This window comes from Alosa pseudoharengus, unplaced genomic scaffold, assembly GCF_046254945.1.
Source record: "Alosa pseudoharengus isolate Yale_2024_CS ecotype anadromous, Long Island Sound unplaced genomic scaffold, YU_APseudo_1.1 YU_APseudo_1.1_scf_2, whole genome shotgun sequence".
Taxonomy (NCBI): domain Eukaryota; kingdom Metazoa; phylum Chordata; class Actinopteri; order Clupeiformes; family Clupeidae; genus Alosa; species Alosa pseudoharengus.
In genome coordinates this window covers 32,207,036-32,340,700 of record NW_027468663.1, presented here as the reverse complement: position 1 = coordinate 32,340,700, position 133,665 = coordinate 32,207,036, and the positions used below count along the sequence as shown (strand labels likewise).

Below are 133,665 nucleotides of genomic sequence, written 5' to 3'. Positions count from 1 at the left end.
ATTGTATGATGGCTCAGGAGGTGCAAGGGCGTGAAACGGCTGCAGAGAGGCAAGTTGACTAGGCGGAGATATTTCTGATGAGGAAATGGCCTCACGCAACACTGACGGCAGAGGTGGAATGGAAGGCGCCTTAGGGAGGACTGGCTTGCGCTTCACAGGCTCCTCGTCAGACTCCTCCTGACTCGAGAGGAAGCGCTGGTTTGGTCTTTCAGAGAAATATAACAAAATATTTAGAACCCTGCAGCCATGTAAGTTTACACTGCCTACTATGAAGAGACCCATCTATAAATGAAACTCTATAAAACTGAAGTTAAAGTAAAACCTCAGTTGCTACTTCAAGTGCTACTTCTTACAGAAATTTGGCAACTTAAATGCTTAAATCTTTTTACATGCCTTAGTTTAGAGACAAACATAATGAAGACCAGGTGTGTCAAACATAAGGCCCAGGGGCCAGATCGGGCCCGCCAGCAGGTTCTTGCGTAGGAAGGGAAAATTAGAAAAAAAGAATAATCCCATCCAATTGTCTTCAACAATGTGTAATAAGCAATATTTCTATGATTTGATAAATTGCATTATTAAAAAGCACTATAACCATCTTAAGGAAGGAAGAGGCTGAGAAAACTGACATGGAAGTAGGGTATTTCAAGAGAAAAAGAGCAGTATATGATAGCAGTACATGATTTGTACTTGCTTGTAAGTGAGTATAGTAGAAGAGTATATCAAACAACAATCTGATACCCATGCAGAAAAATGATAATGACGGCCCCTACAAGGTCTCATTCCAACAAATCCAGCCCACTGCCCAATAAGAGTTTGACACACCTGATGTAGACAAACTGAGCAAAATCTGAGGGCAACAATCATTATCCTGGATTCAGCAGATGTGTGACATACCTGGTTTTTCTTTTTTCTGGCCTCCCCTCCTCTGCTTCTGACTGGAGGTCTGTGTCATCTTCTGCCCGGCGAAGTTTCAACCTTGCCTCACTAAAGCTATCTGTCAAGAATGGAAACCAAGTGAAAAACAAAGCTTTACCCAAACCGGTTTTAGTGTTGTGAGATTAGATCATGATTGTTATATATTAAATCATTCGGTTCTTGTAATGTCTGCATCCCAGTGTCAACTTTACATTACAAAAAAACAAATAATACACTTAATGGCACCAGTCATAAACATAAAAGTGTCATTAATGTTGTGCGTCATGCTAATAGGGCTCACTCTTATGTAGACACCTTCAAATAAAGTGTTACTGTTACATTTAAATTTTAAGAAATACATAAAAAAGGTGGCTTGATTTAGTTCCCATGAACAATGGATTAGAGTGAACACTCACTTGCTTTGTAAAGAACCCTGATGTCATAACTTGTCCAGGTCTCCTTAGGCATCTCACAGTTCTTGATGGCCTTCAACATGGCATCGAGTTTGTAGTTAGGCCATTTACAAGTCTCTGCTTCCACCCACACACCTGGCACCACCTCCACTTCATTCGTCTTAACGAAGCTCACTATGTAATACACTGAGGGTTGGGGGGGGGGGGGGGGGGTGGTTGGGGGGGATTGAAGTTATTTTAGATGTAAAAGGGGAAAGACAACGAAACTGCCCTGTTCCCCAAATGGCATCCTGAAATATTTTAATACGTCATTCAGCCTTGTACATTTTAAATCTGAAGACAAATTTGACACTACAAAAACTCCTACTTCATGAGAATCAACTGGGTAATGAAAGAATGTCTCCATCTTTGCAAATTCACGGTAGATGATGTACTCCTGGTCTTTATAGACAATTATATTTTCCACCAAAGCAACAATCTGATTGATTCTAACACAGTTGTCTCCTTCTGTAATTCTGACGCGCACATCATTCACTACCAGTTCTCTGAATTGTAGAACATCCCCTTCAAACAAGTCTGGTACAGGCCCATTTCTATGCTCTATATTTACTTGCATTTTTGGCCACTTAACCTCAACGCTAGGTTTTTGGTTGTGAACTTCAGACACTCTACGGATCACCTGAGTAAGAGGGCTGTGTGGTTTCCTGATCATTTTTTTTAATGTACACAGGTAATTTTCGAATGGAAACCCAGAGATCACATCTAAATGACCATGAATCTTTACATCATCACTAAGATGAATCAACCCATGTATATTGTAGACAACAAACTCAGGACCATACAATTTACTAAAGTGCTCCACAAATGACACAAGTAACCTTTTCGCAAAACCATTCAGAGCTGAACAAAGGCAGGGATTGGCTAAAATCGAGATGGCAACAGACAGCAGCATGAAGTTGTTATACATTTCCTCAGGTAACACACCCCTAAGAACAAGAGGACCGGTGTACAGAAGGAACTGCCTGAGTTCAGTTGCCTTCCACCTTAGTCTTTCTGCCAGACTCCTTGGCTTCCTAGCAAATTCAACTGGGACGAATGCTTTCAAACTTACCAGCTTTTCAGAGATCTCCTGCATGTCACGACCTGAACGACGACACCGAAGAGGACCAGAACTGCCAAACCACAAATCTAAGAGCCTCCTCATTACTCCCAAACAAACCAAATGCATATAATCGTGAGGAAACTGACTGACCATACCGATACCTGCTTCAAGTAGAGGGGAAACTGCTATGTGATGTTCCTCATCTGTGCCCCTCGCAAATGACTCATCAGTCCTATCAGCAGGACTTACCTCTGGGAATGTCATGCGGTGACGAGCATAAACACCTGGCTGTAAACACTTATCACATCCTGCATAACCTGAATGGCCTTTCACCTGTTTGATAAAGGCTCTAGCAGGAGCATCACAAATGACCGAACTTACCTTCAGGAACATGGTTTTTGAGCCTATGACAAATCCCTCTTTCAGCATTGTCAATTCTTGAACAAGGGCTCCAAGATACTCCTGCAATGAAGTGGGTTTAGTCTCACCACAGAACAAAGCAATTAACAGTGGCCTGCTGGAAACATAGTCTTTGTGACGCAACATGCCTAACACTGGCCAGAACTGAGTCAACGAACTCTTAAACAGCGGCAATCCATCGAAATTAAGCTGCAACATAAAGACGTTTCTATCTGGAAATTTGGACGACAAATGCTCAAAGGTTTTGCGAAACATGTTCAAAATACCAAAATAGAAAAACACCCCACCAGCCAACCTTTAGTGTACTTGGTTGCCGTTTTTAAAAGGGTTCTCCCATCCTTTGGAAGAAAGGGGTGATGCACTCTAAGGATGCACAGAAGAGCAGACAATGCCACTAATGACACACCATACTCAACAGCCCAGTCAGACAGAGCAGTGGACAAATCTAATGAAGGAGAAACCTCATCATCCTCCTCATCATCTTCGGAGACCTCATCATTTTCAGAGACCTCATCCTCACTCACCATCTCATCACTCACCATCTCAGTGTCCACAACTTCACCAAAGTCACTACTTACCATCCCACTGTGCTCTACAACACCTGTGCAAAGACTTCTTTGTACCTCTAAAATTCTGTCGTTTGTCCTTTTTATGGCTCTCTTGCGCATGTTACTCCACTGGGACCGCTCCATTGTGAACTAGGGGAAACCAAACACATCAGACATTTGTTAACGCTACTGATTTATTTAGAGAAAAAAGAGAAGAGAAAGGTCTTTGTATGTCTTGAACAGTGTATGTCCCAAGCAGTCTAGGCTGTACTGTAGGGTAAACCTTAAATAGTCACATAAAAAACAACTCCACTGCTCATTTGATTTATTTGTATTGAAATTTGAAATCAAATCTTTCAAATGTCAATAAACATACGCTGTTCGAGGCATACAATGTTACACTAACCAAATAAAACAGCTCCGTTCAAAAATACTTAGAGAAGGTAATGAAACATATTTCATGTTGAAGCCTGCAGCTTATTGATAATTTCATAGATTGTAAAAATCTGTCAGGCTCAATTGTGGAATAAGATAGCAACCATGAAATGAAGAACATGGAAAAAGACATTTTTTGTTGGTGAGGCTAAATACAGTCATATTAATATAGCCTAAAAGTATTCACCCCTTGCAGACACGTGACTTAAGTCACGTGACGGCTCCATGCTGGACAGCAAAAAGATAGGAGACGGACGGCAAATTACAATGTCATAATGATTATGATGAACTGAACACCATTACTATCATATTTGTAGTTCAATGTATTGCTGTTTGGGGTCTGATAGTCAAAGAAAGATGCCAGTGGTGTTAGATGAAATGGGTAATGATCGCAAATGTAAAGTTATTAAAACTGGTGGTAACAGCAGGGGGAGATAACGTTAGGTCGTAACCTTAGGCTACTGTAATTAACATTATAGTAAATGAACACCCATAAGTATTTCTGGACTAAAATATTGCAAAGCGATTTGGTTACTTTATTTGTCTTGCTTTTATCAGTTGTAACATAGTCACAACGTTAAGGATGTCATATCAGAACATGAAATAATAACTTAGCTGCCACACTTAGAACAGAGAAGGTTTAAAGCGGAGCATCAAGGATCTTTGCTTAGAAGCTAGCTATTCTAGCTAACGTTTATCGTAGCTCATAGTGCTAGGGCTAATGTAACTCGTCAGTTTGTACGTTGCCCAGCGAATAAACTTACTTCTTACATGTCTAAAGTTAAAGAATTGAAAGAAATAGGAAATTAAAAAAAACCTTGAACGGTATTATCTGTTTACATTCAGATCTTGCCATAGACTTTGCCTAAATGCTTGTAGTCTGCCGTCCTGTTCAGTCTATGGTTGCCATAGTAACCGCTGCTGTGCTTCTTACACTGACGAGATAACCATGCAATTGTGGTTGAAATGGTTATGGTTATGGTTATGGATTTAGCAGACGCCTTTGTCCAAAGCGACATATAAATACAAAACAACATAATAATATTTAAAAATGAACAGGGAACAGATTAAAATCTAGGTCAAATATAGTAAGGAGAATAGTTGTAGTACACAATAATATCAATTCAATCAATAGCCTAATAAAAAAGCAATGTAAAAAAGGGGAAAGGCAATAATAAAACAATAATGTCAATTCAATCAATAATATAAAAACAATAACATGCTAAGACTACATTAAGGAGAATATCAAGAATAAACAATAATGTCAAATTAATTAACAGCCCAATTAAAATAAAACAACATTATATAAACCATAACACATAAGCGCTTAAACAACTAAGTATATGTTGAATAGGAATGTCTTTAGACCCCTCTTAAACGACCCAAAACTACCACAGGAACGGAGACCACTGGGCAGTTCATTCCACCAACATGGAACCACTGAAGAAAAGAGTCTGGAATTAGACCCAGTTTTCATGATAAGATAAAGATCAATATAAGATCAATAAAATAAAACAACAGCAGTGATTGGCTGCAAAAATAAATAATGTCACGCATCTTGCACCTCTCAAAACTGGGCTATCAGGTAACCTAGAGAAAAATTTGAAATTTGAAAATTATGAAATATGACTAAGGCATTAAAATGCTGCTTGTTTGTCAGGATACTTTTTCACTGATTTATTTTAAAAAATATGAGCTATGAGTGTGAATGTTATATAATCCATCCCCTAATTCTGTTTTACTGGTTTATTTGACAAATAATCTATATAGATTTGCTCTATAAAGACCTTATGTCTGTTTGGGATTGTTTTGAGAGCCTATTGATGTATCTCAGAATAAAGGAATGTCCACAACATTAGTGATGGTTTTTTTGTGTGTGTGAATGTATTTTACTTAACTCATTGAATGTAGCTGGATACTCATGAACGCATGTCTCTAATAGCCACAATAGGAGTAATTTTAGCAACACCGTATTTTGTGTGGCCCATAACGACCCAGTGGATCATGAAAATGTGCCAAAATTCACATTCCTTGCTTGTTGTTGGTACATTAATCCCATTCAGATTTCCACTTATCTGAGATGTAAGAGTTCAGTATAGGTTTAAGGTCTGGGGCAGGGATTTGACATTCTGTGACTTCTTTATTGAGGGTTTGCTTAGAGGCACTGTCCGCTTTCTCATTTCCCCTCAGACCAACATGGCCTGGGACCCAGCAAAAAACTACACTCAAGTTCTGGTTCTTTAGACGTTCTAGTTGATCAAGCTCAGCTTTGGTTGTACTTTTTGCGTGACATTAAAGCTGTAATTACATACATAGTTATTCTACTGATCTTTATACTATTCATCCTGCACATAGACTTATTCTTACTACTCTTATAATGTTGTTTCTGCACTACAATGACACTGTTTCCACACTGTACATAGCTGTATGTTATGTACATATCTGTTTTATTATATTCTGTTAATACACTGCATATATCTATATTATTATTTATACTATTATAATGTTACTGCTACATCTACATACATTATTCTACTTATTGTATGAGATAACTGCTAATACACTGCACATATTTATATTTAATTCATATTACTCTAAACCACCTTCTCACCTCACTCCCGAAACACAAAGAAAACAAACCAAAATATATCTATGCAAGAACATGGGATGTCGTTGTATTCCAAACAATAAGCCAACAGTCGTGGAAGGGCATTACTACGGTTAAATCTCACTATAATCTCCTAGCTGTGCGATATGTCCCATTACAACCCATTGATTTGATTCGTGTTCTTGCCGTCCACTAGGTTATTTTGCTGTGGCGCGAACAAAACGTGACGTCACATGCAAGGGCTGCAGGCTCACATTGCTTTGACTGTGCTAGAAGGCTACATCAATTATCAAACAACGCGAACTTCACCTGATCTCACGAAGGCAGTAATTTTTAAAAAGCCCAAAACTAAATAGAAAACATGTGAAACTCAAATTTAAAAATATAGCCGCAAGCGGCAATGGCGGGCCCGAGCACCTGCGGGCCGCAACTCGTGACATTTCGGAACCCAACAAAGCACCGACGTGGTGCCCTTCTGAAATGTACATATTTGATGTGTGTGCTAATCTGATTAATCTGATGCATCTGATGGTGATATCCAACAGACGTGGAAAAAACACATTCCTTATCTTGCCAATTGGTGGCACTATGTAAGGCATGTTAATAAGACATTTGAATTTCATCATCATGATATCTAATTTTGTGTAAAATTTCAGATAAATGAGTCAAAGCATTGAACATTTTTGGCACATTTCCTGCTTGGCCAGATGGTGGCGCTATGCCAGGCATGTGAATTACACATGTGAATATCATCACAATAATGATATCCAATATTTTATAAAGTTTCAGATCAATCAATAAAGGCATTGCCAATTTCTGCCACATGTTCCTGCTTGGCCAGGTGGTGGCGCTATGCCAGGCAGGCCCATTGGGTGTCTGGATATCATCATAATCATAATATCTATTAACCTGAAAAGTTTCAGACCATTTATTCAAAGCATAGAGCATTTCTGGCACATTTCCTGCTTGGCCAGATAGTGGCGCTATGCTAGGCCTGTGAATTACGAATGTGAATATCATCACAATAATGATGTCTGATATTTTATAAAGTTTCAGATCAATCACTTAAGGCATTGTCCATTTCTGGCACATTTCCTGCTTGGCCAGGTGGTGGCGCTATGTCAGGCAGGCCCATTGGGTGTCTGGATATCATCATAATCATGATATCTATTAACCTGAGAAGTTTCAGACCATTCATTCAATGCACTGTGATTTATGACACATTTCCTGTTTATGTGGTGAGATATTAAAATCATATCAAATATATAAGTTATCAAAAATCCCTTCACAATTTAACATCAGCGACATCTTGGCATAATATTCGCCAAATTTCAAATGAATCTGACAAACCGTCTAGGAGGAGTATGTTCAAATTGATCATGTGAAATCAGTATAATTGTCATTCTTTCTGTTGCCAGGTGGTGGCGCTATGCCAAACATGCATTATGGGCATGTGAATATTATCATTAACATGGTCTTTAATGACCTGTGAAATTTAAAACATTTCAAGCCATGCATGGTGAATTATGATACATTTATTGTTCATGTGGAAGGGTATTAAAATTAATAATTTCGCCATTTCGTCAAATTACAACATATCAAAAAAAGGCTTCACAATTTATAATCAGGAACATCTCGGCGTCATGTATACCAACTTTGACATGAATCGGATCAACCGTCTAGGAGGAGTATGTTAAAATTGATCATGTCCACAACGCACAAAATCTCAATTACCTCACTTCCTGTGGGCGTGGCTAATGACATGTTAATACAAAAGTTGTTTGGTTTTGGGAGTTACATACACTCACCAAATTTGGTGTGTGTATCTAAAACTATATGCCAACCACAAGTCACAGTGACATAAGGGGGCGCTATGGAGTTCCTGGCCAACGCCCGGTGCCAAGCTTTTATCCATGTCTATTCACTGTATCACTTGATGTGTGTGCCAAATTTCATGCGTTTTCACCCATGGGAAGCACCTCTTTTGGGATCACAATTCAGCACATATTCCGACTTTGTTTTAAAATGGCGGCAGTAAGGTCAAAGGGTAAATCACAAATTGTTTAATAAGTTCGTTTTTTTCCATACTTAAATATCACGTATCAGTGTTTATTACATTTATTATTATATTTATTATGTCAAGTTAATTATTGTCCGAGTCTACCTTTACATACATTTAAAATACGATTTCAGTAAAATGTATTTACCGGTATTATTAAATGAAATTGTGTAACTTTCGTGTAATTTCGTAAAGTTATGACAAAGACAATCTTGTCCATTAGAGACTATATTTTCTGATAAAACCATAGGATAAAACTGGAGAGGAAATACTTGTCTAAGACATTTCACAATCACTCACAACAGCAACTGAAAAATACGTTGAATCTGGCATGTTTCCTATTTGCCAGAAGAGAGCCATAAAATAATGCCCCTCCCTCCACCACCTCCAGCTGCCGCCACCACCTATTCCGGAACTCTTCAGGGTTGCCATCCATTTGCCGACATCGTACACAAACCAAACAAATGCCAGAAGAATCCAGAAAAGGCCCGGAAGATTTTGCTATCTGGGCTCCAAAGATCCACGGCAAACCAATAAGCGCTTTCAGACATACGTGTAAGACCGGAGGTTCTGCCGATGTTAAACGGTGGGGCCGTATATCTGAACGACATAACCGGTCATATGGAAGTCCGAATTCACCCGGTGTTTATACTACCCCCGACCTAGTATTTCCTCCGGACATTATGTAAATGTGCTGTGTCTGAACGAGGCGTAGAACATGCGGTTAAAATTCACACCTAGTGAGAGGGCGTGTTGGTGACGTTTCTTTCGTGCGTCCATGTGGTTAAATCTGACTTAAATGCCAGTGTTATGATGGAGTGGCATAGTGCTGTCCAGAAAATCTCCGACATGGAAAGATGCAGACATCACGGAGCTACTGTCCATGAGGGCATACAACATTTTGATAAAACACATGAAGGGAATGGCACGTTGTAGCCTACAACTGCATGGCAAGGCCAAACGAATTCAAAAGACTGAATCATCATAAGCAGAAGGCGCTGAAAAGGCAGTAGCCTACAGCGACGTCGTTGACGACAATAACAGGAGTATTTAATAAATTGTTAGCCAACACGGTTTTCTGTTCATTGATAGCCTTAGGCAGAATTAGGCTACAGAAAAGAATACAATATATTTTTTCTCTCCCGGCAGTAAAGACAGTAGATTCGTGTTTAAAATTAAATGAAAACTAAAGGTAGGCTATAGGCTTATTATGCATATGACCATCCAGATGAGGCTGGTGATCTGTCAAGAATGATGAAGATCGTAAGATACAGATGGTTTTATTGTTGCTGTCATTATTACCACAAACACGAATTGACAACGAAACCATGGCGATCGTGGGTTATATCTTGCCTGTTTATTAGGCCATGCACAGCCCTGTCAGAACTCCGTGTAGCATGCATACTGGCAGTTTTCATAAACCATCACCAACTAGTTCGCACTTTGGATATATCGTTGGATTGTGAAAAGCCCAATTTCGAATAACTACAGTACAACAGATGAGGTAGGATGCATATTTTGCAATTAGAATTTCGTGTTGGTGAGACCTGTTGCCTATCAGTAGACATGTCATCTCGAGTTCCACGACAGCTTAGCTAGTGCTACCGAAATATGACACTGAAATCCTCTCACTATTGGAGTCGCTCAGATAGAAACAGCTGTAACGTGGTTAGGACACTTTTGCTGTGGAGTGGAGACGCCATAAGTTAGGTGTGGTTTTGACAATCAGAAAAGCAATATACTGAAATAGATTAATGATGTAAAGTCAAGTGCTGGTCTGGTTTGTGTGCACGGCACGCAGTTTTTATTGATGAGTCGGAGTGGCAAGGGCATTATAAAACTTCTCGCTCTTAGGCCTACTCATACACCGCGTTGAAATGGCGTAGCTGTCTAAATTCAAATCATATCATGCTAGGGGAGAAATCGTGGGACATCCATTATTTTGTTATTCAGCACCCATGGTCAAAAATATGTTCCCGCGCGCCTGCATTACGTTGAAAACAGATAAATGTGTTTACTCGAAGCACACATACAAATTCTGTATGTGCGCACTTACGTGACTATCCTACTTCAAGTATTAGCCTACGCACAATAGATTTCTCTTCTTTAGCCTATAATACATAGGCTACACTTTGTAAACAAAAAGCAGCAGTGACAGGCAGCGGCCGCATATATTCTGCGTCATATATCTCGCATCTTGTGAACTCTAAGCCCCCACCCCTCACTCGACAACCACACGGAGATTCTGTAATGTGCGTGTATGTCGTTCACACATACGTCCGTATAAGGTCAGTATTAGGTCCGCAGGTTAGCATCATATCTGAATCATCCGAAGGGTAGGACCTCCGTTTGACAAACCTCCGCATGTACTCCGGAGGTTATATCTGAAAGCGCTTAATGAGTGGGTCCGCAACCCATTTGTCAATATCCCGAATAGTCCTAACTTGTCAGCGCAGGAGGAAGAGCAGTTGATCGAAATTGCAAATGACGGTGGTCTTAAGAGTTATTAGACATTCTCTGTTATAAGGAAACCTTTCTGGCGGGTTTTTGGATCAAAACCAAAGCAGAATATCCCGAGATAGCCGTAAAAGCGCTGAAAACGTTTCCCACCACGTATCTATGCGAGGCCGGGTTTTCGGCAATGACTGCAACTAAGACCAAATTGCGCAATCGACTGGACATTTCAAACACACTGAGGGTGTCACTGTCTTCCATCACCCCCAGATGGAAGCTTCTTGTTGTAGGGAAACAAGCAGGGCTCCCACTGATTATATTCATAATGCACGTTTAGTTCATGTTTTGTTCCCATATTTTGTTAAGCATGTTCACACTTATAGATGTAGCTTCAAGTTGTTCAAGTTCATATTGTTCAATTTTCACTTCTTCAAGTTCACGTTTTTCACAAGAGATCGTTACCTTCACTGTTCATACAGTCTATGGTACATAACCAAAGCTAGTTCTTTTCAAGTAATGCATGCACAACACATATGGAACATGGAACCCCCCCCCCCCTTCACTGCACTTAATGTTGACCTCTTAGAGTGCTATCAATGCTATAGATGAGTTCATAATTATAATAATTCAGTGGAAATGCATGGATTCCAGTTTCTTCCAGTAGCAGCAACTGGAATCCATGCATTTCCACGGAATTATTTTTGGAATCTGATCCCTTATCATACCTGTTCATTCTTACTCGTCGCTATACTTATGGCTGCAAACGCTAAACTTCGTGAAGATACTGTCTGTATAAATCGTCTTGTAAGTAAACTACCAGTGCTTTTTAAAAGTTCTCAATGTCTCGTTTTAAATGTCAGGGCCTTCGGTAGTCTACCAATGAAGTGTGGAGATACATTGAGCCTCGTAAATGGTGTAAAACAGTGATTTATTTGCATTGCTAGCCCGATGCCGAAGCAAGGGACAAGTGCAAGGGACAAGCCGAGATGGGCTATGAGACATAGGCTACGTTCACACTCGGTATCATGTTTCAACACACTTTAGGTCAATATCACACCGGAATTCTCCTTTAACGCCAGTAACACCTTGAGTTTATCAATGTACGGCACAGCAGCAGCATAATAATAAATCCAAGCATTTTACAAGCAGCACGTTTGGTAGAAAGCCTGCCCCCTTGAGGCCAACCAATGCGTCTGTCAGGAGATGTAGTTCCTGGTGTGTGCGCCTGCGTGTTACAAACGTGTTATCCTAGTTCATTTTTGTGAAATAACCATAGATATATATAGAACACATATATCTATGGAAATAACCATCAGTGCAAAGGTAAAGATGGCGACGACAACACTACGGGGCTCCCTCAGACTACTTAAACGAATGGTAAGATGAAATTGCATAAAATGATTAGGAAAAGTGAATGCCACGTCCCCGCTCGTAATCTTATTCGTCTCATCACAAAGGGCTCATTGCAGTCCGAAAACTTTCGAATAATTTGACATGGCTATTTGCAAAACTGTAGGCCTACTTGCTAAAATTAAATGCGGCATTATTGTAACAGCTGCGATGCATATGGCTGGTGAGTTAAATGTTCATATGACTGTTGATATGATATATCTTTTCCGATTTTCTCCAAAGCCCCAGCTCACCTACCACTGCTACATGCAGTGCCCAATGCTGCAGCCGCCAGGACCCGAGCTTACACTCCATATTCTCATACCTTTTGGAGCAACACAATGGAGGCATTTTAGGACCAATTACAGTAAGCTGGGTGTCTGCTTCATTCCTGCACTACAGAAACGCACAATGTTGTTCTTAGTGGCGAAAACTTTGAAATGTCATGAAAATAGCTGTTGAGGACTTTGGCGGTAGCAGGTAACACCTACGCTCAAGTTTCACCTTACTAACTTCATCACCGTCATACTTTCAGGAAGTAATGGAAAAATTCTACCTTTCAAACTGTCTGACATCGGTGAAGGAATTATGGAGGTGACTGTGAAAGAATGGTATGAATTTAACATCTATCTTGTAGGCCGGCCTAATTTTACTTGGTTATTACATTTTCATTATGTAAATGTTATCTGTCCCTCTTAGGTATGTTAAAGAGGGAGACAAAGTGTCCCAGTTTGACAGCATATGTGAGGTCCAAAGTGACAAGGCGTCAGTCACCATCACCAGCCGCTATGATGGAGTCATTCGAAAGCTTTACTATAATGTGGATGACACAGCTCTTGTCGGCACTCCTCTGGTTGATATTGAGACTAACAGGGCTCAAGGTAAACTCCTACAGTTTTTGAGTGTTTTTCCAGAATAATTCCACTTTCCCAGATCCCAACAGCGACACTGCAAAAAAAGACTTAAGAGGCAATTAACTTTTATCTTTAACACCCTATTTTGAATGATGGGGTAAAGTGCAAAATCTTAGGTCTTTCTAAAATAAAGGCAAACCAATACCATGGGCAAGAAGACCTTAACCACAAACATTGATAAATCAGCTCAGTGCTCCCACATGCCAGATGACGGCTGTAATTCATGCATCAGAGCTTTGCCCGTCATGTAAATCATGGCCCTTAATATTAAGGTGCCTTAGCTTTTGACAGTATATCTCTTGAAAATTCTGTATAGCAGTGAGCTATTATGGGAGAGCAGTGAGCTATTATGGGAGAACTGTGGCACAAGCGTCATTTTCCCAGTCCCATCCCATCTCTCTCCCACTCGCCTTCTGGCACTTTTCCTTATCCCATCTGAATACAATCATAGCTGTTATGAATTTTGGTTTATAAGTTGAGTTGATTGAGACTCAGTGTTGATAAGCTGTTACAAGGGATCCTCATCTTTTGAATGAATCCCCCTGTGCTCGTTACAGAAGGCTCTCCGGAGGAAGATGTGGTGGAGACGCCTGCAGTGGCACACCAGCACACGCACCAGGAGATCAAAGGCCATAAGACCCAGGCCACTCCTGCTGTCAGACGCCTCGCCATAGAGAACAATGTAGGTGTATGCAGCTCAGCGATGACCTACCGGCCATGTGATTTGTCACAGCCCCTGCTTAGTCTACCTGAATGCACATATACATCAGCAGCAGTGACAACTTACAGTACTTGTAACAGGGATGTTGACCAACACAATCAACTGGTGTGATCTAAACTATAGGAAAAAATTAAACTGTCTCTTAGAAAAACTGATTCCAACACACTGCAAGTACTCAAACAGCTAAAAAAAGCTAACAGTTACGCTGTCAGAAATGGAGTACATTTGAGATACCAAATGACCAGTGTCCTCATTTATCATAGAGGGACATTTGTGATGAGCCAATAATCTCTTTGACTTTAATTTACTTGTCTAAGCTGTGGGATCACCTCAAGATGTTTGGTTTTGAGTCAGTTATGCACTACATTTGTGGTATGGACTACACAGATTACAAGTTTGGAAAATTAATATCTAAAATGTAACATTCCAAAATGTATCTAAAATGTAACTTTCCATAAAAATAGTTGACTCAGCATTGGCATTGGGGGTGCTGAGCCATATTCTACTCATAAACAAATATTAAAATGGTAAATTTGTCAATATACACATTAATATGGATGTGCCATACACGGTAAAGTCATGTTTACAGCTCAGACAACACACGTATGTGTACCCCTGTAACCTAGATTAAACTCAGCGAGGTGGTGGGGACTGGAAAAGATGGACGTATCTTGAAAGAGGATATCCTCAACTTCCTGGCCAAGCAGACGGGAGCTATTCTTCCCTACGAGGGCGAGCAGCAGGTTTCAACCCCTGCTGTGAGAACAACAGCATCCGCCCCCTCTAGAGACAAAGCACCCGTTGGCAGCGCCCCCACAGTAGCAGCACCCAGGCCCGTCTTCACAGGGAAGGACCGCACAGAGCCTCTAAAGGGTGAGCCTGTGGCCTTATTCTCATCTGTTGCAAAATGCATCTTCTAGAAGAAATGAGGCTCCAAAAGCATCTAAGTTGTATGAACCACGTGCCATGGCCTTGGTTGCCTCTCAGTATTCTTTGAGATGGGTTCAGAGTGACTCTTTCTTAATACCTTTTTGTTACCACCTGAATGAGCTTGTTACCTTCCATTTCCCTATCCAGTTGCCTGTCAGTACTTAGTATCGCAGCATGTGGTTGTTAATGTCTTTATATGTGCAGGTATCCAGAAGGCCATGGTAAAGACCATGACTGCTGCTTTGAAGATCCCTCCCTTTGGCTACTGTGATGAGGTTGACCTGTCCCAGCTGGTGTGGCTACGGACAGAGCTGAAGGGGCTGGCTAAGTCACGTGGGGTCAAGCTCAGCTACATGCCTTTCTTTATCAAGGTAGATAACTATCCACACAGTTCGCATCGTAGGAAATGTAGTAAGATAGTGATGCAGATGTAGATAGCGAATGTCTTTGCCTGTCTTTTCTCTCCTCTTGCGTTCCCATGGGGTGTGTAACAGGCATCGTCGCTGGGTTTGCTCCACTTCCCCATACTGAATGCTTCCGTGGATGAAGGCTGCCAGAACATCACCTACAAGGTAGAGACTACAACAAAGACACGATGATCTTTTCTTTTCCTGCCAGATAGTCAGTAACATTAATTATCAAGTAATCCAAATGGTTTTATCTGCTGTTTCCACACAAGCAAGTATATGGGGTTTTGAGTTAGGGTCAGTTTAAAAAAGAAAGAAAGAAAGAAAAAAAGCCTCTAATATGACTAATTCTGTTTTTAGCATTAAGACCCTGTTGAATGCTTTGTTCCTTAGGCATCTCACAACATTGGACTTGCCATGGACACTCCCCAGGGTCTCATTGTGCCCAACGTGAAGAGTGTCCAGACACTGAGCATCTTCGATATTGCTGTGGAGCTCAATCGTCTCCAGAACCTGGGGGCATCAGGCCAGCTGGGCACTGCAGAGCTCACCGGCGGCACCTTCACCCTGTCCAACATTGGCTCAGTGAGTGGGAGTACAGGACAACAGTTTGCAATGTTGGCAAAAACAAGATTTTATATTGTGTTATGTCCTGTCTTTTTCTCCTTTTGTTGTAGATTGGTGGGACATATGCCAAGCCAGTAATTCTACCTCCGGAAGTGGCGATTGGAGCTTTAGGAAAGATCCAAGTGAGATGTGTTTTTATTTTTAAAACTGGACTTTTAAACTGCTGACAGTAATTGCCTTATTCTGTAGCATGTATCCTGAGATTGCAATGTTTGCCTTACTCAGCCATCTCTTGCCAACTTGTCTGTCTCGGTAAATAACCAGGTTGTCTACATGAGTGTATACTTGTAGAGCCAAATTCTAGTAAGAGAGAGCAGGACCATAATTGTTTCCCTCACAAGTACTTTTATCTCTTATGTTCCATGCCTCACGACTTAATGTGCATGTATATTGGACAAATCGTATCTGACATAAAGATCTTGTGTTACTTGTAGGTGCTGCCCAGGTTTAACACTCAGGGTGACATCACCAAAGCCCACATGATGAGTGTTAGCTGGACAGCAGACCACCGCATTATCGATGGAGCCACCATGTGCCGGTTCTCCAATCTATGGAGATCCTATTTGGAGAACCCTGCCTCTATGGTGCTGGACCTCAAATAAGGGTTCCATTTCCACTGTTGTGTCTGTGGGAATGAGGAACCCACACTGTCCCTGAGCCCCAGCACCACAGGTTACTGTACTGAACACTACCCCTCCCTCCCTCCCTGTTTGGGATATCTGTTGTCTTGGTGACGCAAAGATGTCATCAGCTGTATGTGTTCTTGTCTTCTTGTCCGAGTACCACCAAGTTGCCTTCTGAAGTGTTAAATAGAGGTACTCAATAATGTTGCTGTCAATTTAATGCACAGTAAAGGAATGAAGACTTGGGTCCACGCAGATATGCATGACCACACTCTCATTGTTCCTTTCAGATCGATTTAGACTATTCAGGACCACCAAATTCACAAGATGAGCCTTACCATTAGAGCACTGCAATCCACGTGACAACACAGCCTGTTCAGGCCAATGTGTGAAAGGACCCAAGTTAGGTTATGTTATGCAGCTCTGATGTTTCAGTGATATTTGGGAAAATACCAGCCTATGCTGTGTTTGGCTGCTGTTGGCATATACCGTAGGCCTGAACCGTTTACAAGAAATTAAATAAAAGAATTCTTGTTTAGAATGTAGTATATGAACACATTTTTGTGTTACCGTATGCCTATTAAACTTTGTAATATCAGATCGAAACAAAATGTGTGGAAATCTTTTGACTGTGACATGATTCCAAAGAACATTCATGAATTATTTGAAAATGTACTACAGAACAGTAACTAGTTTGATCTTTTTACTCAAAAACTGTAACAGGGAGAGTGAGACAAGTCCAATGTTTTTGTTTTTCCTCTTCTTACATACAGAGGGGTAAATGCAAGTAGAGGCCTCCTTCCTCTGGGAGGTTACAGTGGCCAGGAATAAAGAATACAACAGTACAACAAGCACACGAGACAGAACAGAAACCCATGGCCCATGAGAAGTCCTAACAGAGTTCACAGAAGGTCTTTCTCCATTTTGAAACAAAATGTCATCCTTATTCAAACCTGAAACAAGAAACAAAATCCAATCTTTTCTTCCTTTTTGGTCCATGTTATGTATAGTAGACTTAATCATTCTCTAAAGGACCCTAGCAACAGTCATTTCTCCAGGTCTTACAGTGCCCATTGTTTCCAAGGCCACAGAATGAAGCGCTGTACTCAAAGCAGAGAGAGCTCAGTGAGCATGTGGCTTATGATTAGGAAGTGTCTCAAAGTGGCTTCTCTTCGCTCCTTGGCCATGTGTATATACTCTGGTCTCTCTTGGAATGTAACAGACTTCTTACATCACTTCAACAGTTTCCTTGATGGCTCTTCGGCAACAAATCCTCCCACTTGCTTAAGACAAGTTCTTCAGGTGGGGAACAGATCAGAAGGTAGCATATTAAGGCCTCGTTTCCCAAGAGCATCAAAGAACCAAGTCATCTTTCAATAACTCAGGGTGACCGTAGCAAAAGGAGATCTGCAAATGACACTCCATAACAACTGAAGGGGAGTCCTGTGATGCTCTTGGGAAACAGGTCAGGTTGAGAACAGAACATCTAGTCCCTGAAATTCACACAACAGCTTCACCATGGTGCTTTGACATGTCATCAAAGAGCTTCTCAATCCATGTGTGCTACAGAAACCCACAGGTGGCATTTAAAAGATGCAAGACCTGTGCATTAAAACATGGATAAGGTCTACCTCAGGGACTTTCCATGGAAATGGCTTGGAATGCTGCCACTGTCAATGCTTTGTATACATACACATACATGTGTACATATACAGTACATGTACTGAGAACTGATGTTCCATTTTAGACACCATTGAGATTTGGGTTTAAGATCGATGTATTTAGAGGTGGACCACAACACCTTTACCACTGTGGGGGGAATATTTGGCAAGTGACATGCTTTCAACACATCAGAATATAGGTCTTACGCTCCCAATTATCCCCAAAATGCTAATGGAATGTTAAAAATGTTTGGCTTGCTTTGAAAAACAAAAAACATGTTCCTCTACCTCAGCGTCAGTGATGCTCTGTCCACACAGCACTGAGGGAACAGTGAAGAGGCATTTCTCTGACATTTGCCAAAAAACAATTCCAGAGAATACAGCTCTTCTATTCACTCTCCAGTGAGATATAAGGGCAGAGTCGGGACAGTCCATGAAAAGTCAGCCTATGGATGCCACCTGTGGGTTTCCTCACATGTAAAAACCATGCTGTGAGAGGACTTGCTTGCGTGTGTGTGTGTGTTGGAGGGGGGGTGGGGGGGTTAGAAACCTTCACCAAATTTTAAAAACATCCCCTTCCTTAGGCAACGTTCAAGGCATATTTCCTTCACATAAATAACAATGAAATGTACATTCAACCTATTTTCAGAAAAAAAAGTAAAAAAAAAAAGGTGGCATACATATATCTGGGACTGCCACAGTAACATAGCAATTATTGTCTTCATCTTTGACTTCATCCAAAATTTTTAAATAAATTCACATAAAACAATAGATCCACAGACACTGGCATACGACCAGACTGATTGCCTTAAAAGAGAGATCATTGTCCAGCCTGAGGAGTCTCTGCCCCAGGTCAATTACATTATTTGATTACTGATTAATAACAATAGTTGCCCATGTAGCATGTGATATTTACAACATCTGAGCAGTCTTTAGAAAGGTTCACCCTCCTCTGAAAAAAAATACTCAAGGCAGCAACAGATGAGCAAAAAAACAGGAATGGAAAAAAGTGGCATGTTCGTGTGTGTGTGTGTGAGCAAATCCAGGTGTGTCTGTGACAATATGATGCGTCTGCGCGAGTGTGTTTACAGTATGTTTATGATTCTTGGTCTTTGAGAAATCAGTATTTACAAATATGTCTATTGGCTTCCTGGGTCTCAGAAATTCTTTGCGAGCACTCATCTACCCTCTTGCTACTTGGTTGGCATGGCTGTCACTAATGTGTCACCTGATTGTGCGTGTGTGTGTGTGTGTGTGTGTGTGTGTATGTGTGTGTGTGTGTGTGTTTACATCTAAATGTCACCTTGAATGTAAAATCGCAGTCTGCGACTGTGGAAGTTTCTCTCTCTCAATATAATGGTAATGTCACTTGGGATGTGTGTGTGTGTGTGTGTGTGTGTGTGTTTTACTGGGCAGTGTGTGTGGGTGTGGAGGTGGACAGGCCGCTCTGTGATGACTGATTGAATAGCTGAGAGAGGTTTGGCCTCCACAGGGCCGGGGTCTTTAGGGCGGAGCCTCTGAGGCCCCGCGGAGGAAGATGTCAGGTGTCATCGTCCGTGTCCTCGATGAGGACCTTAGTGTCGCGCATCTTAGACCTGAGAGAGAGAGAGAGAGAACCAGTTAGTGAGAACACCAGGAGAGACAGAAAGGCAGTAATAGACAATAAGACTACAATGGTGGTCTTAGACCAGAGCCAGGCTGGTGAACATGTCTTTACTGATAAAAGGACATGTCAACTACATGAAGCATAGGGTTGGGCACCGAAACACGGTTCTAATATGGCACCGGTGCCGACACAAACGGTAGTAACTGCATCGAATAACAACGTGGATTTCGGTGCCTCATTTCGGTGCTTAAATAGCGTTTTTTTTTTATAGAAGGCATCACTGCATGTCATGCGCCATCTCTAACGTCTTGCTCTGATAGCAACACATCCAGATACAGTTAGCTGACATATGATAAACACTGGATGTATAAACCAGAGGGGTGCACCACATAGGCGACTGGACAGTGTTTGACAGCTTGCGTGAGCCCAAGTAGCTCACTTTAAAGCGATATCGCGAGCTCCTGTCAAAATCTAGCAGTGGGCCTAACTACACACAAGCAAAAGGCTATGAAACAACATCAACAGTAGGCTAGCCTATACATTACACAATATCCTTGCTAATGCGCTAACTGACATTTATTTGAAATGTTATCAGCAAAGTTGTAAGGTGAAAACTTTATTTCACGGTGTTAAACAACATAATGGCATGATATTAATCTTTCATGTGCATGAGGCCCATATAGCATCACAATGAATATGAAGATCATGTTAAAAGTTAGCTGGCAAAAACATAAATATGTAGGTTACATACCTGATGTCACTGAGCTGTCAAAGAAGCTACGAAACCATCTCTGTAGGCTACATTATCGCTAATTAAACTCAGCTGACTGGTGTTAGCGCTAGCCATAGTTGCTGTTAAAATGCCTACTATAGGCTAGCGCTGGGAATCTAAACACTTCAATACCGACATGTAGCCTAACATGTTCAAAACTACCGCGTGTTATGGGTTAATTTCTTGAAGCATTTAGGAACACACTGAATTAACTGGAAAATAGAGTCCCTGTTAGATTAGCTTGCTTGCAAATGCCGTTGTCCATGACCTGGCAGTTTTATGGCAAGCGGTTTTAACATACATTATGGCAAACCGCCTACACTGGGTAAACTTGAAAGCAGAGCTCACCATTGTGTGTGCATGCATGGCAAGCTGTTTTAACGTTTAAATGTATTATTCGTAGGAGCAATGAGATATTGATAGTAAATTGAATATAACAGTTCAATTTCATTTTTCAAAAAAAAAAGCAATTTATGCTTTAGACCATTTTAATTTAAAACATTTTAAAAACAAAGTACCGGTTCAGGCACCGGCACCGTTTTAAAAGTATCGATTTAGCACCGGTATCGGATAAAACCCAAACGATACCCAACCCTAATGAAGCACCTCTGCTTTGTAAGGAAAAACAATCGGCCGAGGGAGAGATAAAGTGGTGTGCAAAACAATGTGTGTGTGTGTGTGTGTGTGTGTGTTTTCACATACTGGGAGGCTAGACGTGGCCGTCTCAGGGACATGCTGTAGCTCCTCTTCCAGTTCTTCTTGCCGAGGCGGTTGCGGACGCCGTCCTCCTGGTCCATCATCTGCTCCAGCAGTGTCTGGTCATCTGCATTGAGTGGCGCCACCGAGATGTCCCGCACTGCGCGGAACTCACCACAATTGTTCAGGTGCTCGTTCTCCAGACGGAAGAAGTTCCACACAAACCGTCTGTGGACAGACAGACGGAAAGACAGTGAGTGACCGGGGGATAAAGAGTGTGGCATTAGTGTAAAGAGAGAAAGCATCAACACAAGCATGTTTTTGTGTGCGCAAGGCCAGATGTGTATGTGTGGCAATAACTAGGTGATACTCTAGGCCTATTTTGCTTCTTCTGGCAGAGTCATTCAAATATTTGGAAAACCTTGGAGAAAACATCATACTGTCCATAGAAACATATAGAAATGTAGAGAGTAACCTTGAGTCTATTGTCCATTAGAAATGGACTGATATTTCTCAGGAATGCTACCACAGCTGACGTCTAACTACCCATAACCTTAGCACTGGATTTTAACAATGAGAAGTGTGCTTTTATCAGTGCAAAAAATCTAAAAAAAATAAAAAAACCCTCCAAAAGTGTGTGTATTTGGCTTAAAAACCAACATTTCTAAAGGGGTGCCAATACTTTTGTCAGTGACTGTAAATGGGTAAGCTTTGGTAAGAGAGAGACTATGCGGGTGTATGAATGTAAAGACGTGGGGATGCACCACTGTCTGAATGAGTGAGGTAAGCAAATGTACAGTATGTGCTTCTGGGTTTGTATAAGTCTGCGTGTGTTTACTCCCCCACCTGAAGACCTCTAGTGGAGCCAGGATGGTGCTGATGATGTCGGAGACGTGAGGTATACTGGTGCTGGAGCTGACGGAGATGGGGATGGTCCAGGCAAAGCGCAGGAGCACGTCCTCGATTATGGCACAGTAGTAGTACACCTGTTCAACACAAGCACAGCAACACACTGACACAGGCCATTCCACCACAGCATACACACAAACACCTGACCCTGATCTCTCCGCACCTGACCCCGATCTCTCCACGCATTAAAGACTGTAAGGCATAATGGAATCATCGTGGCTTCAATTCTAACAGGTGTGGAATGTGTGCATGGCCATTCATATTGATACTGATGGGTAACATGGAGTCTACATATGTACAATAACAGAAATCCAGTATAGATTATAATTATTATATTAAGTTAAAAGAATGAGACAGAATGAGTTTTCTGGTGTGCTTGCTGCCTTGCAGGCAATTGCAATGCAGCAGCAGAAACAATGCTCTAAAAAGCTCAAAAAGACCTATTGATAACACCACTGAGGGAAGGTGTTTGTCTTTGTCCAAAACGTTACAAGTTGATAGAAAAGGAACTTATAAGTTCAACTGACCTCCATGGGCTTATGGGCATTTCAGCAGTAAAGCCCTGCAAAGAACACAACATCTCTGGGCTAAGACACCTGCAGCATGAACATAATATTTTTTCATATTGAGTACTTTTCACTCTCTGTGGGCTGGATGTCCTCCCAGACCGACGTGATGAGCAGCAGCATAAATATGGGTTACTGTAACACTGCAGGGTGGAGCACCGGCGCTCTCCCTCGCTGGGCCAGGTGCACAAACGAGCCGTGCGGGACCCCGCAAATGTGGGTTACTGTAACACGGCCCTCAGGGTGGAGCACCAACTCACTCAGCTTTTTGTTGAGACATAAAAAGGGTGTCAGGAACAGCTCAAATGTGGGTTAAAGTGCCTCTTGATTGAACCATGTTGAAGTATTTTCTCACAGTGTGAGCTCAAGAGGATCACATGAAGAAAAACGCCCTGAATACTGTTTTAGTTTAAAGCCATATCAGCAACTAAGGCTATTTAATGGCCAGAACATGGTATGCTATGGTAGAAAATATGGGAAACCAATATTTCAGAGAAGATTTTTAAAATCTATGCTAGCAAGAAATTCTTAAACTTTCAAGGGTGGGACCTTACTAAAAACTTCAACCACAGAATTTTGACTATAAAATCGTCATCTTTTGATTTTCAGAACAGGGTAAAAGAATAAAATATCTTTCACTGACAGGGGCATTTTACAAAATTGGCATGATGGAGGTTCTTTGCCACTCAATAGAAAGCCATGAGTAAGTCTTGAATGTCCTATACGGCATCTATAATAATAATAATAATAAGCTTTATTTGTATAGCACATTTCATACACAGAATGCAGCTCAAAGTGCTTTACATTTGGAGCATGTAACACAATAATAGTCAGTCAGTCATTATCAATCACTTTCACTTTTCTTCATTGCTGTGGCCGTTTATGATCCAATCAGCAACATATCAGAAATATAGAAAATAACATGTAACACACTTATTAGAGAAGAGTCAGTCATTCCCCTTTGTTGCTGTGGCCGTTTATGATCCAATCAGCAACATAAGTATAAACACATCTAGTACAAACTATTTGATCGTGTCTGGATTGAAAAGTCTCTTCTTTACAGTAGGATGGATTTCGTATAGCTTGTTGTTGGTGCATTCATCCCATTAAGATTGGCACTTATCTGTGATGTAAGAATTCATAATAGGTATAAGGTCTGAGGCAGGGATTTGACATTCTGTGACTTCATTGAGGGCTTGCTGAGCAGCACTGTCCGCTTTCTCATTTTCCCTGAGACCAATATGGCCTGGGACCCAGCAAAAAACTACATTGAAGTTCTGGTTCTTTAGGAGTTCTAATTTATCAAGGATGTTGACAATAATTGGATGGTCTGCTTTTAAAAACTCCAATGCCTGGAGACATGATCTAGAGTCTGTAAAGATTAAAGACTTTTGTTGTTTGGTATATATTAAGTGCCAAATACAAGGCAGGGGCCTCAATAGAACATATTCCTGGGATTCGTAGTCCACACTGACTCTGTCCAACTACCATTGCTGATGACACACAGTTATCCACTCTGGAACCATCAGTATAGATGGGAATGTGGGAAGGTAAGCGGCATTGCACGTCTACATACTGCTGCTAGTACTCATTTGGGTGGGTTCTTGATTACTTCCTGACTTAAATCCTTAACAATTTCAGGTCATCTCAAATTCCAAGGGGGAATAGAGCAAAAATGAATCTGCGTTACACTGTCCAAGTTGATGTTCAGATCCTCAAGGTAGGGTCTTATTCAGATTCCAAAAGGACTGATATACTTTGGTCTAGCCTCATACAACTGCAAATGCTGCGGCTGAAAAACTGTTGAGTAGGCGGGATTATCTTTGCATGCTTTAAGTTTGACTGCATATTGAAGAGACAGCTTCAAGCGCCAATTTTGGAGTGAGGGTTCACTTGCCTCCACATAAAGACTCTGTACTGGGAAAGTCCTAAATGCCCCCAAAACCAGCCTTAAACCTTGGTGATGAATAGTATTCAACATCTGAATGATTTTCTTACTGATTCATAAACAATAGTCCAAGTGGGATCTCACAACCCCTCTGTATACAGTGTTTCCTCTAGGATTTTTTTAAGCAGTGGGGGCAGGACACAACAACCCCCCCCCCCCCACGACACATACATAAAAAAATAATTTAGTATGAAAAGTATTTCTTTTAAAATATGAATTGCTTAAAAATACTGCTAATTTTATGCAGTTTAACAAATGTATAAATTGTGCACTGTCGCTTTAATGCACGTTTATTTCTCAATGATCTTCTGCCTGCTCCGCTATGGCTAGTGCTGTACCTACGGCTGGGCCCTCTCACAGTTTTTAAATGGTCAGTAGTGGGAACTACTGTTGCCTTCATGATTTCCTTTTAAAAGTTTCTTATAAGAAGGATATATCAATTATCAACAATGACAAGCCAGCTGGAACCTGCGGCTCTCTCTCCCTGTCGTGAGTGCAGACGCTTTCCCAATTAAATGGATCACATAATGTTCACGTTAGATCTGCTGCAAAGGAGTTAACTTAGTTTAACATGATGTTATCTCGATTTAACATGATATTTTGACATTGACATTGCGAACGTTCTCTAAGGAGAGTGAAAAGCAGTTTGCAGTAAGGCTAACCAACGTCGTCTCTATCGCAGGAAAAAAATAGCGAGCAGCCTGATAACCAAATGAAATGCTCGGCGGGCCGCAGTTTGCCCACCCCTGGCCTAGGCTAAGCATTCTGTAGCCTAATTCGTTAGAAAATTTAAAAAAATGGTTGCACTTCTTTTTGCTAATTTTCACATTTAGCAACAAGGGTAACAAACGTTTAGGTCGTGCGGCCTTTGTGCGTCTGTGTAGCCCAAATTATTAGAAAATAAACTTTTCCGTGTCATACAACACAACTATTTATTTTAACATCATTACATCTATTACTACATCTATAGACTATTTCCAATTTGTATTATATTAGTGACTCACTTATCGTTTTAATGTTTCCAGATGTATGATATCAGGACGTGAGCTGTCAGAACTGACAACTTGAACATTGTCTTATTAAAACGGACCCACCGCGGTGACGTTTTTGGTGGAGGTGTTGTTTAATAGTGAGTCACTCAGAAGAAAGCAAACGTTTGGACAATAAGCACATCCACACACTATGTGGAGGTAAACTGGACAGCCCCAAACCTCTGAATAGTTCTGCTTGTTGATAAATTGCAATGTTAGCGGCTGCCAACGGGGGGTGCATAATGTCGGCAGGATCATTTAAAAGGCAACTGCGACTATTGTGCGTCTGTCCCATTTCTGATACCGTGGGGGAAGAAAATTAAACCGTGACGGGCCGCCACTACCAAATCAACATAGAGGAAACACTGGTATAGGCACAAAGGGACAATGTGTCCAGCTCCCCACTTGGTTTTTGCCAGTACTTTTATAATGGCCAAAGCTCCAAGGAATTTAACCTCTTTTACTACTATGATGACTTTACCATCCATGTAAAGTGAATGGTCATGATGCAAAGATCGTAGCAGGCAAAAATGTGTACAGACAGTTTTTGTTTTGGAAAATCTAAAACCATATTCGAGACGTCATCAACATAAAGGCTGCAAAACCAATTTGGACCAATTGCACTTATAATGCTATTGATTTTGATTCTGAAAAGAGTAACAGAGAGAATGCTTCCCTGAGGGACTCTTTGTTCTTTTAGGTGTGAGTTTAAAAAAAGTAGTTCCTATTTGGACTTATTTGGAAAATGTCTGATGGACAAAAAATTTGAAATGGGAAAATGCAAATGTCCTCTAAATCCCATGCAGTGCAGATCCTTTAAAATTCCTTACCTGTAGGTGGTATCATACTAGGGCTGCCCAATGTGGGGAAAATTTTTCTGATAGATATTGCGATTTGCGGTATGATTTTTGAATGTTAATGAATTGATTCAGTTCAATATTACAAATGTTTTTTTAATTTGTGCTACCCCTGATTGGTGAGCACGCCCAGTGCACAAGAAGCACAGCACCACGGCCGACTGTGAAGCTCACCAATCACAATTTCTGTGCTCCTCGCGCACTACGCACACCCAACAACCAGAAGTGGCATAGTCAAGGAGGATGAAATTAATATAAAAGTCAGAAATGTGACAAAATTAAGTGTGGATGATTATTTGTCGCTTTTGCGATTAGGTAATTGCATCATATTGTGATTGCGATAATTGTGCAACCCTATATCATAGGCCTTTTCAAGATCAAAAAAGACAGCTATCACATTTTTTGATAAAACCATCACCTATGTAGGACTCTAATCGGATAAGGTGGTCCATTGTGCTCCTTCCTTGTCTGAAACCACACTGATAATTATTCAAATGTCCTTCAGATTCAAGCATCCAAACAAGTCGGTTATTCACCACTCTCTCCATGGTTTTACAAAGGCAGCTTGTCAAAGCAATTGGGCGATAATTGTGGGTCATCAGTATGGTCTTTTCCGGGTTTTGGAATGTGTATAAGTAAAGCTTTTTGTCAAGATTAGGGTATGTTTTCGGTTTCCCAGATTATATTAAAAATGTCCAAAAGATGAGATAAAGCACCATGAGGCAAGAGTTTTAAAAAATTATAATGGACTTGATCTTGGCCCACTGCAGTATGATGGGAATTTCTTATAGAACATAAAAGTTCCTCTAATGTAAAAGGGTGATTGTATGGCTCAGTATTGTCTGACCAGAAATTCAATTGTCTTTGCTCTTCCTTTATGTATAAGGGTTGAAAATGAGGGCGGCAATTTTCCATAAATGAATTCCTTTCAAAGGTCTCCGCAAGCTGGTTTGCTGTTTCTTGCTTTGTAGTTAAAAAATTATCTTGACATTTATGGGGTTGAACTTGCCTTTCATCTTTTTGATCAGGCTCCTTTGGAGACGGAATATTGTAAAATGTTAGAAATGGTAACGGCCGTTTCATAGTCAACGCAAGCTATGTGCAATATGCGAATATGTAAATGAGAGTGCGTTACAAACATTTGGATAACACATCTTGCTACATAAATATGTGGCAAACTCTCCTTATCTAGCTTAATGTGTTAAAGTGTCTGTACGGCTTGCATAAACTATAAAAGGGCCCTTACCTGGCAGAAATATTTCTCACCCTTCTTTTGAGAGCCAACAACCTGTAACAAGCTTTAACAACTGCCTCACGAAAAAGACTGTACCTCAAAGTACTTCATTACAACACAGTCCATTACATCTAGTTTGCAGCCGGGACACCATCTTACTTTCTGTGGGTAGACAATCTCCTCCCTCAGGAAGGTGTTTTCTCCGGCGTTGCGGTCGAACAGCCCCCAGTCCATCTTCAGGTCCCAGATGAGCGTGTAGCAGGAGCTGGCCACCAGACAGCTGATCATCATGTAGAAGAACACCGTGTTCTCAGGATCGCCTAGGAAGAATGCAGTCATCGTTGGTCAGTCTGTGGGGCTCTGCCCCTGTCACTGCCCAGTCAGACGTGCTCTAGCACCGAGCTCCACCTGAACTCCAGCTAGTGACTTTTACCAAAATAAAACTCAACATCAAATGAGAGAAAACAACAAAGACTGGCCACATCCTGGCTAGTCTGAAGGCAGTGCCTTCGTACAGTATGTGGAGATCCAAATGTTCTCAACAAGCCAAATGTAGTTTTTCAGAGGCACATGGGATCATCTGAATAGCCTCAAGCTGAAATGCCAGTCCTGGGTGAATTTGAATGGCTCTTATGTGGCTTGAACATATGCTCCGTGTAAAACTTGATGTCTTACCTTTGTGTGTGTGGTAGAGGGCGGTGAAGGTGACGGCGAAGAAGGTGGTGGAGTATTTGCCGGCGTTGACCAGGTGAGGGAAGGCACGCTTGGTGTCACGGTAACGCCTCAGGCACTGCACAAAGCGGAACCAGGCGGGCAAGCACTGGATCACAGCACGCACGCCGTACGAGTAAGTGTGGCACTCGCTCTGACCTACGTTCTGTCCTGTGAGGGACAACCAGGATGACCAATCAGCATACAGAACAGAAATGCAGTTAATGTGTGTTTAAAGTTTTATAGGAATGTTATCAATGCAAAGTTAATTGTACAAGGCCTATATTGCTATAGTACTGAATAGAATCAATTGAAATATAATGGTGTAACCCATTATTGGCATTTAATAGGAGATTAGGAGAACCACACTGGAATCTATAAAATCATACTAGAAAATGACCTCACTTAAATTAAAGAATTAGGAGAATCACATGCATTGGTCAGGTTTTTGTTGCCCTACATCTGGAAGCATTTTTTCTCACTTTAATGTCTTTGGTTCTGATGCCCTATACCTGGTGGGTCCATGTTATATGGCTTGGTCCAGTCGAAGTCCATGCTGTAGTAGCAGATCATATACTCCAGGTCCATCAGCACCATCCCCAGAGAGTTCAGCTGGTCAGCCAGCCAGAAGTCTGCAAACTCCACCCTGTGGAATGGACCCGTGACAACCCGGAACTAGGAAGAGTTTAACAAAAGAGAAGAGTGGGTGAGAAGTACAAGGAAGCTAACAAGCCCAAATGAGCCTAAAAGTATAACCCAATGTACATGGAAGAACTGTTCTGTAGACAGAAACATTTAGATGTTGCTTTTACCAAAATATCATGCTGACTGCATGGTGAGGTGCTTGCTTTTATACACCTGTGGCAACTGGTAATGAGTCTGAATGACACACAAGAATTGTCCCAATACTTTTTCAGCCCGATTTTGCCTAAATGTAGTCGTGGCCAACAAATTTCTAGTGTTGGGCCCTAATATGAAAAGTCTGGAACAACGCCGAAGGAGGAAGTGTCTTGTAATGTGACATATTCAACGACCCGTTGCCTGCGACGTTCCACGACTCCATGACCAAAAGTCTAGCATGTCAGAATTTTGGGGGAATCTCCTACTACTCCTGTGTTGACACTGACATTATGACGACACGCGACGAGAAGGCTACAATAGATGATCAACATGATGAGGCAACATGATCTTGTAATGTGGCCAGTCTTACGACCAAGACGCGGCAAGAATTTGTGGTTCTCTGATCGCCAAATCTGACATGGCCAATCATAAAAGACCATCATGGAAGACAAAACACTCGTGTAATCTGCACAGAACATAATGTATAGTATAGTTTTTGCTTCAAAATGATGCTATTGAATTTCATTTTTGCTCACTAATTTGATATCATTACTTTCAATTTTAACTATTCTAATGTTTTGTAAGTTGCTATGAACAAAAGGGTGTATTATATTCCTTAACAGTAACAGCATGCATTGGCATGCATAGCCAGGTCAGGTTCCTCACCAGCAGCTTGAGGAGCCAGAAGCGGGACTTGTAGTAGCAGGTCTTGAAGGGGTTGATGAGGAAGATGAAGAAGAAGCCGTAGAGCATGAGCGGGCTGGCCGACATGGGCACGTGCAGGGAGGCGGAGAAGAGGCACGACAGGATGCTCACGCACCACAGCACACCCAGGAAGCCCGCAATCTGCGCACAGGAGGAGGGAAGGGGGATTAGAGCCTTCCAGATGTGTGTGTCTGTGGTTCATGTTGTCTGTAGGTGGTGTGGATACTGGGCATACATGCAACATTCATGGTGAGACCAACATTTTCTGCACAGTCCAGCAGGGGGCAGTAAACCCCTGGCCCCTGTGCTGGCCTCATATTCTCCTGCATGTCTGCTCAGAGTTTAACAGTACACTATGCTGTGGAACACAAGTTTGTGCTTCCACTAATCACAAAAACACACAATAAAAAAAGGAGATTACACCCACTTTTGTAATAATAATAAAATAGTCTGTGCCCCTACCTGTACCCTGTACACTTAATAGTATTTTGGAATTTGTATTTTATTGGGTTGAAGAAAATGGCGACATATTTTGTATCAAAATACTTTATAGGTGCGTATTTTTGTAGTTAAAAAACACTGGCAAATATTTTGGTAACATCAATACTTTTAGTGATGTAATGACATTGCAAAACTACAAAACAAAGAATGTAGCCCTTGATTGGTGCTGACTTGGTAATATGCCCAGGCTTGTTGTGATCAGAATGTTGAGATTCAGGAAGATGATTCAGTGCAAGATGAGTAACATGTAGGTTGTTCACACACACCACTTGGCCGTTGGTTTGGTCAATATGGCCTGCACAGTGAAACCCCTTCAGAAGATCCAGAACGTGGCGGCGCGCCTGGTATACAACCAACCCAAAAGGGCACAGGTTACCCCGCTGCTCATCCAGCTACACTGGCTACCTGTGGCCGCCTGCATCAAATTCAAGTACCTAACGCTTGCCTACAAGATAGTCTCCGGTTCTGCTCCCACCTACTTGAATGCCCTCATACAGGCATATGCTATCTCCCGACCGCTGCGCTCCTCAGACGAACGACATCTAGCTTTGCCACCGGTACGCTCAGGCTAATCCAAACTTTTTTCATCTGTTGTTCCTTGTTGGTGGAACGTGCTACCAGTTCCTACTAGAGCAGGGACATCCCTCTCCATATTCACAAAACTCCTGAAGACCCAGCTCTTCAGAGAACATCTCTTCTCGTAAGCACTACTTACAGTCTTGCTGATTCTAGCACTTACCACCTGACTAGAACTGACACTTGACTGTTTAAAAACAGCACTCACTGATGCACTTATTCTTATTGTTCTCTACCTTTTTATATTTACACTGTATACTAGAATTGTTGACAGAATTGCTTTAAAAAGCTGAAACTGTTTACCATGTTGTTAGTCGCTTTGGCCAAAAATGCATCAGCCAAATGTAATGTAATGTAATATAGTGGATCTGTTGAGTGTTTACAGATTTATGGCATGTCTCACAGACAGAGAAAAGCTGTCTCAAACACTGCCCACTTAATCAGAGTCAGTGTACTGATAAAGGAACAGATTAGACAGATATGGAAGGTTTGCAAAGTGATTTCATGCTGCCTTGCAAAGTGATTTCATCCTCTCTTGAAAATACAAAAATACAGTATTTCATTTTGATACAATTAAAATTAGGGTATTTGACATTGTAGTTTAATATACATTTTGATTTGTATTTTGCCCATCCCTGCTTGTAATGGTAATGGTTTTGAAGGTCACATGAGGACATCTAGGTATGAATGCATTTAACGTTCTACATACTGACGTTCCACATACAGGTAGACTTATTCTCTCTGTGTGTTCAGTAAAGAATTTTAAAATTGGTTCTGTCAAACACACATTCCGTACATGGACTGTCTGTAAGTATGTCTACATAAACAATTGATAATAAATTATGCCTTAGGTCCACACAAAGAAGAGTTTGAGTGAGCTAGACCTGCTGCCTCTCCTCAGGGTTGTGTACTTTCCCCTCTGCTGTACATCCTCTACACAAATGACTGTAGAAGTCAGCATATAAATAGGCATATCCTGAAATTTGCTGATGACACAGTCATTGTTAGTTTACTGCATAAACATGAATCCCAGCATGGGCCAGTGGTTGATGAGTTTGTCAGTTGGTGTGAGAAGTCTTTTCTTCAGTTAACATCTCAAAGACAAAAGATATGGTCATTGATTTTAGAAGAAACAAATCATGTTCTCCGCCACTGACTTATATAAATGGAAGCTGCATTGAGATGGTTGACCAGTATAAATATCTCGGTACAATGTTAGACAACAGGCTCAAATTTGATGTAAATACCGAGGCTATTTGCAAGAAGGGACAACAACGGTTATACTTCCTTAGGAAGCTTAATTCGTTTAATGTGGATAAGATTATGCTGTCTTTGTTTTACAAATCTTTTATAGAATCTGTTCTCACTTTTTCTTTTATTGCTTGGTACGGAGGCATCAGTCTTAGGGACAAAAACAATCTTAGCCACATTGTGAAGGTGGCTGGGAAGTTGATTGGCTGTCCACAGTTGTTCTTGCCGACCATTTATGAGAAGCAGGTCATCCAGAAGGCAAGTTCTATACTGGACTGTAAAAATCATCCCCTTCACTGTTCATTTGAAGCTCTTCCCTCAGGCCGGAGACTAAGAGCCCCATTTTATAAGTCCAATAGGACAAAAAACTATTTTATTCCTAGTGCAATACGCCTGCTAAATTTGCACAATTTTGCTTTATTGCACAGAAATGATTCTGATGAGCATCTGTCAGGAACGTAGACTGATAAGACAGTTTCTTTCTTTCTTATTTTCTTTCTTAACCTTCTTAACTTATATTAACCTGTGTCTTTTACCCCATCTTGTGTCTTTGTGTATCTTGTGCTATTTATGTGTACCTGACTGCGAGACAAGTTTCCCCTTTGGGACAATAAAGTTAACTAAACTGAACAGTCTGAGAGCTGTGTGAATGGGGATTCTCTTATACACCATGTTGACATTACGAGCAGAAACTGCTAAAAGAGGCTATGTGTAGAATTCTGTAGGATTTGAATAGCCTTGAATGCACCATTATGTTTGCGATGGCGCTCCTCCACTGAGTTGGACTGCATTGCATTAAGGTGCAAAGTGGTATTACAGAGTACGGTCCGAGCAGATATCTGAGCACACAACATAAGCATTTTTGACATTATGTCAAAAGTGTTATTTACTCACATTCTGTTGCTATCTGTAGGTTCATTTGTTAACTAATGTTTTGAACTGAGAAAAGTAAGCTCTACCCATGCATTTTCAGCTCAAGGCTTAGCTCTTAAGTGGTGACCTTTCCCCATGAAGATCAGACCAGCGATTGCCTCAGACTGATACAAACAAAGTCTATCTCAGGGGCTGCTTGTCTGAACGGCTCACCTCGAAGAGATGCTGGTGGGAGAGGTTGTTGCGGGGGTTGAGCTCGAATATGAGCACGTGGTTGACTCCTGCCTGCCTCCAGCCATAGGTGTTGATCCCCAGCAGGAAGAGGAACTCGATGAGCAGGAAGCCGCCACGGTAGATGCGCACCAGCGGCCACACGCGCTCGCCAGGAGGATCTTCAGTCAGGATCTTCGCCACGCCTGGAGGAGAAACAGATGGTGTCAGCAAAGATGATATGACCAGGACAAAAATAGGTTATCGTGGATTCTTTTATGGAGACAAAAAAGGAAAGGAAAAGGACAAAAAAAGGGTCCTAGATGGAACTCCAATGACATGTGTCATTGCCTTGTGTGCGATTGCATTCCAGAGACAATTATACACTGTAAAGGAGTTGGAAGTACTCCTGGTTCATTCTGATTGCAGAGTATAGAAAGGCTCAAATAACTGCACTGTCTATCACAATCCCAACTTACTGGATCTGGAAGGACACAGAAATAAGTAAAAGCTTCATAATGTTCTGCATTCAACTGAAACCAGTGCAGTGGCTGTTCAAACATGCCATTCCTGTAGAAAACCTGTAGCACAATTACATGCCCACAGGTACGCCTGCTTAAAAATAGGATGATAGGGAAAACCATCATTCCAGCTAAGCATTCAATAATGAATACTGAATATTATATATATATATATATATATATATATATATATCTACACCTGTACCCTCAGGTTCTCCCTGCACCTACAGGGTACAGCTCACCTGTGATGATGACTGTGACAAGGAGAACGATGAAGACTCCACAGTATAGGCCGACTCTAAAGGTGGTCCACGCAGGCGCAGGCTGTGGAGACAAAAACACACCACAGATCACGTCTCTGAGAACAGGTGGGGGGGGTATGCACAGGCCAACAAGTAGAGACCAAGGACAAGGGCCACAGTCAAACGCAGTGTCTCAGATGCCTGCTGAGATCTTTCCAGAGAGATATGTGATGTTGTGGTGTTCTACTGAAATTTAATTTTGCACCAGGCACACAGCGTGGTTATCTCGAGATCACAAAACATTGGAAGTGTCATTCCGCATTACTGGTGTGGTGCAAATTAATATATATTTATAATTAACTAATAAAAAATGAATTACGGTAAACAGGAATGAATGGGAAAAGATTTGCATCTAATTGGGTGAATGAGGGAGTTTCAACACAAACCCAATTCTGATCACATTCTTCATCAAGATCAAAGGGGTAAAAGCTAAGTTTCTCACTGTCTACAACAGTGGTCTCCAACACCGTGCCCGCGGGCACCAGGTAGCCCGCGGGATGGCTATGAGGCGCCCCCAGCGCACCTTCTAAAAATAGCCAACAGGTCGCCTGCAGATCACGCTCTAAAAACACACTCCATTGTGAAGTTTTCAATAGATATTTAAGTCTAGACCAGAACCATTTTAAGAATGTATGTAGCCATACATCTGTAACATTAAATAAATATTGGTGATACCTTACAAATTGTAGCTGCGTTACATTTTAGCCTTTGGCTCCAAATCCGTTTCCCATTCAATCTTTAAACAACAACGGAAGCGGAGCGCATACACGCTGCTCGCATGCATAGACAGTAAAGGGGGAAAAAACTTGCTCGTCTGGTGTAGCCAATGGAAACATATCTTTGCAAAAGTTCTGTGGCCATTCCATGTTCGTCAAATACGGTTCTTGCATGATTGTTCAAGGACTGAAAAACAATTGCTTTAGCTCACAGGCCTTTTCTCCTCCGTAGGCTACTGCCGTATAATAGCGCTGAAAATGTTGTGGCATGCATGACTGAGCAGGACTGAGCATGACCTCTTTTGTCAGATCATGGAGAGATTTCAGGTGTGCAATAACTTTAAAAGGAGTTTTCATATGTTAGGGTGGTATGGGCGATTACTATTGAAATATTAAAACCGAATTGTCCACTGAAATCCGGACTTAAACAACCCCTGAATTCATAATGGTGGGTGGGTATAAATTGGGTACAAATTGTAACCCAAATTATTAATTGCACAAAAATAGTTTTTTTTTTGTTAAAAAAAAATTGGATTAGATTCCCCATGCAAACTTTGAAATGAACAAACTGAACAAAAATGTTGGTAGTGTTGCATAGGCTATTGATATTAAAGTTGAAAATACAGTTGCTTAATATATAAAGACTTATAGGCCTACACAATATTGATAATTTAAAAGTAAAAATCACATAGGCCTATTATTTAGGAGGACTACCCTCGCAAAAAAGGGGTGAGGTTTCAAATGGGTAGCCCTCCATATGATTTCGGGTCTTCAGGTAGCCCTCATTCCCAAAAAGGTTGGAGACCCCTGGTCTACAACATCTGATTTTGTGTGTTTTGTGTGTAAATGATGTGGTGCTGTGGCCTGGATGTTGGGGGTCAGAAGGGGGTCTGGAGGAGCTGAGGCTGACCTGAGCTGCACCCAGAGGGGGCACCCTCAGCCGCTTCATGGCCCTCTGACGGTCGCCACACTCCAGCTCTGTGGTGACCAGGGCCTGAGAGAGAGAGAAAGAGAGAGAGAGAAAGACAAAGAGCCCAGAAAGAAAAAAACAGATATAAAAGTATAGACAGAAGGATAGCAAGAGGGACAGAAAGACAGACAGCATTTTAGTTACCAGTGCAATAGAGAAAGATCTCACTTCCGGCAAAACAATGCCTCTGCTGTGTTGATGGTACTGTACGTGATCATTTGGCTCATAAATGTCCATTAAGACAAAAAATGTAGTACATACTATTGTGGCTCTTAAAAGCTAAAACAAGTGATTTGATAATAATCCGTCCCTGTCCCGCCTATCCAAACAGGAGGGTTACCTCAGTCTCAGAGATGAGCTGAGTGATCTTCTTGCAGGTGTAGAAGGGCGCCACTTCCACATGTGCCACCCGCCAGTCCGCACCCCGCGTCGTCTCAAAGATCTTGTCATGTTTCTTCAGAATCTTCCGGAAGCCTGTGAAGTTCAGATTCTGCAGAGGCAAAAACATGACTTTTTGCTATTCAACTCGACTTGGCAGACTGGGAGGTTTGATAAATGTTGACATAAAATAGTTTGTTTTGTTTTGCATGTCTTGTTTTGGCCTCTATCTGCACTCCACTGCTCCCCATCTGCTCACTGGCCCTATGTGACGATCCCAGTGGGAGGGTGCCTCAGGGCAGGACTGAGGACACATGATGTGCCTTGCGGAAGAGAGCACAGTGTCCCTCTGCGTAGGTTGACTAGCCAATCAGTCTTCAGCTGTGCACAGTACTCAGTTTTAGCACATCACAATGACTACCAATGTCACTGTGACAATGCTAACCACAAGCACGGTCTCAGTGTGTAAGTGATTGATTGACTGACTGGTGTGTGTGTGTGTGTGTGTGTAGGCCTTCGTTGGCCAGGTGAGACGGGGCGAGGCAGACCTGGTAGTTCTGCAGCAGGATCAGGCTGAGGTAGAACTCGCTGAAGGCCAGCTTCAGGTCTTTGATGTTGCGGTGAGTGCAGCGCTCCTGCTGGGTGAGGTGGAAGACTGCACGGCGTCGGCGCAGGCCTGGCCCACCACTGCTCTCCCGCTGCGCGTCCAGCGACGACTGCAGCTCGTTCTGCAGCGTGGCGAAACGCCGCTGCGCCTCGGCCAGCTTTTCTGTGGAGAGGGCATAGGCAGGAGAGGAGAGGGAGTGTGTGTGTGTGTGTGTGAGAGAGAGTGAGTTAAGCAGAAGAGAGGAGGGATGGAGGGAGAGGGGGAGGTAGAGTGAGATTAGGGAAAGAGCGATAGAAGCAGAGGGAGAGAAAGGGGTAAACGAGGAGGAGATAGAGAAAAAGAGTGAGTGAGAGGACAGAGGAAAGAGAATGAATGTCAGGAATTCAGGGAAAAGGAGGAGAGAGACAGCAGCAAAGGATCAGAAAAAAACAGAAACAGCAGTAGAACAGGCAGATGTATTAAAAAGAAGCAGGGCAAAAATGAGGAGAGGAGAGACAGGAAAAAAGAATGGAGGTCGGGATGCAAGCCCATATAGTGGGAAAGAGGGGAATGGGGAGAGAGAGAGAGAGAGAGAGAAGGAGAGAGAAAGAGAGAGAGAGAGAGAGAGAGAGAGAGAGAGAGAGAGAGAGAGAGAGAGAGATCATCAGAAGAGCAATGGTAGTCTTGGGCCGGGGCCCAGCCCTGCCTTTGGCTTGAGCTTCATCTCCAGTGATTAAATGTTTTCATGCAAGCCTTCCTTTTTTTTAACCAGGCACATTTTTTAACGGCAGAGAGCATTTTGTCCTCGTCAGCCAAGATGAGCAGCAACGTCCAAGTTTCAGGCCGAGCCATAAAGAATGCAGATGCTCCACTGTGACACGCACAGTACGCTCATAAATGATAAGCTGTTTTCCGCACAATTCTCCTGTGGCCAACACACACTTTTTGCTCTGCTTATTTCACAGTACGCTGGAATGATAAACACCCCGAGATAAAAGGCAGAGCCGCGTGCGTGCAGCGACAGATGATCATTACGAGGCAATCTTCCCCGTCACAGAGTGGAAATCAAAAGCCCTTAAAACAGAGAGACAGCCATACATAGCCAATAATCTGGTGCTGGTTGGGGGCAGGGACATATGAATAAAAATCAAAAGAACCCTAACCACTGCACACTGCATTTGCTAACTTTTTTTCTCCATAAAGTCAGTAAATGCATTTTTGATGCATGAGTGGATACAGGTGCCAGGTCCAACTGTCACTTGGCTGTAGTTCTCATGAGAAAATGTAAACATTATTACACTGCTAAGAAAACAACAATGTTGTAATGTAATCATGGCCAAGCCCAGACAGTTTGTGTGCTTACCTGAGTAGAACGTGTTGATTTTGGCCAGCTCCTTTTCGCATGTTTGGAAGAACTTCTCTTCAAACTTGGCATAGTATCTCTTGACTGTGTCCTCATCAGTGACTGTGAAGAGAGAAAAAGTGCATTTGTGTGTTGACGAGTGTAGTGCACGAGACGCACACATACAACTGTCTAACTCAAAATTTACTGTTATGTGGAGTTTGCCTGGCTTTATTGTGATACAATGAATCTACAGCTCACACATTCAGTGCACTGGCCTGAGGCTACTTAATAGCGGCTCTGTGGATACCGCTGACGTTTTAGGCTCACTGGCCCAGTGCACTGTGTGTGTGCCTGCTAGGAGTGTGTCAGCACTCTGGCCACAGAGCAACACCCAATCTCACAGTAATTACTCTGCTGCTCAGACCAGTTGTATGTGTGCGTACATGTGCACATACACATACGTACACACACACACACAAAAGCGAAAATGAGAAGAGAAATTGCCTTTGTAAACAGAAAAAAAGTGACGAAAAAGCACCTCAATTCATCAGGTTACACCAACATCAATTGGTTAATTGATCACAGACAAGGTTTGCTGAAATACAAAAGATAGCCGGCAACTTGTTTACATAACAAATGATGTGTACGTCACATCGTGTGCCACAGAGGGCGAGGCAGAGAGTTGGAGAGGGGATAGTGTGCACTGATGCATGCTTCAGACAGTGGGGGGCGTTGTTAGGGGCCTGTTAATAGGCTTATGGCTGAAGATGTCCCAACAGGCAGACAGTGAGTCATTGTCTGAGAGAGTGTGAGTAATAGCCATGCACTGGTCTGGAGAGACAGAGAGAGAGAGAGAGACAGAGAGTGGGACCTTCCAGTCTACTTGGGACACAAACACTAGAGCCATTCTGGACTATGATACCATCACTGTGTGCCCCCCCCACCCTCCCCCATTCTTAATGGAGTGCTGTCTCACAACCATTACTTCTGGAGGCTGTGGGTCTCTATTCCTGATGCTACTCATCATGCTCAGTACAATTAGTATTCTATTCAAAGGAAGAACCTTTATTGCTGGTTATCCATACAAAAGACATGTTCTCCACCAATTTAGGAGACACTTAGTATAATCTTGGTTAGCACATCTTCACCAAACCAGAACAGGGACGGCCCTTTTGGCGCACCAAAGGGATTCTACCACAGACTGCAAAGGTCTTTGAAGGTGCTTCTGAGACAGCTATACTGCTCAAGGTTTGCTGGTTAATTACTCATAACCATAACCTAAACAAATGTTAAAGGTGGGGTTTTAAATGCCAACTAGGTGCCTACTGAACACACTGAGGGAGCTGAGATGTTTCAGATCATCTGAAGTTCCAAACTTCCTGCCTCTGTGAAGGGTGGCTCCTTGTTTAAATGTAACAGGACAGACAAACCCAAACACACTTCAGTGCTGATGGAACAACTGGCATGACTGCAAAGTGCTCCGACTGCCAGCTGACACCAGAGGTTAGACATTTCTTCATGCAAGAATGCTTTGTCATCCTATCCACTCGGAGGCATTTGCAGAGTGGGGCTGCCGCTGGGGAGCAGGAGGTGGAAATTGAAGTAGTGTGGAATTTTAATCTGCGGAACACCGAAATAACACCACTGGTTAAGCCACTCGTTCATTCAGGCCCGTGCGGAATGATGCACTCCCCATGAAGGATGGGGACTGCAGAGGGCTGCCCGTGGAGAGGGTGTCCTTCCATCAGGGCTTTGATAGCTGATTGAGAGCTTAAATTCCCACTTCCCACATACCACTTTAATTCCAACATTAAAGGGAGCAGCAAAATGGTGCAAAGCTTTGATCATTAACACCACTAACCAGTCTTCTGATCAAGAGTTTCAGTGGGTTTATTTATTCCCCCTTTGAAAAGCCCAAATGTTTATTCACAAACAAGAGATGCAACAAATGATTGATAGGAACCTGTCAACTCTAACAATGTTAGATGCTATCAATATCAGTGAACAGGGGCAAATGTGTAGCACATGCTTTGATGTCTGATGAAGGTGCTGTGATTGTTGAGGCTCACACAAGGGGTGCTAGCAGATCTTAGTGAAAGAGCACCAAGGCCACTGTGTTTGGACTAGGTGTCTGTTAGACAGAGAGAGACACAACAAGAGAACATAGACCATGTTAGACAGACACTCGGGTATAGACTTGGCGTGCTTGTTTTAGTAGTTGATGCTCTTTATAGTAAACAGCTGATGCTGCCTGTCTAGATTACACATTAGACAAGAGGGGTCACTGCATTATCGATGAAACATGGTTGGGGCTGAGCGGGCGGCTAAGTGGCCGGCTCTCATGGCCCACTTCCTGTAGGTCTGCATCCCGGCACTGGTTTAGGTAACATCCCTGTTTGGGTCGGGCCTGAACTAGGTCAGTGTGCCTGATAGTTGTTTGCTGCATCCCTGAGGACAACCCACAAGTGGTCGGACAGTAGCATCAGAGATAAGAGATTCCTGCACTGCGCAATATTCCCTAACGCAATATACTGTACCACACACTGCACTATATCAGCAATATTATGCACAGAGAGTAGTGTGGCAAGTGTGCGAATTTCCATTCATATATAATTTCACAGCAACAGGGCACCACAATAATTGAACAGCTCAGAACTGTGCTAGAGCAGCCATGATAGAACTGCTCCTTGATTCCATCTCTGTGCCAGGTCCAAAAGACAGATTCCGAATGAAGTCTCCTTTTGGATCTTACAGGTTTTCTGAAGGTTGCACCCATTTGATGGCAGCCATTTCTTTTACTTATTTGATAAACAGCCACTGTTAACAGAACATAAGCAATCCGGAAATCTTGGAAATCTTGTTTTGGACGTCCAGAGTGCTTTGGTTTGGTGAGAATGGGAGGAGGAAGAACAGGAGGAGGAGGAGGGGCAGAGAGATGCCCTTTGGTGAGGGCCTCAGAGGATAGTGATGGTCATGTTCAGACAATTTATGGAGACAGCCTCTTCAAAGCACTATCATCACCAGCCTAAAAGACACCCTTATTTCAGCAAAAACTGTCCGGTAATGACTACTTGTCGGGCCCAAACCACCTTCCAAACAATAGCAATTTTCAAATTCGCACTTTAATCATCACTGCCTGACACACTGAATGAACGTGAGGTCCGCAAATTATAGCCATTTACGGCGTACAACACTGAAGGTTTTTTTACTCTGTTTGAATAAAAAAAGGAAATTAAAAAAAAATGTGTGAGGTCAGATGATTTCTGGGAAACTGACATCATCAAAAACAAAAGTGTGCATGAGAGAGAGGGAAAAAAGGGAGGACGTAAGAGAGGTCTGTAATTTCCGATGTGAGAGAGCGAAACAGAAAGGCAATGTGTGTATTGCATGTGTGAGCATGTATAATGAAGTTAACCTTTACATTATAGTAACCATTACTGTACATACCAAATAAGACACTATTTCAGATTCATATGTAACTTGTGGCAGGACAAAAACAAGCCTATGTGCTGATATCAGATAAATGGTAGGTCTGTCAGCACCCACAGTGTTCTCTGTGTTTGCCTGCATCATCAGATTGCATGCTCTAAACTGTTTATAATGGAAACGTGTGTTTTGTGCAGATTATACTGCTAGACGCAGCAATTTAGGGACAGAAATGAAGGCGACTGTCAAAACAACCTGCCGTGCGTCTGGCAAGACGTGCACTTTGTATCGCTGGGTAGGTCATACCCGAGGAATGTTTTTAGTAAGAACATATTAGAAATGTTACAAGTTGCTTCTAAGTGGGAGTTTTTGTGTTGCTGCTGACCACACAGAAACAGGGACCAGATTCAGTTTGTCTTTTCAGTGATGCACTGATGGACATAGATCTTCTCTAGTGTTCTCTAGAAGGTCTCTAAGGGCAGCCGTGGCCTACTGGTTAGCGCTTCGGACTTGTAACCGGAGGGTTGCTGGTTCGAACCCCGACCAGTAGGCACAGCTGAAGTGCCCTTGAGCAAGGCACCTAACCCCTCACTGCTCCCCGAGCGCCGCTGTTGTTGTTGCAGGCAGCTCACTGCGCCGAGATTAGTGTGTGCTTCACCTCACTGTGTGTTCACTGTGTGCTGAGTGTGTTTCACTAATTCACGGATTGGGATAAATGCAGAGACCAAATTTCCCTTACGGGATCAAAAGAGTATATAGACCCTTTCATGGAATTTTCATTATCAGCATCATAGTTGGCCCCACAAGACTTCCTTTTTAACATTCCATATGTTATCTTAATGCAGAGGAAGTAGATTGGGGCCCAAATAGAATGTTCAAGCATTGTTTTTGTTTACCTTGTTGAAAGGGTCCATACTTATACTTAATGGGTCTGATATTTAATGTATTGTGTACACTCTGGGTGAGAAGCAGTGACCGTGTGTATCTATAGATATATACATCTAGTGTATATATCTATGGTGTGTATCTATTCCTCATTTGGGCCTCAGGCTGATTTTGAACATGGTTTATCAGGTCTGGAATCTTTGACTTGCCTGTTAAAAAATACAGTTTTTTTTTTTTCCATTGAGCCATCTGCTGAATGACAATGCCAGTGTCTGCCTACTTGACAGGAACAGCCATAAAAAGCAGCCAAACCCCATTGCAGGTTTGTCACCAGCTGTGAATCAGAGAGTGTGTGTGAGCCAGAAACACACCGACTGGATCTCATCTGGCCAGGAGCTGGAGAGGAAGGAGGGGCGCCGGGTTTTGCACTAGTTGGCCTCCTCCTCTAAGGTTGCAATGACGGACAGAGACAGAACATGAGGGAGTATCAAGAAAGAAATTTACCTTCAATCGATGGAGCCTGGTCCTGGGCCGAGTACAGCATCTCTTTAAATGCCTGTAGGAAGAACAGAGACACATTTTTAACAGGTGTCATTGGGTCAAACAAATGGCCAGCTTTTTTAATTACACCTTCATATGATTGGACACCGTCCTCCCCTGACATACGAATGAGAAATCCTGCCAAGTGGAGACCCAGAGCGGAAGGGAGGGGACAGCAGTGCTGCCTGAGACAGACCGCACTGAGCTGAAAAGAGGAAGGGAGCCCTAGGAGTGATGTGCACGACACCACACAGGAAACACTGCATCGTATCAGAGTGTTAGGAAACTGTGGCACAGGGGAAACAGCCACGACAACGACACGACTGACACACTCCGTATACACAGTGATGAAGAATGGGTTTTCCAAGAAGTCTATAAATACAATTAGAGTCATATTTGCCCAGGACAAATACATGCATTAAAATAAACAAGCCCACTGGGACATTAAACCACAAGAGACATCGGGTGGAAACCAGTCCTGTTGCCAGAAACAACAACAACAACAATAAAAAGGAAATGTAGACTGGAGAACAGACGGAGTCAGCAATGAATGCAAATGTGTAGGCCAGTTACACAACGTCTGCTTTTCTTCCTCTCTGATGTGTTTCAGGAGCTGACGTGGTTTGCTGGGGGTCGAGGGTCATACGAGACAGTTAGTTTGTCCATGCTGCTGACAAATGCAGATTGTGCAGAGCACTACTCCACATCAATATATCCAATCAATGTAGCTTTGGTAGTCCTCATTAACTGTGACATGGGGTGATATTGACGGCTCTACCACAACAGTCAATCTCTTTCAATTCCCCATAATGTTGAAATCACACAGCTGAGTGTTATATGAATGGGTCAGCTTATAGGCCATCCCTAATATAGGAGCTCAATGCACACATACACACACACGCATGCGCACATGGACGCAAGCGCACACACACATCCTAAAACGGAATGCTCGCCTTGCACACCGTTTTGTTCCTGAAAGTCAGATTGATAGTGGAGATAACCTGGCAAGAAACCCTGCATAGCTCCCCTCTGTTGGAGCCCGGTGGCGTTGTGGTGTCCCCTTACAGCTGGTCTGGGCCATGCTGCCGCTCAGCTGCTGGGCCAGAGGCTGGTGTGGAGCGGAGAGACGACCTTTTGTGACACTGACCTCGACGTGACCCCCCAGGGGTGCGTTGCTGTATAGCGTACTGGAGGTCCACTTGTGCATGTACTTGAGTGCAAACAGCCGCCAGTGAGGAGAATTAGGCTTTGTTTGTGCTGTTGTTTGTGCTTTGCTGCATGCTGTCAAAGTGAGCATACCATTTTTATTTTATTTTTTCCCTGAGAGGACAAACAACCTTGTCTGAGTGTATAGATGTGTAGGGGCAGGCCTAGCCATATGTGCTATGAGTAAAGGGGCTTGTGTAGGCCCTGATGGCCCACAGGGAGGCCTTGTGACACAGGGACAAAGCATACGGGCTGCACAACCACTCTGAGCTGAGCACACACAGCTCGGCATTTCAGGTTCCCAGGAACCAGATAACCCCTCACCATAAACCTGACTAATACATGTGCTTGTCTATGTGCATGTGCATGTGTACTACTGGACACTGAGTTCATCTGAGGTCCATGGTCTTGATGTACACATTTGTGTGTGTGTGCCATATCTGTGATGAGTGGCGATTTTAGCATTTTTCTTCATATGTGACTGCAAGCTAACTCTCTCTCTCTCCAGACTTCTTCCTCTCCCTCTCCTCCTCGCGTCCCCCTCCCATCTTCCATCTTTCTACGTTCCCCTGCGCGGGCTCTCACGCTGGCCTCTTTCACACACGCGTGTTATCTCTGCCTGCAGGAGTCTGTTTGGCAGTTCCCTGTGAGAAACTTCATCAACATGGCAGAGGAGATTTGAGCCAGACTGCCTGTCCGTCAGCGGCGGCTTCGGCACCTCCGCTATGGAGCCTGCAGTGTGCTGCTATTCTTCACAGCATGACCCAGGCCCCTTCAACCAACCCTGTGCTCTGTTCTGAGGGAAACTCTCACTTGGGAATACTTGTAAACATGTAAAACTCTGCTGGGGCTGTCTAAAGCAAGCATAGAAAAAAAACATGTACTAGCCCTAGGGATAAAACATGCAAGTCAGTGCTGGCCAAACAGTTAGCTAATAGTTGACATTTGAACTGCAGTAGACTTGTTGGTCTGAATACAATGCATGCAGCGTGCTATGAGTAATGTCTTGTTTCTATTGTTTGTTTCTCTCTATCTCTCTGTCTTTTTTCTCCCTCTCTCCCTCTGTGTGTCTGCATTTGTGATCCCAAGCATATTCATGTGATATCCCACACACTTGATCACTGGCACCAGATATTTGCAGAACTCCCCTCTCCCATGAAATGAGCTGGCATCAGCTTTCTTACAGCATGAATTACAAACCAGAGGTCAGTGCTGCCTACTCAGGTCTTCTCTGTCCTTCAGTCAGCTACCACACACACACACACACACAGCTTATGTGTAGTCATACACTTCACAAAGCACATACTCAGGATCTGTGCTTGAGTAGAGCAGAGAGACAGACAAGTTTGATTTGATATGATAGTCCAAAAGACATGGTAGTAATGGTACAGTAGCTAATTAACAAGACTGTCAAGACACAAATAATGTCATTAGGTTTAGGCCATTAAACCAGAGGGAGCTGGAGCAGACCAAAGCACTGCTGGCTCCATTCAAACCCATCCTCAGACAACCTTGTATGCAATCATGCAACATGATTCAATTATGTCTAATGTGTTATTCTTTGAAGGCATGAGCATTATGTTATAGCAAAGGAAACCCCAGACCTGAGTAATTTCTGCTGAATCAATGGGAACTAGCTGGGCATGAAAACATGTCTAAACTCATGGCTCATAAAAGGTTTCATGCTTAGTGTCACACCTAGAAAACGACTTTGTCCACGAGTTGCTAAGTAGGTATATACCACACAAAATTACCTTTTATCAGTCAGAGTAAGTACACTGCAATAACAACTAACAGGGTCTTCATCTCTATTGTGGATGGTAGGCTATTAATCCACTGGATGTCATTATTCTCCATTCTGATAACAACATGACAACATTTGGAATGGTTTATCGCTCTATTTAATAAAGAATGAAGCAACCCACAAATTAATGCAGGGGTAACATACATTAAGAAAAATTACCAACCATTCGCAAAGACCTTGACAGTCAGCGCTGATAAAACCACATGGATATAACATGGATTGTTACCAGTAAAATGTTGCACATAGGGCAATAACTTTTCTGACAGATTGATATGTTTGCTAACTTACATTATTAGCTATTTTAACGTTAGTTGATTCGCTAAAGGTAAGTCAGTGGCTGACAAATTCTGACAAGAGACCACCACTACACCTCGATAACTCACCAATGCGCAAGACTGCGCAGTGTTTTCGCCACAATGCGGGCGATGTAGAACAATAATGCGAAGTATGAAATATACGCAGAAATGATCAAAAAAATGGTTATCTTTGTTATGCAGGTAATGTTATCTGTAACGGTACCAGTGCAACGTTAACGTTAAGGTGATGTTCGACGTTGCTTGAAATATTTTCAGGTTAGCGTTATAAGTTGTGACGTTAACGATAACCTTCAACAAGAAACTATCTGCAGTAAACAAATGTAACGGTACGATGTCCGTGACGATTACGTTCGTGGTTTTCTGTTGCTGCATTACAATAACTTGCAATACAAGATGCTAGTTGGCAAATCCTAACCATCGTATGAACATTAATCATACACATTTTACATGGCCTGTCAGTACAGCAAACCTAGCTAAAACAGCTAGCCAGCTAGCGATAACAAACTAACTAGCTAACAACGCTAACGTTATTCTTTAGGTAATCCACTGGAGTCAACTGCACAAATGAAATGTCGGTGTGCACTACATTTTCATTGTAATTTACTGTCATCCTAATCTACCAAGTGCAAACGCACGTTAAATTAATCCAAATGCAATGAGCGTTGAGGAACCAACAAGGAAACATTAACACAAAGCTAACGTTCAGGTTCTAACGTTACCCATCGTTTGCTAGGTTATCGTTAGCTATTTCTTACCTCATATTGAATGTATTGTTTCCTCCATTCCGGAGTGATGTGTGCAGAGAGATGCTCTGTGAATTTCATCCTTCAAACATTTATCTGTTAATTTAACGATAACAGTTTAGTGGAAGCTTCTTTGTTTCACGGGAGTGGAATTGTTCGTTAACGTTAAAAGGGACAGGAATGAGCAGTAGCAGCTACTGGCTGTGAATCAGCGCAGTCGTCTACTACGGTATTGTACAGAGATTAAGGTTGTTTTCCGAGTATCCCCACTCCTGGTCCCACATATTACACGATGAAATTGTAACAGTCACAGGCATAAGACTGTCAACACATAATCTCCTCCCCCATCAGTCTAGGCGACGACCGCTCCAGTGCCACTGATTTTCGGGAACACTGTACAAAATCTTCATGCGAATAACTAAATAGCAGAGACTCATGGCCGCCATAATGTCAGTGAGGTACGTCATATTGTCGTCAACTGGCCCATGGCAAGGGGGTGGTTGATGTTTATTTGGTTCACTAAAACGCTTGACATTCACTGACTGAGTCAAAGCAACTGTCTTTTTTAACAGTTTGACTTGATTGACCCAGTAGGAATTTATTAATGCATGTCAACCTAAGGATATTTCCATACAGGGATGTTAAAACGGTTGTTAATCAATCATGAGTGACTGGAAAACTTAAGTGAATTTGTACATAGGCTACACTACAAAAGTATTGAGACATTTATCACTGAATTCATGTGTTTCATTCAGACCCATTGCCACAAAATCTGAAACACTGATGGAGTCTAGCCTGGTTTCACCATGAAAATGAGCTGAATGTTTTTTGACAGAGTGACATTTGTGACAGAATGTCGGCAGAGCTCAATTAATTCAAGTGGGTAGGCCTACACAAAGGAAGTTCCATAAAGACTTGGATGGGTGATATTGATGTGGAAGAATTTGACTGGCCTGCACAGAGCCCTGACCCCAACGCCATCATACGCTATACCTTAGGACAGGGGTTCCCAAACTTTTCCACGACAAGGCCCCCCAAATACCACAAGGCTCTGGCCAAGGACCCCCTTGATGTGTTATTAAACCCATCGACAATACTACGGCAAATCTAAAAATACATAAAGCTAATCCTAATAATTATTTTAGCCACAAGCACTTCGCGATGGAGCACAGTGTGTAAAAATTGCATTTTGGGGCTTTCTGCTATATGAGAGCTATCACTCTACTATTGATGGAAAATATAATGTTCAGATATGCGACAAATTATTATAATGGCATTGTATAAACAACCCTCATAGTAATAGGTATATTTAGATTTTTCCAAATGTATTTATTTGTTGCTTTTATTTTTCCTTCCAACTTGCTGAGGTCCCCCTGGCACCCCTTCGCGGCCCCCCAGGGGGCCCCGGCCCCCACTTTGAAAACCACTGCCTTAGGATGAACGAACAGAGATTTCAAGTCGGCCTTCTCGTCCATGATCAGTGCCTGACCTCACAAATGGGATGGGATGTCATAAAGGTTCCTGTAGGTGTAATGACCAGGTGTCTCTACTTTTGTCTATTAGTACAGCGGCTAAGGCCAGATTTTTACCTGAATCGTTCAGTTTTTGCAGAAAGCACGAAACTTGGTACAGGTATAGTACTACCCCTAGTGATCAAAAATTTAAATGGACCCCAACACATAGCGCCCCCTAGTGGCCCCTATCTTGACTTCAAATATGCCCACCAAAATATGCCCTTTTTTCTACATTTATAATCCTACTGTCCTACAGCCTAATCCAATTGAGGTGGGTGGGGCCAATTAGCATATGCTAAAGTTTCTTTTAAGGCTCATAGTTATTGTTTGAAAAGATCTATTTTGTTTTATTGTAGTTTAACATTTTGCATCCCATAAAATGATTATGCCTGTCAATGAAGCTAATTTAAATACGTAATACCTTATGAGTTTAGCTCCCTCCTGACCCATTAGGGCTCATGCTAGTCAGTGAACCAGCACGTTTAGGAAACTGGCTAGTGCGTTCAGCGCCCAGTCCTTGGGTGTGCTTTGTGGTGGAAACACCAAAAGCTCAAGACAGGTAAAGTTGAGTATTGTCCGCATAGCAGTGATGATCAAATTCATGGGAGCGAATGGTCTCACCCAAGGAAGTGTGTAAATAGATAAGTAGGGGCCCTAATACTGATCCCTGAGGCACACCTGTGATGAGGTCATGTGCCCTTTAAGGTAGGATTTAAACCAGTCAAGGGCTTTCCTAGACATCCCAGTTCAGATAGTGTAGAAAGGAGAATGTCATGGTTAACAGTATTGAAGGCTGCAGATAGGTCTAGTAGAATTAATACTAATGACTTAGCAACTTAGATGAAGACTTAGCTACTCTCAATGCTTCGGTCACAGACAGTTTCAGTAGAATGACTCTTGAAAACAGACTGCATAGGGTCTAGCAGGTTGTTCTGATATAGTAAGTCCAAGACTTGAAGACCACTTTCTCCAAAAACTTTGACAAGAAAGGAAGAAGGGAGATAGGTCTGTAAAAACAGGAATGGTTTTAGAGGTGGTAGCAAATTATGCATTTTCCATCTTTATCCTCTTTGACTCATTTTTCTCTAGTTTCACATTTGGCTAGGGTCAGCATAAGCTAGTACCTGGAGCCTAAAAACGTTGCACAGGTAGTCCAACTCACCAATACGTTCCATTGCCAGAAGGATTGCTGTGTCTCCCAGCGCAGTCTCAAGAGCATGTAGGAGATTTCAGGAGACAGTTGCTCTAGGAGAGCTGGGCAGGATGGTAGAGGGTCCTTAACCCAGCAGCAGCACCAGTATCTGCTCCTTTGTGCAAAAACAAACAGTAGGAGCCCTGCCTTAGCCCTACAAAATGACCTCCTCTGGGCTGCTGGTGTGAATGTATCTGACCACACTGTCAGACTTCATGAAGGTGGCCTGAGGGCCCGATGGCCTCTGGAAGGACCTATGCTCACTGCCCAGCAACGTGCAGCTCAATTGGCATTTGCCATAGAATACAAAATTGGCAGGTTCACCATTGACGCCCTGTGTTTTTCACAAATGAGACCAGGTTCACCCTGAGCACATGTGACTTCTGAAAATGTCTTGGAGAATGTAATGCTGCCTGCAACATCATTCAGCATGACCGGTTTGGTGGTGGGCCAGTGATGGTCTGGGGAGGGATATCCTTGGAAGGACACACACACCTCTACGGGCAAGACAACTGCACCCTCACTGCTCTTAGGCATCAGGATGAAAACTTCAGACCCATTGTCTGACCCTGTATTGGTGCAGTGGGCCCTGGGTTCCTCCTGGTGCACAGCAATGGCTGGACACATGTAGTGAGAATGTGCAGGCAGTTCCTGGAGGATGAAGGCAATGATACCATTGACTGTCCCCCCACACTCCCCTGACTTAAATCCGATTGAACACACGCTGGGACATTATATTTTGGTCCATCCAACAGGTTGCACCACCGACTCTCAGGGAGCTCAGTGATGGCCATGTCCACATCTGGGAGCAGATCCCCCAAGACATCATCTGCCGTTTCATTAGGAGCATGCCCCGATGCCATCAAGCATGTCGGGGCCATACGAACTACTGAGTACCATCATGAGTTGAAAATGGACGCGTAATTTTTCCCACTTATATTTTCGGGGGTCTTTGAATTCAGTCCTCTGTGGATTGATCATTTTCTTTCCCAAATAACAAAGTGGCATCCTTTTGTTCCTAACATATTACCCAGTCCCTATCAGTTTGAATCCTACCTCACAGGATACTCGTTTAACGTATCATGGCTTGGACAGCTGTCCGCACCTTAGCCTCCCACCATAGGGGTCCCCCTGGGCTCAGTACTGGGCCCCCTTCTCTTTGCTATCCACACCACTTCTTTGGGACAGATTATCCATTCGCACAGCTTGTCATACCACTGCTATGCAGATGACACACAGCTTTATCTGTTCTTTTCACCTGATGACCCCTTGGTCTCGGCACGGATCTTGGATTGCCTCTCAGACGTATCTACATGGATGAAGGCACACCACCTCCAGCTAAACCTACTGCTCCCACCTACTCGAATGCCCTCATACAGGCATATATGCTACCCCCGACCGTTGCGCTCTTCAGACAAACATTGTCTAGCTCTGCCACTGGTACGCTCAGGTCAATCCAAACTTTTTTCATCTGTTGTTCCTCGTTGGTAGAACGAGCTACCAGTTCCTACTAGAGCAGGGACATCCCTCTCCATCTTCAAAAAACTCAAAAGCTCAAAAGACCCAGCTCTTCAGAGAATATCTCCTCTCATAGCACTACTTACAACTAGCTAATTCTAGCACATACCACCTGACTTGACTATATAAAAACAGCACTCACTGATGCACTTTTCCCTATTGTATTCTACCTTTTTGAATTGTTTTAAATTGTTCTAGAATTGTTGAGAGAATTGTTTTAAAAGCGTTAAACTGTTTACCAGGTTGTAAGTCGCTTTGGCTAAAAATGGGTCAGACAAATGTAATGTAATGTAGATATTTAGCGTGATGTTTTTTCCCCATTGAGATCCGATGTGTTTTATTTTTTAAAGAGTATAATTTTTTGAGCAGTGTATAGTAAGAGTTAAGGTTTGCTCAGAAAGAGTAGGTAGAATAAGAATTTATTGATGATGTAGGTAGTTACTTCAATTAACCAAAATATAGAATAATTGGCTTATTTTTTTACACATAGTGACCATATTGGAATCTTACCAGATTATACTTGATGCCTCGTATATTATTAAGGTTGTCATGTGATAAAATTACTGTTCAAATTTGAATTTGAAATTTGAAATTTGAAATTTGAATTTGAAAATGAAATTGTTTTTGAATTATATTTCTATCATGAATAACAATAGAGATGGTCTATATTTTCACATTTGGTATCCGCCATATTGGATTTCAAAATGGCCAACATCAAGTTTGTCTGGAAATCATGTCAATAGCTTCCTTGACCCTAAAAATTGAGTGTTAGAACTTAAAATACTTTTTTACCTTGTTTAATTTTGAAGTTGTATCAACAATTCTTTTAAGAATGGTAGCCATATTTGAATTCAAGATGACGGCCACTAGGGGGCACTATGCGTTGGGGTCCATTTCAATTTTTGATCACTAGGGGTAGTAGTATAACTGTGCCAAGTTTCATGCTTTCTGCAAAAACTGAATGATTCCGGTGCTTAGCCGCTGTACTATATAGCCTAGTGTAGCCTATCTTGTGCAGAGGATAGCCTAAACTTGAAACTTTAATCTCTCTGTGTTACACACAATAGTTTATTCTTTTCAAAAGCTTCTTTTTTTATTAGTGCTCTGTGTGATGTGTCTTTGACTGAACTTCTCCAACTCAACAGATGGGTGTAGGGTCCCTTTGGGTAAGACATACATAAGCCATTATCCCAAAAGTAATTTAATAAATATAGCTGCAAGCAGCAATGAGGGGGCCAAGCAGGTAAGCAGTTGAGCAGGAGTTGGGATTGGATTGGATTGGATTGGACTGTACTTGACTGTGTTGTGCTAGATTGGATTGGACTTGATTGGATTGGATTGGACTGGACTGGATTCAAAATTCACCGAATGTATTGTGTGTCCTCAAGATGTACTCCTAAGACCGCATACCAAGTTTGGTTTAAATCGGTGAAAGTGTTGATAATTATAGCACCCCTAGTGGTGAAAGGTCACCAAAATAATTGTGCAGTCTTAATATGGGGTCATGACTCCACACCAAGTTTGGTTTACATCTGTGAAAGTGTTGATAATTATAGCACCCATAGTGGTCAAAGGTCACCAAAATAATTGTGCAGTCTTAATATGGGGTCACGACTCCACATACCAAGTTTAGTTTCAATCGGTGAAAGTGTTAATAAATATAGCGCCCCTAGTGGTCAAAGCACACCAAATTAATTGTGCATCATCAGGATGTAGTCCCAAGTCCACATACTAAGTTACGATAGGTGAAAGTGCTAATCATACCGCCCCTAGTGGTCAAACATCACCAAATGTATTGTGGGTCCTTAGGATGTGTTCACGAATCAACGTTCCAAGTTTGGTGTCAATACGAGAAAGCGTTCCTAATTATAGCGCCCCTAGTGGTCAAAGTACACCAAATGTATTGTGTGTCCTCAGAATCGGGTCCCTAGTCCATATACCAAGTTTGGTTTTGATACGTAAAGGCGTTACTGAGATATGAGCTAATTTCCTGTATCTCTAGCGCCCCCCTAGTGGTCGAAGGTCACCAAATGTATTGTGTGTCCTCAGGATTGGGTCCCAAGTCCATATACCAAGTTCGGTGTCCATATGTGAAAGCATTGCTGAGATATGAGCCTACTTCCTGTGATTATAGAGCCACACAGTGGTCAAAATTTACCAAATTTCTTGAGCCTCCTCCTAATTGGGTCCTGAGCCCATGTAACAAGTTTGGTTTTGATACGTGAAAGCATTGCTGAGATATCCCTTCACTTCCTGTTTGATGGCTTCGCGGCCAAATTTGATTGGCTGTTACGGGCGAACGGTTTCAGGTTTGAAGACAAAATGGGATAACTTTTTTGAGGCTTGGACTGAAGATTATGTGTGTCAAGTTTGGTGTCAATCGGACAAACTTTGTGACCTGTGAAAACTTTTAGGTGTTTTGATTAAATCCAATATGGCGGAAAATCCATCATGGCGGAAAATGACGTCATAGGGTTGAACTCGGCTTGGTCCAAGGATTCCAACGATACATCATATTTGACAATCGGGCCAACGGGTCAAAAGTTACTTGCATGAACGCATGTCCAACTTTGGCCTGTTGGTGGCGCTAGAGTGCTCGAGGTGCCGACTTGAAACTTGGTGAAATTAATCAGGGGACTGTGCCTAATTTATGTGCCAAATTTTACAACTTTTTACCAGTCTATGGGCTGCCATAGACTTCCATGACGGAATAATAATGGGCAGCCGTGGCCCACTGGTTAGCACTCTGGACTTGTAACCGAAGGGTTGCCGGTTCAAGCCTCGACCAGTGGGCCGCGGCTGAAGTGCCCTTGAGCAAGGCACCTAACCCCTCATGCCACCGTTGAAGCAGGCAGCTCACTGTGCCGGGATTAGTGTGTGCTTCACCTCACTGTGTGTTCACTGTGTGCTGTTTGTGTTTCACTAATTCACCGATTGGGTTAAATGCAGAGACCAAATTTCCCTCACGGGATCAAAAAAGTATATATACTTATACTTATACTTAATAATAATAGGAAAACGTAGAAACACAATGGGTGCCTTCGCAGCTTTGCTGCTTGGCCCCCAAAAATAGAAGACAAAAGGACAAACACTGCTTGAACCACAAAATCTAATTTGTTTTCATTTAAATTGATACATTTGCATATTTACATGTTTTATCTGTTTAAATATAATGTTTTATTATCATCAAAATAATGTTCTGCACATAGGGCATCTTCATATAAACAACAATGTACATCTACTACAGACTTAAAGTTAAGAGCATGGCAGAAGAAAGTTTTGATGTATAGTTGAGAATCTGATTGTGCTCTCAAATTAGACATGCAAGAATGTTAAATCCGACAGTGCACTGCCTCTACTCCTGGCATGCCAGTAGAGTGCTGTGGATCTCTGTGAAATTGGGCCTCTCTTTAGCATTCCTTCGCCAGCAACTGAGCATAAGCTGGTAAACTGGGTCAGGGCAGCAGGCCGGCTTGGCCAAATACACCTGGAAAGGTACAGGAGAGGTACAAGTCCATTCATTATATTCTACTCTACTAATCTTTGTTTTTTTCCACCTTCAAACAACATACAGCTGCATATGATAACCTTTTATGCCTATTCAGTTACATATAGTCATCTCTAAAAATCTTAATACAACCAAACAAACAAAAATATGTAATTCCTAGATATGTTGCTGTGCTCCATATTACAGTATTAATCAAATATGATCTGTTAGTCAGAAGCTGGATTTGAGAGCATACATTGTCTGATGTGTAAGGTCAGCTATTGACGTTTTGCCTGTACAAATGATCAAACTGGAATTTTGGCGTCAAGAGTCAAGCAAAATCTCATTCAGCCTATCAGATGTAAGCTAGACCGTTAAGATACAGTTTAGCTACAAAAGTTATCAACAAGGAAGAATTCCTGTCACACTGCAACTGTTTTGTCAGCACAACAGAACCATTTAGACTGCACTATGCAAAGCAGACAGTCAATATAATAGAATAATATTAATATTAATATTAATTTCAATAGCTTGAAAGAAAAGAAGTTTGTTTAATGTGTGTCGATGCCTTACTTGCTTATTTTGGTCCCTAAAGAACTCTCCGGTGTTCTCGATGACCTGCTCATCTGACAGGTTGGAATAGGGCTGCTCTTTACAGAGGGTCAGAGTCTCCCACAATGTCACCCCAAAGGCCCACACATCACTTGCCATGGTGAATTTACCCTGGGAGAGTATAGTAGTACAATCTCAGGTGACAGCATTCACCACATACCCAGAGCCTTTCACAAGGACTCCAGGATCGTTGATAAGACTTGTGACAACCTTACTTTCACTGAAGCCAGGCTGACAACACCAAGTTCAGTTAGGTTCAGTAAGCAGGCGAAGAATGAACTCTGCTACTGTTTCTGTTGCACTTTCAAGTGTGATGTTGAAATGGTTTAAGAGCTCACCAGTAGAATGCTCTCCCAGGACATCCAGCGAATAGGGAGCACTGCTCGCCCCTGCACGCGATAGTAGTCTCCTCTGTAGAGGTTTCTGCTCATGCCAAAGTCAGCGATTTTGAGGTTGTTGTTCTCACCCACAAGGCAATTACGTGTGGCCAAGTCCCGGTGCACAAAGTTGAGTGAAGACAGATACCTCATGCCAGAAGCAATCTGCATGGCCATACCACACAGAGTATGGTAGCTGCAATGGGAATATTTAGGTTTATACATGAATGATCTCAAATAATGCATGTTACTATAGTCTAAAGCAGGGGTGGGCAACTAATTTCCCCAAGGGGCCACATGACAAACTGGGATTGTTGAGGAGGGCCGGACCCAAAATACCGAACTCAAGTCTGAACTCAATTCTGTTCTATTCTGTTCTTGTATAACATTAAGTAAATCATATGGTTTTGTTTACTAGTCGTAAGAACAGATGAAAATGTGAGGGAGACAATATTTAATCTATGTCCAGTATTTAATCCTCATTCTCTAAAAAAAAATTTTGACATTAAATTTTTTTTCAGTTTTCAAAGACTGATATAAAAAAGTACTACAATATCTATATAATTAGGCTAGGTCATGAAAATGTGAAGGAGTCAGTACAACCGATAGGCCTGTGCCACCATTTCATAAACACTCAGCAATATTTCATCATTAAATCATTACCATCATTAAATTAACTCTATGCAGAATTACACTACGAAAATGTGGAGCAGACAATAATAGGCTGTCATTAGTTAATCAACATGCACAAAGAAAACGATTTTAAAAATGTAGGCTATGTTTTTGCTTTAACTTTATGCACATAACTGTGATTGGTCAACTCGCTCTGTGTGTTGAGCCGGCTGCTTCAAGCAACCTGTGGGTAGTAGCATCATACTAGTTCGCTAACATAAGCTTTGCAAATAAACTCAGACATTTGGTTACAATTACGGGGTTATCCAATTGTAAACTGTCTATCTGCCAGTAACGTTTTGAAATGAACACTTCGTATCGCCAACGAGCAGCAGTAGTTCGTTCTAACAACCTTTGCGGTGGTGAGCGACGCAGACATAAGAGACAAAACTTTGAAAGGTTTACGCCGACGTAAAGGCAACTGCATTGTGTCGACGCAGAAGCATAAATTCTATTCACCAGCACATCAGTAAGGGTGTTTACGTCGTATCCACGCACAAATGTATGGGCGTACAAATAGCAGTCGCTTTCAAAATAAAAACAACGATATTGATTTGCATGCATTATCTCTATGCTAGGCTCTTGACTATTGTTCTTTAACGGACCTTACGCGGGCCGGTCAGGGAAAGGCCACGGGCCGGATGTGGCCCGCGGGCCGTATGTTGCCCATGTATGGTCTAAAGACAAGTGGTCTGGCAGAGGTGATGTTGTACCTGATAGTAGGTACCTCACTTGGGGCAGAGGACTCATCCTTGAGCTCATGGCGAGAAAGGAACTGATTGAGGTCTCCGTTCTCCATGTACTCTGTGATCATGCAGAGGGGGTCGCTCTCCACACACACGGCCAAAAGGCGGATGATGTTAGGGTCCCTCAGCCTAGACATGATCCTGATCTCCTTTAAGAAGTCATTCCTGAGCGGGGGCAATATAAGTTGGATTCATCTGAATATTTAAAAAGAATATTTCTACTCAACATTAATTTTACTACTAACCTGGCATTTTTGTCTGCATCCTCTCTAAGGGTCTTCACTGCCACTAAGATCAGTTTGTCTCCATTGCCTCCAAAGTCTTCTTTCAGGAATTCCTGCATGCCCTCTGCTTCACAAAGATGAACCTAGGAGAGATTTGAATTTGAATTCATGTTTATTTTATTTTAAATATACTTATTCCTAGCCTGACGAGCCAGACCCACATCTGCCGCTAGGGTGCGTCTAGATTTCTAGCTAACTTATGCCTGTTTGCTTCTCTAAACGTGACAGGAGTTTCAAGAGCAATGAAACGGCAGTGTAATTTTGGCAATAATGCCCGTTTTTATTAATCTCTTACATTTACCTTGTCTTACAGCTATACAGTGTGCACAGTAACAACCTCTCAGTGAGTTGAGATCCTTTCTCACTCACCATGAACAAACTTTGGGTCAAAGGTGGTAGATAAGTCAACATGAAGTATTAAAGACAGTCACTGCTTTCCAGAACTGGCCCTGGTGTTTTGTGAACTTTGTGAACCCAACAACAGCTGAATCAACAACTTGGACATCTACTGCATGCGGGACTAAAACAATGTTTCCCAACCTTTCAACTTGCAAAAGAGTCTCTCTTGCTCCCCCACATGGACATCTTATGCAAGTGCATTCAATTGAAATCATGAAATCAAGTGTGGACCACTCAACTCCTAAGCTAACTTGCACCTAAAATGGTCATTCCCTTCTTATTAAACTTTTTCTCATTTGCAAATCCAGGTTTATAGACTGAGAGTCCTGATAGTTGACAATGGAACACAGGAAAGCTGAAATGGTTCACTCTGATAAGCATGCAGCTGTAGACTGCCTCTTACCTCCCCAAACTGGCCTTCCCCCAGCTTCTCCTTGAAGGTGAGCTGATTCCTGGGGAACTCCTCCAGGGCCCCCTCTCTCCCCGGGGGAATGGTCAGGCACACAGCAGCTATGGAGTAGCTGGTGCTTCCAGCAGCAACGTTTCCCTCGCTCACTATGTTAGCTTCAGCATAGTGTGGTGCGTCATCAGTGGAACTTGTTTGGGGTGAGCTTGATGATGATGTATCTTTTTCTGTAGATCAGTGTAGATAATATGTATTATATAAATACACATACACATATGCACATACACACAAGGTTTTCAAGGTTCTATGAATAAATCTCTGATGAAGATGTCTCGTTTAGAATACACTCTGAGGATCCATTTTCAATTCAGAGCCTTGTGGGTTTTTCCATAGGGACAGCCATAGCACTTCTCTTCATGAAGGAATGCATGCACTTAGAAATAATAAATAATACATACACATTCGCTGTGACAAGCATAGCAAAATGTAACTACATTATTCTCTAATTTCCCAAATCTAGCCCTCACCAGCATCCTCTGTAGACTGGCCAAACTCTGGTAACTTTCTTATCAGGTGAGATGGCTCTTGATAATCAGATCCAAGGGGGAAGATCCTTTCATATGTAGAGGTGGACTCCACCTCACTGGACAGAGAGGAACGGCGATAGGAGAAAGCCTCTCTCTGGGATGACAGGCGCGCCGTCAGCTCATCGTCGAGCATGCGGCGAGACGCCTGTAGAGAGTGGATACACTGGGGCATAAAAAGGTCTTGTCTGCTTTAGAGTGGGAATCACTTATCTGTCAGTATAGCACCTTCCATTGTAATGTTTTAGCCATTTACAATACAGCGTTCATTTGTGTATTCATTTGGAAGAGCTAAGTACATTCATTTGTTTTTCCTGAGGAAAATTAAATCATTTTAAGGTTGACCGTTATATCTTGGAGCTGTTTTCTAAAGCCGTTCTTCAGAGCATCTTGTCTTTAGGTTTGATTTGTGTTTTTGGTAACATGTGCAAGCAAGATCAGGACAAGCTGCAACACATGATTAAAATGGCTAGTAGAGTCATTGGGTGTGATCAGACGTTGGCTGCTCAGTTGTGTAAAGATCTAATATTGAGCAAAGCTGAGCGCATCCTCAGAGACCCTACTCATCCACTACACAATACATTTCAAGTAAGTCAGCGGGGCAATGGTCCAAAGAAAGTTAAAATGAGCTAATCATTTGTCCAGCAATTAGGCTCTTAAAGGTAAACTATGCAGTATTGGCAATTTCCTTAGGCCTACTGTTTTCTCGGTTTTTGTTTCTTTTTCGCTGGCTCTGTCATGACGAATGTCTGAGAAACTCCATCGCTACTTTTCTAGCCGGTGCCTGGCGTGTATTTGAATGCAGTAAAGCAATTCTTTACACTCGCATCTTGCATATTAAGCTTAAAAGCCTGCATAGTGTGCCTTTAAATGTGTGTGTGTGTGAATTATTAGGCTTATTTATATTTGGGATTTTTTTGTAGGGTTTGTGGGTGGGTGGGGGGGGGGGGTGGGGGGGTCAGCATATTGTGTATCTGTAAGTTTTCTACAGTATATGTTGTGTGTGTTTCTGCGCCTTGACCACCTGAATTTCCCCTTTTTCTGGATAATAAAGTTAACTTTGACTTTGATTTTGAACAGCTTGTATATTCATAACTGAAAAGTCATGTCTGAACCAGCCTACAATATTTTGCTCTTCAGCACTGATTTTGTTTGAGAGTGAGTTTAGTTAGAAACCATCAGTGGCCTTGAGGCACTTCTGTAATGACTAGGACCAAAGCAACAGCTGTAGGCATACCTTCTCGAGCATCTTCTGCCAAACCTGACGCCACAGGATAATGATTATGATGGCCAGCAGAATAACAATGATGGCAACCAAGCAGCCAATCAGAATCCTAGTGTTGCTGTCATCCACCTTATGTGTCGGATCATCTCCTGGGAGATAGAAGGATATACAGTACAACAATATCTGACCAATGCCAGTTGTCTCACATTGAAGACATTGCCTTTTACTATTAGTTATTCTGGTTAAAAGCATTTGGTTAACGCGCCAATTTTGTGACAAAAACAGCCAAGAGAATTAAATGTTTACATTTTCAAAAAAGATACAGTAGGGGGCACCATTGTGTTTTCAAATATAGCAGTGACTCTAAGCCAAACTGCTGGCCACCTTGTAGAGAGACAGGACTCTTCAGTTCATTTGGATGATATGGATATCACTTACCTGGGTGAAGGCCCGTTGTGTGGCCTCGCTTACGAGGGACCAAAGAGGTGTTATATACTGCTGTATCTATAAGAGTGCATGGGAGGCCATACATTTATTATACTGTTGATGTGAAATTAAGTATTCTAAAAATGGTAAATAAAAGCACATAAGGAGAGGAAGGTTGGAAGAGGTATCCTCATTCAGGGAAAAGATTACCTGACTGAAAAGCGATTTCACTGAACATCATCCAGGCATCGCTAAAAGCAAAGCGACACCTAATGGCACTGGCCATGTGGTTGCCCAGGGCAACAGTGACAAAGCGAGCACTAGGGCTGATCTTGTCCACCCTGGGTCGGAATGACACGGGATTGGGCTCCCATTCTGTCTCAGAACGGAAGTAACATGTTGCTTGCCGGAATATCCTCACACCCCAGGTATACATGTTGTTGCAGTGGACCTGTGGGATTAGAGAGCAAGCCTTACAGTAATCTGTAGAGAACCCTTCAAAAGTGTTCTTTCATAACAACAGAGGGTACATGATTATTATTAATGATCCAATATCCTTTTTGGTTCTGATCTAGTGAACCAACCTTCATTGAGGAGAAGTTTCTCACACGGTCAAACTCAAAGGTCATCTCCACATATCCACTGGGGAAACTGGCATTGGTCCAGCCCACATAATCATATCCTGGCCACACACCATAAACTTGGCTCAGAGTAAAGTCATCCAGACCCCAGGCTCCATCGGTCAGCTGACCAAGGCCCTCCGTCAGACTAGAACAAAGAGAAGGAACATTACCCTACTGACAGTCACCAGAATACCTTACTGTCACCTCTGCATTCATTGTCTAAATCCTACTGTCGGTCTACTGTCAAACAATTGATTCATGAAGTCTGATTAATTTGATCCTGATCATTTTCAATGGTCTAGCTTTACTTAATTTAGGTCCCTTTACAATTGCCATTGTTGTCAAAATCGTTGTATATCAGTATATCACTCCTTCAAAGACAAACTGCAAGATACCTTAAATGTCTTAACCCTCTATACCCCAATAGAATTTTACAACAATGATCCAGATTCCTGGAAATTCCAAGAGAAAAGGGCAATTTCAGAAACATTTATAACCAAGAATAACTAAAAAGCTAATGAAAAGTGTCCATTGTAAGTTTCTTTCAGTTTAAAAATTAGAAATGGCTCTTTCAAATGATTTATATTGAATTATATATTAATGTTTTCCATAGACGGCCATAGGCTAAACAGATTTCATTCCGTCTATTTTCACAGTATGCACCTCAGGTGAGGACAGAGGGAGGTTTACTCACTGAGATGTGTTTGTGTGTACACTGTGTGTGTATGTGTGTGTGTGTGTGTGTGTGTGTGTGTGTGTGTGTGTGTGTGTGTGTGTGTGTGTGTGTGTGTGTTTGTGTGTGTGTGTGTGTGTGTGTTTGTGTTTGTGTTTGTGTTTGCATTTCCTACTAAACTTTAAGGGCAGCTCACCTGTTGCCCATCGCACCATCATACACTGAGTCATTCAGGTCGACTCGCTGGCCTTTCAGCGTCATCTGCTGTCCATTTGGACCACTGTAGGACACAAGGCCATCTTTTGCAAAAGCAGAGGATAAAGAATTTGTCAGATTCCTCCACGGAGTGTAATGTGTAATGTAAGCATTAATTATCTGATAATCTTGACATTTTAAATGTTTGTTTATGGCTGTTGACAAAAATAGATAATTACTGTATACCTGTGTTCAAATGAATTAAAAGAAAACATAATTTCTCTGTATTTCACTTCCTTCCCCATTTCATATTCCAAAATGCCCCTTATCAATGTATTACCTCCTCAAAGGAGGTTATGTTTTCGGTGTGATTTATCCATTCTACAAGAAGTAGTATAACAGAAAAACTACTGGTAGAAAGATGTAGCATATACCAGAAGAAAACACAACATTTTACATCCACAAAATGTTCATTTTCACTAATGTAGTGAGATTTGGCCTTTGTGATCTCCAACTGGTCCTTGGTTTTAAAGTAATTTAATGTAGTTTAAGCAGTCAGATGCAATTTGAACAAGCAGTCAGATGCAGTTTAAACAATTATCAGACAGGGCTATGTTTTTACCACTTTTTTCAAATAATTTCCACAAGGCTGTAAATTTTTTTTTTTCTTTGAGAAACAGGGTTCCCACCTAACCATTCGCAGCCATACAGCTCCACCCTCATGCACACAATCATAGAGTGGTCCGTGACGGGCATGAAACGGACAAAGCGAGCGATGATGGGAGGCTCCAAGTCCTTCAGCACCACATCATATGCATTTCTGTTCCCTTCAATGATCTGTATCAAGGACAAAAGGTCTGCAGTCAATTGTAATCTCTACACTGACAACAAATATTACTGTAAGAACAAGCCACATAACCACAAATGGATTATAGCATCGCCAGCCTTGAACCACATTACACCAACAGTGAACAGTTAGAGGAATATGTCTGCTCTCTATGAAGCTATATGAGGCTTTCTGTATAATCATGTTAGTCCTAGTGACCATACAGTCTAATTCATATAAACAGAAATGGAAACCAGATCACTCTACTGTTTGAAAGGAGGTCTGGTTTGTTCACAGCAGTAGATCCAACACGATGTGTACCTGCCTCCCTTTCCGATCCCTCCATGCCACCCAGCGGGTGCCATCTCGGCTAAATTTGATGCGGTAGCGTTGGGCAAACTCATTGCCCACACCGTCGGCATGGCGCCCCTGGGTGCCCACCAGCGTGACAAAGTGTAGCGTGCGCAGGTCTATCTGCAAGAATTCCTTCAGAGGCTCCTGCTCGCCCATCACATCTGGACACCACGCACCGTCACCATCATCAAAGTCCAGCCTATGGGGACATCAAATATGTCATGTGTTCCCATGTAAGGAGATGTAGGCTATACACGTTAGTGTGTGTGTGTGTGTGTGTGTGTGTGTGTGTGTATGTGTGTGAAACATTAGATGTTAGCTGCATGCTGAATATTCAGGGGGTGTATAGCATGACTTTGTGTCCATCTAGGTACTATGTTTATGTTTCTTTAGTTCAAATAAGTTTATATGTGTGCGTGTGTGTGTGTGTGTGTGTGTGTGTGTGTGTGTGTGTGTGTGTGTGTGTGTGCGAGAGAGAAAGTGAGAGAGAGATCTCAGCATGAGTGCATGTCCATGTATATGTGTGCGTGTGTGTCCGTCTGTATGTGTGTGTATGTGTCTGTGTGAGTGCTTGTGTTTCTTTAGATGTGTACGTGCTCTTGCCCATGCATGCCCACCTGCCATATCTGGCTGCAGTGGACTCTGACCACTGGCTGGAGGCAGAGATGTCCTCGTCCTGGATCTGCCCTCCCGCCATCCCCAGAGGGTAGCGACACACGCCTGCAAACAGCAGCAACCCCACAGTCAGACCAGACTAACGCGGCTAACAGAAAGTCCATTCCACACACTTATGCTGAGATCATCCAGCGCTTTTAGACACTGAAATCACAGGCAGGCAAAGCATAGGAGGAAGCCATTTTAAATGAGGAACCTAAAAACTGGAAAGTTTTGACTACTTGTTTTGAAAATAAATAACAAAATGACTTTATGAAGTGGCTGTGTTCAGTAACTGCTTCAGAACTAAGCAAACACTGCAGTTTTAAGATACGTTTGTTCCCATTCCAAGAAACGACCATCAATAACATCTTATTACCTCAAACTTCCTTTTCTCTGAAGTAGGCTTTTTTTTTTTAAAGCAGCATTACCACCGGTACATACAGAACCACTGAACCAGGCCTCACAACAAAGAGTAAGTCTACACAGCTCGGCACAAAGTGTTATTGTAGGTGTTGCGGTTTTGTGAGAAGTCCATAGCTAATCAGGAAACATGGGAATTGGACACGCAGTGGCCTCTCTCCTGCCCAGCCCCACACCCCTCAACCAAAACAGCCTCAGTAGCCCTCAGCAGCCCACCAGTGAGGCCTCAGCTCCTTCACAGGAACAGAGGTACCTTTATGTTAGTGCCAATGCAAGCAGAAGCAGAAGCAAGAGGCTTTGTATGCCATTTCCTTATTTTTCATTCTTTCACAGGAGCCCGGCTGTCCTCAAGGGAGGACGAGAGCGTGAGGAGGAAGGTGAGGAAGAGTGGGCCTGTGACTCACATTTGAAAGTGGAGATTGTTTCACCAGAACTTTGTGTGAATGACAGCATTTCTCAAATTGGCAACAGAACCCTTTGTGCTGTTTGAAATAGGACAAATGAACCTTAGCATTTAAGATGTGATGTTTTTCTTTGTTATTATCTTTAGCTCTTTGAATATGTTTTTTTCCGTTCTCTTGAGAAGCCTATCGATTTCACCTCTGCATCACTTTTTTGTATCCTCTTTTCACAGAACACCTACCACCCCCCACTGCATCCCTGTGTATTTGAGGCTTGATTGACATGCTCAGTGCATTTCTCAAAGCCGCTCGCAACCCTGCATGGGCTTTAGGCCGACGTCCAATCAGAGAGGTGGTCTGAGCCGCTCTGCGGGGGCTGCGGAGCGACTCAGCAGGGTAGCGGCCGCGGAGCCGGACAGCCCGGCCATGAATGGACGCCACTGTGCGCTGGGCGGCAGAGAGGCCGCTGGTGGAAAAGTCCGGCAGCAGGCGATGAATGGGACCTTTTCTGCGCACCCACACAGCTCCTGTTGGCGTTGGCAGGCACAACAGACACCAGACCCCCGGTGGGGTGTCCAGTCCACTCGCCTCGGGCCCTCGGGTGTGTAAATGACCCTCCTGTTAGCTGTCTGGCCACTGGAGCAACACGCCACTGCATCATCACCACTGAGACGAATGAGCAGTTTCAGGGAAAACCATGTCAGGAATTCCATTCCTCAGACCTGTTTCCTTATGAATATGACCATAACCAACCTGGTATGTCTCCACAAAGGGCCAGTAGCATATTAAGAGTATTGGCTGCATGTAAAGGATGTCAGATACTTACCTGGATTTACCTGAGGATGTGCCACATCAAGCAACAGTGGGAGGACTAGGAGGAGTAATTGCCATTCCCGAGGCAACTTCATTTCAACATCTGGATAGTGATTATCCCTAAAACATCAGACAGAAAATACTTTTAACAGTTTTAAAAGTGTTTAAAAGTTTAACATTTCCTCTTTTGAGAAAAAGCACATAGTCAACTCATTTAACCAGTATACACACATAAATAATTATGACATGAAATAGGTGAATACATGAATATAGTTTCATACACCCTTCATAGCATGTTAAACAAGCACACATACAAACACACCAACCTCCATTCTAGATTAATAGCTGTGTCAGAACAGTAATATTTATACAACAGATGTCTTAATCCATCTGAACATGAAAGGCTTTCCATAAACATTTCAAACTCAAACTGTTTTCACAGCTGGGCGATTTTTAAAAGCTAACTATGGGTACCTCAAAGTCAAGCTGTTGGCTTGAAAAGTAATTTTGGCAAAAAACAATGTTAGCAATAAAACTAAGAGTGTAATTCTCTTGACTATATTTAAACGGAGTCCTGTTAGAGTTGCCTGGTTTACTGGGACTGAGAGGAGCACAGTAGTCCTCTTGTAGAGGCAGGTAATGGCATAAAAATAAAATCCACTGTGTACATGGTGTTTATTTATCTTAGGGAAAACCTATAAATGCTGGTATGTAAGTATGTCTCCCTTGATAAGCATGGGAGGGAGGGGTGAGGGGTGTTGTATAGCATATACAGTCATTCCTGAGGTGAGGGGCAGATTTCTCACCCCTGTGCAATGTTTTACTATATTAGCTGTGTGCTCTACCTGTGAACACTTGAGAGCATACTTTGTCTTCCCACGTGTCATGTCATATTAATGTGCCTGAAAACAGTCAATATTTTCCCAGCCTCAGTACTAGATTTTATTAAATTCATTTTAGAGATATTGATAATTGATTTTATTAAAACATTACATTGATACTTTGCAGTGAAAACATAAGTATTGAGTTTCATTTCATTCTGAAATTGTATGTCTGATTATATTACTTTGTTTGATGAAAAAAAAGGCATTTCAGCTAAAATTTTCAGATTTTTTAGAGATAGTAGGACACTAAATGATTCTGAATGTACAATGTAAATGTCCAAGAAGTATTACGTCTAAGCCACAGATAGCATAACACTGAAAATCAGTCTGTGATTCTAGTATAATACACACATTGAAAACACACAGTAGTTAAGGGTCCAAACTTACATTTCAAATGTTGAAATCCTCAAGACATTGGTCCAGACTGTACTGATGATATTCCACTGTTGTGCGTCTCATCTGGACTTCTTCAGTGCGAGAGCAGGGCACAGTCAGAAGCTCTCCGGCTAGTGGAGAAGTAGACTGAAGGAAGTTTACAGTCCGAGCAAGGCGGGAGAGATGCCAACAGCCCCAGAATTCCACCTGAAACACAGAAGGTTTCAATTATGTCCCAGAGTGGCTGTTTATAGCATACGTTTAGACGGCCACAGAGTTACTGAGAAAAAAGGAGCACACTCCAGCCACTAGTTCTATGCTGGGACAATACGTTTAAGCCTTCCTCCAAAAAAATACTGTGCACTGTAGTCAACATGTACATCATTTAATGTTCCTGCAGAAAGACCTGTTGCATTTTATGGGTCCACTTGTGTTCAAATGTAGTATTAGGATACTGTCTTTTCCTTTAAATATATTGTGTGTGACTGAGCCATAGACAGACAATGCTGACACTAAAAAGTGTTACTGTAATCCTCAATCTTAAATATCCAGTTAAATATGTCAGTTTAAAGGTATTATTATCAATTGACAATACTACCATGAAACAACTGCAAGCAGCTACTTATGATCTGTGATGTAAACTGGTATTTCCCCCCCTCTTTTTAATATATAATCTGTAAACTGATAATTATAATTTACTTCCTAAACCTCATGACAATATAATATTACATGCTGCTTGAAACCTCTGATGTGTGAAAAATTAAATCCCCTTGGGACAATAAAGAACCTAACCTAATAAACATTCAGTTTCAGATTCATTCAGTTTTCCTTCATGTTTGCATAGACAATTGAGGAGACACTGAATAATATTTAGTTTGAGCAAATAATAATTATAATCAAAGTTAATCTAGAATACACCAGATGGACACAAATAAGCAACAAAAAAACATTTTATTCAGGGAAATGTTCATTAGAAGCAATCAACTACAACACATGGGTCTGTGCAGACACATACTGTATTAACAGGGAAGGGGTAACTTTTACCCAGCACTGAACAGCTTTTTGGATCCAGATAACTCTGAAACTCAAATAACAGTTAGACATTCTGATGCATGCTACAGTAATTCTCCAGTAATCATACTGAACTGTTATCAGACCGTTAATATCAGGACAGTGACAGGAAATGACACAGAGGCAGATCAATTTGTGAACACAGACAAGGACAAAGAATTGGCTGGCAAGAGGAGTTACAATTTTGACATACTGTACAGTCTGTAAAATACAGTGTTATTCAATACAATGATACTCTAATGCAATCAGCACAGAAACATGAAACAGTCCGCTAATGATGTATCAAAGTAAGAACAATGATCTTTAACAATGTGATGTATCATGCATTGCCTCAGAGAGAGTGAGGCCCTGAGAGGGAGAAGCACCACAGGGATAGCGGCTCACAGTGGGCACAGCACAGTAAAATGTCAGCAGATGCATTTTTATGTTTATTTGTGGGTCTGACATGTTGGCATTTGATTAACCCTTGACATTAAAGAATGAGAGACTGAGAAAGTACACTGAGGGTGATATCTTACACGTTCTTTACATTAAGCTAGACTGCTTCAGTTGTTGCTTGGAAACAAATAGTGTCAGAACAAATTAATAAATGGAAATGCAACTGTATAGATCTCTCAGTGCAGTTGTGTTGCTGGGTGTCTGCTGTCTCCTCTCCGCTCACACATCCCCCCTCCCTGCAGGGGGCGCTGCCTCCTCCTTCAGCTCGCTCAGGAGGAGCATGGACCCCTCGCCCTGACCCCAGCTGTCGCGCTCATCGCTCTCGTCCGTGTTGGACTCGTACTCTGAGGCGATGCCCGACTCCCTGAAGCCCCGCACCTCGAGGCCAGCGAAAAGGAACTCTTCCCTCCGGGGGGAGCCCTCTACCGGGGACACTTCCTCGACATCCCCCTGACCGGAGTCGTGGTCTTGGTCCTGGTCCTCGTCCTTGTGATCTTGCTGGTTTTGGCCCGGGAGGAAGTGGAAGTTCTGCAGCTGGATGGGACAGGCGTCCACTCCCAGCATGCTGTCCTGCATGAGGGCAGAGGGGTAGGCTGAGGTTACGCCCCGGGACACAGATGGCATGGTGGGACGGAGAGCGATCTCGAGAAGGCTGTCCTGTGAGCCCACTGGAGAAGAGAGTGTGATAAGGGTGTTAGACTATCAGCTATCAAGTACTGCACACTAATATAAGTGATATGGGGACTATACTGATTTTTCATTAAAGAACCATTACAGTAAAATGCTTGATGTGACTACTATAAAGACCAGTTTACAGTTTGGACTTATAGTTCTTCTAATTCACTATAGAATGTCTTGTCTAACTGTGTAGTGAGGTTTGTTTGAGACAAAATAGATGTGTGTCTTAAGCTGAAAATAAAATCTGCTTCAGAGTTAACCCAGAATGATGCAACACAACATCACAGTCAACCGTCCCTTGTCAGATCCTCTGATGAATACCTCTGAAATGACAGGGCAGCTAGCTAGCCTCTGTGTGGCCAGGGCCATTCTGACTGTGTAATGAGAGAGAGAGAGAGAGAGAGAGAGAGAGAGAGAGAGAGAGAGAGAGAGAGAGAGAGAGAGAAAGAAAGAGAAAGAGAAAGTGAGAGAGAAAGACAGAAATAGTGAGAGAGAAATAGATATAGAGATAGATAGAAAGAAAGAGAGAGAGAGAAAGAGAGAAATAGTGAGAGAGAGAGGGAGAAATAGTGTAGGCACGCAAACACGCAGTCAGACTCACGAGGGGAGCGTGCGGACACACGGAGCTCCAGCTCCTGCACGTGTTTGACCAGCAGCGAGAGGTGCTGCAGGAGCTCAGCGTTCTGAAGCAGCAGTTGCTCCGCCCGGCCCTGGGCCTCCGCCCTGGCGGCCACCTCCACCTGTACCTGCTGCTGGAGCAGCGCCACCTGGGAGAGTTCACCCAGAGAGTCCGTCAGCAGATCGCCCTGACGGAGCTCGTAGGAACACGACGCCTGATACATTAATCAGCACATGCCGTACTGCATGCAGATGTATGGATACAGCATGCACCAAAATGCACATGGCTTTGCATAGTCCGGTACACCACAAACAATGTAAAAGCAAACACACACACACACACACACACACACACATACACACAGAGAAACAAACACAAGCCCTCACAAACATATGCTTCCAGACATTCACCATAATAACTTAGTCTACAATGTCTGCTAGTGTTTATTAGTAACACTTTTGAAGAATATTTTAAAGAATTATCTGTAGGTTCTGTTGTGCTGTCTAGTCCTCATTATTAATGTTGCATGTATTCACAAACATTAAAAGCCTTTACAACACCCTGACAGCTGTCACAAGCCAGCAGCCACTATCAAAACATCCTAACGTCACTATTCATCCAAAGAGCAGAGAACAGCTGCCACCTCCATTTTGATGTATGAATGTCTAGCTTTCACTTGTAGCATGCCGTTGAGAGAGAAGTAGGGGTGGCCCTGCCTGGGAGCTGGCTGCCTGGGTCTTCTGCTCCTGCTGCAGCAGCTGCCTCTGCAGCAGCTGGATGTGGTGTTCTACTGACAGGGCTGCCTCCTCCGCTGCCAGGCCGCCCCACTGGGCCCGTCCTCCTGGGGTTTCCGTGGTGACCGCCGCATCCTGCAATAGATTGTATTGTTCTGTGAGCACCTTTTCTTTCCCTACTGAATAGCTGCCCCTGACATGGAGATTTGGAGTGCTGTGTTATTAGTGCATGACATAAATGTAGTGGGAGGAAAAACAGTTTTTTTACTTTGCTTTGAAAAAGCTGAAAAGGCTTATGAATCACAGTATGACCAATATATTGGTCTGCAATGTTTTTATGTTGTATGTTGCTGTATATATTCTCCAAGTTTATCAGGCCTTTCCTAGCATGCTACTTACAGTACATTTCAGATATATTGGCCAACTGTATATCAGCCACAATATATTATAGTCATGCACAACACTGGCATGGTGGTCAATGATTAACAAGATGACATCAAAGCACACCCTGGAGTGAAACTTGTAAAACATCAACACATACATTAAAAATTCATGCTGAGCTATCAGCCTGCTGCAACAGGGTGATGTGTGTGTGTGTGTGTGTGTGTGTGTGTGTGTGTGTGTGTGTGTGTGTGTGTGAGAGAGAGTATTTTTTCCCTTTTCCAGTTGCCAATTGAAGTATACAACATAGTTACATTTCTATCTGCATAATTGATGAAACCTTTTATAAGTCTGGTCTGGACATACGACATAGTCAACAAAAACCTTGACTTTCCATCACACAGCATGTCTAGTGATGATCAAAAATGTCTTTCTTACCTCAGATTATCTACTACAGCTGTACCACTTTTATCAAACGCCTCACAGCTTCCACACCCTGTACACTTCCTGACCTACCCTCCTGCAGCAGCCGAGAACATGAGAAAAACTCTAAAAACAAACATCTGAGACTAGTACTGTAAGACCTTAATAGAGTGATTCTAACAAAGATTGAGGTGGAGCAAGATATTTCATCAGGAGCCACTTCCGGGAACCCGGATCGCATGGGGGGGGGGGGGGGGGGGGGTCAAAATCCCCCTTTATGCAGAGCAGAGGCAGCGACTGCTCCATTGAAGTCTATGGGCATAGCTGAATTTCACCACATATGCTAAGGTCTTGGTTCTATAGAGTTAAGAATGTGAATTTTGGGCACGTTTTCATGATCGGCAAACCCTTCTGAACATTTCAGGTACATTTTTAGCATTTTTGAGCATTCCAGTCTGGAGAAAATCGACTTTATATCAGGTGTGCGCCGGTTATTTATGCCGCTGCTGTTGGCCAGTTGCAACGTACGCTCATCAATACGTCATCGACACGCCTCTTTATGCAGACAGGATTCGATCCCCATTTCGCGCCCATAGACATGAACTACAACGAAGTATCTTGCTCCGCCTTAACAATCTTTGATTCTAATACATGCATTGTAAATGGCGTTTTACAAACGGAAGTTCGGGAGGAGCGTGACGGAATTTGCCACGCCTCCTTCAATCTACCTGCTGAAGTTCAGTTGCAGCATCGGTGTTACTCCGCTCGCAGTGACTACCGGTTTGCTCTCTTGTCTCAAGCAGAACTTGCTGCCCATTATCTGTTACAGACCTTCATGGTCTAGGTTGCGTGGGAAACTACTGGAGGGAGGTAGTTCTTATCTTGTCGCTTTGTATTAGAGCTGTTTGTAAAGCCCACTCGTTCCTGCTGAATGTTGAGATACATGTCACAAACATGTAGTGCTATAGCCTACTAGATAAAGGCACTTGTTTTGCTATGTGCCTGTTTTTAGCTAACAACTTTTCGGTCGCATTGGGTGTGTTAATAGTTACAGGCTCACGGAGTAGCCGATATTGCTTGTCTGGAGGCATAGGGTGAACTGAAGTCAGTGTAGGCTAAATATCCCGTGAATCACACTTGAACATTGCAAGCGACCATGTTATATAGACGTGACATTTCTGATAAATCAGGCTTCCAGTTCCAATCCGTCCTTCGTGGTTCTTTGGTGAAGGTGAAATTGCACTGTGGTGTTCATGATGCTAACCTTTAACGAACACCAAGCTAAACTGTCATTCGGCCAGATTCTGTGCCGCAACAATCTGGTATCATTCTGATCCAGACATGCGCAAATATGGAGTCCCAGTGTGTGTGAGTGTGTGTGAGAGAGATGCGGAGTTGAGGTCAGTTTTGCCGCTTTTACCCCCACCTCAATGCCGGCTTTGGCCGTAAGGCAGCTGATACACAGGAGCTGTTGCTCTGTCGCTCATTGCTAAGAGGGCAAGGAAGGAATTTTTCTCCTTTAAAGTGTTTGGGAGTTTTTTCGCCTTCCTCTGTGTTGAGAGTGCCAGCATATTAAAGCCTTCCCTAACTGACCAAGGGAGCACCTACACCAGCGTGTAGCTTTGCTCTGTTACACTCCTAGCTGATCATGGAAGCACCTACACCAGCGTGTAGCTCTGCTGTTCCTTGGAATCCTCTCTAATAATGTGCTGCTCACCACTTCTCTTGCCGTTAGCTACAGTATTTTAATTACTTCCTGGTTTCCATAGCACCTCATATTGCTAAATTGGCGCTATTGCTATCCCTGGATTACTCAAACTCAATTATAACAACTCTATGTAATTATATGCACTATCCTGGGGTGTTAGGCCTGTATCATCAAAGCATGTTGTAAGCAACAGCCTACAACTACTAGACTACTATCGTCTCCATTGTAATTTGTGGCTAAATGTAATTCGCTCATTTTGAATTACTTGATAGGTGTTGGCTAAAATGAAACATACATTCTTAAACAATTTCAAATCAAGGCCAACACTTTCCTGATGTTCTCCTGAAACTTCTCCTCAGTCAGAGTGTTGAGCAGATACTCAATCCTTTTCTCTTTCCCTCCTGCTATAGCCAATCAACCGAGCACCTGTGCCGCAGCGCGGAGCTCCGTTCCTCCGGCATCTCTCCCTTTGTCCATGCAACATGCTTTGTCAACCCAGCAAGTTATGGGTGCCCGCGTGCAGCCCTCTACCTTGCCTTCCACTACTGAGGTCTCTTTTCTCTATTCCAGCTAATCAAGCCTCCCCTCCTTTTTCTTTGCAGACCCAGGGTGCTGTGCAACCTCCTTCCCATCCCCTGTAGCGACCGTGTCTCTACCTTTCCCCTTTCCCCATCATCTCCCACCGGCGCGAACCGCGTTCGTGCCCGTGTCTCTTCCCCGTGTTCTCCCTCACCCCTCTTTCCCTGGATTGGTGCCACCACCCATGGGGTCACCCAGTGTTTCCCATACATTGACTTATTTGTAGCGGCCTACCACAATATCAACATTGACCACCACACAATGATTTTCCAGGTTGTACTAAATTGTGCTTAAATCTGGTTAGCATCATAACCACGCTGTGCTAATTTGTTAAAAACTGTTCCATTCAAGTTAATTCTGCAAACCAACCACCACAATTGGAATTTAATTCTGTGGGAACAATGTTTTCCAGATCACACCCAGGTCAATCTATGGACATTATTGAATCTTTAGTTTATCTTTCTGCTCTACATGTTTTGCTCTTTACAAACCCTTTTGCTTCATTTTTTAAGGTGCCTTAGTTGCCCTCATCTTTGGCCTGTATACACGGATCCTGCTGACTCCTGCCTGCACAATGACTCCTGCACGATCCCCCCAGAGCAATTTGGCTGAGCCATAGACTCTGCCAAGCATGGGTTTCTTAACATCCATTAATCAGTTTAGCTTCAAGATGGCTTTTCAGGCTCTTCACTAATCTTCATGTCAATGCCTAACCTACTCCAGCCTAGCCGCTTGCTCTCATTCTCTAAATTTCTTCTCATGCTCTTGAATGCAAACTGCCTCTATTAAAATGTTTGCTACAGGTTCATATTTATTCTCTAGATCGGCTATTATATTGCTAGGTAGCTCAGTGTTCTCTACAAACTTAATACAGCAAAGTAGAAACCTGTAACACCCATTTATCACCTTTCAGTAACTATCCTTATATTCAGACCATGTGTACATGCTTTGTAATGTCTAAGTTCCCCTTATAGCATATATTAATTTTTTTTTGCACATGTAACCCTCATTGGTTTTAAGGGATACTCGGATATCTACCAACGCATATTGGTATTGGCACAGACCGTTTTAGGTTTCATTCAGGCAAATAACGGTCTACCCGAGCACTTGCTCAAATACTCCAGGTGCCTTAGATACCTTTCATGTCACCTTATCTATAGCCTACATGGTCCTAGCAAGGGTCTTTTCAATTGGGTTGCATTTTTTGGGGTGATCACATGGATCCTGCATGATTCCTGCAAGGCACTCCATGTCCCAGGCTAGGGATCTTGCCAAACAGCAGAATTGTAGATTGTAATTTGGAATGTTAACTTTATGAATCACTCACAAATTTTCAAATCACATGCCATGAGCATCTGCAACTACATCAGCCCTCTATTCCCACTGCACTGATCCCGAGCTCTGCTACTGCAAGCTGTACTCCCCTGCACTGATCCCGAGCTCTGCTACTGCAAGTTGTACTCCCCTGCACTGACCCCGAGCTCTGCAACTGCAAGCTGTACTCCCCTGCACTGACCCAGAGTTCTGCAATTGCAAGCTCATTGCCCTGCATGTCATGTTAAGTGCATGTTATGTGTTAAGTGCATGCATGTTAAGTTGGCCCTCAAGCTTCCCATTATTTTAGGATTGGTACAGCCACCACCACCACTGGTGGTCTGACCAATCTGCTAAGCACTCCTTCACCCTGGTTAGGGATCTTGCCAAACAAGTTTGCTGTTTTGAATGTCAACTCATAGATTGGCATTTGCATCATCATTAGATCTCCTTCTACCATAGACGACAGGTGCCCCTGGCTGTCTTAATTCAAGTCGTTCCTCTATCGCATCCCCATTAGATCCCCCTTTTGCTACAGACGACGGACGCTCCGTCACTTGCTTCTGGTTTCAAATGCAGCTCAAAGCTGTTCTAACGCAAGCCCCAGCAGACCGTTACTCAACTCATTCTTTTAGGATTGGTGCAGCCACCAATGCGGCAAATAACAGCCTGTCCGATCAAGCCCTCAAAACTCTCGGCCGGTAGTCCTCCGACGCCTATCACTCATATATCAGATCAAATCTCTGATCTGAGGAAAGCGCACCTCGTGCACTCCCATTGATTTTGCTCAGCGTGGATCTGGCCATAGGGATCTTCAAACGCAATTTTGTTGCGTTGGTGTATGGCGGAATCCTGCCCGACTCCTGCCTGCACAGATGACTCCGGCACGATTCCGCGAAGCCCTTCAGGACCATGGCCAGAGACTTCGCCAAACATGCTTTTCTATTATGCTTTTATGTATTATGCTTTTATGTCTTTATGCAAATTCAGGAATGTGAACTAGTGAAATGGTGTTTTACAAACGGAAGTTCGGGAGGAGCGTGACGGAATTTACCACGCCTCCTTCAATCAGTCAGGTTATTTATTCGCAGTCTACCTGCCGAAGTTGCAGCATCGGTGTTACTCCACTCGCAACCCACCACCTCCCCTTACGCCTCCCGTCTCCCATAGTTAAAGAATAAGGGGGTGTATGGCGGAATCCTGCCCGACTCCTGCCTGCGCAGTCGACTCCGGCACGATTCCGCGAAGCCCTTCAGGACCATGGCCAGAGACCTCGCCAAACATGGTTTTCTATTATGCTTTTATGTATTATGCTTTTATGTCTTTATGCAAATTCAGGAATGTGAACTAGTGAAATGGTGTTATAGTGGGCCCCAGTAGAGAATGAGAGAAAATAGAAAGTCTATTTTTTACCCATCTGGTCTTTGTATGTTATCAAAAACATTTTACAATACTTGAATCATCAGTTATCATTCAGATGTAGTGACATAATCTGTGAATTAGTGAAACGTACACAGTGAACACACAGTGAGGTGAAGCACACACTAATCCCGGCGCAGTGAGCTGCCTGCATCAACAGCTGCGCTCGGGGAGCAGTGAGGGGTTAGGTGCCTTGCTCAAGGGAACTTCAGCCGTGCCTACTGGTGGGGGTTTGAACCGGCAACCCTCCGGTTACAAGTCCGAAGTGCTAACCAGTGGGCCACAGCTGCCCTGCCACGGCTGCCTGCGGATATACAAAAAAGCTCCCAGCCTCAAGATGACACCTGTAAATACGTTATATGTGAGGCTGTGCAGTTTAAACATCTTCCTCTATCTGATACTGCATTGGCTCCTTTGAGGCATCATGTTCCAGACATTCCAAACCTAACAAGGCTTACATATGTAAAGTGGGGCTCCTCAGAATACAAGGTTTACATACTGTATGTAAAATAAGGCTGTTAGAGTGACCTTAGGCACCAGGCATGAAGAACAGACTCACATATGTAATCTCTATCTCGGACCTCAGAACTGAACATGGAGCACTGGCAGCAAACCTGCCTACTACAACTGGAGCCGTGAGAAAGGGGACTGTGCTGCAGTGACAATGGATGGACTGTGGGTGAACCTGGACTGTCGGACGGAACGACCGTTCATCTGCCAGATTGATGAGGTGACATACAACATCATCTCAGACAAAAAGATGTGGTCAGACGCAAAGACTCACTGTGAAAGCAATGGGCACAGACTGGCTACTTTCAAAAATGCTGCCACCAAACCCAGCCAGTGGCCAGATACCCCACACTGGATGGGGCTGTATAAACGGTCTGGAGGCTGGACCTGGGTGGAGGGTGAGGAGAGTCGGGGGGAACTTGACTATACCAACTGGCATACGCGGCTGTTCTGTGGGCTGATGGCCTCTGATGGGGGATGGAGGGATGAGTTGTGTCATGAGAACCTGGAGGTACTGGAACTGAGTGAGACCCCTCGCAGCTGGCACAAAGCCAACGAGGCATGCAGGAACAAAAACATGCATCTGGTCACCATCCGCAACGCCAATGAGAATGCTCATCTTCATTGCCAGCTTTGCCGGTGAGTTCTGGATTGGCCTGTCCAACGACCCCTGGAGGTGGCCTGACGGTAACCTGACTCCGCCAGATGGATTTGCTCCGCATATCCATCTGGGAACTTTTCATTGAAGAACTTTTGGGAAGGGGCGGAAATACTGGATAGCTGATTGGATAAACCATCTGTCTATCACCACCTTTGTTGGTTATCGACGGGCCAAATCAACCAATTAGATGAACAAAGTGTTCTTCTACATACAATTAAGTTAGGGAACGTGACTAACGTTAAGATGTTTTAACTTACCATTTGTATGTGACATGAACCTAATCAACGACAATTCCCATCAAGTTTTCACGGTAGGCCCTACACTTCTGAAGAAAGTATATTCCTCCATTATGAACTGGAATCAGCCGTGGAGGATGTCTGTGTCGTTCATTCCTCCCAGCTGCATGGCTGAGACTCATAGCTTCACAGCTTACCCAGGAATACTTTCTAATTTGAATAAAACTTGCGCGATAGCTATGCTCATCTCTGTGGATGCCGTCATGTTGTTCGTTGCGTCACACCTCAACCCGCCTCAAAGCCAACGCTGATTGGACGTTCGTTTGGTGAACTGCTCCAAATTCTCTTTAACGGAAAGTATCCAGACTGATCTGCGAGTGAAACCCTGAAGCTCGTGAGATCAGGATGGTCTCACGAGGCTAGCCTGACGGCTCCAGCGCCGAACTCCATTACTGGATGGAAACGGAGCCCAACAACTACAAGGACACCAATGAGGACTGTGTGGTGATGCATGAAGGGTTGTGGTATGACCTGCCGTGCTCACACCGCCACCCGTTCTTCTGCTTGATGAAGAAGCTGAGGGTGGTGACAGCGCCCTCTAGCTGGGAGGAAGCTCTGCTGCACTGCTGGGGGCAAGGCGGAGACCTGGCCAGCATCAAGGATGATGACAACCAAAAGCTGACCCATAGGGTGGTCCAGGATGCCACAACGACGCATGTGTGGATGGGGCTTCGCTTCCTGGCAGGGAACTGGCTCTGGTTGAGTGGTGCAGATCTGGTGTACCATCAGTGGGCAGTGGGGGAGGGGCAGGAGATATGCCCACTTCATCACTGTGCAGCAATGGACCGCAACACAGGGAACTTGGTCAGTAGGGGTTAAGTCATTGAGAGACCTCAGACCAGCCTCAGACGAGTCCAGGAAGTGACGTCAATTCCGGAAATAAGTACATAATTTTACATACTTTACTCTTTATGGAGAATACAGCTGGAAAAAACTTGTTTTCTTTTACAGTTCATGGAAAAAATAGTCACATTAGGTAGAAGCTTTTTATTATTATTCGTAATTCACATTTATTTATTAAATAATCGATCGTGACTGACTGTCCACGAGATCTGCCAGTCAGCTGGAAGGAGCTCGTGATACAGGGACTCACGGCAGATACTGCGCGAAATTTTGGTTTATGGCTATCGTTTAGGTGTCCTTCCTATTCATTAACATGAACATGATGACTGACTAAATAAATGACTATGATGTTAAATAAACTATTGTAGGCATACAAGTTATCATTATATCACATCACATAGCCTAGTTTTCTGTAAGCTAGGCTACTGTGTGACATGCTTTAGGCTACAGGATATAAATCAACAATAGGCTATCAACACGTTTGCAGTATCACTGTTGCAGAAATCACATACAAGAAGGCAGCCTCTTGATTGTTTGTACATTTTTGCACATTCCAACATAAGGAAGCAGCATGAGGAAACTTGTAGTTTTTCTGCCTTATTTTCTAACTAATTTTACGAGTCTGCAGTATCACTGAGTACAGCTGTTACAAGAGGGTCTGGCGTCCCTTTATTATGATGCACTTCCTGCAACGCGGTCATTCGTCTCTAAATGACTTAACTCCCTCTCAACTTGGTGCACAGGGACTGTGAGGAGAAACTTGACTTCCTGTGCCAGCTGCTGTAATCACTGAGGTGTGTGTGCGTTTCTGTACTGTATGTGCATCTCTGTGTGTGTTTGTAGCAGTGTGTTGTAGTTTTAAGTTCGAGTCTGTTGTTAGGATGTATGGTCTGTGTGAGTATTGTGGAGTATATGTAAGTATGGGAACATGCAACATACTGTATGTTGTTGTGGGGTACATGTGTGTGTGTGTGTATGTTGTCTGGTATATGTAGATGTGTATGTTGTACACATACACACATGAGCTTTTGTGTTTATTTGCAATGTGTGTGTATTTTAGTTAGTGTGCTGATAAGTGTGTATCATATAGAGCCAGATAGATGGGATGGTGTGACTGTCTTGCTGTTCTAACTTGAGTTGCAGCTACTCATCTCACCAGTGATTAGATGTAGTGCTGAAATGGAATGAACATATATTGCCTAATGTAGTTCATGTACTATACTTTAGTCTCATTTTATGTGGATTAGGTGGGTGCATACAGTATATTTAACTTAAACAAAATACTAATAAAACTTTGATGCTATGTTGTTACATAATAATTACCATTACTATAAATTATGATGTTTAATATTGGATACTAAAATCATGTAATTACACATAACAGACTGTAATATTGTTATATGTGTGTATTTCTTTAAGTAAAACTACTTCACTCAAAATGTCTTGTCATTAGAGGAATTGGAAATATATTTACTGAAAGAAATGTTGACAGATTGAGTACTTATTTCCTCTATACAATGCAGTTCATGTATGTTTGTATGTATGTATGTATGTATGTATGTATGTATGTATGTATGTATGTATGTTTTACAAAATACATTAATAAATACAAAATTGGTTATATTGCACGAAAATGTACGTATTCCAAAGCTCATCCTCACTTCAAGGTCACAAAATTGTCACATGTAGAGTAACACCATTACACTCTAAAACCACATCAGCCACTACATCATCAAACAATGGTTCATCAAACTAGATTTACCGCATAGCGGTACAGAATGTAACACCTGCTCAGTCCTCCACATTCTCTCAAGTGTGTTTGCTTCTGTGTGCATGTGTGCTTCTTTCTGTGTGTGTGTGTGTGTGTGTGTGTGTGTGTGTGTGTGTCACAGTCCTGCCTATTCTCTCAGCAGAAAATACATTTCGACATCTCAATTTTCACATCTCAACATCCTCTACTTCATCCCCCACTCCTGAAACTCTGTACTCTTTCTCACAAGTGGCAGTCATGACTATTGTTTATGTTTGCACAAGAAACTATATGCAAATACAATCTGTATACAGTCTACACACAGTGAAAAATTATGTGAAATTTCATCATCCACAGTGTCTGTACACAGTGTTATTCACCAACATTTTATGTCTGTACAAACTTCTGCTCTCTGCCTCATTAGGACAGGTCTGCAATAAGAGGCCAAGTATATTTTGGTGACACCCAAACAAGTGTCCATATCCACATTGCACTTAAGCTTTGACCACAAAGTATACTGGTCATATTATGCACTGCTATACAGTACGTCTAGTCTTTAACAGTTTGTGCTGGTGTGTGTGTGTGTGTGGGTGTAGCATTACAATTTTGCATTGACATTATTCACTGAGTGAGAGAGAGAAACACCAACTTTGGCACAGCAGTCTTGAGTTATTCCACAAAAACTGCTACCCTGTGTGGTATCAAAATTACTTCAGATTTATGTATGGTTCCCAATACCATAGTCTAAGGCTACAATATTACACTTTTAAGGCTATGTTAATGTAGGGCATATCAGTGTATTTTGATATAAGAACCATCAGAGCAGTTCAGTCTAAGGCTCATATCTGACCCCTGTTGGTCATTTCAGGGGGCAAAAACATGATTTTACTCTATGCTTGAAAGATGATGCTAACTTATTTAAAAGAGAGATTTTGTTTTGATTTTGTTTAATTTGATTTGATTTTGTTTAATCCATATTTGTCCACCCAGAACACAGAAACACATTTCAGTAGTCTTTTATAGATGAAAACTACCTTCTTCTCCTTCTTAAGGTCCTTCACACTACGGCTGGAGTCCCCTGATGTGCTCGCAGACAGAGGGTCCCCTTCCTCTGTCTTCTCCATCCAAGCTGAGGGTGGAAGCAGGAGAAAGAGTTATAAGTGGGGCCAAGTTTTGTCATATGTGAGGCCACCTGTAGCAGATGCCAACAGAGTTGAAACTTACTCTCAGAGGTTATGAGGTCCTCTGTAAAAGAAACCTCCAGAGGCTTCTCTCATGGCTGACTTCTGGGTTATTACAGGCTACAGTAGCTCAAAAATGTGCCCTTTATCTTTCTTAACATTTACATCTGTAAGCCATGCAAAGAGCCTTTGAGACAGATGGTCATTCAGAAAACAGCTTGTTTGGGCTCATGGGCTGACACACATTCATGCCTAAACACAGGATGTTTTTGAGGCACATTCACATTCATCTCGTGCACCTGGTGCAAGGCTTATTCTTATCTTAACTCAATAAAGTGAGGAATTTTTCGCATTGCGCTCCACTTTTAATAAACCTTGCGCCCAGGAGTGTACTGTACTAATTAGTGACATATGGTGTGGTCTGGCGCATGATCCAAAAATCACTGTCTTACACCCTTTAAAAATGATTACGCCACTGACCAAGAAAAACCTGGTCTATATTTAAAGGCGCATATAAAGCACAGCTGAGTGAGGATACACTGTTACGAGATGTAAGCAGTAACTCCTCTGCAGGATAAATATCCTTAGGATTTTTATTCAGTCATTCGAACATTATTGGGGTACGTGTTGCTTTTTTCAGGCTATGTTTTCGATGGTAACCCCTTGTCAGTCAATAGTGAAAGTAATTAACTGGGTATACAGTACAGTAACTGTTTTGTCGTTGACTATGAGACCACGGTGAAGTTAGTTTCACTTTGCCTATGAGTTCAAATAATAGACGAGTGCAGATGCAGATGTAGTGCATTTTCGGCTGTGCTTCAGATGCGCCTTTCGCTATAGACCAGGTTTTTCTTGGTCAGTGGCGTAATGCTTTTTAGATAGTGTAAGATAGCTTTTTAGATAATGTGCCAGACCACACCTTAGGTTGTTAACTGCCACACCCCTGGGCGCATTGCTCAATAAAGGAGAAGTGCATGGCGAAAAATTTGAGTGTACAATAGGAATAAGCTTTGAGTCTTGATAAGAATGCGCTATGCGCTGGGTTTTAGATCATCAAGATAGGGCCCTTAATGTCTATAAAATTTGCGCCTATGACCATCCGTTTCTGATCGCCAAAACAGGGCCGAACTTCCTCAACCACATATGCCTTTCTGTGAAAAAGGGAGAATGATTGTCTTAAATAACTTAAACCGGTAAATCTGTTCAAGGATGAAAATTACATTAATTAATCAATAATTGAGGGAAGGATGATATGGATCACCTAATATGTTCTGCCCGTCAGCATCATCCAGACTCAGCTTGTGGCAAACCTCAAAAGCCTGACCAACAGTCCGCACAATCTCCATGGCTTGACTCTGATATGGCAGGAGATGACACACACAAAGAAAGAGGAGTGGGACACCATAACACAGGGAACATGGCAAATACAGGCCAAAAACTGTAGTACATTCAAGCACTATACACTATTCACTCACCAGAAAATCTCTGACATTTAAAATAGAAAGCAGGTGAACAGATTGGTTTCTGTGGCAGCAATGTGGCTAAAACGTCATAAAAATTATTCATTTGTAATCAAATGAATCATGTTTGGGATGTGTGTGGGGTATGAGTGGGGGTCCCAAATAGGTTTGCATTTGTGTAGGTTTGTGTAGGGGTGGGGGAAGGGACCAGAGTCAGCTGGAGCACTACTGCTGGCTGAGAGAGTCGTGACCATGCCACAATAAGAGCGCTCTGTCACTCTGATGGATTGGCCCATTTCAAAGGTGACGAGGACAAAGACATTTCTCATCTGGTTGGTCTTTCCCTTATCATGGTCTTATATTTCTATTCAGGCTCTTGGAGAAATTCGGCAGTTTGTCTTTGGTATATCTGAGGGTTCCTGGCTGTGAACTGATTTTCTAACTGTGTTCTTTTCAGTGTCTTTGTGTATAAAGAAAAAACCATTAGGCCATTAGGCCTGCACATTCCTACAGAATATTTACACCTAGCCTATAATTAATTCCTAAGATAAATAAATGATGAACTCATATTGATTTTTACTTCCCATATGGGTCAATGACGTGACATGCAGATTTTGGTGTCCGAGTCCATTACTTTGATTTCAATTATTTTATTCTATAAAACCTGTATAATTTAAACATATTTTCTGTTTATCATAAAAATTATATATATATTATGTTTTGTCATCTCAAACCTTCAAAATGTCGCGGCACAACCGTCCGAGCAGATTAACACTATGTGAAAAGTATTAAATTAAGGAAAGCTGGCTCTGTAGTGGAAGTTGAACTGGAGTGCATCACTTCAATATATGATAAAAGGACCCTGAACAAACTGATCAACATTTTGGACAATGAGTGTCATCCACTCCACAGCAATATTACAAAGCAGAAGAGCTTGATCAGCTGGAGACTTCACTCACTGCCTTGCACAACAGACAGACTGAGGAAGTAATTTGCCCCAGGGCCATTGAACTGTTCAATGCTTTACTTAAGGGAAGAGGAGAGATAGACTTCTCCGCATAGTCTGTCTGTCTCTCCACCCTCTCCATGTTTGTGTACTGTTTGTCCACTAGCCACTTTTTACCACTGTCTTACTGCTTCACTGTTTGCGTGCTATATTAGCACATATGCATAACCCCTCCCTCCATCCCACAGCCGGATTGTGGCCACACTTATACCTATACTTAATACTTAATGCTTTATAATCAATACTTTTATAATGGCTGTAACCCTATTACGTCAACCCATTCTTGCACTGATATTGTTTTTCTATAGTTTTTGTATATTACCTTGTCTACTGTCTTAAATGTCCATGTTTATTTATTTTATGCTGGTCTCTAGACTTTATTCTTGCACTGTTGCACTGTTGGACTTACTCATTTGCACTATCACCATGACACTTACTCTCACAGAGCACCTTACCTTACTATGCACAGAGAATCACAGGCTCAGTCCCTGCCTAAGTCATTGCAAGCGTCTCATGCTTAATCACCCCTAAGCACACTGTGTGGATACTGTTTTAGACTTGATTTAGATTTAGTGTCATTTAGTATAATTTGTATTTTAAAGGAGAATTCCGGTGTGATATTGACCTAAAGTGTGTTGAAACATGATACCGAGTGTGAACGTATGTCTCATAGCCCATCTCGGCTTGTCCCCTGCACTCCAAAATCTGGCGCTAGTTAGCCGATACTAATAATGGTGGTGCTCCGGCATCGGCCTAGCCATGCAAATAAATCACTGTTTTACACCATTTACGAGGCTCAATGTATCTCCACACTTCATTGGTAGACTTCCGAGGGCCCTGACATTTAAAACGAGACATTGAGAACTTTGAAAAAGCACTGGTAGTTTACTTACAAGACGATTTATACAGACAGGTCCTTCACGAAGTTTAGCGTTTGCAGCCATCTTGAATTTAGTCACGATAAGTCGAGCGAAGAGTAAGAATGAACAGGTATGATAAGGGATCAGATTCCAAAAATAATTCCGTGGAAATGCATGGATTCCAGTTGCTGCTACTGGAAGAAACTGGAATCCATGCATTTCCACAGAATTATTTTTGGAATCTGATCCCTTATCATACCTGTTCATTCTTACTCGTCGCTCGACTGAGTAAACTACCAGTGCTTTTTCAAAGTTCTCAATGTCTCGTTTTAAATGTCAGGGCCCTCGGAAGTCTACCAATGAAGTGTGGAGATACATTGAGCCTCGTAAATGGTGTAAAACAGTGATTTATTTGCATGGCTAGGCCGATGCCGGAGCACCACCATTGTTAGCATCGGCTAACTAGCGCCAGATTTTGGAGTGCAGGGGACAAGCCGAGATGGGCTATGAGACATACGTTCACACTCGGTATCATGTTTCAACACACTTTAGGTCAATATCACACCGGAATTCTCCTTTAATATATTCTTTATCTTTTACTGTCCTTATTGCTTAGTTGTGTTTTTTATATTATATACTTTTATTACTTTTTCTGCTGTTAGTGCATGTTGTGATGTCTGTATGCTACTGAGACCTTGAATTTCCCCTTGGGGATCAATAAAGTATCTATCTATCTATCTATCTATCTATCTATCTATCTATCTTAAATATAGAATTTAAAAGGTAAAGAAATTAAAAAATAAATATGGGGGCATAATTTTATATTGAAGACCTTTCAAGTAAACACAATTCACTAGTTCACTACAATAGCTCTTAAATTGTTTGTCCAGAAATTTGCATATCTGAAATGTCAGGGCGGTGCAACCGCATTCATAGAACGTTTATTTTTAATTGAAGAGGGAAAAGAGACAGAAACAGAACATTGCCTCATCAAGAGGACCCCAAGTGACCTTTACTGATGAGTGAAAAGTTTGTAAATCTCTCTCAAATGTTAATAAATAAATAAATAAATAAATAGCTATTTTCTCTTCATAGTTGGACTTGTCAGGTTTACATGTCAGGTGGTACAACCAATGTAAAACTAAGATAAAATTATTTTAATATAAAACTATTTATTGTATTGGAAAATCGAATGGATTTTTGCTAGCAAAGTCAAACTTCCTAGCAAAGTCAAAAGGTTATATACAGTAGGTGTCCAAGAAGATGCCTAATTTGAAACTAGTAGCAAACATCAGGTGGCGCAACCGCATCATCAGGTGGTGCAACCAGGTGAAATATGAATTTAAACCAAGACATAGTAGATTAACATGAACAATTGGTTGTAAAATGTGTTGTAACTAATTATTCTATTCTATTGTAAAGTATTTAGTAACATTTTAAATGTAAAGTTGGATATTGGATAACCAAAATACCCACCCTCTACGATAAAGTATTCATAAGTTACTTTTAATACCAAGGTCACCTACAAAATAATAATGTGTTAAGCACTGTAGTCACTCTCAGGTATACTTACCAAAAAAAAGAAGTGCTGCGCAAAAAAAGAAGTGATTGCGCCACCTGACATTTTGTGGTGAAATTACAAATACAGTCTAAAAAAGTATTAAAACCCATGTAAATGTTGTGCAGCCATTAAGACTTATTTAAGCACAGTCTTCCAACTTAAAATAATGCATTGTGTTCATTTTAAAGATTATTTTGAAAACACATTTTTAAAAGCCTTTTTTTGTCAATGACCCATATAAAGATAACAATTTGAGGAAATAGGAGGTTCTATTATATCAGAGGGCCTTTTGCATCATCAAATGAGTAGCCTATCACATCAAGCTTGTGGCACCATGTTACCTCCAGCACTGTAAAGTAATGTTATCTAAGAGTTCCATATATGTCTGGTGTGAGCTCTTTATATGTCATGTGTTCCATAAGTATTTATGTTAACTGTATGGACAGGGGTGAATATGCTAAAACCTATAATATTGAATTAGAAATAAATACTAACCATTTCAGTGGGGGATGGGAGGGATGTTCTGTGGCTACATTATCTACCACACAAACAACTTCTAGGATTAGATCTAGGATTAACTAACTGTATCATAAATTACCATTACATGGCAGGAGTCAAAGTTTAGAAGACCATCATGAGAACTGCATTACCTTTCTCTTACATTTAAAGACGTTGCAACGGAACACTTTGCTCTGGCCATCTCGTGCTATATAGCTGAAGATTTTCAGATCTTGAGAGTCATGAGAGACATAGAAAATCCTGAGTGAAAGGGAAAACTCAGTGAACGCCAACAGATAATGATCTCCATGGAAACAACCAGTATGATTACATCTGCTCTCTGTTCAGCCTTTTTCTCCCTTCCCCCCTGAGTGCCTTGTCCTTAGTGGTCATTTGACTTTATAATATAAAGGTCATCCAATAGTAGACAAATGTCAACCTGCTCAGTAAATGATGTGATGTTTCTGGAAAATCTCTATAATGGGGCATTTTAATTAGCTTTTGACTGAACAGATTTGGCATCTGACATTGATACTCTAGGACTAGGCTACTCCTGCTATATATGTTTGACCTACAGTGCATAGCCTACCTGTAGATAGGATCCTGGATCAGAGTTATGTGATGGCTGTCATCCCATGTCCTGTCTTTCATCTGTTAGAAACCACTATGACATTAATCACATTAAAACTAGATGTACCGCAGAGCGGTACAAAATATGACTGCCGCCCAGTCCAGCACATTTTTTCCACAAAAATAAATCACGCTGAAAGGCCTATATGATTCTAACTGTCTCACTAAATTGCATTATCCACACTCAATTCTCACTGGTATCTGCTAGACAACAAGTACCAAAACATGATTAGTTCATAGATTTCACATGTAAAATTAATTTTATACAACCCCACCCCCATCTTGCCTGTTCATAATTCTGAGAAATTCTTGAATTGTGTGCATGTGTGCGTGTACACGTTTATGTTTATGTGTGTGGGTGTGTGTGTGTGTGCGTGCTTGTGTGTTTGCCTGCGTATGTGTGTTTGTGCATGTGCATGCATGCGTACATATGTCTACTGTGTGAGTATGTGTCATACGTATGATTACTGTGAATGTATGTGTGTGCGTATCTGTTTATGCACATGTGTGCACATGGAATGGGTTAACATGACCCCTGGAGGCAAACATACGGAAAAAATTGGTCATCCTAGGCCCTACGGTTCTCAAGATATTCACAGAAAACTGTGTCTGCCCTACCCTCCTTTCGGGAGGTGCAGTCCAGCGGGGGGGCTACAGATCAAAACAAAAAAACGATGGTTCCATGCTATCCATATGGGGTTACATGCCCACCAAGTTTCGTCTACCCCGGTCTTTCAGTGTCCCGGGAATCCTTGACGGAAATTTGGACATGCGAAAAAGAAAAAAAAAAAAAAAAATCTGACTAAACCTATATGACCGCCGCTTCGCTGCGCGGCGGACATAATAACATGGCTCAAACTCTTACATTTAGGTTGCATTCATTAGTGAGATGCTGTGGTAATTAATCTGTTTGTTATGTCTGTTAAGACAATGGTTATCTGCCTCAGGAACACTTCCACTTCAGGCCTAAAATTAAAACTTTCCTTACCTTTTTTTTTGTCTGAAACATGACCTTGACTCCATCTACAGCGACCATTAAACTGACTTTCTTCTTCTTAATGTTTTTCACTTTGAATTCATACTGTGAGAAAAACAAATAAAAATGTAATGCTTTGCTCATTACACATTTCAGGTCAAAACGATATCTCAGAGCACAATATACATTCAAGAGAGAGAGATCATATCAAATCAGATTGATAAACAGATAGAATTATGGTGCAATATTAATATAAATATGATTACACATGCTAATATACTTGCAGTTAATTGTGCAACGGGTACAACTTTCAAGTTACCATTACTCTCAAGCAAACCATATCCGTTCAGAATCATGTGATCAAAGAATGCTTTTGGACTAGTCTAAAAGAAAGCCTACTTTGATCAGTAACTAGGTTCTATGTGGTTCATGTGTGTCAACTGTCTCTGAAACACCACAGACGAAATAGGCTCAGATCATTTTAAAACCACAGTGGATCAAACTGAATATAAACAGATGCGTCTGCTGCCTGTCACTGCCTTGGTCTGCAGCAAAACAGTAAACATAAGCAAACAAGAAATTCACAGGGGAGCCAGCAAATGCTTACAAGATTTGGCAGAGGCTCACAGTACAAAGTGGCCTCCCTCACAGAGATGTTTTTCTGGCTCTTCCAAGCGAAGTCAGCCCCCATCCCCCCCACCATCAGCCAGATATCAGAGGCAGTATGCATGAGCATGCCACTCAATGCTATTTCAATTTCACATGTTAAAAAGCACTCTCACATCGCAGGACAACAAACTGGACCTGACAACTTACATCCCAAGTGTGAGGTGCATTATCAAAGGCTCTTTCACATCAGAGACAGCCAAAGAGCATTTTAAATATTACAGACCACTCCTGCGGCAGGACAAGCAAGTCTTATGTCTGTCTCTAATATTTTTTGTGGGATGGGGAATGACTCTGTTTCTGTCTTTGACATTCCCTGCCCTAAAATATCACCTATTGAGATTGATTTTTCAACTGGATGAAGCTTCACAAGCATAGTTGGATGACGATGCTATATCTTTAAGGTGAAACATCCAATGTACAAAACCATGGCAAACTAGTGTTAGACCCAGTTTCCTGCTTTCAAATGTCTACACCTATTTAACACTAATCTCAGTGAACGACTGATATTGTCCAATGATTTGAGGTGTACTGTACCTCAGCACTGATGTTCTACTGGGAATGATGTTTTTAGAAATTGCAATAAGCCAGACAGCTGGATTATGTTACAGATGTGTTTCCTAACAAACAGTTTTCCTTTACTCAATTAAGCCATTAAAATTATATTAGTCAAGGGTGTGTGAAGCAACTGAGATTGTAAGGTGAGATTGTATGCGTATTTATTCAGAAAATGTATGGCTTACACGTATTCTTCTCATAGCTGCCAGTATGTCCATCCGGTTATTGGGTCTCACAACGTCCAAGCTGCCAATATACTTTGAAGATAAACAAAAAAAGGAGAGACACATTGGCCCATATGTTCCTTACTTAATTTGTGAGAGCGACTAGAACAATGTACATACATAAAGCAAGCAACTTAGGCTACTAGGTAACTTAGAAGATACATTTCAGTTTCAAAGCCATCACCAGAATATACAGGGACTTTACCTTCACTTCAAACATCACGCCGTGCTTGAATGCGTCCTCGTCGTGCATCGGAATCCTGAGGTCTTGCGCATCATCCACCAAATTGTACCTTGTCTTCTCCGGCATTGTGGACACTGAAAAGTTTCACCTGAAAGCTGGATTCTTTCAAGCCCAAAGACAGAGCAAAGATCTTTGCCCATAAGTCACCATCATCATTCAAAAACAAGACAAAGGTTGAGACGTTGAAGAATTACTGTTGCTTTCTCTGAAATGGTCCATCTGATTCACTCATTCATATTCATTCAATTCAACCCTAATAGAATAAAGCATCCAGTCACCGAACAAATCAAATTAGCGTCGATGATAGCCCGAGAATCCTTCTGTCAGAATCATAACACTGCGTCCTGGTGCATCGTTTCGTACGTAAAGTAATAATTCACCCCGACGTGCATCTGAGAGGAATTCCACCTGTTTCTATTGGAGTATCACGGATTTAAGGAGGGCTGATGGAGACGCACGAGCATTGTCCGTGGTTGGAATACAGAAATCAAGGTGAACACTGCCATCTAGAGGTGTGAAACTCGCAAGGCACAATAATCTGTTTAGAACTAGATGTACCGCAGAGCGGTACAAAATATGACCGCCGCCCGGGTCCAGCACATTTTTTCCACAAAAATAAATCACACTGAAAGGCCTATATGATTCTAACTGTCTCACTAAATTGCATTATCCACACTCAATTCTCACTGGTATCTGCTAGACAACAAGTACCAAAACATGATTAGTTCATAGATTTCACATGTAAAATTCATTTTATACAACCCCACCCCCATCTTGCCTGTTCATAATTCTGAGAAATTCTTGTGTGCATGTGTGCATGTACATGTTTATGTTTATGTTTACGTGTGTTTCTTAAACGTTTGACACATTAAAATCAACAGCAGAGTGTGTTTAATCATTGCCAGTTATACCAAATATTCTTCTTTTTAACATTTTCTCACTTTCATAAGCATGTTATTTTGTAAACCAACTAGCGCAGTATACACAATATATTTTACTTTGCTTTGACTGCTTTAAGTTATGTCCAACATAGCCTAGACTAATGATATAAGACTTTCCTTAGACCAGTCTCATACTGTTTTATTTTTACAAAACAGAATAGGCCTATATTTTTTAGGTTGCATACAAAATCTAAAAACCACATTTGGTAACGTACAGCTGAATTTTCTGCAGTGCTGCAGCCAGTGTTTGTGTGACACCTCTGGCACCCAGTGAGCGCGTGCCTCCAGCTGACACCTCTTTTTTGGCAAGGTTTGACACTTCCCGGGGCTTCGCTTTGTGAGATGTCAAGACATAATCTGCGTCAGCAATTTCAAAATAAATATGGCTTCTATAAATAGGTGCACTCTACAATGTGAGATGGTAGAAGTGCACCTTGACCCAAAGCAAGTTCACATTTTGAAATAAGTCGAAACAGACTGTCACCAAACGTGCTGTCACTGCATTTGCTGGGCCTGCCGAGGACTAAAGGCTTTGTTATTTCACACTGGTTTGTGTCACTCTGACATCTGCTCAAGTACTGCTATGGCAACCTCATGCAAGTTAACATCAGCTTAGTCCTGAGAAATGCTGCATCACCTGTGGAACAGGTCAGGCACAGCAGAGGAGAGCAGCAGCCACTGAATATGAACTTTTTTACACCTCTCAGCTAGAGCAAATATTTTCTCTCCTGTGTTGGAAACCATGTTGGCATATCAAAACAACTTAATCAGCGGGTTGCCACAACCATGCCCAGAGAGTATGTCTCACAGGTCTACGGACAATTCTCTCGACCTCATAGCTTGGTTTTCACTCTGACATACTACATCAACTGTGAAACCTTATATAAAGAGATGTGTGCCTCTCCTAATAATGTTCAGTGAATTCATTTAAACACAAGTGAACTCCATTCAAGTTGTAGAAGCATCACAAGGCTCTCATAACAAAGGGTCTGAATGTAAATGGATATTTCAGTTTTTAATTTTTTATAAGTTTTATATATTTATAATTTTTTTATAAGTTTTATATATTTATAAATACTCAATACTAAATACTTTTGTGGAGTGTTGTGTGGTTGAGTATTGTGTGTAGATTAATGAGAAAAAAATGAATTGAATCCATTTTAAGATGAGTCTGAAACATAGCAAAATGTGGGAAACTTGAAAAGGTCTGAAAACTTTTCAGTTGCACTGTACTGTATCTTATCCATTTTGTGCCATCCATCAGGGTCTTCTAAGGCCTTCTTAGATGATAAAAACATAATTATCCAGGGGGCAAAACATGGGATGTTGTAAAAGGTTGTTGTACAAAAATGAAATCTACAATGTCCATGGATCACAACCTCAGTGCACAATCTGGTCAACAAGCTACTGGAAATCCACAGGATATGTTCAAACTATGTGTGTCCCTACTGCAAAAATAGCGCTTTTATATCATTATTGTTATACCATATGGATCGTCCTCTTACGATTCATACACAGGGGGTAGCCATGTGCCGTATGTAACTGCATTGTATACAGTAGGTCCTCTATTTCATATCAATGCTTATCTACTACCCCATTCATTCATTTTATGTCTCCACAGGTTATATGGGAACAAGCCAGTGTGGCCTCTTGAAACCAGCCTTCCATCTCTTTTCACAGCCTGTTCATTTACTTATCTCTATCCCTCAAAAGAGGTATCTAGAAAATTATGGGACGTCATACAAAGGGATTACGGCGAGTTCCATTAAATCCACGAGAAGCCAAACAGATCCTGCTAAGGGAAAACACTGACAAACCCTGTCAGGTGAGAATTCAGTCACCTTGGATGGCACTATTATTATGATGGACACCATTCCCAAATGTTCACAGCAATGTTTGATAAGCTTTGATGCTTGGCCATTGATATAATTCGTCATATCACACAGGCTGGTGTTCACCTTTAAAACTTAATGTGATCAACTGAATATATTCCAACTTTATGATCAGTGCTGACAAGACAATCATGACGAGGTCAGGGGGGATTTAAAAATTTTTTTTTGAGAATCACTGGTCTAACGTGTGCACAGTGGTTGGAAATTTGACCCAATTCATTTGAATGTGGGTTACTAGACACAGCTGAGGTGTCTTTATTCAGCAGTAATGTAAAGAGAACATCTAGAAAGCTGCTTACAGTTTAATGGAGAACCAGACATACTGTATACAGTATATTTCAGCCTAAACAATAGTAAGCACTACTTACTAGTTCATTGCAAGTTCATTGGTTATGCAATAACTTTGTATCATCTCACTGATGTTCTCTTCTCATGAAGAACATTTTACACCTTTTACCCCTTTCAGCCAATAGTTTTTTTTCGGAGGGTCAGTCGTGTTCAGGTTGCACAATAGCAGAAAACACTATTATGTTTTGATAAAGCAAACCCGTGTGCTGCCCACTGAGGAGCTATGGGGCTTTGACATCATCAACCTTATGAAAAGGTTCAGTCTTCCCCTTATCACGTCAAATGGACACTGTGCTGTGCTGAATGGACACATAGAGCAGTGTGGAGGAGTCCTCAGGGTGGTATACATGCCGGTTGAGACATGCAACCTGGGCATCAGCAATCTTCTTATTGATGACTCATGCTGGGGACCTATTCTCCCTCGCACTCCCACCACCGCCCACCCCCCCCCCCCTCTCTCTTGTCCCCTCCCCACACACCTCTCCACTTTCTTGTGACGAGATGACTCCTGTTGTTGCAGAAAGATAAACAAGGACTGAAGAGGCGTTGAGTGGGTGATCAGTCTCCATGGAGACCTGCCACCACTCACTGGTGTTTCCCTTGAAAAACATCTTAATCTCGTTTAATATGCCAGTAAAAGCTGTTTGTTTCAGCCGCTGACTGCTTTCTCGTGTATGCCATTTAGCCATGTCTGCTTGAAGTTGATGCTGAACAAGCCTTTTCTCATCACAAAACACTAAATCAGGCCAAGTAGGGTGATGATAGAACAAAAGAAATGTTTGGACAAATAGACGGGAGTTGGCATTGGTTATTCTTTTCTTCTGATTTGATTCTGATTTTGTTCAAGCTAACAATAAATAATGGCTTATCGGATATATAAATGAGGCAACATTTTATAAACACAGTAAACATTCAACTTTGCATAATAAGCACAACTCACAATCTGTTGCAGTGTTATATTTTATTCTTCACAGCTCAAAATGTCTTTCATTTTTCCATAAAAACAAGCAAGATCACATTTCGAGGCACATAAATAAATAACATAATAAATACCACATTCATCTTCCAATAACAATAATAAATAGGTGGCAAGGAGCCGACAGTTCAAACTGCATAAATAAATAAATAGGGAGATTGATCCCTTCAAATGAGGCTGCGCTGCTCCGTACTGGGGGTCAGCTGAGTGGCTCTCACTCTGTCCTTGTGCTCTACACTCTCCTGTTCCAGGAGGGAACATCGTCAGCACTCCTCAGTTTACTTTTCCAGTCAGTCCCTCCAGGTGCATGTGTGCTCTCCAGCCCTCCTGTGAAGGCCAGTAGTGGTCAAACAGCACGCTCAGCTCTGTGGGGCCGCCCGACTGTTCCTGAGATTGATAACTGGTGCCTCTTCATAGCTTATGGCCATGAAGTTGCCCCAACCAGTGAGGAGTTCCAGTTGTGGGTGGAGAGGTTTCTGCTTAAACCACGTCTGTTTTTTTAATCTGTTGTGCTCCTCTAACTCCGCCTGGTGGAGGTGGGTTAACCAGCCAGCTGGCGGCTGAGCTCCTGGCAGGCCACGGATTTGAGGAAGCGTGGGTAGCAGTCTTTCTCCATCAGGGAGTAGATCTTACTCCTGGCCAGGTCAAAACAGGAGGTGTTGGGGTTTTCCAGGTTCTTCACAGTGATGGTTTTAGTCTCATGGTCAAGATTCACCTGATTGAGAGAAAAGAAAACATGTTTTAATTGTTTGGCAGTGCAGGGGTGAGTAGAGTGTACTCTTTTAAAACTGTCATCCAGTCATGCTATCAGTTACTGGTGATGTGTGTTGTACTGTATGTCCTACAGTTTAGATAAGATGCAGCATGCAAGACATACAATTGTGTATGCAGTAGGTGTGTCATTAAAAAGACAATTACCTCTCTTGGAGCATCACAGATGATAAATTCATCGTAAATCTTTTTAGCCTTAGCAGGCAGTTTGGAGGGCGACTGGGTGGTTGTGTAGTCTTCACACGCAAGGTAGAAAGCCAGGTTCTCCTCACTGTACTCCGACATTAGAAACGCCTGGAAGGCATGCAGGATTTCTGTGAGGAGGCAGAGGGAAAGGAAGTGTGTTAGACTTCATGTAAATGCTGCCAAGTAGTATTCCAAAGAAAAAAGACCAATTCATTATTTTCAGTGCAGCTACAGTAAATTAAGCTGCAATACTCACGTTTGTCTTGTAGAAGCTCTTGAAATGACTCCTTCCATCTCAGAGAAGCTACAACTATCTGCCTGAAAAGTCAATGTGTATAGTCCATGAGTATCATCAAATAGAAACTTGTTAGGTAATACCTTTGCTTGATAACTATTAATATTAAGTCATTTTTATATCTTAATATTCTTACCTTTGCATGTCAGCTTTCTGTCCAATTAGACCCATCTGTTTTTTATGGAGAAGACTTCCCAAACGAGATTTCAGTTCCTTTGCCCTAAAGAGTAGACAAGCAATCGATCAGTATAATTATCATACCATATGTCTTAAAAACATGTGCAGGATTGAGACTTGAGAATAAAGACGTTGTAACAGTATATGAAAATTAAACGTACACAAAAATGGCAGAAAACATACCTCTCCAAGCAAGCAGATGGTAGAGATTCCAGTCCCCGGCACATCGTGTCAGATTGAGATGCTGTGTGCTGCTGATCACAGGCAAGAGTGCTTGATTGTCTATGTGTGTGTGAGTGAGTGGATTACTTTGTTTCTGCCTGAGAAGCATGAGAAACTGTCTTTTTATACTGTAGACTGGCCTGTGACATCACAACACCTAGCCAATAGGATGAGGGCAGTGGAAGTAAGAGGAGGAGGGGGAGTCTTTTAGAGCAAAGCGGCTTGCTGTGATTTATCCTCAAATCACTAGCTTCAGCCCCATGAGACTGTGATCCCATGAGCTTAGCTTTGGACTCCCCCAAATCTATTTTTATTCAGTTAGATTAGGATTCTCTATGAAATATTCAGATTGCGAAAATGTGGAATGCTTTGAGATGATCCTGATGAATAATTACTAGAAGTGGTAAGAAATACAGTAGTTTATAAAGAATGGCATGAAATTCATGAAATATGAAACAAGTTAGAAAGCTCAAACCATTCTTGATTGATCATCATTTTACATTTTAAACAAATCATGCCTCTTAACCCTGCAAAAGTATATAAGAAAGTGTATGCTAACCAAATGTGACCTTTATTGACTGAACTGAGCACAATATGTGAACAAGAATGATGTCAGTGAACTGAGCACACTACTGTGGGTGATAATTATTATTATTACCATGGTAACATCATATATTATCATGGTGGTAATTAGTGGAATTAATGCAGGGGGGCCAGAGAAGGGAATTCCTAGGAAGAACCTCAGGACACTCGGCCCCCGCATGGCTGTCCTGCTAACCAACTGGTCAATCAGGCTGAACTGTGATGCACCAGCGTGCTCAGCACACACAGACCTCCCCGAGCTATCTCGCCCACATGCAAAAACTGAATTCAGACCCAAGGCGCATGTGCCATCACATGCGTGGTGCAATTGCAATAGGCTAAACTGTAGTTTAGTCATGTAATATGTTATTTATCATTTGGTCAAGAAGTGTTTGCTAAATGTAATGTAATGTAATTTATGCTTGGGGTGACCTAATGAGAACTTTAGCATGATGCCTTGTCTCCACACAAGATATTTGTTGTGGTCATGATTACTATGTGTCCCCATGAAGCCCTGTGAGGTAAGAACAAATGCCCAGTTGCCTCCTCAAATAGAGGTCCCATTTGGAGATTATTTTTAGAGCTTGACTGTCATAATGTATTCTTGTGAGTACACCCATGATAGACAAGTGGAGTGCAAATGTTTAATTGATTAGGATGGGGGTGAATATAAAATTAATGAAAAATGGAACACTCATTAATCTTTTTGAAGTTCATGGACTGAATGACAATATTATGGGATATTGTATTGACAAATGACACACTGTCACAATATCTTGTATTGTTAGGGTCTCTGATTATTTTTATTTGTATGAATATATGGGAGTCAGCACATGAATACTGTATATCTTATGCATTAACTTCTTTTGTGGTGCTGGAATAATCAGATATTGATCAAAATGTGTCACCGATGCCCTCATGGGTAATTATTCTTCCTTTGCCCTTGATAGTGTAAGAGCTGGAATACCCATTCTTCTCATTTCCTGTTCAATGGTTGAAACAGCACACAACCACAAAAGCCAGTTAGAAAAAACAAAAACAAAATGGAAATTACTTAATTTAGAAATGACCTGCTCCAGAGTGTAATATGTCAGAAAGAACACTGCAAGCTTACTGTAAGTAGGCTACACTGTAAGTCTGAAAAAGATCATATGTGGGGAGCAAATGATGGAGTGTGCTTTTCACACTTGTTTTGCTATTCTTTGGGACACAGTGACTTAAAAACATGCGTGCCAAATTCCATCCGATGTTTCCCTTGGCCATTCTACACAAACTGTGCTGAAAACATGTTTTGATTACAGGAACACTAGTGCGATGAGGCAAACATTTATCCAGTGAAGATGAAGATGAAGTATACAGATACAAATATTTATCCCATGAAAAATGTAGATGAAGTGTACAGATCCAACTGCATCTAACATCCAGGATGTTTTATTAAATCTGTTAGAGAATGCCTCTGATGGCTGGAGATGACAGAATCAGCTGGGAATTCATCAGCCATTAGTCATCCTGCATTCCGGTAAAGGGGGAAACAGTCAATACAAACCATTAAGTTCCTGTCAGCAAGGCCTGAAATGTATTACCTTACGAGGTTCGCGTCGGGGCCGTTTTACAACCTCGACCGTACATTAACTTCTGTGAACAGACCACCGTGTTGTCCATTATCCCTTACATAACCTGCCCAACTCAGCATACTCAGTGCAGGGGGAGGCTGGTCCTCGGGAAGATATGCATGTTTACTTACTTTGCAAATAACATTTGGTTTGGTGTCAAGGTGCTATGTGTGAGCAGTGAATTTCTGTTTAAAATGTTAGTAACTACTGCTTCATATTGTGTTATAATATCATAGTCATGATGTCATTGTTACAAGAGCTGAATTACAAAATGCAAGAGCTGAATTACAAAATGTTAGTATTTTTCCTTAAACTGTATTCATCTTTCAAGAATGTAAGGAAGAGCTTATAGAGCTTTACTTTTCAAGCCACTTTCAAGTATACATAACTTGTTTACTGGTAAATCTCTACAACCACTCCAACTGTCTGTAGTGTTTTGATAAACAATGTAAGCAATAGACTCAAATGCCAGAGGAAGAAAAAAAAGTAGGGCTGTCAATCAATTAAAAAAAATAATCTAATTAATTACATACTCTGTGATAAATTAATCTAAATTAATCGCATATATAATTTTTGCTGTGAAAGTATTTTAAATATTTAAATTCAAATGAATCATTGAATAATCAGCATTAGTGACATTAAAGTTCAAAAACTCTTTTATTATTATCTTTTTATTATTTCACTGTTCAAATAATTGCCATAATAATCTATGATATGACCTAATATGCTGAGGAAATAAATTCAAAAGTGCTACGGGAAGAAGTTTTTTTTTCACATACAAGGCATTTCAGGCCACAGATATAACCTAGGGGACACAATGAAAATAAATTAACACTCCCCTCAATGTCAACACATATTTCTTTGCATTGATGTGCGACTATAGAGTTGATGAACTCCGGTGATATGCAAATTCCTTGCTGCAGACATCGCAGAGGACTTTATTTTCAACACTTTATTTTTATCAACACCATCAGGCGGTTTTTTAAAAGTAAATGTTCCAATCAATGATCCAGGCAGCATGTTTTCTTCTCTCTCCTTCATTTTACAGTCTAATTTTTACCGTCTAGAACGGCTCGGGGTCAAATGTCATACGGAATCGATTAATCTGCACTAATTTTTTTAATCAGTTATTTTTTCTCAAATTAATTAATTGAAATTAATCAGTTATTTTGACAGCCCTAAAAAAAAGCATACAACTTTGAATGAGACCGACAGCTGAGCAGAGATACTGCCTTTAAATGAATAACCCATCATCCTCAACACAACCCTATAACACACACACCACGTTCCCCAATTTCCAACATTTCCAAAGCTATTCACGTAGCATGGGGGGGGGGGGGGGGGAGCAAGGTGAAAACCAAACCTCATTCAAAATTCATCCAACCTTCCTTTGGTACTCCTCACATTAGTATGTGTGATGGCATTGTGGTATTGATTAAAACACAATGATCAGAATTAGAATCAGTTTTTATTGGCCATGTATACGTACGTACACAAGGAATTTGACTTCGCTAGGTGTTAACTCATTCAACAAATGACACGTAGTAGTACAAAATAGACATGTAGTAGTAACTTTTACATTCAGTAACATACAGTATCATACTGTAGAGAAAACAAATGTAGTGTTCAAGATGCATATTGGAATAATAAAGTATGTAATGTGTTGGAGAAGTGGGTGAATGGCCAAAGTGGGGATGACCCCACTTATCCGCAGTTCAGGAGAGTGATGGCAGTGGGAAAGAAGCTGTTCTTGTGCCTAGTTGTTTTTGTGTACAGGGTTCTGTAGCGCTTGCCAGAGGGGAGGAGGTTAAAGAGTGTGTGTGTGCAGGATGTGTGGGGTCTTTGGTGATGTTCTCTGTCCGCTTCTTGGTCCTACCAGAGTACAGGTTCTGGAAAAAACTTCAATGATGATGGCGGAGTTAGCACAGAAAAGCTTTTGGAGGATATTTAGACTTCAAAAGGTTTCACATTCCACTCCAGATTTTCACATTTATGTAAACTGTGTTATATCTTGACACAGTTTTGAAGCCCCATTGACCTAGATCAGAGAATTTACCTTTGTGAGAGATCATGTAGTTTTCTTTTTCTTCGTGTTGTCTCATTTCAATCTCTTTTGATTACTGCCCTGCAGATTACATGCATATTGTTTGCATAAGACTCATGCATCTGAAAACTAAATGGCCAGTGTTATTTGGTCTGCCTGCAATTGGGTCAAGTGTTGATGGATGAAAAAAAACTAATAACCAGACCAAATGATGTTATGTCCTTGAAAAGAAAATAACCTGTAATGCACATAATTCACCTTATTGTCTGGCACATATCCACCACACAGTGAACCATGTGGGAACAAGAGAAACAAATACCATGTCTGTAAGCCAAGCCATCAATGCATTTATGAGCCATCTCTTCAGTGAAGCATCCTGATAGAAAGTAATTTATGAGGATGAAGAAGTATCACGACAAGACTACTTTTACACAGGGATATGTTGCCCACCCTTTAGGTCAAATCACAGGCTGAATTCTGCAACAATGTCTTTTAGCAATATGTTGTTTTGTCTTTATTAAGACAGAATATCATAATGCAAGTGCTGTATTTGCATTACTCTCTGACATACTCCCAGAATACACTGCTTGATGTTATTTGACGGTGCAGTGCACATCCTTTTTTGGCTTACATAACATAATTTAGTTAAGTGTCAGTAGGCCTCTGCCTGTATTCTGGCACGGTTACATTCTGTAAACGGTATCTCTGCCTTCAGTCTGGGACAAAATGTTCTCATGACCCTTGTAATAATGAACTCCTGTCAACAGAACATCTTACTCTAGTTTAAGGTTTAGAAGACAGAAAATCATGGGATCAAAAGTAAAAGTACAACCCCATTTCCTAAAACGTTGGGACAGTGTGAGATGTAAATAAAAACAGAATGCTATTATTTACAAATCATATTAATGCTGAGGAAAGTACAATGACGTTGAAACTATATATTTTTCTTTCACAAAATATACAGTATGCTCATTTAGAATTTGATGCCAACAACACATTTGAAAAAAGGTGGGACAGGGGCATGTTAACCACTGTGTTTCTTCACCTCATTTAACAACATTCCGTAAAAATGTTGAAACTGAGGAGACCAGTTGCTGGAGTTTTGAGTATGGAATGTCCCGTTCTTTCCCTATATAGGATTTCAGCAGCTCAACAGTCTGGGGTCTTCTTAATTAAGGTTTGACTCCATGATGCATCCAATGTGACCGGTCTGGACTAGACTAGCTCTTGTACTCTTTTACTATGGTGTCATACTGTTGTAACATGTGTAGAAAGCATGTTGACACTGTTTTCTTGAAATATTCAAGGTCTCACCTTACTCTGAGCATATGTTGCTCAAAAGCCTGATAATTTAGAATTAATTGTGCCTTACCAGATGTGCAAGATGGCCATACCATAGGCACTAATGCACCCCCATTCCCTTTATAGATTCTGGCTTTTCAACTGTGCACTAATAACAAGTTGGATAGTCCCTCTCCTCTATAGCCTGGAGGATGAGTCTCTCAGTTCCAAAAGGAATTACACAATTGTATTTGTCTAACCACAGGGAGACATGTTTCATTTCATTTTCCATGACAGTCCATTTTGTCACTTTTAACAATTTATGTTATCTTTCGGAAAAGGACAAATTTCCGTCCTGTTCAATCGAAAAATCTTTTAATACTTCAAAATAATATTTGATTGATGAACCTTACATTTTTCAGTAGCCTTGAAATGTACTAGTGAGTTGAAAACCACATTCAGACTCATTTGTATTCTCCCAAGACCCCTTCCTCATTAGGTAATCAGCTCATGTGTTCAGATTAGTGGATAACTAATACAGAAAACATTGAGGATAAAACTCAAGAGGAAAAAAATAACGTTAGACTGAGAATTGTCGATGCGAAATCCAAATTCCACTGGAGCTCCAAGTGGTTTTGTACATGCAGCCTTACAAAACTGTTTACAGCTCTTTGAGTCACTGTAAAATGGCATTTTTAGTACAAAGATAATTTACATACTGTACCCTTGTGTTTCTTTAGGAATCCTCCGTCTTGGATTTTATAGAAATGGATTTCAAGTGACATACAGTATACACATAAAAGGACGGAAATAGGGCAATCTTTTTGGAAAGGGGGTGGTAGGTTTATGACTTCAGGGTTCATTTTCCAGTTTCTAGTGCCAAAACAAATCAAATGTTCCAAGTTGAACATTCTCAACATGCTTACATCACGACTATGCAGTCTTCTATGCATCTTCTGTTTCTCATCTTTCATTTCATACTTCTGTTTCTCATCTGTCATACTTACATACTTACTACTTAAATTTGTAATGTATGCCACTGGAATTGTAAACCCATTCATTAACCTGTCCGCCCCAACATTCTAAATCAAATTTATGCATCATATTGTTATAGTCATATTATACACCATTTGAAAGCTTGGACTATTGGGAATCCATACATGACAACCTTTCTATGTAAATAGTGCTTTACATTGTTAAAACGTATCTTACTACAGTATGTCTTCCTCCTGCACTACAGTAGACCCCCACCAGTCTGCATACCGTGCCAACAGATTGACTGAGGATACTATTTCCACAGCCCTCCACTCTGCCCTCACCCATCTAGATAATAGCAATTCCTATATTAGGATGCTATCCATCGACTTCAGCTCAGCTTTTCATACAGTCACATCATCTGATCTGATCATGAAACTATATAGGCTTGGCATCAGCATATCCATCTGCAACTGGATATTGGACTTTCTGATCAACAGACCCCAGGCGGTGAGGTTAAACAATCTCTCCTCCACTACACTTCCTCTAAACACTGGTGTGCCACAAGGGTGTGTGCTCAGCCCATTACTGTGCACCCTCTTCACCCATGACTGCTCCCCCATTCACAACACTAACTCCATCATCAAATTTGCAGATGACACTACAGTGCTCGGCTTGATCTGGAAAAATGATGAATCAGCCTACAGGGAGGAAGTGCAGCACTTGGCAGCATGGTGCGCAAATAACAACCTTGCTCACCTCAACACCTCCAAAACCAAAGAACTCATTGTCTTCAAGCTTGTCTTCAAGCTTCAAGTTCCTGGGTGTCCACATTTCACAAGACCTCTCTTGGTCACTCAACACCTCCACTCTAATCAAGAAAGCTCAACAACGCCTCTTCTTCCTCAGAAAACTGAAAAAGCTGGACTCTCCCCTCAGATCCTCCACAACATCTATTGCTGCACCGTCGAGAGCATCCTCCCCAACTGCTTCATGGTGTGGTATGGGAACTGCACAATGGCTTACAGGAAAGCCCTACAGCGAGTGGTGAAAACTGACAAGAAATCCTTGGCACATCAGTCCTGACCATCACTGACCTTCATCATTCACGGTGTCTGCGACATGCACACACTATCTCCAAGGACCACACACACCCCATTCTTGGACTGTTCTCCATCCTCCCATCTGGGAGACGTTACAGGAGCCTTAGGAGTCGCACCAGCAGGCTCAGGCTCAGAAACAGTTTTTTTTTTCACAACACCATAACGCTGCTCAACACCAAGACCCATAACTACCCCCCCCCCCCCCCACTCCGTCCCCTCTCCTTTTGCACATGGACTATGGACTGTCTGACTACCTCTGACCACTATGCACATAATCCACCTCAACAATGCACTATATATGACCATACTGCATTCTGTCTTTACTAATTATGGACTATGGACTGTCTGATTCCTCAGAACTATGCACTTTATTTGCTAATGCAGTTTAATAATGGACTAATACTGTATTCTGTGTTTTATGTCTTTTTTTAAGCACTGCTAAAGAAAAGCACTTTTTAATGATTACACTACTGGTTAGATGTTAAACTGTACTTTTTTTTACTGGTTGTCCTTGTACAATGACAATAAAGTTGCATCTAATCTAATCTAATCTTAATTCAAAATGAAATGACCCTGTTTCTGTTACAAACTGCATCTGCAACTGCATAAACCTCAACAGTCACGCTCACAGATTCCGGAAGTAAGAATACAATACAATTTCTCATTTGACAATTGGCGTATAAGCTATAAAATCATAACTGTCCATGGTAGACTTAAAACCAGCTACGGCACGATACAGATTTCTCCAGATGTCGATTGGAGAAATGAATGGGAAACTTACTTCCGGAAACTAAACTCTCTCGGAGAAGGGGCTGGACTGTTGAGCTCTATTTCCCCAAAACTACTAACTGCACACAATGCTGGTTTTGCAGAAAGCCCAACTTGAGTCAGCGGTGACATGACGTGTCTGGTGACTGTGTCCGAGGGGTGACTCTGTGGCCACTGTGGGAAAAGCCTATCCCTTTCCCATGTTTCCCCAGATGGGGGGGAAGGGATGGGAAAGAGCCTGGAGTGGTGGCCATGTTGTTTTGTCAGCCTGCTCACTGATATGCACCAGATGCTGGCCTGCCTCCCAAGACACATCCAGCCAAGCCTCACTCTGACTAATCAACCCTAGCTGCCCTCCGGAAGTCTCCAGACAGACATTTGTTGTGTGGAAGCGAGAGTGTGGCCTGCTCATGGGACCGTGACGTGTTATTAAAATGTCCACTTGGACAGATGCCCACTATTTTCTAGAAATATTGTTGTCACTGGGTCTTACGTCTTGCCCATCCACAGGAAGTCAGCATCCCCTGCGTGTTTCCCCATTTTCTCGATAAGCACATATGGCCCCTATGTGCCATGCCTCAATGATGCCCCATGTGCCATGCCTCAATGATGCCCCATGTGCCATGCCTCAATGATGCCCCATGTGCCATGTCTCAATGCTACACAGGTAGTGATGCCCCATGTACCATGTCTCAATGCTACTCAGGTAGTGATACCCCATGTGCCATGTCTCAATGCTACTGATGCCCCATGTGCCATGTCTCAATGCTACTGATGCCCCATGTGCCATGTCTCAATGCTACTCAGGTAGTGAAACCCCATGTGCCATGTCTCAATGATGCCCCATGTGCCATGTCTCAATGCTACTCAGGTAGTGAAGCCCCATGTGCCATGTCTCAATGCTACACAGGTAATGATACCCCATGTGCCATGTCTCAATGCTACTCAGGTAGTGATACACCATGTGCCATGTCTCAATGCTACTCAGGTAGTGATACCCCATGTGCCATGTCTCAATGCTACACAGGTAGTGATACCCCATGTGCCATGTCTCAATGCTATTCAGGTAGTGATACCCCATGTGCCATGTCTCAATGCTACTCAGGTAGTGATACACCATGTGCCATGTCTCAATGCTACTCAGGTAGTGATACCCCATGTGCCATGTCTCAATGCTACACAGGTAGTGATAGCCCATGTGCCATGTCTCAATGCTACTCAGGTAGTGATACACCATGTGCCATGTCTCAATGCTACTCAGGTAGTGATACCCCATGTGCCATGTCTCAATGTTACTCAGGTAGTGATACCCCATGTGCCATGTCTCAATGATGCCCCATGTGCCATGTCTCAATGCTACTCAGGTAGTTTTACCCCATGTGCCATGTCTCAATGCTACTCAGGTAGTGATACCCCATGAGCCATGTCTCAATGCTACTCCCCATGTGCCATGTCTCAATGCTACTGATGCCCCATGTGCCATGTCTCAATGCTACTCAGGTAGTGATACCCCATGAGCCATGTCTCAATGCTACTCCCCATGTGCCATGTCTCAATGCTACTGTTGCCCCATGTGCCATGTCTCAATGCTACTGATGCCCCATGTGCCATGTCTCAATGCTACTCAGGTAGTGATACCCCATGTGCCATGTCTCAATGCTGCTCAGGTAGTGATACCCCATGTGCCATGTCTCAATGCTACTCAGGTAGTGATACCCCATGTGCCATGTCTCAATGCTACTGATGCCCCATGTGCCATGTCTCAATGCTACTCAGGTAGTGATACCCCATGTGCCATGTCTCAATGCTATTCAGGTAGTGATACCCCATGTGCCATGTCTCAATGCTACTCAGGTAGTGATACCCCATGTGCCATGTCTCAATGCTACTGATGCCTCATGTGCCATGTCTCAATGATGCCCCATGTGCCATGTCTCAATGCTACATGTGCCATGTCTCAATGCTACTGATGCCCCATGTGCCCTGTCTCAATGCTACTCAGGTAGTGATACCCCATGTGCCATGTCTCAATGCTACTCAGGTAGTGATACCCCATGTGCCATGTCTCAATGCTACACAGATAGTGATACCCCATGTGCCATGTCTTAATGCTACACAAGTTGTCATTGAACTGTTCAGTTTTGCTGATCTGTACCTGTCCCACACAGCTTTTGGTTTGGCTTTGATTTTATTGAATTCTTCTACAGAGATAAGTGATAGGATCATGCTTTTGGATATTCAAAATGATCATACTTTTATAAGATTAAATAAATACGATCAACTTCTTTTGAGCGTCAATATAAATTGTATGAATAAAGGATAGCACTCAAAGTTCTTTTTTAAAAATTTTTAATCTGCCACAGAACCGTGAGTGCTATCCTTTATTCATAAAGTTTACTTGACAATATGCTCAAAACAAGGATCTTGAGACCCATTCATTCAGGCAGCACATGATAAGTTTAGCAAAGTTTTTTCTCACAATTCTCCATCTTCAACATGTAATTTTCAAACTACAAGTGTTGTTACAATATGTTTTGGGTGGTTAGAGATAAGACAACATCTTTTGGGCCCCTGCCACTGCCATATGGCTGAGGACCAGGCTGTGATGCCCATTCATATGTTACTGCAGAGGTTGCTGATCAGACGAAGCCAGCCATAACGCGGTGCAGCAAAGACACCCGGCACAGTCAGAGCAAACAGCAGGGCACATCACAGGCTGTGCTTAACAGCAAACAGGTTGCTGTGCATATGTAGCACTACGGCTGCAATGCAATCAACATGGCCACATCTTTATTCACTTGGTGCCATCTACATTTTTCAGCTTCGGTTACTGAATCACATGCTCGCCCATTTTTAATCCAGGGCAGTCTGGCGAAGGTGGTGATATTTGACATGAATAATCTGTGCTCATCTCAATTACATGCCACCTGCTGCTAGGCCAGGCAATGAATTAAAAAAAAAAGTTTGAATGCTTCAGACAGACATTTTGTTGTGTGTCTTCCGCATACTTGCTTTCCCTTGCTTCACTAACTACAACTTGGACCATGGCCATGGAGTCAACACTGGGGAGAGGGAAAACAAATGTCGCCCCCCACATTTGCTGCAGTTCAAAAAAAAAAGGATTTACTACTCCGGTTTCCTGTACATAGGGTAAGCCTGGTCCTAGACTAAAAGCTTTTTGTCAATGGAGATTTTTATTCAAGTCTAGGACTAGTCTTAATCCTTAATCCTAATTTCTGATGGTATTAGGTTATGTACAGTAGTTGTAGGCAGTAATAGAGATATATAACTCATCAGACATACCATATAGTATTCATCAAGGTAAGCAAAGTAGGTAAACATGTCCTACATGCATCTCCTCCTCAAATTGTATTTATGATTTTTAGATGTCCTAATGATTTGCTAAATGTGTCCCCTTTAATATACATACAGTTACAATTACTGTTTTGGTCTGGGCAGAATTTTCTTGTGCATGACCCCTTTACACCCAGGGGCAATGTATTCTCAGAATTAAAAAAAGAAAAAATCATACACTGATCATATTCAAAAGTGCTGGGGCTCAACACAACTTCAGGCGATTTTCAGCGTAAAACTGCAGGGGGGCTCAACTTGAACTTGATTAGAGAATAAGGTCCCTCTTTGTTGAACCCAGTAATTTCTCTGGTACTAGGAAAGGCAACGGGCGAACAGCAGGATGTTTTTTATACAAAGCCTAATTGGGAACATTGTAAGGAGTGTGGGAGCCAGTGCCTGATGCTTCTTTAATCTAAGATGATTGCCATGAGCACACTGCTGATGCACCCCTTAGAGTCCTGTAAATTGGTCATCATAAGAGAAAATAGAACGGAATGTCACGCCTGGTAAAAAAAACAACAGTGTCACCAAGGGTAAAACATGTCTCCCTACTCTCTACACTCATATTTGGGGCAGATATGAGGCTTAGGATAGGATGTTAAGCATGACTGTAACTCACATCACTAATTATAACATATACACTTTGTCACCTTTTAGGATTTTTTCTCTCCTTCTTCTTTTCTTTCTTCCTTTCTTTTGTCATTCCTTCCTGCTTTTCATCCTTCATTCCTTCTCAAAATAAGATACACCCTTATTCTGGCTGCTGTGCAAAAATAAGACCTGCTGAAAATCTTGGGGTTGAATGTTAAATATGAATATATAACCTCTAAATATTAGGGCTGTCAAAATAACTGATTCATTTCGATTAATTAATTTGAGAAAAAATAACTGATTAAAAAAAATAGTGCAGATTAATCGATTCCGTATGACATTTGACCCCGAGCCGTTCTAGTCAGTAAAAATTAGACTGTAAAATGAAGGAGAGAGAAGAAAACGTGCTGCCTGGATCATTGATTGGAACATTTACTTTTAAAAAATGGCCTGATGGTGTTGATAAAAATAAAGTGTTGAAAATAAAGTCCTCTGCAATGTCTGCAGCAAGGAATTTGCATATCACCAGAGTTCATCAACTCTATAGTCGCACATCAATGCAAAGAAATAAGTGTTGACATTGAGGGGAGTGTTAATATATTTTCATTGTGTCCCCTAGGTTATATCTGTGGCCTGAAATGCCTTGTATGTGAAAAAAAAAAAAACTTATTCCTGAAGCACTTTTGAATTTATTTCCTCAGCATATTAGGTCATATCATAGATTATTATGGCCATTATTTGAACAGTGAAAATAATAATAAAAGAGTTTTTGAACTTTAATGTCACTAATGCTGATTATTCAATGATTCATTTGAATTTAAATATTTAAAAAATACTTTCACAGCAAAAATTATATATGCGATTAATTTAGATTAATTAATCATAGAGTATGTAATTAATTAGATTAATTTTTTTAATCGATTGACAGCCCTACTAAATATGTCTGTGAAGTCCATATATTGCTAGTGAAACAACATGTTATGATGATGCATGATTAAGGCCGTTTTCATGCATACTCACGCATCTCATTTGGTCCAGACCTTCGGACTTTTCAGTTTGGTCCGAACCAAAATTGTAGGTGAGAAAGGTACCATGGACCACAGTCCGGATCAAAAGACCAAAATTTAGTCCGAACTAAAGAGGTGGTCTCAGTCCAGATCAAACTGAACCATGGTTCGGTTCGTTTGCAGTATGAAAACACTTTTTGGATGGTTCGGACTTTTGGACAAATTACAGGAAGTTGAGGCAGCTAGCTACCAAATAACGGATAGGCCCTAATAAATAGCCTAAAATGAGCTGCGGCTGGAGAGGAGGAGATGTTGTCAGCCTGCTGAAATAGGCCACTGAATTGACAACATGTCAACGTCAGACGCATGCCTGTTAACAAACCAATCAAAGGGAGACGCAGCGCACGTAGGTGGTAACAAAAGGATGCAGGGATGTCATAAAAGTTTTTAAGGGAGCTAGAAAAATTGCAATGGGAAAACATTAACTAACCGGATCAAATGTATTCAATGTAACTAAACGTGAACGTTGGTCCAGACCTTGGTCCGCACTTTCAGGTGTGAAAACGCTCTAAGATATCTAATCTAAGCCATGTAAACTGACACAGCTCTGTGATTTTACTTATTGTGCTGTTTCAGGGATGTAAGTACAGGGAGTCATTATTACACTAGAATGAAAATATAATTAAAAAAATGTACTTTGTAGTATTTTGTAGTACTACTCATTTTCCCCCTCATTATTCAGGTACAGTATATTTTGTCCATTGTTAGTGAAGCAATATACACAAGATTTTAGAAAAACAGACATATATACACACACACACAGTCACACACACACACAGAGAGAGAGAGAGAGAGAGAGAGAGAGAGAGAGAGAGAGAGAGAGAGAGAGAGAGAGAGAGAAACACTGTGGTATAGTTTTGGATTCCATGTAATTTTGTTTTTCAGGTCAAGCTGAATTGCTTGTATTGTCAAACAAATTGTTGCTATGTGGTAAATCTAGTTAGACTAAACAACTACGCCTAAACAGCAAACTCAGTCAAAACAATGCTGTCTAAAAATAGACCAGCTGCTTAAATGTATGTAATTTTCTAATAAGTCTACCACAACCACTTTCATTACAGCAAATAGCCTCATGAATAGCTAGAAGGAAGAAGATGACTGGGTCCCACCAGCACAGGTTGATACTTACTGGTGAGATGGGATGTTATCACAAAAGTTGTACTTGGATAGATGAGACCAAATTCCTCGTATATGCAAGTATACTTGGCCTATGAACCTGACCATTAAATTACATTTCAGCAACGTAATGGCAATGTAACTGTGCTAGTTGGGATCCATATGCACTGACATCCAAACAGTAGGCCTACTGTCATTGGCAGCCAGGCAGTTGTGAATCCATAGTTTTTTCTCTGCGTGGCTGTAAAATCAATTTATAGAATGTAGCAGCCTATGTGAACAGACTTTAAAGTTGTTGTGCTAGCCTAAGTTGTTGTGCTAGCCTAGGCTAGGGAAGACCGGGGTTGGTCGTCACAATTTTTACTCATGCATGAATTGCTCATCTTCAAAAACTCTTTCAGCAGTAATTCCTACATGAAATGAAAGATTGGGGTCTTGGCTTTAAATGTGTATAATTTTTACTTTTAGAATGTATTGTAATAGGGAGCAATTAACCATCAAAGACACTCTGACACAATGTGACAATCAACCCCATCACGGGGTTGGTTGTCACAGGGTATGGGGTTGGTTGTCCCTATAGAGTTTCAATGGGATTTTAGTGATAAAATAGGATCTTAAAAAATGATGTGTAACTTTTTAGTTTTTTAAGCTAGAAACTGCAAATAAGTTTTAATATGAATACCACCCCTATGATAGTTGTCATCAATGCCCCTTATGTTTAAACAATGGGATTAAAGGAGGTGATCAGTTACTTGAATTGTCTACTGTGTTGAGAAATAAAATGAAATCATTTTCAGTGCTAAAACCTCTTTATTATCATGTAAGTTGCAAACAAAGTTGCAAACACAGTGACAACTGTGTCACAGTGACAACAAACACATGTGACAACCAACCCCACGAGCTATGTGACAACCATCCCCAACTGACCTCTTGACAAAGATGTTAACCTTGCTGCCACATAGCTTTAACTTGATAGCTAAAATATGACTCAAAATAAAGCTACTACCTTTGGCTTTTTAATGAGTGTTTTGTTTTTGAACTACTAATATCCTACAAGCTCTCAATACAAAAACAACACCAACATGAAAATTTACTCTGAGTGTGTACAAACTATCTATTGAAATAAGTTTACCAAAATCCTTATTTATCACAGAGGACAGTGTACTGGAGCATGCAGACTTAGGTGATGGTCAACATCTGATGACGTCTGGCCAGAGCGTCTGTCCAATCAGTGCGGTGTGTGCAGCACTGGCAAAACGGACAGACCCATTGGCTTATTTGCAGACTCCGATTGAACATGTTGAATCTCAGTTAATTCTGAGGTGTCGGGGAAAGGGATACTATGATTGGGCTATTTAGCCGGCCTACTTGTTTAGAAGTGTAATCAGTGTTTAATCATTAGATATTCTAGTAAGGAGAAACAATCCTGGTGGGGTTTTGTCTCTGAATGACTGGATCTAATGAGCAATTTCACCTTTTGTGCAGTAGGCATTTTCTTTGGTGAATAAGAGTAGCCTAGTGTGAAAACTAGTACTAGCTAGTACTACTTTGTTTACATAGAACTGGTATAACTGTATGTACTGCTTTGTTAATATTATATACGTACATTGTGTTAACAGCAGAATGTAGCATACAGTGGGTAGTCTTTTCAGTGTGTGCAATGAAACTTTTGTTTGTTAGGGAAAGGCAAGGCAACTCAACAGTCAATCAGCATAATAGGTATAGTGCTTTGAAGTCTGCACTTTTTTAAGGAAGGTGTGCACTTTCCTTAAAGCATACCTATCAACGTTGTACAGAAACGATGTATGCCCAGTCACAAGGCCTGCAATGGCATAAAGAAAGGAAGACCACAACTGGGCTGCAGGGGTTTACGCACGCACGCACGCACTGGGGAAAGGGAAAACCCTCAAAGCTAAATGTAATGAGGCATCTGCCCACACAGTCTCTAAAGGACTGTCACATTTTGATCAAATTTTGACATTTTGTCACAGCTGATAATTGAGAGCTTTTACAAAGAAAAGGTTTTACATACTTTGCAGTAACTTGGTAACTTGGAGATGACTAATCACTCTCAGCAACTTCCATAGCCAATGTGTTTCAGATTTTATGATGTGTTTTTTTCCATTGATTTGTGTCATGTTAGCTGTACAAAAAACTGTGACATTGTTTGGCCATTTTTTTGGTGTCTGACTTCTCCTGTGCATAGATGTGACTCATTCACTGAACACTTAGAGAAGATCACCTGTATCTTGTAAGCAACGCTGATAGATTTAAAGAGAAAGAGCCCATGTTATTATTCAGACAGTGATGGGCAAGATGTAGTGACCTAAGCTACAAGCTACTCTATAAGCTACTTTTAAAGGAGAAATACAGCCATTTTTCATAGAGCTCCGATTCTCGAGGTCACAAAAACTTAAGTTGCTGCAGCCAACAGTTAGAGCTTCCAGGCAGCTACAGTGCTACACTCTGCATGTTCATGAGCCCCCGTGCTCTATGGGGCGCCAAATGTAACATGACTTATTTCGTGGACAGAATGACTTTTGTGTGACGAAATACATATATTCATTACGAAACCATGTTACATCGTAACGCCTTTTGTCCACGGAATGCACAAATTGGTTTGCATTGTGTCCACGAAACACTAAGAGAGCACATCATTTCGTGGACGAAATTGACTGGTGGCCTTTTCCTTTCGTGGACATAATGCTGAATGCACTATTCACTGTCGTAGACGAAATAAACTCTTTTTTTTGGTCAAAAGTAATTCTGTCCACGTAAATACGGAATGCACCTACCTACACGCATCATTCTGTGAATCCCATTTCAATTTCGTCCACAAAAGTATTGTGTTGTGTTACAGAAGGCATTCCGTCCACGCAATAGTAACTAATAACTTACGAAATGCATTCAGTGACATATGCTTTCATTCTGTGGACGAAATGCATAATAGAATCACGTACAATAGATTTCGTGAGTCAGCAGTTTACGAAATTAATTATGTGTCACGATAATTTCATTACAGTACGTGGACGAAATGCATAACAGAATCACGAGATCAGTTTTGTGACCTGCTACAATACATTTCGTGAGTCAGCAGTTTACGGAATGAATTATGTGTCAGGATAATTTCATTACGTGGACGAAATGCATAAAAGAATCACAAAATCAGTTTTGTGACCTGCTACAATACATTTCGTGAGTCAGCAGTTTACAAAATGAATTATGTGTCAGGATAATTTCATTACGTGGACGAAATGCATAACAGAATCACGAGATCAGTTTTGTGACCTGCTACAATACATTTCGTGAGTCAGCAGTTTACGGAATGAATTATGTGTCAGGATAATTTCATTACGTGGACGAAATGCATAACAGAATCACGAAATCAGCTTTGTGACCTGCTACAATTCATTTCGTGAGTCAGCAGTTTACGTAATGAATTATGTGTCACGATAATTTTATTACGTGGACGAAATGCATAAGAGAATCACGAAATCAGTTTTGTAACCTGCTAAAATACATTTCGTGAGTCAGCAGTTTGCGGAATGAATTAGCCAGTGGGTCCCATTTAGAAGTGGCACTCGCGCCTCCCGTTATTCACAGAGCTGCGTGAAATGTGTTGCAACTTTTCGCCACGAGGTGGCAGCTTAAGTCCGCTGTAGCATTGCCGGTAAACGGGACAGCTGGCTGCATTTGCAACGGCAGTGTGATAGGCAATCCGCGAACCGGTACCAGGCCGTGCTGGATCTAGCCTAGGTCCGCGAAAAGCAACTGCATAGGCTTCCTCTGAATTATCTGGTCTATGATCAGATTCCAAAAATAATTCAGTGGAAATGCATGGATTTAGTTGCTTCCAGTAGCAGCAACTGGAATCCATGCATTTTCACAAAATTATTTTTGGAATCTGATCCCTTATCATACTTGTTTGTTCGTAGCCTACTCGTCGCTCGACTTATCGTGACTAAATTCAAGATGGCATCGAACGGTAAAATTCTTTAAGGTACTGTCTGTATAAATCGTCTTGTAAATAAACTACCAGTGCTTTTTCAAAGTTCTCTATGTCTCGTTTTAAATGTCAAGGCCCTCAGAAGTCTACCAATGAAGCATGGAGCTACTTTGAGCCTCGTAAATGGTGTAAAACAGTGATTTATTTGCATGGCTAGGCCGATGCCCGAGGCACCACAACGAAACACTGTGTTGGTAGCATTGGCTAACTAGTGTAGCGTTCGAGGTAAGGCTCACTTGAGAACATGCACACTGAAACGTAAATCTTTGGATGAGACAATGAATCTGTCTCAAATGGTGTACTTACGTGATTACACTTTCGTGTAGTACACTATGTGCACTGTGTGCTTACTGGCGGAGTGCGCAAATTTTAACAAAATAGTATTGTCTCATATCAAACAATAACTCCGTGCACTTCACGGAAATGACGATCGCAAACATTTTAACATAACTTTATTGGGGTCCTCAACTCGACAGTGACATGGTCATACTGTGTCAAAACATGAAGGGCCCTATCATGACATTCTAAAGTGCATCGTCACTCGTCAAAAGTCTATTCAAATTTAGTAGGATGTCCAGTTCACATTGGGAGGGGTTTCGTTCTCAAAAGTGGAGCGCATGGCGTAACAAGGTGTTCCTAGGTCTTTTAATCAGTCATATGGGTGTGTTTGGGGCGTAACATCATTTTAAACCAATGAGAATGACATCTGTCATTCCCTTTAACGGCGCAACGCGCGATATGTCAAATAAATGCATCGGTATTTTGGCATTCAACGGCGCATTTGAAGGAGGCTGCTTGCGAGACCGTATATGGAATAGTCATTCTTAAACCATGCTTTACTAAAACCTAGCATAGCCTTCACGCATTTGCACTCGTCTATTATTTGAACTCATTGGCAAAGTGAAACTAACTTCACCAAGGAGTCAGTCAATGACAAGACAGTTGCAGTTACTTTCACTATTGACTGACAATGGGTTACCATCGAAAACATAGGCTGGAAAATGTTGCTCAAATGACTGAATAAAACAACATTTATCCTGCAGAGGAGTTGCTTATATCTCGTGACAGTGCGTCTTCAGCTGTGCTCCATAAGTGTCTCTCACCTCTCCCCTAATCACTTTTAACCTTCATTACCAATTTGCAAATGATGGTGAATAACTACTCATCATGAGATGTACAGTATCTCGTAATATCTTTATTTTAATTATGTTTACCATTGTAATCGTGCAATTTGTAATGCTTTGCATGGACGTGCGCTGGTGTGCGTTCATGAATGATAGAAGGATGGTGTGTGCACCTGCCAATATGACTGTTGACATGCGCTCTTAAAATAGCATATGAACAACTCGCCATTGACTTCTGACCAGGTTTAGGTGGTGTATGATAGCGATTTTTAGACAAACCGCCAGGTCCCTCCCTAGGTTGTTAATTGCCACACCCCTGGGCGCAATGCTTAAAAAATAAAGGTGCAAAATAACGAATTCAACTTCGCGCAGGTGAATAACGAACTTTACGCCATGCGCTGGTGACCCAAAATACAGCCCGAACTGTTTATGTTATAACTTGCTTGTACCTCCGTAAAGTCTGTTTTCCACTGCTGCTGTTTCAGCTTTCTCAACCGCGATTTCCACGAGTTTGAAAACGCTCCCTCCCCTTCCGCTATTTGGCCAAGATGGCGTCCGTTAAGGGCGAAAAGTGTCCAGCGTTGCACACTCAGCTTTTTGACCGTTATGAGTGCACCATCCGGGAACTTGCAGCGCCCTTCGTGTCGTTGGAATTGTCAGTGTGAACACTCTCATGCACTCAAATTAGGTATTGTAAGTGCAGAAGTACACGATTTGAGACAGAGTCTATGGCTCTCCGTTTAATGGCGGCTCACCACAACTTACAACCCCGAGATCTCTCTCACACCGGTACTTTAACACCCCCAAACTCGTCATTACCATGGTAACTGATAATCAACGCTGTTCTCATATTAAATGCTACACTAGCGCCAGATTTCTGAGTGCAGGGGACAAGCCGAGGTGAGCTATGAGACATACATTCACACTCGGTATCATGTTTCAACACACTTTAGGTCAAAATCACACCGGAATTATCCTTTAAGGTTACGGGCGGATCTAACAAGCAGGAAATCATTCTAGCTCAATGCAGACGAAGACCTCAGTTTATCTTAACTTAAACTGGCAAAAGGCTTTGCCTTCCTCTTAATAAGAGTGTATATTAAAGAAAAAACTATCTTACAGAAAGAAACCCAAACATATGAGATTGATTCACTTTGTATTGTAATGAACGAACTCACGGCCACTCGGCGCAAGTGAAGGCCCGACACACAATTAACAACAAAGTTTCACAATGCACGAACAAATACCCCCCAAAGTTCAGTGCCCAATAGTCCCGACATCAAGCAGATGATTCAATCAGTCCAAAACACAAACGTGATCCCCGGTGTTACATGGCAACTGGCTCCCATGTTAACTGGCTGTTGATGACGTTTCATGATTGATGACGAGTCTTGACAGATGTGGCCGCTTGCAGATTTGTCACTTTCTGATACACTAGAGACGCACACAAATATGCATGACATGTTTAAAAGTCAAAATTGTATGTAGTACTACATGCACTGGACCATGAATATGCCACCCAAAAAACAAACACCTAAATAGCATAAATTAACTCCACGGGTATCGAACCACGAATAAATTGATTGACCTGCTTACTTGGTAATCCGACGTATCCACTTGCGCCACGAACCAGCTGACAGCGCTCTCAGAAATTGACTGACTAAAAGAAGTCAGCTAACGTTATTATAATTGTAACAAGTTAACATAGCTGTTCATGTTATCTGGCTACCATGTTATCATGCTACCGTTGCCCAAGCCATTTAGTAGGCCTTCAAAGTATCGTGGTTAAGTTTTACAAACGTTCCACTGAGGTTAGGCTGTGGCCACCCCTACCTGAAGTGTCTGTAGAGCCCCATGAACGTCAGCAAATAAATCAAATAAAAATGTGTTGCCTAATTGTGTATACTTTTGTCCAGCATATTCTTTTAAGAATTCAGTTCATGAAACACAGGCATTGAAACGCACACTGCAATGGACAGGAGAAGTCTATAACGTGTCCATATTTTACACAAAATGTGCGCACAGGGAGAGTCAAAACTCTTAGGCTTATAGGCTATTAACGTTAATGTTGCTGACATGTAAACATGGGTTTGATGTTTTTTTTATACTTTATTTCCTAAAACACAAGTTAGTGCTTCTCCTGTGGCGCGACGGGTTAATGCTTCCACATTGCTTTTTCACGCAGTCGACATGGGTTCAATCCTCCCGCTCACACGTTTTTTTTTATTATTTATTTATTTTTAGACCAGCAACGCTTCCTCAATTTAGGCTATATACTAGGTGGCCACAGAGAGCCTGACCAGCAGTCAGTGAAATGTTTGAAAACTTAACCATGATACTTTGAAGACCTACTGGCTTGGGCAACTGTGTAGCAAGACAACACCATCAGCCGTGTTAACTTGCTACAATCATCAGCTGACTTCTTCTAATTGTATAGACTAAGTCAAGTAAATTTCAATGTGACTTATCAGCTGGTTCGTGGCGCAAGTACGTAGGTGAATGGTTATCATGTAAGCGGTTTCATTTAGGAAGCAGGTTCGATACCCACGTGGAGTCATTAGGCTGTTTAGGTATGTATTTTTTTTGGTGGCATATTCATGGTCCAGTGCATGTAGCGTACTACAGCCAATTTTGACATTTAAATATGTCATGCATATTTGTATTTGATCGTCTCCAGTTCCCATCAGAAAGTGACAAATCTGCAAGCGGCCACATCTGTCAAAGAAACGTCATCACTCATGAAACGTCACCAACGCAGCCAGTTAACATGGGTGCCAGTTGCCATGTAACACCCGGAATAAGAAAGAGTCGTTGCGTTTACAGTCTGTTGAGAAGTCGTTCCCTAATACGGTTGCGAAACGCAATCTCACCAAAACACCACGTTAGGAAAAATGCTCCTTTGCTTGCTGTAATCCAATGACTTTGGGAAAAAATGATGATCGCAGATAGCGAGAAAGAGTCACGGTATACGTTCAGCATGCAAGGCCTCTAACGCGCGTTACTCCATACACCAGCCGGCTTCGCACAGGTAACTCTCGGGGGCGAGCGCTCTCCCCGCGCCTCCATTTAAACAAAGTGCAATGAAAGTCACTCCTACCCAAAACGCGCGTTCAACGGTCAGCTGACATCAAATTTACATACATGGCATATTAAACAGAGAGAAAGTATTAATACATTTTCATACAAACAACCATGTAAAAAGGTGATTTTGGCAACCTTTACAAAGTGAAACTGACAAACTCGTGGGTAGGCTAAGCAACGATATTTAAAACAATCAATAAGTGGATTCCTGTAATGTTCATGAAAACATTACAGGAACTAATAAATCGCGACTTGTTGTAGGCCTAACAGTAGGCCTAGTTTATATCGTCTCGCTGGAGTGCGTGCATAATAGGCCTAATTGCTATGCCTACTTGCCCGTCCAAATAAAGGGCTTTCCTTTGTTTCACGGAGCTCTGACTAACTGGAGGCGCGATTTAAGTGGCCACTTCTAAATGGTAGCCTAGGCTACCCACTGGCTAATTCATTCCGCAAACTGCTGACTCACGAAATGTATTTTAGCAGGTCACAAAACTGATTTCGTGATTCTATTATGCATTTTGTCCATATAATGAAATTATCGTGACACATAATTCATTCCGTAAACTGCTGACTCACTAAATGTATTGTAGCAGGTCACAAAACTGATTTCGTGATTCTGTTATGCATTTCGTCAACATAATGGAATTATCATTACACATAATTCATTCCGTAAACTGCTGACTCACGAAATGTATTGCAGCAGGTCACAAAACTGATTTCGTGATTCTGTTATGCATTTCGTCCACGTAATGAAATGATCGTGACACATAATTCATTCCGTAAACTGCTGACTCACGAAATGTATTGCAGCAGGTCACAAAACTGATTTCGTGATTCTGTTATGCATTTCGTCCACGTAATGAAATGACCGTGACACATAATTAATTCCGTAAACTGCTGACTCACGAAATGTATTGCATCAGGTCACAAAACTGATTTCGTGATTCTGTTATGCATTTCGTCCACGTAATGAAATTATCGTGACACATAATTCATTTCGTAAACTGCTGACTCACGAAATCTATTGTACGTGATTCTATTATGCATTTCGTCCACAGAATGAAAGCATATGTCACTGAATGCATTCCGTAAGTTAAATTACTATTGCGTGGACGGAATGCCTTCTGTAACACAACACAATACTTCTGTGGACGAAATTGAAATAAGATGCACAGGATGATGCGTGTAGGTGCATTCCGTATTTACGTGGACAGAATTACTTTTGACCAAAAAAAAGAGTTTATTTCGTCTACGACAGTGAATAGTGCATTCAGCATTATGTCCACGAAAGGAAAAGGCCACCAGTCAATTTCGTCCACGAAATGATGTGCTCTCTTAGTGTTTCGTGGACACAATGCAAACCAATTTGTGCATTCCTAGGTCAAAAGGCGCTACGATGTAACATGGTTTCGTAATGAATATATGTATTTCGTCACACGAAAGTCATTCTGTCCACGAAATAAGGCATGTTACATTTGGCGCCCCATAGTGCTCATGCCCCCAGAGTGTAGTGTTGCAGCTGCCTGGCTCCTTTACCGATTTTGTATTGATTTTTTTCCGTACTGACAGGACCACAAGAAACAGAAATCTATATAGAAAAATTGCCGGATCTGTCCTTAAAGCTTTATTTAAGCTACATTTTGTAAGCTTGCCTATCACTGTTTAGACACATCATCACAAGAGAAACTAGTACTGCACTGAGTGGGTCTGCTGTTCAGGGGAATTCTTCTGGGACTGTTGAAAAGACCATGTTTGGAGATAGCTTCCCCATTTAAAAAAATCACATTACATTATCCACTGCTGACAGTGCACAATCTGTCAACTGTCAACAAATCAGAACTTTAACCTTTAACAGTTGAAAGAGAGATTGAAGAGAGAGAGAAAAAATCTGTACAACTGCTTTGTTGTAATAAATGAAAATGTATTGCTGTACAGGACTGTAAGGCCATGTTGAAGATGTGAATAACTTCTCATTAGTTGTGGAACTACAATATGCATTCCTGCAAGCTGATATGGTTCAAAACATGCAGCACTTTACAAGTTCTTAGCATTATTTGCATTTATCTTAGGCTACTTGTCATCCAAATAAATAACTAGAAAGTCACTAACCTGGTCTCCTAGACACTGTCGGATCAACTATTGAAACATGGTCAGGGCATTGCACAGAACAAAGGGCATCCTCTCAAACTGGTACAGACCTACAGTTACATTATTCTGGCATCCATTTCGGCAGAAATGCGTATGCGCAAGGCTTTCACGACACCAATCTTGCTCCAGCGGCGAGATTACAACACATGATTGGCACGATGTCTTCACAACACACCACATTATTGGCTCAATGCATTCACATGTCGACGTTTTGCCGTGAAAGGGGTGTGATAAGCCCATGCATTTCTATGGAGGATTTCTATGGAGGAGTGCTGTGTCTCTGCTACAGTCAGCAAATGTTTTTCCCTTGACAAGGTTATCAGTGAACCCTGCTTGCATGCACTTCACTGCGGATGATTCTAAAATTGTTCTTCACCCAGATCCTTTCTACCAACCTAAAGTGCTGATCTTAACCTTAGGAATAGGGTCAGAGCTACCAGTTTCACCCTGACGATCAGCAGGAGCAGATGTTATAACATAAACTATGCCCTTGGGACTGAACAGCTGTTTATCTGAGAATAGTTAAAAGACAACATACCAATTGACAACATACCAACATACCAAAACAGTTGGGATAGGGGCTTGCTTTTTTTGTCTTCTCATGAAACAAATGCACCCAAGAGGGCTTTTATCAGCAATAAAAAAGAAACAATATGGGCCAACCCACAAACTCCATGGCAAGAGTTCTCTGGAAGCCATCACAACCTTCTAAGATTCTGTGGATGGGAAAGCAGCCTGATTTTTGTGGTTTGTGTGACTGCATGCTAACATAGAAAAGCCAGGTCAGGGTCCAGCCCCCTGGGTAGAACACTGAAGACACAGATTTATCAAAGCCAAAACAGCAACATTGTATATCCCACTCCACTCCAACATCTTGTTTACCTTTAGTCAAGCTTCTCCAAAACTGGGCTTAGCCAGTTTTCCTCTTCCAAAGAAAAACTTATACAACCACTGGCATGCACAAAATAATTTCTCATGTAAAGGCCAGCCAATAGAACACTTTAACATGTTTTTTTCAACCATGGGAGCACGGTCTACTTGCCATTCCCTACAGTATGTGTGCCCTTCCGTTCGAAAAGGGTGGCATTATGAAGTGCCCTCTATGCTGCCCCTACATGACAGTGTTCCATATAAATTGTACTTTACAGTATGTGAGAAAGAAATGCCAACATAGGTGCATAGTGGATAAAATGTGATTCAGTGAAGGGTGTCCCTACTTGCATCAATTTAGAGAAGTTTCTGAAATGGATGCCCCTGCAGTGATAAATATGTGGTAGGTGCTAGGGCTGCACGATATTAGGAAAACATGCGATATGCGATAACATTATTGAGTACTGCGATAACAATATAATTTGCGATATTTAAATATACTGCTCAATAAAGGTTTTCCACACATATTTTGAAACCTTCCACATTCACAGAATGTCTGACAGTTCTTGCAAAATAAAACACTCGCCTCAAAAGTTTTACTTGTGCTCAGAACCAAACAGTGTCAGAGTGATTCAGTGTATGATTGAAGTGTTCCCTTAATTTTTTTGAGCAGTATATTTAATGTTTTTTTCCCCATTCTGCTTGCTGCAAGCATACACTGTAGGGTTGGGGGGGGGGGCCTGATGAAAGTGGACAGCTAAGAGACCTACTGACTAGGCCAGGGGTGGGCAAACTTTTTGGCTCAAGGGCCACATTGGGTTTTGAAAATTGGCCGGCGGGCCGCACAACCCCCCGGCCTCCGCCACCCCACGACACACGCGTAAAAAAAAAACATTTTTTATAGTCTATAATTCAGTATGAAAAGTATTTGTTTTAAAATACTGCTAATTTGTTTTAAAAATACTGCTAATTTTATGCTGTTTAACAAATGTATAAATTGTGCACTGTCGCTTTAAGACAGTCGCTTTAATTCACGTTTATTTCTCAATGATCTTCTGCCTGCTCCGCTATGGCTAGAGCTACCTACGGCTGGGCCCTCTCACAGTTTTTAAATGGTCAGTAGTGGGAACTACTGTTGCCTTCATGATTTCCTTTTAAAACTTTCTTATAAGAAGGAGATATCAATTATCAACAATCACAAGCCAGCTGGAACCTGCGGCTCTCTCTCCCTCTCGTGAGTGCAGACGCATTCCCAATTAAATGGATTGCATAATGTTCACGTTAGATCTGCTGCAAAGGAGATAACTAAGAGTTAACTTAGAGATAACATCGTGTAAAACTATTTAACATGATGTTTTGACATTGACATTGTAAACGTTATCTAAGGAGAGTGAAAAGCAGTTTGCAGTAAAGCTAACCAACGTCTTCTCTATCGCAGGAAAAAAATAGCGAGCAGCCTGATAACTAAATGAAATGCTCGGCGGGCCGGATGAAAGTGCTTGGCGGGCCGGATTCGGCCCGCGGGCCGTAGTTTGCCCACCCCTGGACTAGGCTATCGAAGTTGTGTGGAAGATCTGCTCCTAATCCTCATAAAAGACGGGTGGACAGCCAATCTGAACACTTGTGCAACAACCAGCGGAATATTCCACATTGCCAGCCTTCGATGGGCCTAGCAAAGAAGCTACTTAAGCTATATCGCGGCAGTCATCTCAGTCTGTAACCTCATACGCTGCGCATCCCACGTTATTAGGCTACCGGCATGCCGACTACGAGGGCAGCGGAAAGTGAAAGTAATTGGGCTGCAATCGCACAGTCCAGAAGTAGGTTAAACAACTTTTACAAATAACGAATCCTGATTACCTCTGTGCTGCTGTCTGGGGCTTTTGCTAAATGCAAATCATAAAATACAAGCCTTACAGACAGTGAAAGACATCTTCTGATATAACGATAACGAAAGAAATTGTTTATTTAACACGGTGGAGAAGGACGCATTTGCGCTGTGTTTGTAACACGGCATCCTTCATAAAACCAAAATATTCCCATATAACAGACGTGCTTTTCCTTTTAGTCACTAATTCCTCTTCACCCAAGTGTAGCCTACCTCGCTCGACTCACTATTTTCAGCCATCACGACTTAGCTCCCGCTTCAACACCTAAAACACCACACACCTAAACTGGTAGGGGACGGGCTTCTTGGGCTGCATGACAGCATCAGTTTGGTAAAATATGTTGACATTCAGAATGTGAATACACATAGACTGTATGGAATGCGCACGGCACAGAAAATGTATCGAATTTATCGAAAATTAAGTAATCTTTGCGGTATGTCCATCGCAAGTGTTGATATCGCGATAACGATAGATTTTAGATATATCGTGCAGCCCTAGTAGGTGCCCTTATGGAAGAAAATTAATTATTACCTCTACCTCTTAGGGTACTGCTGCACTAAGTGCCCTTGCAATGGAAATGAACAAATCCCAGTAAAATGAGATGTAGTGTCCTACCACCATTTTCCTTACCATGTGCCCTCTAGGGAAGGTATTCCCAAAGTCAGTGCCATGACGTGAGTCTAGGGTGCCACCAAATACGTTTTCTATTTCTGCAAGGAGCAGATCAGTTAGGCTAATATCTAGCTGACATTTTGATGTTCTCATCTGCACTGTCCATATTTTTCTTCTCAACGGGACTTTAGGCTAGGCCATTCGGCGTTACAATAATAACACATGCAGTCAGGTCACTGCAGACCCTCACCCCTATCTCACAATGGAAAAGAAAGTGAGACCAAATTCCAAAATATGGATATGATCTGGGCCCCTCAATCATATAAGATGGGCTATGTTATTCACCCCTGATATCTGAATGACGCCCCTATTTCAAATAGCACAGGTCATGCTGTCATACCTGTCAACATTTAGCTTTCCAAAAACGGGAGATTTTTTTCGGGGGGGGGGGGGGTCAGTGTTTATACCGGATCTGTGTTTGCATATTTAATACGTTTCATACACGTGTTTCAACACTGCATTTCGGTCGTTGCTTTTAGCTTAGGCTACCATTACCTTACGCATGCCAGTTATGTATCCACCAGCTGCCTGCCTGCAGCCTACTTCCAAAACTCCAAAGCTGCTTGCTGTCAGATTTGGTTCCGAGGGCACAAGTTCAGTGTATCAACAACACTCAATAACAGTTTATGTGATGTGTTATTCAATTAAATTCCCAACAATTTCACAACAGCTAGTTCTGGAGTAGGCCATTTAACTATTTAACTTGCTTACGACGAGACTCAGGCTGCGCAGTCGGCACCCGCTTCCTTATTTGGGTTTTGGGTTGCCAGGTTTTAGCCTATGACAAAACGGTTGAAATTGAAACTAAGTGATCGTGTGTAGGGTGTATTTCATACACAATCTGGCAACCTGAATGGATCAATGATTTTAATGAAGTTTGATGGCCATGCAAATTACGCGAGTTTTCCGGGAGAAATAACAAAACGGGAGGGTGCTGGGAGATGGCCTTGAAATACGGGAGAAACCCGGGAAAAACGGGAGTGTTGACAGGTATGCATGCTGTAATGTGATAATCACAATCATGCTTTGTAATGGACTAGTTGCACAAAAGGCTCTCAGTGAGCTCGTTTGTTTCCTGTGGAGCCAGGTGTGTTTGAACCTGCCGCTATTAGGCGTGTTCGTCTTCATGCAGATCTGTGCAGATCTGACTTGATGTGATGCATGCTGGGCAACCCAGCATGCATCACATCAAGTCAGATCTGCACAGATCTGCTTGAAGACGAACACGCCTATTCTGAATGTAATTAGTGTCTATACGTCCTTTATCGTAACATGCTGATTCAATAGGTGTAGACACTAATTACATACGTATTTTTTTCATCAATCTACACATAATACTCCAACACTCTACAAAAAACAGGTGTTTGGAGTGTTTGACTGAAGACTGAAATATTCCATTTACATAAGTATTCAGACCCTTTGTTATGACACTTGTAATTGAGCTCTGGTGCATCCTACTTCTATCAATGGTCCTTGAGATGTATCTACAACTTGATTGGAGTCCACCTGTACCTAAATTAATTCACTGGACATTATTAGGAAAGGCACACATCTCTTTATATAAGGTCTCACAGTTGATCTGTTATGGTTTGTAGGGGAGGGTTAGACCCAAACGCAAGGCAAGGCAAGGCAAACTTGGAATTAGGGGAATCTTTACTAGGAACAGAACAAACCGCATGTATAACACGACACAAACAACAACAAAGACCAACAAGGAACAGAGGGAACAAGAGGACTAAATACACTGAGGAACGAGACACAGGTGAAGACGCTGACACAGGTAATGAAGCACACATGGCAAGGGTAAACAAAGGAGCACATGGAACAGGGCACAGGAAGTAAAAAAAAGCTAACAGGAAGTCACAAGAGGAGCAGACATGATGGAAAAAACACTACACAGGGGAAACAGAACAAGACAGGACTCTTACAATGGACTAGTTGCACTAAAGGCTCTCGGTGAGCTCTTTTGTTTCCTGTGGAGCCAGGTGTTTTTGAACCTGCCGCTATTCTGAATGTGTCTACACGTCCGTAACATACTGATGCACTAGAAGCAACACCCAACCAGGTTTGTACACACCTGGCTCCACAGGAAACAAACAAGCTCACAGAGAGCCTAGTCAATAGGCTTGTTTGACTTCGGCTGAGTCTGACTTGGTCTGGCTTACTACGTAAACGTGATCTTCAGAGGCTAGCCGGGAGGAGCTACAACAGAGGGCAGCTCATCCCGGACAGAAAGGCTACAGTCTGCCTGACGTGACTCGCGGGAGATATCGCGGAATGTTGTTTGCAATAAACACAGCAGAACTTTCATTCTTACTCATTAAAATGAGCATGATGACTGACGAAATAAATTCTTATGATGTAGTTTAAATAAACCACTGTTGTCATACAGTTAACAGGCCTGCATTGTAGCACATAAATTCAATATCAAGTGTTTTCCCTATATGTGTGTCTATCTATTTAGCCAACAGCAGAAAATAACAGAATATCCAAACGTTTTCAGTAGGCTAGCCTACCATTGTTGCAGAAATCACGTATAAGAAGGTATCCCTTCGATTTCTGTTTATTTTCGCATATTCCAACATAAGGAAGCAGCATGAGCCTCTAGTCATAATCGTCATGAGGACATTCCTCCCAAATGGCCCTATCACGTCTTTGAACTGACGTCATGAGGGCGTGTTTCAGCTCGTGCAGCTCGTGGATGGCAACTGCAAGATCTGTCTGCAGGCTAAGACTCCCGCGATATTTTAAGGCCATGTGACATGGTGTCACGGTGGTAAGTCCCTCCCCGGCTGACAGAAGTCGGACAGAATTTCTAACCAGTATGCATTGCGTCCATCCCAGTATGCATTGTGTTCAACCCAGCATGCATCACATCAAGTCAGATCTGCACAGATCTGCCGCAAGTCGAACTCCCCTAATGTCAGAGTGAAAACCAAGCCACGAGGTCGAAGGAATTGTCCGTAGACCTGGAGAAGAATACAAGAATACAGTAGCCTCCATCATTTTCAAATGGAAAAGTTTGGAACAACCAACAGTCTTCCTAGATCTGGCCGCTCAGCAAAACTGAGTAATCCGGGATGAAGGGCCTTGGTCAGACAGGTAACCAAGGACCCAATGGTCACTATGAATGAGATCCAGAGTTCCTTTGAGAGGATGAGAGAAGCGTAAAGGACAAACATCAGTGTAGCTCAGTGCCTGGTTTCTTCCACATAAGGAGTTGGGAATTGTGGCCAAATAGTTCAGCCTTTGGTTCATCAGACCAGATGACTTTGTCTGGCTTTCTACGTAAACGTGATCTTCAGAGGCTAGCCGGGAGGAGCTACAACAGAGGGCAGCTCATCCAGGACAGACAGGCTACAGTCTGCCTGACGTGACTCGCAAGAGATATCGCGGAATTTTGTTGGCAATAAATACAGCAGAACTTTCATTCTTACTCATTAAAATGAGCATGATGACTGACAAAATAAATTGTTAGATTAAGTTTAAATAAACCACTGTTGTCATACAGTTAACAGGCCTGTTTTGTAGCACATAAATTCAATATCAAGTGTTTTCCCTATATGTGTGTCTATCTATTTAACCAACAGCAGAAACTAACAGAATACACTCTAAAAAACATTGGGTTAAAAACAACCCAATTTCAACCCACCCACTGGGTAAATAGTGGTCGAGCCCAGCACTGAGTTATATTAGCCCCGAAAATTGGGTTGTTCGGTCAACCCAATGAGTTGGGTTGATAGTCTAACCCAAACATTGGGTTATCGTAACAAAACTGTTAGGTTAAACCTACATAATTGTTGGGTAGGCTATCTTATACAACCCAGGATTTATATTATTTTCACTGTCATTTCTGGGTTATGCTGACCTAATCTATGGGTTATTCTAAGTATCTTATTTTTCTCCTTAATCCAATCACTATTAATTGATAATAATTCAAATAAATGTTTGCAAATCATTAATGTTACAATATAATGTTTTAAAATCCATCCAATGGGCAACAATAGCCATGCAATGAAATAAAACAGTTCGACATTTATTTATTTGGCAGTTTATTTTTTGAACAGATAGCTAGAAAAAGCTTGTGATACTTCCATGAAGGCAGGCAGATTCCACCGTCTGTTTTGGGCATCACCCCTGTGAATCAAAGAAAAAAAAAAGAGTGCATTAATCACTGTTATTTACAGAACTTTATATCAAGATTTTCATGAACCATTATCATTGAATGATGTTGACAAACATTAAAAATCCACCAGGAGACAAAATATTAGCGCAACACACTCGGAAACCATGACCACCTAGGAGTTGTTATAATAACTTGTAGCTTCTAGAAGTTCTATGCTAACGTTACCGGGTAACGTTAGCTAAATGACTGTCTGATGTTACAACCAGAGCCCGTCTTCTTTGCTACAACCAAAAACACCCAGTAACGTTAAGTTACATGGCTATAATATGAAGCTACCCTGAATGAATTAATAAGATGTTGTTTGCCATTATTATTACCGTACGTGTGGCTTGTGAAGAGACTAACATTACTTCAACTGTGTTGGCTAATATTAGCTGACAAACGTTAGCTGCAAGTCTAGGCTACAACCACCACGAAGCATATTTAATTAGCATTGATGCTAACTATATGGTCTGCTAATGTTAACCAGCTTGGTATGCTCATTTTAGTTCGTCGTTTTGTTTCTGTCAGCAGTTCATACCCAGTGAACAAAGAACTATGTTTTTATGAGTCTGTCTTTGTGTATATTTAACATGAACAGTAATTGTAAGTTAATGTTAGCTAACGTTAGTTAGCAGACTCATAACAGGTTATATAACCTGTTTGAGGCTGAACGAAATGGGCAGGCAGAATATCCATTCATATCATGAAGGGTAGCTTCTACATCTCTGGGTGGACTTTTAAAATCCGTCTGGATAAAACATTTAAAAAAAGTTAAAGACACATACCTTACGAAATCGCCTGATTTCCATTGCATGCTGACAGCTGGTGGACTGGACAGTTGGAAGAATAACGATGTTTTTTCGAACTCTCAAATAACTATGCAGCTGTGTTAAAGTCACCCAGGTGCTGGGTAGTGTACTCCACGTCAGGTGGGAGAGAGGAGGGGCGCTGTCCTAAACTATCAACCCAACAAGCTGGGTTACAGAAAATAACCCAACATGAGTAAAAACAACCCCACAAAATGCCCTGACAGCCTCAACCCAGCGTTTGGGTTGAGAAAATAACCCAGTATTTTTTAGAGTGTATCCAAACATTTTCAGTAGGCTAGCCTACCATTGTTGCAGAAATCACGTATAAGAAGGTATCCCTTCGATTTCTGTTTATTTTCGCATATTCCAACATAAGGAAGCAGCATGAGACTCCCGTCAAAATCGTCATGAGGAGATTCCTCCTAAATGGCCCTATCACGTCTTTGAACTGACGTCATGAGGGCGTGTTTTAGCTCGTGCAGCTCGTGGAAGGCAACTGCAAGATCTGTCTGCAGGCTAACCTAGCGTTCATGGGCTTCAGAAAAAACCTCACTCCGAGTGAAAACATCATCATTCCGCGTCATTCACGTCACGTAATGTGTGAGTCAGAGGTCGGAAACTGGGGCTAGATTTTGCTAACAGAGTTGCCCAGTTAGGGGCTCGTCATCACTTTTGTCGTCACGTTGTAGTTCGTTTGTAGTCCATGTGGCCTTTCATGTCCAACAGTTTTAACTTGGGAATTTGCCGTTTTTGTCACTTGAAAGCTGCATATCTTTCTTTCACGAGCGTCTTACACTATATTTTAAGCAAATACAGTTGTTTGTTTAGGATTAGTGAGTGTATGTTTTAACCTTCGTTGTGGCATCCGTGTTTGTCACACATTCCGACGGCAAAGCACATACACTTGCTGTTGGAAAAACAAAGTAGCCATGGGGGCGGTCCTTGTCATTCCGAAGTGCCCTGAATGCACCCTAAGGGCTTCTACATAGAAGAACATGGAATTAAGAGGAAAGAATAGAAACGATTTATTTTCAAACAAAGGATATCTATTAAGGCCTGAACAAAATCTCTTTCCACTTCAGGAAATTACACAAACTCAGCCAGCTGTTAGCTAGCTAGCCAGCTAACTAAACTGTTTAAATTATTAAAACTTCCCTCGGGATGACTAAAGTATCTATCTATATATCCATCTATCTATCTACCTGTGCGCACACCTTGGAAACTAGATGATAATGATGGTGGTAGTTGTGAATAGTAGCAACCAAAGTCTGAAGTACCATCACAGAGGCTAGCTAATAGCAGAGCCCGTTTACATTCTCTGCTACTAGTGTTTCTTAATGCAGCTTCTTCTGCTGTGTAAGGTAGTTAGCGTTAATCTTTTCACAACAGCGACACCTCTGTTCAGGAGAATATTGCAACTAGTGTCGTGACCACGACGCGCGAGTATAAATGGGAGTATCCTTATTCCCAGTAGGACAGTAGGGGGTAGAGACCGTCAGACGAGTCCAGGAAGTGACGCCAAGCGCGTCAAAATAGGCGTGTTCGACTTGAGGCAGATCTGTGCAGATCTGACTTGATGTGATGCATGCTGGGTTGAACACAATGCATACTGGGATGGACGCAATGCTTACTGCAGTAGGAGTTAAGTCTTTTAGAGACGAATGACCCATTAGACCAGCCTCAGACGAGTCCAGGAAGTGACGTCAATTCCAGAAATAAGTACATAATTTACTTTTTATGGAGAATACAGTGGGAAAAAACGTGTTTTCTTTTACAGTTCATGGAAAAAACAGTCACATTAGGTAGAATCTTTTTATTATTATTCGTAATTCACATGTATTTATTAAATAATCGATCGCGACTGACTGTCGCGACAGACACTTGATCTGCCAGTCAGCTGGGAGGAGCTTGTGACTCACGGCAGATATTGCGCGAAATGTTGGTTTATTTAAATGTTGGTATCGTTTAGATGTCCTTCCTATTCATTAACATGAACATGATGACTGACTAAATAAATGACTACGATGTTTAATAAACCATTGTAGGCATACAAGTTATCATTATATCACATCAATTAAGTGTTTTCTGTAGGCTAGGCTAGTGTGACATGCTTTACACTAGGCTACAGCATAAATATAGGCTCAACAATAGGCTATCAACACGTTTGCAGTATCACTGTTGCAGAAATCACATACAAGAAAGCATCCTCTTGATTGTTTGTACATTTTTGCATATTCCAACATAAGGAAGCAGCATGAGGAAACTTGTCGTTTTTCTGCCTTATTCTCTAACTACTTTTACGAGTCTGCAGTATCACCGAGTACAGCTGTTACAAGAGGGTCTGGCATCCCTTTGTTATGACGCAACTTCCTGCGACGGTCATTCGTCGGAAAATGACTTAACTCCCTCTCAATAAGGAATGGACACAGGAAGTAAACAAAGGCAACAGGAAGTAAGAAGCAGACAACATGGAAACAGGACAAAGACGAGACCCTTACAAAAAACTATTTGACAAGTTAGTGGTTTTTGATTTTATATTTTTACTCCAGCTTATGAGGCAATTCAACACAAGTAGGCTATGCATTTTCAAGTTAATAAATTGTATTTGTTTGTTGCATGTAAAATATTATCACAATGCAATGTGTGAAATAAGAAAAATGTGCCCAAGAATTTAATTTGATATAATATCCATGCATCTTTTGCAGTCATTGTAAGAAACTGAAAAGTATGACAATGTTCCCCACTCTCCCTATGTGATGAAATACATACAGGGTATGTTTGAGTTAATAAATATAACATGGACCTAGTTTGTGGCAAAAATAGTCCAGCAATGTGCATTTATTTCTAACCATCACTTCTCTCCTCTAGAGGGTGCTGCTCACCTGTACATTTAACTTAATTCAATATGCACCATTGTTGATGCCTGCTATTTTGGCTGTAGTAGATACTGGGGTCATGTTTTGCCCTCCTGGACAAGGTTGATATTGATATACAGCATAAGCTACTCATTGGTGTGCTCCTTGGTTTGGTTGGTTGGTAATGACCTTGTATTAATCTAAACATTAGGTCCCGATTGTGTTCTATCACTTTCCTTCACTGATTATTTTTTTCTGACCATTGGAATGAATTGAGATTTGGTTAAACAACAAGAAGCAGTACATCAGCACACAGGCACACAGAGGCAATGAGGTGGGTGAGAAAATGGCTGCGCAGGTGGAGTGGAATTAATCTGTTTCTTTATCCTTCACTGTGACTTATTTTCCCATTGACCAGTCAAGCATATTGTTATTGACTATGGGAGTTTCCATTTCCCTCATGCATGATTTAGCATTTGTGTTCAATAACACCTTTTTGCCTGAGCTTCCAAGTGCACAAAGCTTGCAAGCCAAACAGGTGGTGAGGGCCACCTTCTGTGCTTGACTTAGGTTGGTCCACTTAGCTCCATACTGAGCCACTGAACGGCACACAGTGCTGGGTCCGCTCAGGCACACTGGAGGGCCCACCACATGGAGGGGGTTAATGAGGCTTCACCTGAGTCTTTCCACTGATTCAGCAGACTCATTAACAGCATAACGCACACACACACACACACACACTCACATGCACACACACACACACTCACATGTGTGCGTGCGCACACACACACACACACACACTCAAACACAAATTCCAGGTCATGAAGATTAAGCAGCAAAATGTAGTTCTTTATCTTAACATAAGAGCTTGATATTCATTTTGATGGTAGGCCCTACACTAAATAATTACAGTGATAATGGCATCTCTGTTCTGTATTTCTACTGCACGGTTGTAACACCTGGGATTGCACCGTGGAACTTTGGTGTTCTCTAGGAAATATGGCCCTTTTCCTCCATTTTCTCAATAATGGTTTGGTTTATATTTTCATCCAAAAGATCAACATGCAGGGTTCTCTCGAAGTCTCTCGAACTGCCTTGCACATTGGAAAATGTTGAAAATTGGGGTGAATTCCGATTCCAAATACATTATGTTGCTTTATGTATGAACATGGAGTATGTGTGTGCACATCATTATATATATATACCGATATTTCAGTACCGATATTATATTGTGTCCTTGATGTTTTTTTAGAACATGTAATTTGTGTTTTCTTGACATTAAGAACACAGCTCAAGTACCTTGAGAAAGGAGCAAGATTCATATTCATGTTCTCCTCGGGAAGTTAACATGACGTCTCCAGTTAGTTGCTGATCAGGGAGGAATATTGTAACAGATCATTGACATTTTACAGTTTTTCTCAGTCGCTTTGGTGCTATTCTCACATCACTATTAACATTTGCACAGCAGTTAGTGCATTTCTCAAAACAATTAGTGCAAACTGCAAAACCTAGTGGATGACCTGCAAAAGCATGTCACTT

General features: G+C 41.8%; 5 protein-coding genes and 1 long non-coding RNA gene across 6 annotated transcripts; 1 reads left to right on the top strand and 5 right to left on the bottom strand.

Annotated features, from left to right (window-relative positions):
* Window positions 1-12,238: 12,238 nt before the first annotated feature.
* On the top strand, window positions 12,239-17,171 carry LOC143134316 (lipoamide acyltransferase component of branched-chain alpha-keto acid dehydrogenase complex, mitochondrial-like). Its single transcript, XM_076294587.1, has 11 exons — window positions 12,239-12,331; window positions 12,587-12,710; window positions 12,879-12,954; window positions 13,043-13,224; window positions 13,815-13,939; window positions 14,605-14,851; window positions 15,113-15,279; window positions 15,403-15,480; window positions 15,709-15,900; window positions 15,993-16,064; window positions 16,377-17,171. The coding sequence occupies exons 1-11, from the start codon at window positions 12,254-12,256 to the stop codon at window positions 16,542-16,544; spliced, it is 1,509 nt and encodes a 502-aa protein (XP_076150702.1). The 5' UTR covers window positions 12,239-12,253; the 3' UTR covers window positions 16,545-17,171.
* An 84-nt stretch (window positions 17,172-17,255) lies between these two features.
* xpr1b (xenotropic and polytropic retrovirus receptor 1b) lies at window positions 17,256-47,699 on the bottom strand. The gene is made up of 15 exons (XM_076294585.1): window positions 47,264-47,699; window positions 43,146-43,197; window positions 38,349-38,450; window positions 36,948-37,168; window positions 36,362-36,511; window positions 35,962-36,045; window positions 34,276-34,357; window positions 33,516-33,718; window positions 30,063-30,242; window positions 29,069-29,231; window positions 28,521-28,727; window positions 28,005-28,165; window positions 22,147-22,286; window positions 21,307-21,528; window positions 17,256-19,821 (listed from the first exon to the last, which is right to left on the bottom strand). The coding sequence occupies exons 1-15, from the start codon at window positions 47,330-47,332 to the stop codon at window positions 19,767-19,769; spliced, it is 2,091 nt and encodes a 696-aa protein (XP_076150700.1). The 5' UTR covers window positions 47,333-47,699; the 3' UTR covers window positions 17,256-19,766.
* A 6,876-nt stretch (window positions 47,700-54,575) lies between these two features.
* Window positions 54,576-67,095, bottom strand: ddr2b (discoidin domain receptor tyrosine kinase 2b). The gene is made up of 17 exons (XM_076295938.1): window positions 66,927-67,095; window positions 65,669-65,775; window positions 63,982-64,084; window positions 63,332-63,563; window positions 62,874-63,021; window positions 62,186-62,288; window positions 61,278-61,461; window positions 60,904-61,144; window positions 60,706-60,771; window positions 60,280-60,416; window positions 58,986-59,190; window positions 58,456-58,685; window positions 57,615-57,736; window positions 57,337-57,534; window positions 55,913-56,147; window positions 55,536-55,685; window positions 54,576-54,962 (listed from the first exon to the last, which is right to left on the bottom strand). Coding segments are annotated over exons 1-17 (2,595 nt in total). The 5' UTR covers window positions 66,929-67,095; the 3' UTR covers window positions 54,576-54,830.
* A 1,547-nt stretch (window positions 67,096-68,642) lies between these two features.
* On the bottom strand, window positions 68,643-90,268 carry nos1apb (nitric oxide synthase 1 (neuronal) adaptor protein b). Its single transcript, XM_076293230.1, has 12 exons — window positions 90,164-90,268; window positions 89,920-89,991; window positions 88,523-88,615; window positions 87,494-87,555; window positions 87,057-87,165; window positions 82,781-82,874; window positions 81,373-81,467; window positions 78,230-78,459; window positions 77,063-77,255; window positions 70,437-70,589; window positions 69,703-69,868; window positions 68,643-69,091 (listed from the first exon to the last, which is right to left on the bottom strand). Exons 1-12 carry the CDS (start codon window positions 90,266-90,268, stop codon window positions 68,643-68,645), a joined length of 1,821 nt encoding a protein of 606 aa, XP_076149345.1.
* A 4,269-nt stretch (window positions 90,269-94,537) lies between these two features.
* Window positions 94,538-96,034, bottom strand: rgs5b (regulator of G protein signaling 5b). Its single transcript, XM_076295937.1, has 5 exons — window positions 95,972-96,034; window positions 95,748-95,831; window positions 95,573-95,634; window positions 95,278-95,444; window positions 94,538-95,074 (listed from the first exon to the last, which is right to left on the bottom strand). Exons 1-5 carry the CDS (start codon window positions 96,013-96,015, stop codon window positions 94,901-94,903), a joined length of 531 nt encoding a protein of 176 aa, XP_076152052.1. The 5' UTR covers window positions 96,016-96,034; the 3' UTR covers window positions 94,538-94,900.
* A 32,283-nt stretch (window positions 96,035-128,317) lies between these two features.
* Window positions 128,318-129,500, bottom strand: LOC143135227 (uncharacterized). The gene is made up of 2 exons (XR_012988859.1): window positions 129,248-129,500; window positions 128,318-128,431 (listed from the first exon to the last, which is right to left on the bottom strand). It is a non-coding gene; the product is annotated as an uncharacterized LOC143135227 (long non-coding RNA).
* Window positions 129,501-133,665: the final 4,165 nt, after the last annotated feature.

What these genes read in the sequence shown, in the direction of transcription:
- LOC143134316 (XM_076294587.1), top strand. Translation starts at nt 12,254, where the DNA reads ATGGAAATAACCATCAGTGCAAAGGTAAAGATGGCGACGACAACACTA. An exon ending in GCATTTTAGGACCAATTACA is followed by an intron (nt 12,711 to 12,878) that starts GTAAGCTGGGTG and finishes TCATACTTTCAG; the next exon opens with GAAGTAATGGAAAAATTCTA. An exon ending in GCCTCGCCATAGAGAACAAT is followed by an intron (nt 13,940 to 14,604) that starts GTAGGTGTATGC and finishes CCTGTAACCTAG; the next exon opens with ATTAAACTCAGCGAGGTGGT.
- xpr1b (XM_076294585.1), bottom strand. Translation starts at nt 47,332, where the DNA reads ATGAAATTCACAGAGCATCTCTCTGCACACATCACTCCGGAATGGAGG. An exon ending in CCCCTCTGGGTGCAGCTCAG is followed by an intron (nt 34,358 to 35,961) that starts GTCAGCCTCAGC and finishes TTGTCTCCACAG; the next exon opens with CCTGCGCCTGCGTGGACCAC. An exon ending in ATATAACATGGACCCACCAG is followed by an intron (nt 28,728 to 29,068) that starts GTATAGGGCATC and finishes TGTCCCTCACAG; the next exon opens with GACAGAACGTAGGTCAGAGC.
- ddr2b (XM_076295938.1), bottom strand. An exon ending in GGGATCGGAAAGGGAGGCAG is followed by an intron (nt 63,022 to 63,331) that starts GTACACATCGTG and finishes TCCTTGATACAG; the next exon opens with ATCATTGAAGGGAACAGAAA. An exon ending in CACAACGGGCCTTCACCCAG is followed by an intron (nt 60,417 to 60,705) that starts GTAAGTGATATC and finishes TCTATCTCCCAG; the next exon opens with GAGATGATCCGACACATAAG.
- nos1apb (XM_076293230.1), bottom strand. Translation starts at nt 90,268, where the DNA reads ATGCCGGAGAAGACAAGGTACAATTTGGTGGATGATGCGCAAGACCTC. An exon ending in TCTTTAAATGTAAGAGAAAG is followed by an intron (nt 82,875 to 87,056) that starts GTAATGCAGTTC and finishes CTGCCATATCAG; the next exon opens with AGTCAAGCCATGGAGATTGT. An exon ending in ACCTTAAGAAGGAGAAGAAG is followed by an intron (nt 78,460 to 81,372) that starts GTAGTTTTCATC and finishes ATGGTACACCAG; the next exon opens with ATCTGCACCACTCAACCAGA.
- rgs5b (XM_076295937.1), bottom strand. Translation starts at nt 96,015, where the DNA reads ATGTGCCGGGGACTGGAATCTCTACCATCTGCTTGCTTGGAGAG. An exon ending in CAGAAAGCTGACATGCAAAG is followed by an intron (nt 95,635 to 95,747) that starts GTAAGAATATTA and finishes TTGACTTTTCAG; the next exon opens with GCAGATAGTTGTAGCTTCTC. An exon ending in TCTGTGATGCTCCAAGAGAG is followed by an intron (nt 95,075 to 95,277) that starts GTAATTGTCTTT and finishes TCTCTCAATCAG; the next exon opens with GTGAATCTTGACCATGAGAC.